The following is a 144,179-nucleotide window of genomic DNA, read 5'->3' on the forward strand; positions in this document are numbered from 1 at the left end:
TCATATGATAAGATTTTGACCTAAGTTTATATCACATTGAGTCCAATATGTTTGAGCTCTCTTCCTACAGTTATTTCTCCAGTTCCTCAATATATAATAGAAATAGTTTTAATTGGCAACTGGAAGAAACCCCACATTTGCTATTTAAGCAATAATATAGAGCTATTATAGGAGGAAAGATGAAGTTGAAGACAGACCCTAGAATTTTCTTTTCTTCCAATATAGTAGGCTAGAAGCAGTCTTCCACCATTCTTGGAGAACTGCAGATATTAGGGAAAATATCAAAATCTTGAAAGACTTATAATCATTCTTATGAGAGCACTCTTCTAACTTGCCCCCTTTAACTGTTCAGAGAATGGATGATTCTTCGAGCACATGAATTATTGTATCTGAATCAGGAGGAGATTCCACTTGCTCCCACTGTTGCAGACAGTTTATTTAATGGAGCAAACTGACACATTTCTGTGTACTTTATATGCAGCTATTGACCTGAATATTACAGCCTGGTGGGCTGCAGTCCATGGGGTCGCTAAGAGTCGGACATGACTGACGTGACTTAGCAGCAGCAGCAGCAGCAGCAAGACTAAGAGAAGAATCACAGTAAGTTCTATGATGTTTTGGGGAAATCCTCGCTCTCTTCTGCAAACAGCTATTTACCCCTTTGTGACACAGTTCCTTGCTTGCTACCGAGCCCTGCTGTTGCTGCTGCTGCTAAGTCGCGGCAGTCGTGTCCGACTCTGTGTGACCCCATAGACGGCAGCCCACCAGGCTCTGCAGTCACCAGGATTCTCCAGGCAAGAACACTGGAGTGGGGTGCCATTTCCTTCTCCAATACATGAAAGTGAAAAGTGAAAGGGAAGTCACTACCGAGCCCTAGAAGGCACTAATCACCTAACTATGGGACAAATGACTATTTATGTGTGCTTCTTATTATGAAATGATAAATTGGGGCATTTTCAGCCATCAATCCGCAAGAGGACCTATAAAGACCATATTGAGAAAGTCTGGGAAGCACTATTCTAGTGTTTGGAACTTCACCTGTAATATATATTTGGCTGTTCACCTTGTCTAGGCCAAATGATGGTCAAAAGATCAAGTCTATTAATACATTAATGTACGTATAGATGCTAATGATTTTTGGATACTTAGAAACTTGGAAAGGACAGAATTGAATAATTGGTGAGAGTGAAACCTGGGTAAGAGGTGTATGGATGGATCTGTCAGAGTGGTTACAGGGTTTGAAAGCAATTATGTCCTATTTAAATGCTCCCCACAGGTCATCCACTGCAGAAGATGATTTTAGGTTGACAGAATTACACATTCTATGGACTTTAGTTGACTTCTTTATTCAGCCACTTTTTTTTTTTTTTTTTTTTTTTTTTTTGCTCAATTCATCTATGGTAGCCATAATGGCAAGGGTGGAGACTTCGTGGAAGGGTTACCTACATGTATGTCCTTCACCAATGCTAAATTACCTAGTTACTGCTAAGTTCCTTATCTGCCAGCTGCAAACCAGCAGTGAACTCTGGTATGGCTTCATTCGCTGTGGGCACCAAACAATCACCTGATGGCAGGTTTATTACGCTGGACTGCTTCCAGCAAGGTAGGAACAGAGCTTTGTCCTCACTAGAATAGACATGTGTTCTGGATATGGGTTGGCTTTCTCTGCCTTTAATGCTTCTGGCAACATCACCATCCAAAGATTTCCATTATGGCTTATTCATCATCATGACATTTGTACAACATTGATTCTGGTAAAGAAGCTTATTGCATAGCAAAATAAGAGCAGTAAAGGGATTTTGCTCATGGAATTTATTGGTCTTAGCAGTAGCTATCCTAATCTATTGATGGAAATGCCTACTGAAGACTCAGAGTGTCAATTTGGGGGTGGGGGAATCACAAACATTTGAAAGAGTAGCCTTTTATATGTTAGGGCACAACATATTGTTTTAATCATTGATCGACATATTTGCTGTTTCTCTTGTATCCAGAGGATCAAGTCCTGGGAGTGACTCCTCTTGCTACTAAAACAGCTCAACTCACAGAGATTTTGTTTTTCACTGTCTCAGCATAAGTCTCTGCTGTTTTTGGAGGTGTCTCCAAGGAATGAAAACCTCCACCAAAGATACCTTTGTTCTATTCAACAACTTGAGAGGCTACCTGGCCCTTTCCTGCTTTCCATGCCACTGACCAAGGGGTAAGCCAGATGGTTACTTTACTCACTGGAGTGATTGATACAGATTACCAAGGGAAAGTTTATTGCTGATACAAAATAAGGGCAGAAAAGATTATATCGGGAACCTAAAGAATTCCTTGGGAAGTCTCATAATACTTTAATGTCTAATAATGTAAGTTAATAGAAAAAATAGAACTTTGAAAAAAAATAAAAACCACTAAGGTTTTAGATCCTTCAGGAATATAAGTTCAAAGAACCACAATAAGAAAAGAAACATGACAAGATTAGCTTAAGGCAAAGAAAACATAGAAGGAATTTTGAAAGTAAGAAGTCATAAATATCCATTGCAGACTAAAAGCTATGCTTAAGGGCAAAAGAAAAATGGAATAAATAACTTAAGATTGAAGATATCAATTGTGTCCTCAAGATCAGTTACAGAGTGTGGAATTCCTTGCTTTATATATTTATATTGGTATTTATATTAGTATTTATATATTTTCCTTTTTGTTGAACATATGTGTGTACATGTGCATGTATCTGTGTACAATTTTCTTCTTTCTTCCCCTCACTATTTTATCCACACTTTGTAGAAGGTTAAATTTATAACTCTATATCAGAACTCACCATTCAGGTAAGGGGATTTATAACTCAGGGAACAAAATATGCAGATGTGACTGCAATTGAGTTTGAAGGCAAATTAGCATAGATCAAAGACAGGTAACTGTTGGTATTTTATACCTTTTTATTTCAGCAGAATGCAAGGGTATCTTCACTTGAATACAAGATAGTTGCATCTTATTACATGAAAACATAAATGACCTTATTGTTTTATGGAAGTTAAAAATATGTATTTAAAAAGCATATATGAAAGCTAAGTGGCCAAAGAAACAGGATATAATGTTATTAAGTTTTTCTTTCTCAGAATCAAATGCATCCATTTAGGATCTGCTTTGTGATGCTGGTGCTGAAATTCTGAAAGCCATAGATCTGTTTTGCTCACTTTTTGTTGGCCTCTGTCAATAGGAAGTATCAGAAGAGCAGAAGGCAAGAGGAAGAAAAGATTTGTTCCTTCTTGGTTGTTTTCTCTGTTTCTGTGAGCATTACCCTAGCAATGCTTACTCCAAAAGACCAGTTCCTTTCTGTGGGAGATGAATCAAGTTTTCAGTTTTCTCCACCCCATGCCCCACTCCAAGACTTCAGTACCAGTGCCCCCTTTTTAAAGGTCTGGCCTGAGTATCATACAATTATATTCCTTCTTCAAAGTCAGGGATTTCAGCAACATTGGCCAACAATTCCTCCTCAGGAGCCAGGGTTTCAGCTCCGTGGTGTCTCTTGTCCAAACTTCTTGTCTTAATAATTTAAATTTCTTTCTGTTATTCTCGTGTTAGGGGTGGTAAGTGGTTCTTTCTAGGAATGATAAACTTAATGCTTCTTCCTGCCTTTTAAAAGTTGTTCCTGTGGGTTAAGTCACTTCAGTCATGTCTGACTCTTTGCCACCCTATGGACTGCTACCCACCAGGCTCCTCTGTACCTGGGATTCTTCAGGCAAGAATATTGGAGTGGGTTGTCATGCCTTGCTCCGGGGGATCTTCCTGATCCAGGAATCGAACCCGTATCTCTTATGTCTCCTGCACTGGCAAGCAGGTTCTTTGCTACTAGCGCCACCTAAGAATCCCTTACGTATCTACCAAGTTTCTATTTAACTTCTCTCTATTTAAATATCTGGTGTGGCTAATCTCTTCTGACTGGACCTTGACTGATACAGCTACCCACCAATAGATTATTTCTATTTGTCCTTTGAAATCCCCATAATAATACTTTTATTTTTTGTCTAGAATATCTTCTTCAGCTGGTAGCACATGTTTTGATTGATCTTGGAAGAGGGATCTATTCCTGAACACAGCTTATCTAAATGAGGGTAGTGCAGTGAAAGTCTCCTGGTGCAACTTATGACCACCTAAGACCATATTTTTAAAGAGGCTTGTATTATAGATGAAGCATCTCTTAAGAGTCTAGAAGCATACCAGAAACTGTGGCTTACAAGTTTAGAATAAGCTATTACATCCTAATCTGCAGGTGAATTTGGGATAGTAAATGAATTGTATACAAAAATGTCCTATATGATAACTGACATGTGTTTATTGTATCATTAACTATTTTATCTTCCAGTTAGATGTTTACAAATAGCAATATGTATGTATTAACATATATTTATTCCTTAAACTTAAAAACGATATATATCATGGACAGAAGATATATGAAAATCTCCCAGGTGGCGCTAGTGGCAAAGAACAGACCTGCCAATGTAGGAGACACAAGAGACTAAAGTACAGTCCCTGAGTTGCGAAGATCCCCTGAAGGAGGGCATGGTAACCCACTGCAGTATTCTTGCCTAGAGAATCCCCAAAGACAAAGGAGCCTGGTGTGCTATAGTTCCCAGGATCTCAAAGAATCGGACACAACTGAAGTGACTGAGTTAGCAGGCAAACCCTCTGTGTGTACTATTGTTTGTTATTTCTTGGAAGGTTATATTTCCTGTGCCAAGCTGATCTAGATGTTGATTATATTCTAATTAGGAGATTAGATACTGGTGCTTCCAAATTAAATTCCAAATAAACTATTTGTTTAACTGCCCTATTGATAATAACACTTGTTTAATCATGATGCATCTGAGTTTCAAATGTGTAATGTGTATGACATTTTTATAATATTGTGACTATATTATGAGACTTTCAATTTTTAATATTGAGGCCCATTAGCATCTATTTGTGGATCTATCAAAAATGCTGGCATCCACTTTTCTCAATTCAGATAAATTTAAGAGAACAACTACGTTAAAAATCTGTGCATACTCTCTCAAGGAATGAGCAGCCTTGACGATTATTAGAAGCTGCTCACTTTTGTGCCAGAGCCATTTTTCTGGATGAACTGTATGCAGTTCATTTCAGATATATTGATTTCACTCATTCTACTTCAGTGAAAAGATAAGGAAATGGGAAAAGATAAGGAAAGGTTTAATTTCTCTGTCAGTGAAATCTTTAATAATTTCTAGAGGTTCCTCTTTATTGGATTTCAAACTTGGGTTTACTTATTAGATTTATAAAGTACTTTTCCTCCTAAGAACACAGAACTCCATGCAAAGGGTTTGGAAAGAGTAACATTTAATGTAATAATAGTTAAAGGACACATATAAAATAGGAGAAGGTGCTGTGTAAGCAGGAGGGTTGGGATGAAACAGTAAGAAAAGCAAGAAACAGATAATTTGGAAGTTATCAGTAACAGTGTTTGTGCCAAGTCCCTGAAAGATAGTAGATGTAATAATCCATGAATCTCCATATAAAGAAAAAATAGGATAATGATTCTTTTAAATTGATTATGCTTTATCTACTATCTGTTTTTAAAATGTTGTACCCTATTATATAATATTTATGAATAAATACTTATGAATAACATTTGATGTGGAACAATTTAACTAGGAAGTCTATCTACAACTGTTGACTAAGGTTTCAAGCTGATAAATGGAAGAGAGAATTCAGTAATCTGACCTCTTTCTATTAATGCCCTGATCACTTTCTCTCTTTTCTCCTTTTTATTATGTTCTTTCATCCTCAGAAAATCCATTTAAATGTCAAGGACAGATGGGAAAGCAATAGGGCAGTGAGACCAGTTGATTCAATTTCTTTTTAGTAATTATGCTTAAGAAATATAAATTGAGAGCTTGTATCAAAGAATTCAAAATAATTAAATCTATGCAAGTGCTGTACAGAAGAAATATGACTTTCATTTATTACATAGTATTCTAAAAATCTTCAGTTTCCAACAAACTATGCAAGTTACTGACAGAAGATGATAAACTAATGTGTAATTTAATATATATTATAGCATCAATGAGGAAAGTTAATTTCTCATTTTATATTATTGCTCTTTTAATTAATTTTCAGAATATTTATGCAGATGTCAAAATTGGATACTAAAAATTATTAAATACTGTAAAATAATAGTTACTATTTTAGACCCTTGGTAAATGTATTTTATTTAATCTTCTATAAAAGCCTACAGTTTTGGTAGTTCCACCTTTGGAAAAGATGGTGTGTAAGTACTTTTTTCCTATTCTTCCCACTAGATAAAACTAATATATATATATAAAACAAACTCTGAAATGTGGAGAGAAGACAGACCAGCTAGGAGCCTTGGGACTCAAGGAATGACACATTGGTGAGAACAAAATTCTTAAAATTTTGTCCTATTTTCCCCAGTCTTGGTGCTAGAGAAGTTAGCAATTCAGAAATGTCAACAGCCATAGGCAAAACAAATAAACAAATAAAAGCTGGCTCCCCACAACCAAAGGACCAGGGGGAAAAGGGCAGAGTATTAAGACAGAAATGTTTGGTTGAGTCAAAACATTGTCTATTTGAAGCAAACACCACAAACGTATCTGTGGCCCCATCTCCACCCCAGCAGCAAAAGGTGAGGGGGGAGCCAAGACTTCCATGACTACAAGTCTGTAACATGACACCCAAATGACTGCTGGGGTTACACAACAGCAGAAGTCTGAGTAAGAAGCCAGCATTTCATCCTGTCTCCCAGCATTAATAGAGACCACGTGAAGAGTCTATACTCCACTCTTACCCTGTGAAAATGAGGCATCCCTGTTTCCTGGGCTGTCATCAGAAAAAGTCCTTATGAAAAGTTTTCATCACCAATCAACATTAATGAGCCCTCCCTCTTCCAGCAGGAACAGTGGAAGTCATCTGAGGAGGACTAACAAGGCATTCTTGCCTCTTCAGGCCATCTTGGTCCTCCCACAGGCATATCTGCAGTTGAAAATTCCACCCAGTCTATGTCTGACGCAGGATACAGCATGCTTGGGGCTGGTGCATGGGGATCACCCACAGAGATGTTATGGGGAGGGAGGTGGGAGGGGGTTTCATGTTTGGGAACACATGTAAGAATTAAAGATTTTAAAATTAAAAAAAAATAATAATAATAAATAAATAAATAAATAAATTTAAAAAAATAATAATAAAATGGATAAGCAACAAGGACCTACTGTAGAGCACAGGGAATGCTGTTCAACGTTATGTGGCAGCCTGGCAGGAGAGCTTGGGGGAGAATGGATACATGTATGTGTATGACTCAGTCCCTTTGCTGTCCACTGGAAGCTATCACAACATTGTTAACTGTCTATACTCCAATATAAAATAAAAAGTCTTAAAAAATTTATAAAAAAAAAAAAAAAAAGAAAATTCCACCCAGTAATAAAGAACTCTCTCCCTAGTCAGTGGAGGCCAATAAGGGAACTTGGAATTTCACAACTATCTGGAAATAAGGAGGTAGTACCCACCCTTCTTCCCCTTCTGGAATGATGTCAGAAACACTAGTTAAAGAAGCTACAAAGTTAAATAAAATACAGTCTCATAATACTCAAAATGTCCTGTTTTCAACTGATAATCACTTGTCATATAAAGAACCAAGAAAATTCCAACTTGAATGAAAAAAGTCAGTCAATAGAAGTCAACAATAGTATGCGTGACAGATATGGCATGACAACAATTGAAAAGCCATCATAAAATATTTAAACTAGCAATTATGAATGCTGAAAACTAATCAAAAATAAAATATCTCCTCAAAGAAAAAGAAAAAAAAAACAAGAAAAGAGAAATTAATAAATATAAAATCAATAAATAGACAGTGTAGTAACAGCAACAATAAAGAATCCACAATGATGTATTTAAAAATAGAATGGATGGGGCAGAGAAAAGAATCAGTGAACTTAAAGATTAGAACAATAGAAACCACTCCATCTTAACCTTAGACAAAATATTGGCTGGAATGATAAACATAGCCACAGCAACTTGTGGAACAAAAAATATAAGACAATCATGTGATAATAATTCATAAGAAGGAGAGGGTGAAGATGAAAAAGTTTTCAGAGGAATAGTGGTGGCCTATTCCAAATATGACAAGACATAAACCAACAACAATGAAATTCATGAAGGGGATTAAAAGGCACAAAAGGAAGATTGAGACAGACACATACACACCGCCATACAAAATATAGATAACTAACAACTAATTCCCTACTAGATAGCACAGGGAACTCTCTACAATACTTTGTGATGGCATATACAGAGGAAAAAGAATATAAGAATGGATTATGCACGTGGGTAACAGAGTCACTCTGGTGTACACCTGAAACCAATGCAATATTGGAAACCAATTATATCCCAATAATTTTTTTTTTAATAATAAACAAACTTTATTAAGAAAAAAAGAAGTTATGAGGATGTAATGTACACATAGGGAACACACTTAATAGCTTTCTAACAAGTTTTTCTTGTTAGAATGGTAATTGGAGATATTGTGGTGATTATTCCATAAAATGTAAAATATTAAATCACTATTTTGTGCACCGGAAACTTTTATAATATTGTATGTCAAGTATAACTTAATTTAGAACAATATTTTTTAAAACAATGCAAACCAACAGATTCAAGAAGCTGAGCAAACTCCAAACAGTATAAAACTAAATAGACATTATATATATATAATGTAGAACAGACATAAAACTTACATTCTGAAAACTACAAAATCCTAATAAAAATCAAAGGAGGTATATATAAGTGGAGAGACATATTTGTCTATTTATTGGAAGAAGATATATACTAAAGATGTCAATTACACAGGTTTAACGCAATTCTTATCAAAATCTTCAGCAAGACGTTTTGTAGATTTGGCAGGATTATTCTAAAAGTTAATTTTCAAGACAAAGGAATTAGAATAGCTAAAATAATTATAAAGAAAGGAGAATAAAGTGGGAGAAATTATACTATATTAAGAAATTTGAATAGCTAGAGCAATCAAAATACATTGTATTGATGAAGGAAAGGACAAAATATCAGTGGATCAGAAGAGAGGACCCAAAAGCAACACAATTTAATTATAGTCAACTGTTGTTGTTGTTGTTGTTGTTTTGTTTTAAGTTGCAAAAGGAATTAAATGAACAAAAGATAATATTTTCAACAAATGGAGATGGAGCACGGAGATACCCATGAAAGTAAAAGTGAAGTTGCTCAGTCATGTCTGACTCCTTGCGACCCAATGGACTATAGCCTACCATGCTCCTCCATCCATGGGATTTTCCAGGCAAGAGTATTGGAGTGGATTGCCATTTCCTTCTCCAGAGGATCTTCCTGACCCAGAGATCGAACCTGGGTCTCCCACATCGTAGGCAGATGCTTTACCATCTGAGCCACCAGGGAAATCTAAGTCTTACAGGTCATGTAAAAATTACCTTAAAAGATCACAGTTTTTAGTATAAAATGGTAAACTACACAATTTTTAGAAGTAAACATATGATAATATTCTTGGTCATAGCATTTGGTGAGGTACTCTTAGACAGCCCTCAAAGACATGATTATAAACAAATAGATAAATTGAGTTTCATCAAAATTAAACTTGTTGCCATGTTAAGAGGGTAAAATGAAAAATTCCACATTGAGAGGAAATATTTGCAAACCATATATCTGATAAGAGATTCCTATGTAGAATACATATAGAACTTGCACAACTCAATTAAAATATAAAGTCTAATTAAAAGATAAATGAGACATTTCATTAAAGATGATATGAAAATGGAAAACAAGTATATGAAAGGTGTCTAACACCACTAGTCAGTAAAGGAATGCAAATTAAGATGAAGGAGCTATTACTATTACTGTGTTGGGCTTCACAAGACCACTTCAGATTGCTGATTCACTAGGAGTACTCATAGGACTCAGCATATAGGCATACTTGGTGCTGTGATTTATGAGTGAAACAGTAAAAGTACAGTGAATAAAGGGAAACTTTGTTTGGGAAGAATCCCTGTAGAAGTCAGATGTAAACTTACAACAGTTCTCCCCCCCTGTGGTCACACAGGACGCACTTCCTCTGTCAATGAGGTGTGTCAACATAGGTGAAATGCTATCAGGGAAGGTCATTAATTACTCAGTGCTCAGGGTTTTAACTGGGAATGGGTTATATAGGCACCCTCTTCCTGGAATATATCAACATTCCAGACTCCCAGAAGGGGAGAAAGTGTTCAATGCAAACTAAATTGTACAAAGAGTTCAGGTACCCTGAGCTGTTCTTATCTGGGAATAACAGGAACTCTTTCAAATTTAAATTCCGAGATGCCACCCAGGAACCAATCTTACAAGCAGGCCTATATAATGATGGCCATCTTAGATCTGCTATGTTAATGCTTCTGAACAACTACATACCTATTTAGAACAGCTACAAAGTAATGACAGTGCTAAATTCTCTCAAGGATGTGGAGAAACTGGATCTCTCATAAGTTGCTGAAAAGAATGTAAAATGTTACATCCATTCTGGGAAAACTGCATACATTTACCATATGACCAGCAATTATATCTCTGAGTATTTATCCAGAGATGTAAAAACTTATGGCCACACAAAAATACAAATCGTGCATAGCAATTATGTAACAGCCAAAAGCTGGAAACAACTCAGATGGGCTTTAATTGGTGAATAATTACACTGTGGTATATACATATAATTAAATACAAGTCAGGAGTGAAAAACAATGAATTATTGATGCATACTACAACTTGGACAGATTTCAAAGACATTTATGCTGAGTAAAAATCCACAATCCTAAAAGGCTTCAAGCTGTGTGGTTTGATTTATAAAATATTTTCAGTGACAAAGTATGTATGTGTAGAGCAGATCAGCAATTGCCAGGAGTTACGGACAATGAGCAGGGAGGGAATGGCTGTGATCATAACAAGACAGGATGAGAAAATCTTTGAAATGATGTAAGAGTATACCCCTTGAATAGTGGTGGTTAGACCAATTTACATGCGTGAGAAAATGACATCTCACTATTAGATATATTTCCCAGTTTGATTTTGTATTATAGTATGTAAAATGTAACCTTTGAAGGGAAATTGGGTGAAGCATTATCTACAAGATTTGAAATTTAAAACACAATAAAACTTTATTGAGAAGAATACTTAAATTAGAGTATGTCAAATTAATGAGTCATCATGTATGGCAAAATGAAAAATGTATACAATGTAATGCTAAATCAAGCAAACAAAATGTGGAGTATGGTTATAATTACAACAATATATGTGCATGTATGGGTAAGAATGGAAAGGAAGTATGTATACCTAAAACTCATTATTTCTTTAAAAAAATGTGAATTATAACTCTTAAAAGTTTTAGCTAATGCTATGCTATTTTATTATTTTTTAGTAATATTAAGGAATTTTATTTAATAACATTTAATTTTTGAAAGATTAATTGGTATAATATAAGATATATTTAGTCATATAGATACAATTTTGTGTTCTGTACATTATGCCAGCACTCAAAAGGAAAATGCACAGTTGTTTAGAAATATAGGGATAAAAAGTAAACATATTAATAATGGCTAATAATATATGAAAATGAGTAGTCATTGAATAAACTATAATGACTATCACAAATACTTTCGGAACCAATAAAAAATAACAATAAGATGTTTGAGTCATAGTGGGATGGCTTTCAAAGAGGGCTCTGGGTAGTTTTTCAGTAATATTTATTTTTATTCTAATACTGATGTTATATGACTACTGTAAAATAGGCTTTATAAATTCTCATAACACTTATCTTACCTTACTACTGCTTTATTGTTTCTAACATATTTTCTAGCTCCATAATTAAGCAGATTTGGATTAAAAGTAATCACTTGGCTGGTAGGAAAGGTTTACACTTGTCCTTCACCACTTCATCAACAATTTCTTTGCATCTTTATGATATAAACTCTCAGCCTTTTAATGTGAATTCTTGGAGATGAAAACTAAAGAAACTATAGGAAATTTTTGTTGGGGGTTGGGGGAGGGGGAAGCCATTACATTTCTAGAACTTTCCTGATGGATGCTGATACTAATAAGAATGAATTCCTCAAATAGTAAAATACACTGTGCAGTTTTTCACCCGTCTTGAATAAGTTTCTCTCCCACTGTCTGAAAGACAGAGAAATCTAAGCTTTCAAACATATCATATAAAATAAAGGGCAAAAGCTATTAAAAGTTTCTAATTATGAAAGTTCCTAAAATGTGAAGGCCACTGTAGGAAAAAAATACATTTGAAATTCCTATATTTCACCAATTTCTGAGTTAATTTTGATCTTTGTTGAGATTTTTCAACAGGAACACTGTAGATTTTTGCAATTACTGTCTCCAAGGGTAAAAATATAGAACATATTTTTAAACCTTACCCTTATATTGGCATACTAAGAAGGCACAAATCACATTTGGTGGTAAAGGAGGGTGTATTTTACTTCAGCAGGCAAAACTCAATCCATAGTTAAGAAAATATATTACTGTCAATGAATTTTATCCATAAAATTTTTTCTGCTTGCTACTATACTTAACTCTAGAATAAAGAAATAAACTTGATTAGTGAAAAGGTAGCAAATATAAATTCTAAAATTCACATGTGAAAACTGAGTTTCAATATACCATTAAATTCAGCAGATTTATTCAGTTACTTAACAAGCATTTGTTACTACTTCTTTTATACTAGTGACTATGTTAGATGTTAAGGAAAAGAAAAATAGATGGAAATGAACATTCAAATTGTTTTACCTGTTAAGATAGAAGAACCAGAAGACAACAAGTTAAAATGCAAGGAAAAATATATTATATATATATAATATATAATATAATATATAATATTATATATATAGCTTTATTTTGATACATATACAGTTCTAAAGGAACACAGAAAATAGAACAACTTTTCTTGGGTATTGCAAAGAATATCATAATGAGAACATGATATCTGATTGGGTCTTTAATTTGTTCCAACCTGTAGACTATGAAAGAGCCTAATGTGTCTAAGGATGGTAAAAAGTTTCATGGACCACAACGTAAGAGATGGAGTAGGAAGACTGGAGAGATCTGTAGCAAATGAAGTTGAAATACATAGATTAGGCTTATGCTACAAAACGTATGCCTACATTTTAGACTTAGCTAGGGGTTTCAGAGTGTCAACACAATTTTAATTGGATAATTTATTTGCATTTGAAGCATGGCAGCTGGAGTGGCAGCATGACAGGTCAAATGGAACTAGATAAATTGGCTGTATAGAAACCAACTAGAAGTTTGTTTTAAAATATTTCCAGTGGCAGATATGAGGGCCTGATCTCAAGCAGCAACAATGGAAGGAAAGAGGAGAGGACAGATTTTTAAACATCCATCTGGGGAATATTTGATAAGGTTCTCTTTGAAAGATGATAAACAGTATTACCATTAAGTGAAAATAATAGAATAATTCCCTTTTCTCTTTTCACATTCTTTGAAATCAAAGAAATCATTTTTAATTTAATTCTTAGGAATTGAAATGCAATATTTAGCTGCTCTTTCATTCTAATCCATATGAGACTCTTTCTAGGATGGTAAGCATTAGTGATTGGCTACTGAATAAATGAATGAATCAATAAAAATGTAAACATATTCTGTACATTTACTCTACTTAATCTAACATATTGCTAAATATATGCTTTATTAATTATTTGACTACATATCTTGGCTTCCTGTCAGATTAGAATATAGGCTCCATCATCAGTTATGTTGTCTATACTGATATTTAATGCCAGTATTTTCTGTCTCATCGCATAGCTTTGCACTATCTGATGTTCACTGCTATCTCTGTGTCATGTCATTAAATTGTAATTTCTTTGTCATTAATAGATTTAGTAACTTTATTCCAAAATATTTATGAAATTTAAAATAATTTTTCAATCAATGTTCATCAGCAAAATATCCTATTATTAAGAATTTTTCATTCAACAACTTATTTAGGGGCAGTCTAATAGAAATCGTGTAAATGTATAATTCTTTTTTAGAACATTTTCTCATCTCATATGACTGCATATTTACCAAATCTTCAAAGTTCATGTCAAATGCACCTTTTTATAGCTTTTCCTCATTTACCTCAATATATATACTTGTTATTCTTCTGATTCTCATAATCATGGTACCTCTCCCACTGTATAATATTTTCTATTATGTTTTATTTTACTATCTCACTAGAAAGTTCTTAGAGAGTTAACACAGCATCACATTCTCCTGTGTAGATATTATAAAAAACACACATTTATGATGAAAACTCTCCAGAAAGTGGGCACTGAGGGAATATACCTCAACATAAGAAAGGGTATAAATGATAAGCCTACAATAAACATCATTCTCAATAGTGAGAAGGTGAAATCATTTCCTCTAAGATCAGGAACATCAAAAAGAATAAAATACCTAGGAATAATCCTATATAAGCAGGTAAATGACTCATACTCTAAAAGCTATATGATGCCAATGAAAGAAATCAAACATGACAAAAACAGGTGGAGAGATATACCATGGTTTTGAATGGGAAGAATCAATATTGTTAAAATTACTATGCTACACAAGGGAATCTATAGATGTAATACAATCTATTTATTTCAAATTACCAATGACATTTTTCACAGAACTAGAACAAACTATTTTTTTTATTTGTATGGAAACACCAGTGATCCCAAATGACCAAAGAAATATTGAGATAAAACACCCAGAAATAAACTCATGCATCTATAGTCAGTTAATATACAACAAAGGAGGCAAGACAATACAATAGAAAAAAGACAATCTCTTCAATAAATGATGCTAACAAAGCTGGATAGATACATATAATAAAATAAAATTAGAACATTCTTTATTATCACACACAATTTTATATTCAAAATGGATTAAAGACCTAAACATAAGACTGGATATTGTAAGAGTCTTAGAGGAAAATATAGGCAGAACACACTATGGCATAAATCACAGCAATACCTTTTCAATCTGTCTCATAGTAAAATGTAAATAAAACCAAAAATACGCAAATGGGACCTAATTAAACTCAGAAACTTTTATATAGCAAAAGAAACCATAAACAAATTGAAAAGACAACCTACGAATTGGAAAAATTTTTGCAAACAATGTGCCTGACAAGGGAGCAGTCTTCAAAATTTACAAATATCTCATGTGGCTCAATACAAAAAAATCCAAACAATTCAATTAAAAAAAAAAATGGGTAGGAGACTTAATTATGTTTCTCCAAATTAAGCACATGAATAGAAACCACTTTTCATGATTAGGCACATGAAAAGATTTTTGACATTACTAATTATTAGATAAATCAAATCAAAATTACAATGAGGTATCACTTTACACCAGTCAAAATGGCCACCATAATTCTACAAACAATAAAGGCTGGAGAGGCTACAGAAAATAGAGAATTCTCCTACACTGTTGGTGGAATGCAAATTGGTACAGCTCTATGAAGAACAATATGGAGGTCCCTTTTTAGTTCCTTAGAAACTAAAATAGACCCACCATGTGATCAAGCAATCCCACTACTGGGAGTATATTCAGGGAAAAATATAATTCAAAAGGATACATGCACCCCAATATTCATGGTACTGCTGTTTAACAGTATCCAAGAAATGGAAGCAGCCTAAATGTCCATGAACAGATGAACAAAAAAAGATGTGCTATTTATATACAATAGAATATTACTCAGCCATTAGAAAGAATAAAATGGCACTTGCATCTACATTGATGGACCTGGAGATCATCATACTAAGTGAAGTAAATCAGAAAAAGGAAGATAACTATATTTAAAATAGATAACCAATAAGGACATACTGCAGTGCACAGGGAAGTCTGCTCAATACTTTGTAATAATCTAAATGGGAAAATAATTTGAAAAAAGAATATATACATGTATGTGTATATATACATGGTCCATCTAGTCAAGGCTATGGTTTCCTGTGGTCATGTATGGATGTGAGAGTTGGACTGTGAAGAAGGCTGAGCACTGAAGAATTGATGCATTTGAACTGTGTGTTGGAGAAGACTCTTGAGAGTCCTTTGGACTGCAAGGAGATCCAACCAGTCCATTCTGAAGCAGATCAGCCTTGGGATTTCTTTGGAAGGAATGATGCTAAAGCTGAAACTCCAGTACTTTGGACACCTCATGCAAAGAGTTGACTCATTGGGAAAGACTCTGATGCTGGGAGGGATTTGGGGCAGGAGGAGAAGGGGACAACAGAGGATGAGATGGCTGGATGGCATCACTGACTAGATGGACGTGAGTCTGAGTGAAGTTCTGGAGTTGGTGATGGACAGGGAGGCCTGGCGTGCTGCGATTCATGGGGTCGCAAAGAGTCGGACACGACTGAGCCCCTGAAATGAACTGATATGTGTAACTAAATCACTTTGCTGTACACCTGAAACTAACACAACATTGTTAATCAACTACATACCAACATACTGGGGTGTGTAGCCTTTCCCTTCTGTAGGGGATCTTCTCAACCCTGGGATCTTCTCAACCCTGGGATCAAACCCACGTCTCTCACACATTGCAGGCAGATTCTTTACCAGCTGAGCCACAAGGGAAGCCCAAGAATGGACTGCTAAGAAGGCTTTAAAAGTTTATGTTAATAATCCATAGTTCAATTATCAGCATATTATTATATAAATGTATATATACCTATGGGGAATCATTTTTGAAAGACTATCATGTATAAATTATATTCAGGTGTCAAGAAACATATATCTATAATTCTTAAGGAAATGAAGAATATTAAGAGATTTAACAACTTAAAGATACTTAAGAACTGAATAAAAGCTTGGACAGATGGAAAGTTACACTGAGACAGAAATGTCTGTCTCATCCCTCAAATCCCTCATTTCCTCTTCTTGATGAACCCACTGCTTGGTTACAGTGCCTGGTATTGCTGGTGGTCATGTGACCAAATTCAAAGCAAAATAATGTTAGCAAACAGAACCGCATCATGTACATGGCCTACTCCATAAAACCTTTCCCATATAATCCATTTACATACTTTCCCCTCATGCATCAGTTGATACTCACACTCAGGTAAACCGTGGAGTTAAATTGCTAAGGATGGCATCGTGTCCAGCAGCTTCAGTCCTTGAAACATTGTATGCAACATTTATATCTCCATCAACCTCTCTCACACCTAAACTTTGTTAATCTGGCCCTATACTAAATCATTCAATTCAGTTAAGCTCAGTCACTCAGTCATGTCCGACTCTTTGTAACCCCATGGACTGCAGCAAACCAGGCTTCCCTGTCCATCACCAACTCCCGGAGGCTACTCAAACTCATGTCTATCGAGTTGGTGATGTCATCCAACCATTTCATCCTCTGTTGTCCCCTTCTTCTCCCACCTTTAATGCTAGGTTTCCAAGCATTAGGGTCTTTTATGGTGAGTCAGTTCTTTGAATCAGGTGGCCAAAACATTGGAGTTTCAGCTTCAGCATCAGTCCTTCCAATGAATATTCAGGATTGATTTCCTTTAGGATGGACTGGTTGGATCTCCTTGCAGTCCAAGGGACTCTCAAGAATCTTCTCCAACAACACAGTTCAAAAACTAAATCATTAGATGAGCACAAAATAAACTTTTACTGTGTTATCAGGCCACTGAAATTTTAGTATTCTTATTTTGGCAATTAGCCTCATTGAAAGTGATTGGGCTTCCCTGGTGGCTCAGATGTAAAGAATCTGCCTGCGATGTGGGAGACTCAGGTTCGATCCATTGGTCAGGAAGATGCCCTGGAGAAGAATCTTGCAATCCATTTCAGTATCCTTGCCTGGAGAATCCCATGGACAGAGGAGCCTGGTGGACCATGGGGTTGTAAAGAGTCAGACACGATAGAGTGACTACCTGATGTGATGTGATGTACTATCTTAAGAAGGCACTGTTATAAAATCTCTAATTTGCTTATGGATTAGCTGTCAATTGAAAGGCAGAGGACAAACAAATACAACAAGCTGGAAGACTATGGCACCTGGTTATTACTTTGTAAAACATTTGATAAAAATATCTTCAATAATAAATAGGAGGGCACATCATGTGCCTACTGAATTGTGGCTCTAAGGAAAATGATTGGAAAGAACAGTAGTGTTATCTGTGTTCCTGATCATTTTCTATCTTTTAATGTATCAACCCAACAAAATGTACTCTGGCAAAAACTGGCCATGAAGAAAAGAAATAGAAGAACCCAGAAATGAAGGAACTTAAAGGCTTTAAAAGTCAATAGATAAAGAGTAAACAATGTTCGAGTCTTTTCAATGTGCTTTTCAGAATGCTAGGTATTGCTCTGTGGTACTGCATGCCTATGTTTTCTTTATCAGTTCAGTTCAGTTCAGTCGCTCAGTCGTGTCCGACTTTTTGCGACCCCATGAATCGCAGCACGCCAGGCCTCCCTGTCCATCACCAACTCCCGGAGTTCACTCAGACTCACATCCATCGAGTACATGATGCCATCCAGCCATCTCATCCTCTGTCGTCCCCTTCTCCTCCTGCCCCCAATCTCTCCCAGCATCAGAGTCTTTTCCAATGAGTCAACTCTTTGCATGAGGTGTCCAAAGTACTGGAGTTTCAGCTTCAGCATCATTCCCTCCGAAGAAATCCCAGGGCTCATCTCCTTCAGAATGGACTGCTTGGATCTCCTTGCAGTCCAAGGGACTCTCAAGAGTCTTCAACACACAGTTCAAATGCATCAATTCTTCAGTGCTCAGCCTTCTTCACAGTCCAATTCTCACATCCATACATGACCACAGGAAAAACCATATCCTTGACTAGGCAGACCTTAGTCGGCAAAGTAATATCTCTGCTTTTGAATATACTATCTAGGTTGGTCATAACTTTTCTTCCAAGGAGTAAGCATCGTTTAATTTCATGGCTGCAGTCACCATATGTTAGACTTTGGGGCCAAATAAATACAAAAAGTAATACATTCCTCAAATTTAAAAGCAAAAGTGAGGCATGATTTCCATATGTGTTAGTTTTTGTCCACTGCAAAATAAATTACCATTGCCACAATGGCTTAAGAAGTATTCAATTATTAGTTCTTAGTCCTCTAGGTCAGAAATCCAGCATGATGTTTTGGGTTCTCTGCTCATGGTACTGCCAGAAGGTATAAAAACATTGGGCAATATGAATTCTCACCCACAGACACTGGGGAAAATTTTTCTTCCAAGTTTTTCTTGTTGCCAGAATTCAGTCCCTTCTGCTTGAAGGACTGAGATTCCTGTTTACTTGCAGGCTATCAGCCAGTGGCTACTCTCAGCTTCTAGAGACCATAAGCATTCCTTGTCATGTGCCGCATCTATCTTCAATTCAACAATAAAAATTATATTTTTCTTGTGTTTCAAATATTTGACTTTTTTTCCTTCAATAAGCTAAAGAAAATTCTGTCTTTTTAAAATCCTCACTTGATCACATCAGTCCCCTTAGGTTATTTTCCTAACTTAGAGATAATTGATTGATTATCAATTTAGGAAACTTAATTGTGACTGCAAAAGCTTTTCATGAGAAAACCTAGATTAACGTTGATTTAATAACAGAGAACATGTATGTGTACACTAGGGACCTGGAATCTTGGGGGTCATCTTAGAAATCTTCCTTCTTGATTACAACCATCAACACTCATCTTATTCACCTATTAACATCTCACTATTACTCTGCATTGGGTGGCTACATTCTGTTTTCCAGGTCAACTTTCTATTTGCTGAAGCAAGCTGTAAGCATGGTTGGGAAAAGAGAGGGGAGTTAAATTATTATTCTTGTATTATTATTTTGTGAGATAAATAATCTCTTAGAGTCAAAGGCAAAAATTTTTCTTGTCATGTAGAAAAATAACTGTTAAAAATCTTCCTATGTGACACTATCAAATATCTAGTCCCTCAGCAGCTGTAACTCATGAATAGCTCAGTGACCTTATTGTTTTAATAGATAATATGTTTTTATTTTTATATTTTATTGTTTTCTAACTTCACTGAATTTGTCATCATTTCATCAACCTCTAGCATAATTTTAATTCTAAAAATATGTAAATAGTGATGTAAAATTGAGAGTTAAAATTTTATTCTCATCTTATCACAAGCACTTCTAATGATTTAATTTTAAAATTTTAAATGCTTAGTAAATAAGATGTTGATACATACAAAATGAATATTTTTTATATTTTTGGATATATCAGTTATATCAGATAATATGGTTTCATCACCATATAGTTATAATTTTTTGTGTGTAATGAGAGATGTTTAGGTTTACTCTCTTAGCAACTATCTAATATGAAATAAAATAAAATATTATTGACTGCAGTCACCATGCAGTACATTACATCCCAATACTTATTTACTTTATAACTGGATGTCCGTACTGCTGCCCCTTTCACTCCTTTTACCCAGTTCCCAACTCTCCTCACCTCTGACAACCACCAATCTCTTCTTTGTATATATGGGTTTTGTTTTCGTTTGTTTGTTTTGCCTTCTAAATGAAAAATCAAAAAGCAATTGAATGTTTCTCTCCACATGGTGAGTAAATATTTTTTAAATAAAATAACCCTAAAAAGAGGTGATATTTTGATGATGATCTAGATGTATCTTGAATCTGTGATTTCTTCCTCTATAAAGAAAGATTTTTGTTACTGCCCAACATTCTTGCTAATCTTTTTGATCAATGAAAGGAAATGATATCACAGGATGTATTATGAATTTTCAAGGGTTGAATATTGGAATAACCATTGGTTATCAACGTATAGTTGGAATGACATTCAAATCAAGCTACTAATATTTTAGTTAGAAGCTAATAAGGATACATTTCACTTAATGTATGTAAAGAGAACAGTGAGCTACATTGAAAACTTAAAATCTTGCTTACAATATTCTCAAAATTATTCACCTGATATCAACAAACACTATAAGTCTATATATTGGTACTGTAAATAAGTACAGTTTATATGATCATTTTAAATGTATGTATGATTAGTCTTTAAAATGAAGATTAACTTCTCTTAAATTACCTATTGGCACCATAGCAAACATGCTGAAAATTCAAAGAGAGCATTCAGAATAAATTAAAAGTTGAAGTATTTTACATATCATTCCTATCTTTTATATCTTAGAACTGTTACTCATATTCAGCTGACAGAGGGAAAAATGAGGTCTAGGAAGGGTGACTTGCCAGGCTTGATTAAGGTGAAGCATGTGGAATGCATTGCTCCATTCAGGCACTCACAATTCCTTAGCTCACTCATCTGGCATGACTCCATTTTTATGTCCTAAATGCTATAGAATGAGTGAATGCATGACTGCTGTATCAGGAAGTCTGTGCAAAATACATGACTTCAGCAAATCTTTGACAAGCACCATTCATTAATCTTTGTTTCATAATTCTCACCAGTATGCACACCCTGACTTTCTGTTCCTATCTGCAAGTAAATTGGTTTTTAAGAAAATGAAGAGGTCAGCAGAAGATATTGGAGTATACATTTTTCTGTTGAAACCAATCAGTAGACCTGGGCAGCAATGTTAATGGTTAAAGTTAGTAGAACTTATGGATATTTCAACTGAATCATTAATTTATATTAGCAATAATATTGTTTGGATGCCCATTTAACAATAAAAATAAGCAAATCTACAGCAAAGATATGAAAAATGTTTAGCCTACAGACTTTTATGGTCTTAAAATATATCTATGTAAAACAGTTCAACTATAGTGAAATGTTAGGAGCAGTATCTGGTTTTCAGGTCCAAATTTAAAAAAAAAAGTTTAATTAGAATTATTTTCCCTATAACAATGAATTAGGTTAACTTGAACAAATTCTTATAATGAGAATAAATAGAAAACCTAGAAAATATATATCTAAATATGTTATAATATATACAGCTACATGGTTATAAGCAAAAGCAGAATTGAAATATGAAAGAAAAAAGAATTCTACAAATATTTGGTGACTTTTTCCTATCTTATGAGGTTTACAATTTGAGAGAAACTTTAATCACAAGGCTAAGAGGACACAAATTGAAATTTATGACCTACCAAGAAGTAAAAGCACTGATAAACCCAGAAGGCACTATGAAAGAAAAGCAATGTTCTACACCTTAGGTGTACAGGTTAACTGGAAACAAACCATCTTGACTAAGACTGAAGCACAGCATCAAATTATTTCAAACTAGATTGGATTAAGTTGATTTGAGATTGCTGTTGTCCTTAGCCCTCTGGGAGAAGAAAATAAAAATGTGAAAAACTAAAATTATTTTGGAACTCAAATCATTTCTACTATTTTTATCTATAATTTCCAACACTTAATCAAAAATAACTGCACATACAGAGCTAGACAATTTGATATTAGAGATAGATTCATAGGGAATATAGACGAGGAAAGTAATTCACATATTAAACAAGTAAAATTCTGCTTAAAATGTTGAAAAAATCCTAGAGGAGTTTTATAATCTTGGCAGGAGTCTTAATCTTTCAAAAAGAACCAAATGAAATTCCTAGAGGTGAAATATACAAGTAACAAACTAAGACTATGAAGGATGAAATTAATAGATTAGTCAAAGCTGGAAAAAATAGAAAATGAGAATATACAACAGAAGTGCTGAAAAAAAAGATTGAAGTGATTAAAAGTATGCATAAAAAATGTACAAGAGACACAGAGATTTTAGTGAAATGTCTATCGTACATTTCAATTGGAGTTTCAGAGAAGACAGAATAAAAATTTAAAAGATGTAATATTTGAAGACATAGTGGTTGGGAATTATCAAAATTTTGCTAAGTGATACCAATCAGAATGAGCTCAGTTAGATAAATGCAAAACAAATCATGCCTAGATGAAGCATGGTAATTTTGTTGAAAACCAGAGTAAAGGGATGGAAAATGTTAAAGAATTCTCACCAAAGAGTACAAAGCAAAACTATGTCTGACAGGTAAATCTTACATTGGAATCAAAGATACTAGAGGAGTCCATCTTCTATTTTATGATCCATTTCTTATATTTTAATACATAAATTGTTCCATGTGTTTGTGCTTGAGCAGTAATACCATAATGTTTTATTTAATAAAACTATTTAATATATCCTCTCCTTCCTTGAACTTCTTTTATAGGAAAATTTTGCTTAACATGGTTCTTTGTTCTAATATTAATTTCCACAAAATAGCTGGTTACTATTTCATTGACACTGAACTAAACCTCTAAGTCAATCTGTGGAATACAAATATCTTCATAATACTGACTTTTCCAATGGTTTATATAGATATTTAATTTATTATAATATAGCTTGTACAACTTTTGTTGGATTTATTTCTAAAAAGTGTTAATTGGTTTTTAAATATTACAATGTTTTATTTTTAAATTCAATTTTTTACCTTTTATTAATAAAAAGGAATGCATTCAACTTCTTCTGATTGATCTTATAACTATAACTTGGACGATAAAACTTTTGTTTCAGTTAACTTTCACTCAGGATAACTATTATATACTTATCATTTTGGTTAACTGTCTATTCTTAAAATTAAATATTAGAGATATTTTGAAGTCTTTTCTTTTTCTCTTAGAGTATTTGATCATCTTCTCTCAGGTAAGTAAGGGCAAAGGCCTGCCTAAGATAACTTTCAACTAGATCATTAGCTTATAGTTCGAGCAGTACATAATAGAGTCATTTTTATGTCAAGTATATTAGACAGTAGACTATGTTTAGGAAATCCCAGGAGACAGAGAGAGTTGGGTTTTTTAGGCAAAAAAAAAAAAAAAAAAAAAGTGTCCCATACATATTCTGAATTTTAGTATTTTTTTTTAGTTTTACCCAACTGAGAGAAAAAAAAAAAAAAAAAACGTTTTCCAAATAAGAATTTTCTGATTTAACCTACTATTCAGGCCTTGTCTCATATGTAGTACTCAGACAATTAAAAGCTTCCTGCTACTTTATAATACCTCTTGACTTGCATTTTTTGTATGTTTGGCAGTGATGGAATTCCAGTTGAGCTATTTCAAATCCTGACAGATGATGCTGTGAAAGTGCTGCACTCAATATGCCAGCAAATTTGGAAAACTCAGCAGTGGCCACAGGACTGGAAAAGGTCAGTTTTCATTCCAATCACAAAGAAAGGCAATGCCAAAGAATGCTCAAACTAGCGCACAGTTGCACTCATCTCACATGCTAGTAAAGTAATGCTCAAAATTCTCCAAGCCAGGCTTCAGCAATACGTAAACCGTGAAATTCCTGATGTTCAAGCTGGTTTTAGAAAAGGCAGAGGAACCAGAGATCAAATTGCTGGATTATGGAGAAAGCAAGAGAGTTCCAGAAAAAACATCTATTTCTGCTGTATTGACTATGCCAAAGCCTTTGACTGTGTGGATCACAACAAACTGTGGAAAATTCTGAAAGAGATGGGCATACCAGACCACCTGACCTGCATCTTGAGAAATCGGTATGCAGGTCAGGAAGCAAGAGTTAGAACTGGACATGGAACAACAGACTGGTTCCAAATAGGAAAAGGAGTACGTCAAGGCTGTATATTGTCACCCTCCTTATTTAACTTATATGCTGGAATCAAGATTGCCGGTAGAAATATCAATAACCTCAGATATGCAGATGACACCACCCTTATGGCAGAAAGTGAAGAGGAACTAAAAAGCCTCTTGATGAAAGTGAAAGTGGAGAGTGAAAACGTTGGCTTAAAGCTCAACATTCAGAAAACGAAGATCATGGCATCTGGTCCCATCACTTCATGGGAAATAGATGGGGAAACAGTAGAAACAGTGTCAGAATTTATTTTTGGGGGGTTTCAAAATCACTGCAGATGGTGATTGCAGCCATGAAATTAAAAGACGCTTACTCCTTGGAAGAAAAGTATTAACCTACCTAGATAGCATATTCAAAAGCAGAGACATTACTTTGCCAACTAAGGTCCCTCTAGTCAAGGCTACGGTTTTTCCATTAGTCATGTATGGATGTGAGAGTTGGACTGTGAAGAAGGCTGAGCGCTGAAGAATTGATGCTTTTGACCTGTGGTGTTGGAGAAGACTCCTGAGAGTCCCTTGGACTGCAAGGAGATCCAACCAGTCCATTCTGAAGGAGATCAGCCCTGGGATTTCTTTGGAAGGAATGATCCTAAAGCTGAAACTCCAATACTTTGGCCACCTCATGCGAAGAGTTGACTCATTGGAAAAGACTCTGATGCTGGGAGGGATTTGGGGCAGGAGGAGAAGGGTACGACAGAGGATGAGATGGCTGGATAGCATCACTGACTCGATGGATGTGAGTCTGAGTGAACTCCGCGAGTTGGTGATGGACAGGGAGGCCTGGTGTGCTGCGATTCATGGGGTCGCAAAGATTCAGACACGACTGAGTGACTGAACTGAATTGAACTGGTGATTGTTACAATTCCCTTACTTTTGTAGCAGCATACCTTTTTTTTAAGGAATAAATTATTGTATTTATCCAGCATAATTTTTATAACATATAAAACATGGAAAGTTTTATCTTAATGTGTGATCTGCTTAGAGAAGAAACATGATTATCTCAAGTTTATAGATTTTTTGAGCTGGATGATTGAATTAAAGCATAAATTTAGTTGAAATTTTCAATTAGAAATTTTAGACCCTTATTGAACTGAATTTCTTCTTAATGAAACAATTTTCTTCCCCTTGGGATCACAGATATACTTATAAAACCAAGCTACTTTTCCTTTCCTTGACATTGTAGATAGCCATCTATCTTGTTTTTGTTTTTGTTTTTGTTTTAAGTCTTTATTTTGTATTGGAGTATAGTGGATTAGCAAAAAAAGGTGTTGTGATAGTTTCAGGTGCCATTTACCCTCTTGCCTTCTTTTTTTTAAATTTAGATACTGCATTTCCAATTTGTGTTATATGGAAATTTTTTTCTGAGTGAAATAACTTTCAAATGTGTTTTAAGAATTAATAGAAAATGGACTCAATAAATAGAATTTTACTATTTTGGGTTGAATACTACAATTATTTGATATATCAAATAATACTTCCTTCTCAAATAGAAATAATGTACAAGTAAAGAGACTACATGTGGTGAATTTGCAATGTTTTTCATGACTCTTTTTTTGCACAGAATAAAAATAATCCAGGTTCTTGCATTGTGCTTGGACATTCCAGTGAGTAATACTATCTCTTCCATTTTGTCTTTGGACTCTAGTGTATCTTTTATGTTAATTTATCATGTTTAATAGGTGAGAGGTTTGTGTTTGCCTTAGAAAAGAACTGATAAAATTTGCATTGTACAATACCCAAGAGATGATGATAAAATATTTTCCTTTGTTCCTTTTTCTATTACCAGTGTCCTGAAATGTATTATCAATAAAACTCCACACAGAAAAACTGCCCAAGAGATCATACTGTTCTTCATAGAATAGTAATCTGTTATATACTACAAGCTTACAGTTATTGAATGCCTTTAATTAAAATGCTGCTTAATTTTTAAATATAATGAACAGCCTGCATCCCACATATGGTCTAGAGTTCACGCAATCTTTGCCATTGCTATTTTAATTCACTTTTGTACTATCTATTCTAGTCAGTTTCTTGCCATTTTGTGGATAAAATAAACATACTTAATTTTAATATATTATTTAAAAAATGAAGGTACCAAAAAGTATTACAATCACTCTGCTGTTTCAATACCTAAGTTGCACTCTCAATCATGTGATTAAAAACACTTTAAGTAAAACTTATTTTAGTTTATAATTGATGGGAATTAGCCATCATAGATTCTGATGTAATATCTAAATATTAAAGTTTTACAATTTCATTTTAGCCAACAGAAAGCCTTTGGAATTATTTAACATAAGATCTCTATAGATTTATATTAGAGACATACTTGAGATCATCTACTTACACAGTGTAATAGCCTTTAGAAAGGAAAAATCTAAATAGGGTTTTTCCAGGATATTATTAAATGAAAACAAACAATGAGCAAAACTCAATGTTATCAGAGTAGAAGAGAAAAAAAAAAAAATGTAATTTATCCAAAATACACAACTTGAATCTTTCTACCTGTACATTCTTTAAATTATACTTAGAAATAAACATTCATTAGGAATTCAAATTTGGTTTTATATATATGAATACTATATTTATTAAAAAGGAGACAATATATTTCTGAATTTGTGAATGTAACCTTATCTGGACTTACAGATAGTTAAATTAAAATCATTCATTAACCAGAAATTAATCCAATTGTTACAATAGTCTGGTGAGATTCTGTTTATTAGAAAAAAATTCGTTGGAATTTTCTGTTTTAAGAATAAGTATTTTTTTTTTAAGTTCAAGTTATGTATTGGGACTCTGTATCTATCTTTATAAAGAAAGTAAGTTTGCTTACATAAATATTAAAAAAATATGCTTGAAATTAAATTGAATTGCCAACATCGACTGGATCATCAAAAAGGCAAGAGAGTTCCAGAAAAACATCTATTTCTTCTTTATTGACTATGCCAAAATCTTTGACTGTGTGGATAACAACAACCTGTGGAAAGTTCTTAAAGAGATGGGAATACCAGATCACGTGACGTGTCTCCTGAGAAATCTGTGTGGAGGTCAGGAAGCAACAATTAGAACTGGACATGGAACAATAGACTGGTGCCAAATCGGGAAAGGAGTACTTCAAGGCTGTATACGGTCATCCTGTTTATTTACCTTATATGCAGAGTACATCTTGAGAAATAATGGGCTGGATGAAACACAAGCTGGAATCAAGATTGCTGGGAGAAATATCAATAACCTCAGATATGCAGATGACACCACTCTTATGGTAGAAAGTGAAGAAGAACTACAGAGCCTCTTGATGAAAGTACAAGAGGAGAGTGAAAAAGTTGGCTTAATGCTCAGCATTCAGAAAACTAAGATCATGGCATCTGGTCCCATCACTTCATGGCAAATAGCCAGGGAAACAGTGGAAACAGTGACAGACTTTATTTTGGAGGGCTCCAAAACAACTGCAGATGATGATTGCAGCCATGAAATTAAAAGACGCTTACTCCTTGGAAGGAAAGTTATGGCCAACCTAGACGGCATATTAAAAAGCAAAGACATTACTATGCCAATAAAGGTATATCTAGTCAGAGCTATGGTTTTTCCAGTGGTCATGTATGAACGTGAGAGCTGGACTATAAAAAAAGCCAAGCACCAAAGAATTGATGCTTTTGAACAGTGGCGTTAGAGAATACTCTTGAGAGTTTTTTGAACAGCAAGGAGATCCACCCAGTGCATCCTAAAGGAAATCAGTCTTGAATATTCATTGGAAGGATTGATGGTGAAGCTGAAACTCCAATATTTTGGTCACCTAATGCAAAGAGCTGACTCTTTTGAAAAGACCCTGATGCTGGGAAAGATTGAAGGCTGGAGGAGAAGGGGATGACAGGGGATGAGATGGTTGGATGGTATCACCGACTCAATGGACATGAGTTTGAGTAAACTCTGGGAGTTGTTAATTAACAAGGAAGCCTGGTGTGCTGCAGTCTATGGGGGTCGCAAAGAGTTAGACACAAATGAAATGAACTGACTGAACTGAAAAATCATACTGTAACACAGTAAGTATACAATTTTCTGTTTTGGTGATTATAGATGAAAAAATAGGCTGTACTGAAATCTTTAGGTAAAATTCAACCCAAGTGTAGAGCATCAATTAAACAGCCCCTTCCTGATTCTTATTTAGTAAGAGCAGAATGTAAAATCCCAAGCTGTGCATGTGTGAAATATTCAGATATATCTCCTCTCATTTACTGTCATGATATATGCACTGAGAGAAGAACAGACTAATAAACAATGACAGGATTGGAGAGGGAGTTCTTGTCTCCCCTCTGACCTGCAGTGTCTTACAGACTTGTTCCTTCAGAAAGAGATGTCTGTAGGACTCTGACATCAGTGCAAGGGCAATATGGAAAGAAGAAAAAGAGAAGTAAACTTCTTTTTCTCCTTGTTAGAGAGTTTAGCTGAAGCACCTAAACTTGACAGTTCATACCATTTTACAAAACCTTTGCCTTTCAAGCTATTAAGGAGCTGATAAAAGATAAAGGTTAATAAACTCTTCTTGCTCACTTCAAGGAGACAATTACTTCTCTCTCTCACTTGTAAAATATGTTTTCTCTTAGATATTTCTTAAATCTGTCTCATTTTCTCTATTCTGTTACCACTGCCTTAAGGTAGACTACTGTCAACTGTTGCATGGATTATTACAGCAGCCTCCCTGCCTGCAGTCCTAAACTGTTCAATTTATCTCTCCCCCAAAATGCCAGAGTAATGCATCCTAAAATTCAAGCCATCATAAAACGTATTGTCCTCACTTATAATGCAAAGTTCAAACTCTTTACGATGAAGTGCCCTGCATTGAACGTGACAGGAGCTACTTAAATATTTGCTTAGACAATAAATGGAAGACTAATGAACAAAGAAGTGAAGAAGACAAGGCACTATCTAATCAGAGCCCAATGTGCTTTTCTTCATCTCATACTTTTTTCTTTCTTTTTTTTTTTTTTGCCATTTTATTTATTGTCTTCATCTCATATTTTTGTTGTATACTTTTGCCATTCACATTTGCTCCCTACATAGAATGACCCCTTCCTCCTTTGCCTTACTAACATCCAGTCATCTTCAAAATTCAGCTCAGAGTCACTTTCTCGCTCTCCCGAAAGCATTTCAGCTATCAGAAACCTCCTCGCGTATGATTCCAGATTAGTCAAGATACACATCTATTTTTGTCTGTAGCTCCACTGCATTTTAGTCACTTATGCTCATGTCTGTCTCTTTACCTAGATGACTTTCCTTGAGGACAGGGCTGTATCACTTACAAATATCTTTGCTTCCTAATATGAAATCCAGTCTCACCCTCATACATAGTCATTAATTCATATATGCTTATGAAAGGAATGCATGATTGGATAATTTAACTAATACTGAATGGTAATTACATTTTCCCAATCTGTGTCTGTATGGGGGAGGAGGAGTTATTAATGAATATAATTGCTCTCCTTTTGAATTTGTCACAGTTATATTAGTAAACATATCTTACTGAAATATATATTAAACTGAAAATTATTTTATGGTATATTGTAAAAACGTTATCACTTATTTGCTTCTATTCAGAAAATATCAAAGAGGCTGAACAATTTACAAATATACTATAAGGGCAAATGCTGCTATTATCTTGTTACACTTATTTAAATATTTCTGTACTGATTTAAACATTTGACCGGAATGATGATTTTGTATTGAATATCACACATATATTTGGTCAACAAAGTTCCTTTAGATTGTGTCATAGAATTAATTAGTATATTTTAGCATGCTGATTAAATTGCCTTCTTGAATCATTTATGATGTATTAAGGTGCTGTTGTACACATTGGGAATAAGGAAACTAATAAGATACATAAATCCAGATCATATTGGATATATTTTGCAAAGTGAGACAGCAATAAGATATGCAAAGAAATGAAAAGTAATAATCACTCAGATAGTGATAAATTACCAGAAGGAAACAAAGTATGACAGGAGTAGTATTGGAAGCATCTTAGCTAGCATGGTCAGACAAATGCTCTTTGGACAGCAGGACCATCCACTGAGAAATAAATGACAAGATGAGATAGCTATAAGAAAGTGTTCAAGAAGAGCCTTCCAGGCAAAGAAAGAGGGCATATGGAGTCTTAGTTACAAATAGACTTTCTGAGGCATATAACAGAAATATTAGTGTGACTGAAATGTCTGAATCAAGAGGGGAGTGGTAAGGGAAGACCTGGAAAGGTAAATACAAGTTATCATGAGTATTTGGATTGCATTACTATTCTAGGACAGGCCATTGGAAAGTCTTCATAAGGGAAACAATAATAAAATAGTCTAAAGAACTTGCTATTGGTTTAGATATGAGATACAGAGAACATGAAGGCATAAATGATGATTCCCAGTTTCTTGGCTTGAGAAACTGGGTCAGTAGGACGTGTCTAGTCAGCTCAAACTGTTATAATGAAATGCTATAGACTGGATGACTTAAACAACAGAAATGTATTTTATTGGGGTTCTAGAGCCTGAAAGTTCAAGATCAGGGTACCAGCAAGGGTTGGTTCTAATGGGTGCCCTTTCCCTGGTTTCCAATAGAAACTCCCTTCTGTGCATGCACAGTCCTGATGACTGTGTTCTCACTTGGTGGAAAGAGGATATCTGGTGTCTCTTCTTCTTCTTACACAGGCAATGATTCCATCATTGAGGCAGGGTGAGGATCCACCCTCAAAACCTCATCTAAACCTAATGCCTTCCAGGCTCCCACTTCCTAATACAATCATATTAGGAATGAAATCATCAATAAATGATTTTGGGGGTCACAAACACTCAGTCCATAGCAGGTGGGGGGTGGATTGTGCCAAGAGTAGATATCAAGAACTGAGTTAGAATAATCATGAGTTTGAGAAACCTGTAATTAAAAATGCAGGTGAATGTATCTTCTAAGTGCTGTGTCAACAGATCAATTATGAGAACTTTGGGATAACATAATACATGGTAAATTATTAATACATTCTGTGACTTAGTGTGTTACCTTTCTCAAGTAATATATTTGTATTTTTATGAATTTCAGTAAGCAATTTGACCCAGATAAATTGCTCTAATACTCACCATATCAGCCACATGACAGACTGTGAGAGTTGAACGCTATGATAAGCAATCATCATGCTGAAAAACATAGGTACCTCACCCAGTATAGGCCTCACTGTTGTCTAGTGCTGTAACCTCATCTCCTTTCTAAAGACTACTGCACCTACAGTTGCATTTTCAGAAGGCAGTCTGGAGGATAAAAAGGTCCCACATGTGCCTATTGGAAGCATTCTTCAAGACATTTTTTTAAGATTCATGAACATATTCACCAGTTAATTTGGGACCATCTGCTCTCACTCAATGAATAAAGTTAATAGGTTTCCATCTAATAATTAAGTAGATAATATATTATTAGGATGTTCTAAAGTATCAATGGATAAAATGCTGAAGATACACAACTACGTTTTTGTTGCTATTATTCTAATCAAAAGAAAATTTTGATTATCCAAATAGTTTGCATGTTGTATTTATAATGTCAGCCTAGTTTTTCAAGGTCAGAAAAATGAATAAAAATCATAGTAAAGGGGGGCATAGTCATCTCCCAGATTGAAATCATTAATTGGGGACTCAGAATTTGTTGAAAGACCCTATTGATGTGGGAAGAGAGTAGGCACTAAGAGGAGGGGAAGAAAGGGGAAATGAAAAATAACATCAGTGCTTTCCCTACCCTCACCTACTCAAAATCCAGTTGACATTAGTAGGGAGATGGACAAACTCAAGGCTAAAACTTATTTGACTCATTTTTGAATAATGAAATAATGCCTATACTTTTATTACATTCCTCAAAAGGCAAATACTCTTTATTTTTACTTTTCCTATATGTATGATTATGTAGCTGTTATAACTGAAAATGTGTTACAGAGCTCCATATCATACTCTCTGGATCTTATACTAGGATATTTAAAGTAGTTTATTAAAGGCTGGATCTGAGAACATATTCTCAAATTTATAGAATATCTTGTAACTATAATGAGTTAAAATTAGAAAGATAATTACATAAGCTTTATTTAAACAGTTGTCAGATAGCTAGTGCTCTATAAAAATTCACGTAAACTTTTAACAGCTTAAAACAACAGCAAGAAAACAACTTCTTTATTACTTTTCATGAGTCTACAAGTTTCCTAGGCAACTCTATTGATGTGGAACACCCTGTGTTGCTTTAAGCTGAACCTGCTCAAGTATCTTAGTTAGCTAGCTGATAGAGTGGCTAGGTTTTGGCTATACAGAAGGCTTGCTTGGGGTTGCACATAGCTAACAGGGATAACCTCAGATATGCAGATAACACCACTCTTAAGGCAGAAAGTAAAGAAGAACTAAAAAGCCTCTCGATGAAAGTGAAAGAGGAGAGTGAAAAAATTGACTTAAAGCTCAACATTCAGAAAACGAAGATCATGGCATCCAGTCCCATCACATCATGGGAAATAGATGGGGAAACAGTGGAAACAGTGTCAGACTTCATTTTTCTGGGCTCCAAAACAACTGCACATGGTAATTGCAGCCATGAAATTAAAAGACGCTTACTCCTTGGAAGGAAAGTTATGACCAACCTAGATAGTATATTCAAAAGCAGAGATATTACTCTGCCAACTAAGTCGTCTAGTCAAGGCTATGGTTTTTCCAGTGGTCATGTATGGATGTGAAAGTTGGACTGTGAAGAAAGCTGAGCGCGAAAGAATTGATGCTTTTGAACTGTGGTGTTGCAGAAGGCTCTTGAGAGTCCCTTGGACTGCAAGGAGATCCAACCAGTCCATTCTAAAGGAGATCAGTCCTGGACGTTCATTGGAAGGACTGATGCTAAAGCTGAAACTCCAGTACTTTGGCCACCTAATGCAAATAGTTGACTCATTGGGAAAGACTCTGATGCTAGGAGGGATTGGGGGCAGGAGGAGAAGGGGACGACAGAGGATGAGATGGCTGGATGGCATCTTCGACTCAATGGACATGAGTTTGAGTATACGCTGGGAGTTGGTGATGGGCAGGGAGACCTGGCATGCAGCGATTCATGGGGCCACAAAGAGTCAGACACAACTGAGCGACTGAACTGAACAGGGATGAATCTGAAAACAGATTATATTTGAATGAAATAAATATTCATATTATTCTTTAACTTTTTGATAGGGTAGTCAGAAGTACTTATTTGATGGAATTAAAAAAAAAAAACAGAGATCTAAAATTTTAATTGAACACTCTGTTCTGTAGATGAGTCAAAAGCTTCATAAAGCTGGTATAGTCTAGTTAAATCTGAGTAAATTTCCTGTTTATTAGTTTATAGATTATAAGAGAGTATTTCCAGATTACTTAATAATAGTATAATCTTTATGGACTATCACAAAAATATATTTCCAGAAACAAATATCATTTCTTAAAAAGTGAACGTAGTTAAAGAATAAATCGTATCTAAAGAAAATAATCAGTTAATAATATGCCAACAAAGTTATAGTACTATTTTAAATCCTTTTTTAGGATTAACTACCAACTTCAGGGAAAAGAAAAAAAAAGCTGTAAGAACAACAAACACATGGAGGCTAATAATTCACTTTTTATTATTGAAGAGATCACTGAACCAAAGAGGAAAAAAAATTTTGTTGTTGTTCAGTCACTAAATTGTGTCTGACTCTTTGTGATTTCATGCGCTACATCAAGCCAGGCTCCTCTGTCCCTAGAAAAAAATAATAGTGCAAACACAACAACTGAAAACCTATGGGATGTGGTAAAAGCAGTGCTAAGAGGGAAGTTTATAGCAATACAAGCCTACTTCAAGAAACAAGGAAAAAAAATAGATAAACAACATAACTTTACACCTAATGCAACTATTAAAAAAAAGAAAACTCAAAGTTAATAGAAGAAAAGAATCCTGAAGATCAAAACAAAAATAAATGAAAAAGAAATGAAGGTGACAATAGCAAAGATCAGTAAAAGTAAAAGCTGGTTCTTTGAGAGAATGAGAAAAACAAACTATTAGCCAGACTCATCAAGAAAAAAGGGGAGAGGACAAATAAAATTAGAAATGAAAAAGGAGAAGTTACAACAGACAATTCAGAAATACAAAAGGTCATAAGCTACTACCATGATCAACTACATGCCAATAAAGTGGATAACCTCTTAGAAAAGCATACTCTTCCAAGACTAAAACAGGAAGAAATAAAAAATCTGAACAGACCAATCCCAAGCACTGGTATCAAAACTGTTATCAGAAATCTTCCGCCATATGTTGTAATTTTTAAAGTTTTTCTCCTGTAATTAACATCTAATCTTACTGCATGTGGTCAGAAAAGATGCTTGGAATTCTTTCTTTCTTTCTTTTTTTTTTTTTTTAATTTTCCAAGGCTAGATTTACAGCCCAGGTTGTGATCTATCCTGGAGAAGTTTCCATGTGCACTTGAGAAAAAGGTGAATTTCATTGTTTTGGGGTGAAATGTCCTATAGATATCAATTAGGTCTAACTGGTCCATTGTATCATTTAAAATTTGTTTCCTGTTAATTATCTGTTTAGTTGTGAGTGGGGTATTAAAGTCTCCCACTATTAATGTGTTACTGTTGATTTCCCCTTTCATACTTATTAGCACTTGCCTTACATATTGTGGTGCTCCTATGTTGGGTGCATTATATATTTATAATTGTTATATCTTCTTCCTGGACTGATCCTTTGATCATTATGTAGTGTCCTTCTTTGTCTCTTTTCACAGCTTTTATTTTAAAGTCTATTTTATCTGATATGAACATTGCTACTCCTGCTTTCTTTTGGTCTCTATTTACATGGAATATCTTTTTCTAGCCCTTCATTTTCAGTTTGTATGTGTCCCTTGTTTTGAGGTGGGTCTCTTGTAGACAACATATATAGGGGTCTTGCTTTTGTATCCATTCAGCCAGTCTTTGTCTTTTGGTTGGGGCATTCAACCCACTTACATTTAAGGTAATCATTGATAAGTATGATCCCATTGCCATTTACTTTACTGTTTTGGGTTTGAGTTTATACACCCTTTCTGTGTTTCCTGTCTAGAGAAAATCCTTTAGCATTTGTTAAACAGCTGGTTTGCTGGTACTGAATTCTCTCAGCTTTTGCTTGTCTGTAAAGCTGTTGATTTCGCCTTCATATTTGAATGAGATCCTTGCTGGGTACAGTAATCTGGGTTGTAGATTTTTCTCTTTCATCACTTTAAGTATGCCCTGCGTTTCCCTTCTGGCCTGAAGTGTTTCTATTGAAAGGTCAGCTGTTATCCTCAAGGGAATACCCTGTGTGTTATTTGTTGTTTTCCCCTTGCTGCTTTTAATATTTGTTCTTTGTGTTTGATCTTTGTTAATTTGATTAATATGTGTCTTGGGGTGTTTTGCCTTGGGTTTATCCTGTTTGGGTCTCTCTGGATTTCTTGGACTTCAGTGACTATTTCCTTCCCCACTTTAGGGACGTTTTCAACTATTATCTCCTCAAGGATTTTCTCATGGCCTTTCTTTTTGGTCTTCTTCATCTGGAACTCCTATGATTCAAATGTTGGGGCTTTTAACATTGTCCCAGAGGTTTCTGAGGTTGTCCTCATTTCAATTATTTTTTTTTTCTTTTTTCCTCTCTGCTTCATTTATTTCTACCATTCTATCTTCCACCTCACTTATCCTATCTTCTGCCTCCGTTATTCTACTGTTGGTTCCCTCCAGAGTGTTTTTTATCTCATTTATTGTATTATTCATTATTGATTAACTATTTTATTTCTTCTAGGTCCTTGTTAAACATTTCTTGGATCTTCTCAATCCTTGTCTCCAGACTATTTATCTGTAACTCCATTTTGTTTTCAAGGTTCTGGATCATTTTTACTATCATTATTCTGAATTCGTTTTCAGGTAGACTCCTTATCGCCTCCTCTTTTGTTTAGTTGGGTGGGCATTTATCATGTTCCTTTACCTGCTAAGTATTTCTCTGCCTTTTCATCTTGTTCACATTGCTGTGTTTGGGGTGGCCTTTCTGTATCCTGGCAGTTTATGGTTCCTCTTTATTGTGGAGGGTCCTTGCTGTGGGTGGGGTTGGATGGGTGGCTTGTCAAGGTTTCCTGGTTAGGGAAGCTTGCATTGGTGTTTTGGTAGGTGGAGCTGGATTTCTTCTCTTTGGAATGCAATGAAGTGTCCAGTAGTGAGTTTTGAGATGTCTATGGGTTTGTTGTGACTTTGGGCAGCCTGTATATTGAAGCCCAGGGCTATGTTCCTGCATTGCTGGAGAATTTGTGTGGTATGTCTTGCTCTGGAACTTGTTGGCTCTTGGCTGGAGCTGGGTTTCAGGGTAGGTACGGAGGCTTTTGGATGAGCTCTTATCAATTAATGTTCCTTGGAGTCAGGGGTTCTCTGGTGTTCTCAGGTTTTGGACTTAAGCCTCCTGGCTCTGGTTTTCAGTCTTATTGTTACAGTACCCTCAAGACTTCTCCATCTATAACACGCTTCTGAATAACCAACAAATCACAGAAGAAATTTTAAAAAAAAATTAAAATATGCATAGAAATGAATGAAAATGAAAACACAACAACCCCAAACCTATGGGACACTGTAAGGGCAGTGCTAAGAGGAAGGTTCATAGCTATAAAAGCTTATCTCAAGAAACAAGAAAAAGTCAAATAAATAACCTAACTATACACCTAAAGCAGCTAGAAAAGGAAGAATTGAAGATCCCCAGGGTTAGTAGAAGGAATGGAATCTTAAAAATTATGGCAGAAATAAATGAAAAAGAAACAAAAGAGACCATGGCAAAAGTCAACAAAGCTAAAAGCTGGTTATTTGAGAAGATAAATAAAATTGACAAACCATTAACCAGATTCATCGAGAAACAAAGGGAAAAAATCAAATCAACAAAATTATAAATGAAAATGGAGAAATCAGAATAGACAACATAGAAATACAAAGGATCATAAGAGACTACTGTCAGCAACTATATGACAAGAAAATGGACAACTTGAAAGAAATGGACAAATTCTTAGAAAATTATAACTTTCCAAAACTGAACCAGGAAGAAATAGAAAAAACAGCATGGAAATCACAACTGTAATAAAAAATCTTCCAGCAAACAAAAGCGCAGGACCATATGACTTCACAGCTGAATTCTACCAAAAATTTAGAGAAGAGCTAAAACCTATCCTACTCAAACTCTTCCAGAAAGCTGCAGAAGAAGGTAAACGTCCAAACTCATTCTATGAAGCCTCCATCACCCTAATACCAAAACCAGACAAAGATGCCACATAAAAAGAAAACTACAGGCCAATATCACTGATGAATATTGATGCAAAAATCCTTAACAAAATGTTAGCAAACAGCTAGATCCAACAACATATTAAAAAGATCATACATCATGACCAAGAGGGCTTTATCCCAGGGATGCAAGGATTTTTCACTATCCACAAATCAATCAATGTGATACACCACATTAACAAACTGAAAGATAAAAACCATATGATTATCTCAATGGATGCATAGAAAGCCTTTGACAAAATTCAACATCCATTTATGATTAAAAAAAAATAAAACCCTCCAGAAAGCAGGCATAGAAGGAACATACCTCAATATAATATAAGCTATATATGAAAAAATCAGAGCAAACATTATCCTCAATGGTGAAAACTGAAATCAATTCCCCTTAAGTCAGGAACAAGACAAGGGTTCCCACTCCCACCACTACTATTCAACATAGTTTTGGAAGTTTTGGACACAGCAATCAGAGCATAAAAAGAAATAAAAGGAATCCAAATTGGAAAAGAAGTAAAATTCTCACTGTTTGCAGATGCCATGATCCTCTACATAAAAAATCCTAAAGATTCCACCAGAAAATTACTAGAGCTAATCAATGAATATAGTAAAGTTGCAGGATATAAAATTAACACAGAGAAATCCCTTGCATTCCTATACACTAACAATGAGAAAACAGAAAGAGAAATTAAGGAAACAATTCCATCCACCATTGCAACATAATGAATAAAATACTTAAAATCTATTTACCTAACAAAAAAAAAAAGACCTATATATAGAAAACTATAAAACATTCATGAAATAAATCAAAGAGGATATAAATAGATGGAGAAATATACCATGTTCATGGATTAGAAGAATCAATATCGTGAAAATGAATATACTACCCAAAGCAATCCATAGGTTCAATGCAATCCCTATCAAGCTACGAACATTATTTTCACAGAACAAGAACAAATAATTTCACAATACGTATGGAAATACAAAAAAACTCAAATAGTCAAAGCAATCTTGAGAAAGAAGATTGGAAATGAAGGAATCAACCTGCCTGACTTCAGGCTATACTACAAAGCTACAGTCATCAAGACAGTATGGTACTGGCACAAAGACAGAAATATAGATCAATGGAACAAAATATAAAGCCCAGAGATAAATCCACGCACCTATGGACACTTTATCTTTGACAAAGGAGGCAAGAATATACAATGGGGAAAAGACAATCTCTTTAACAAGTGGTGCTGGGAAAACTGGTCAGCCACTTGCAAAAGAATGAAACTAGAACACTTTCTAACACCATACACAAAAGCAAACTCAAAATGGATTAAAGATCCAAATGTAAGACCAGAAACTATAAAACTCCTAGAGGAAAACATAGACAAAACACTCTCCAACATAAATCACAGCATGATCCTCTATGACCCACCTCCCAGAGTAATGAAAATAAGAGCAAAGATAAACAAATGGGACCTAATTAAACATAAAAGCTTTTGCACAATGAAGGAAACTATAAGCAAGGTGAAAAGACAGCCTTCAGAAAGGCAGCAAATAATAATAAATGAAGCAACTGACAAAGAATTAATCTCAAAAATATACAAAGCAACTCCTGCAGCTCAATTCCAGAAAAATAAATGACCCAATCAAAAAATGGGCCAAAGAACTAAACAGACATTTCTCCAAAGAAGACATACAGATGGCTAACAAACACATGAAAAGATGCTCAACTTCACTCATTATCAGAGAAATGCAAGTCAAAACCACATTTAGGTACCATCTCATGCCAGTCAGAATGGCTGCAATCCAAAAGTCTACAAACAATAAATACTGGAGAGGGAGTGGAGAAAAGGGAACCCTCTTACACTGTTGGTGGGAATGCAAACTAGTTCAGCCACTATGGAGAACAGTGTGGAGATTCCTTAAAAAACTGGAAATAGAACTGCCATATGACCCAGGAATCCCACTGCTAGGCATACATACTGAGAAAATCAGAATTGAAAGAGACACGTGCACTCCAATGTTCATCACAGCACTGTTTATAATAGTCAGGACATGGAAGCAACCTAGATGTCCATCACCAGATGAATGGATAAGAAAGCTGTGGTACATATACACAATGGAGTATTATGCAGCCATTAAAAAGAATACATTTGAATCAGTTCTAATGAGGTGGATGAAACTGGAGCCTATTATACAGAGTGAAGTAAGCCAGAAAGACAAAACACCAATACAGTATACTAACGCATATATATGAAATTTAGAAAGATAGTAACAATAACCTTGTATGTGAGACAGCAAAAGAGACACCGATGTATAGAGTCTTTTGGACTCTCTGGGAGAACACAAGGGTGGGATGATTTGAGAGAATAGCACTGAAGCACGTATATTATCATATATGAAACAAATTGCCATCCAGGTTTGATGCATGAGACAGGGTGCTCAGAGTTGGGGCACTGGGATGACCCAGAGGGATGGGGCAGGGTGGTAGGTGGGAGAGGGGTTCAGGATGGGGAACACGTGTGTACCAATGGCTGATTCATGTCAATGTATGGCAAAACCACTAGCTTATTGTAAAGTAACTAGCCTCCAATTAAAATAAATTAATTTTTAAAAATAATGAAAGAAATCTTCCAACAAACAAACACCCTGGGACAGACAGCTTCACTGGAGAATTCTCTCAAGCATTTAGAGAAGAGTTAACATCTATCCTGCTCAAACTCTTCCAAAAATTTACAGCAGAAGGAAAATTCCCAATCTCATTCTACAAGACAACCATTACCCTGATACCAAAACCAGACAAATATTTCACACAAAAAAGAAAAGTATAGGCCAATATCACTGATATTTACATCATAGATGTAAAAACCCTCAACAAAATTATTGCAAATAGAATACAACAGCACATTAAAAAGATCATGCACCGTTACCAAGCAGGGTTTATCCCAGGCCTTCGATGATTCTTCAATATACACAAATCAGTGTGACACACCAATTAACAAACTGAAAGATAAAACCATATAATTTTCTCAATAGATGCAGAGAAAACTTTTAACAATATTCAACAATCATTTTTGATAAAATCTCTCCAGAAAGTAGGCATAGAAGGAAACTACCTCAAAATAATAAAGACCATATATGTATGACAAACCCACGGCAAACATTATTCTCAGCAGTGAAGAACTGAAAGCATTTCCTTAAAGGAACAGGACAAGGGATCAGGAACAAGACAAGGGTGTCCACTCTCACCACTATTATTCACTATAAAATCCTTTGTATTGAGGAAATACATAAGTCATGAAGATTAGAAAATCTAGAAATATATAAATAATATGAAAATCATTAACCATTTTATTGTGCAGAAATTAACCAAATCAACTACAGGATTATATAATATATACAGATATCGAGAAAGTAAAAACTGCTTTTTATTTAGTTAATATTATATAATGAGCATGATTCCTAAAATAATTAGGCACAGATAATTGTTAAATGTAATGCTTCTCAAGTTATGCAAAATAATTTAAGTTTCTTGAACAATTTTGTTCTTTTTAAATACTTATTTTGCTTTTAAAGGCAAGGCTGTGATGAAACTTAACATCTGCATATGATACTAAATACTTCATTCCTGATGCTGTATATTTCCTGATAAATTTCTAAAGTGGACTATTAGCCTGTAGTCTGTATATTTGCACCACTCCAACCCAGAGTATCCCTCTCTCACTCTCTTCCATTTTCATTCTAAGCCTATAACTGTATATGAATCTTCATTAACTTGAGAAGCCAAATAACAGTCCTGAATTCTTTTTCTTTGCACTTTACTGATTACTAACTTCTTGTCATTTTATTTCTTTTTGTGGCATGTTATATGCTTGTATATGTTAGCATTTTTCTGTTATACTTTCAAGATTTGATTATAACCTATTCCATAATAGAAAATTAACGTTTTACCTAAAATTGACTTCATTCATCATTCAATCTTTTTTCTTTTAGACTTATGCTTAACCTTCTTTCCTTACCCAGGGTTCAGAGAAGTCATAATATTTTTCTGATTTTCTTTATGACAGAAATACTTTTCTAAATGTGATATTACATTAATTTTTATTAATATGTGTAGTAAAAAAGGAGGCATGGCAGAAACTGTAGAGTTGAAATATTAAATAAAAGATGAAATGATACTAAGGGAGGCTTCAAAATATAAAGTATGATTCTAGTGGGTCACTGCACATAGGAATTCATCCTGATGAGATCTGCCTACCCCAGCACCCTTATTCTTCTAGTTGATTAACTGTCACGTGTGGCACGTTGGTAGACAGCACATTATCATAAAACTTTCAAGATCACACTCAAGGCCAAAGTATATCATAGCTATTTCTCCACCCTGAAGACCATTTGAAACAAACAGCTTCTCTTTAACTCTCATTTCTTTAAATATTGCACACATTCTACAAATCATAGAGTACCTTAAATTGGTATACTATCTCATTTTACTTCATATTTCCACAGAAATGACCCAAGTACAGAGTCTCTTTATGAAAACATATACTTGAATAAATTCTGCCAAAAGGTAGAATCAGGAAGGAAACAGGGGGTTCATATTTATATCAAGGTCAAACTCATTAGAAACAAGAAAGCAAGTTGTTATTTCTATGGTAAAAAGAATCCTTTCAATAATAGCAGACTCTTTGGGGACACAGGTTAGTTTATGTTTCACATTCTTTATACGAATTTAAAGAAAGGAAGTAGTTATCTGAAGAAAATTAGGTTTCCTTATATAATAATAAAGCAAATTTTCACTTTCATATTTGATAAGTGAACATTGGTTTGCTCATATTTTGTAATAAACTGAAGAACAAAAGTGACACTATGTGGGAGACACTTTAAGCTTCAATTTTATTTTTTTTAATATATGAGCAAAAATGCAATATTTAACTAACTAGAAGAAGGAATTTATAAACACTTGAATAAATAAGGCTAAGGATAACCTTAAAGTCAAATAATAAAAGACATTTGAAGTCTCTCTCTCTCTTTTTTTTTTTTTTTAACTTATAACACGGGTGAAGAAAGCAGAGACTCTATTCACAAGAAAATCCTTCATTTTATTATGTTCACGTTTCTAAAAAAATTGACATTGATGCAGTTTATTCAAAGCAGAATGGATCAAGAATTGCTGCACTTATTTACATTTTCACAGTCAAACTCACAGATGGAAATTACAAAATGCATAGGGCTTTTCAATAAATAATGACTATTCATTCATAAATAATAATCTTAATTGTATTTTTGGAAGATTATGGGAGAATCAGCAAGATCTAAAGTCATTTTAGGCAAGAATGAATAGACCACAATTTCAATAAGAGATTGAATAATGATAAAAGAATAAATCTCACTTAGTTTATTTAGCTTGGAAGTCAATCACACAGACACAGTGACAATTTATAGTTTGGAGTGGGCACACAAGTAACATCCAAGACAAAGTTCTCTTTTTCAACTCATTATGAAATTTTGGATTAAAAAGTATTATTTCTAATGAGAAACAATTAAAGTGGGAAGAGGAACTGTAACCCAAAGCTAATACATTCAAAAAGCCAAGATATGTAAAGAATAATAAAGTCTTATAGTTCTCTAGCCTGAAAAGAACTGACAGAAATAGCAAATAACATTGAAGACAAAAAAACCTGAGCTCTTAAGAATTCAGGGGCAAGTGACAGAATTTCCTGTGACACCACATGAGGTCAGATCAACAAGACAAAAAAAAAAAAAAAAAAAAGACCAGATCTGTAATTAGACAGGAGTATTTGGAGAAGGCAATGGCACCCCACTCCAGTACTCTTGCCTGGAAAATCTTATGGACGGAGGATCCTGGAAGGCTGTAGTCCATGGGGTCGCTGAGGGTCAGACAGGACTGACTGGCTTCACTTTTACTTTTCACTTTCATGCATTGGAGAAGGAAATGGCAACCCACTCCAGTGTTCTTGCCTAGAGAATCCCAGGGACGGTGGAGCCTGGTGGGCTGCGTCTATGGGGTCTCACAGAGTCAGACACGACTGAAGTGACTTAGCTTAGCTTATTGTTATGAAAAAATTCTCAAAAGTGTAATCTAGTTTCTGAAGGGAAGTAATTTATATTTATACTTCATTAATACCAATTTAAAATCCAGGATAACAGTCAAAAATTTCCAATGACATTATGGTTGAGAAAGCAGAGTGAATCTATGGCTCAACATTTGAGATTTTTTAAGTCTATCAATTTCCTTATTATAAATATCAATCTAATATAATCTTCATTATCATTTTAATATTGTTTGGAAAATGAAAATAAATATTTGAAAACAATTTTTTAAACAGTGATATGTCATAGTATGGAGAAGGAAATGGTAACCCACTCCAGTGTTCTTGTCAGGAGAATCCCATGGACAAAGGAGCCTGGCAGGCTATATAGTCCATGGAGTTGCAAGAGTCGGACACAACTTAGCGACTAAACCATCACCACATGTCATAGCAACATCAACTAATATATTGTTTCACATTTACAGAGGGGAAATTGCACAAGGGAGATTTATTTGCAAGGGGCTAACTTTTTTTAAAGCAGTGGAAACAACAATCCATGATTAGAGTGATCATACAATTTATTGTCCAGTCAGGATATATTTGAGAATAAAAAATAGACACTAAATGTCAGGAAGATAGTGAAGGACAGGGAAGTCTGCTGTGCTGCAGTTCACAGGGTCACAGAGAATCAGATATGACTTGGAGACTGAACAACAACTGCAAAAAAGGTCACTGAATAAAAAATTGGGGGACAAATTTAAAAACGCAAAAATCCAAAATCTATGAAACTGGAAAAAAAAAAGCCATTCTAAAAAGGAACTTTATAGTAATTAAGTTCCTTAAGAAACAAACAGGCCTACTTCAGGAAATAAACAAGAACAACAACAAAAATATTCAAACATACTATTTAAGCTTGCACATAAAGGAGCCAGAAAAAGATGTCCAAACACACCACAAAGTTAGTAAAATGAAAGAAATAATAAAAATAAGAGCAGAAAAAATAAAAAGAAATAGAGACTAATAAGACAACACAAAAGATCAATGAAAGAAAGAATTGGTTCTTTCCAAGAAAAGCTTATAGCCAGATTATCAAGAAACAAAGAGATAGACCAAATAAAATCAAAAGTGAAAAGGGAGAAGTTACAACTGACACTACATAAATACAAAGCACCATAATAGTTTACTACAATTGCATGCTAATAAAATGGGAAACCCAGAAGAAATGAACTCCAAGAAATGCACAATCTCTCAATTGTACATTGAATCTAGAAGAAACAGAAAATATGAAGAGGCCACTTACCAGCAATGAAATTGAACCAATAATTACACAAACAGTAAAACAGAAAACTCCCAACAAAAGTCCAGGGCCAGATGACTTTACACTTCACAGATGAATTCTATCAAACATTTAAAGAATTAATACTTACCCTTCACAAATTTTACTAGAATGTTGCAGAGAAAGGAATGCTTCTAAACTCATTTCATGAGGTCAACATGAACTTAATTAAAAAAAAAAAAACAGAAAAAAAGAGAAACCAATAGCACTGATGAATATAGATGAAAAAGTTTTCAACAAAATACTATCAAGCCAAATTCAATACATTTAAAAAAACATATCATGAACAAATGAAATTTATCACAGAGTTCGAGGATGGTTCAATATACCCAAATCAATTATTATGACACATGACATTAAAACCCTGAAGAGTAAAACCATATAATCATTTCAACTGATACAAATTTTTTTTTACAAAATTCAGCATTTATTTATGATAAAAGTTCTAAATGAAGTACACATAGAAGGGGCATATCACAATGTAATAACTGTCATATATGACAAGCCCATGGCTAACATGATACTCAGTGGGAAAAAGCTGAAAGCATTTCCTTTAAGAATAGGAGCAAGATAAAGATGTTGACTATCACCACTTTTATTCAATGTAGTATTGAAAATATGAAAATAAAAACCAAGATGACAGAATGGAAGGGCATGCACTCATCTTCTGCTGCAAGAACACCAAAATCACAACTAGCTGCTGAAAAACCATCAACAGGAGAATGCTGGAACCCACCAAAGAAAGGTACCCCATGTCCAAGGACAAAGGAGAAGTGGCAGCAGGTGGTAGTGGATGCACAATCATGATAAAATCAAACCCCATACACACCAGAAACCCTTGGAAGGCACAAAAAGACTTGTGCCCATCAGGACCAAGAAGAAAGAAGTAATGACTCCCAGAAGAAAGTGAGCCAGACCTGCCTGTGAGTGTTTGAGGATCTTTTGGGGAGGTGTGGGTCAGCAATGGCCTGCCTTGGGGAAAGGGGCACTGGCAGCAGCAGGCCTAACAGGCACTATGTGTGGTATAAGTGCTCTTAGAAGAGGTAGCCATTAGACTTACCATAGACCCTATAGCCCTACCATAAAGCCTCTGAGTGGGTGACCCACAGACAGGGGAACAGTTGTACCAAAGAAGTTCTCACATGGTTGTGATGGTTCTATGCCTCACCAGACTTTCCAAACTAGATCCAGCAAAAAGAGTGGCAATCTCCAGGGGATCTGACTTTGAAGGCCAACAGAATTCAATTACAGAAATTCCATAAGACAAGGAGAAACAGATTCTTGGAGGGCTCAAAGAAAATCTTTTGCATACTAGGACCCTGTATGCAGGTGAAGAACTAACAGAATCAGACATGGAACAATGGACTGGTTCAAAATTGGGAAAGGAGTATATCAAGACTCTATATTGTCACAGGTTTATTTAACTAATATGATTACATCATGTGAAATGCCAGGCTGGCTGAATCACAAGCTAGAATCAAGATTGCCAGCAGAAATATTCACAACTTCAGATATTCAGATGATACTACTCTAATGGCAGAACGCTAAGAGGAACTAAAGAGCCTCTTGATGAAGGCAAAAGAAGAGAGTGAAAAACTGGCTTAAAATCAACATTTAAAAAACTAAGATCATGACATCTGGTCCCATCACTTCATTCATGGTAAATAGATTGGGAAACAATGGAAATAGTGACAGATGATTCTTGGGCTCCAAAATCACTGCAGATGGTGACTGCAGCTATGAACTTAAAAGATGCTTGCTCTTTGAAAGAAATGATATGACAAACTAAGACAGCATATTCAAAATCAGAGACATCATTTTATCACAATTTTCCATATAGTCAGTTCAGTTTCGTTCAGTTCAGTCACTCAGTCATGCCCAACTCTTTGCGACCCCATGAATCACAGCACACCAGACCTCCTTGTCCATAACCAATTCCCACAATTTACTCAAACTCATGTCCATTGAGTCAGTGATGCCATCCAACCATCTCATCCTCTGCTGTCCCCTTCTCCTCCTGCCCTCAATCTTTCCCAGCATCAAGGCCTTTTAAATGAGTCAGCTGTTTGCATTAGGTGGCCAAACTATTGAATTTCAGCTTCAACATCATTCCTTCCAGTGAACACCCAGGACTGATCTCTAGGATGAACTGGTTGGATCTCCTTGCAGTCGAAGGGTCTCTCAAGAGTCTTCCCGAACACCACAGTTCAAAAGCATCAATTCTTCGGTGCTCAGCTTTCTTTATAGTCCAACTCTCACATCCATACATGACTACTGGAAAAACCATAGCCTTGACTAGACAGACCTTTGCTGACAAAGTAATGTCTCTCCTTTTTAATATGCTGTCTATGTTGGTCATAACTTTCCTTCTAAGGAATAAGCATCTTTTAATTTCATAACTGCAATCACCATCTGCAGTGATTTTGGAGCTCATAATAAAGTCTGCCACTGTTTCCTCTATTTCCCCACCTATTTGCCATGAAGTGATGGGAACAGATGTCATGATCTTAGTTTTCTGAATGTTGAGCTTTAAGCCAAATTTTTCACTCTACTCTTTCACTTTCATCAAGAGGCTCTGTAGTTCTTCTCCACTTTCTGCAAAAAGGGTGGTGTCATCTGCATATCTGAAGTTATTGATATTTCTCCCGACAATCTTGATTCCAGCTTGTGCTTCCTCCAGCTCAGCGTTTCTCATGATGTACTCTGCAGATAAGTTAAATAAGCAGGGTGACAATATATATCATTGACATACTCCTTTTTCTTAAATGGAACCAGTCTGTTGTTGCATGTCATTCTAACTGTTGCTTCCTGACCTCATACAGGTTTCTCAAGAGGCAGGTCAGGTGGTCTGGTATTCTCATCTTTTTCAGAATTGTCCACAGTTTATTGTGATCCACACAGTCAAGGTCTTTGGCATAGTCAATAAAACAGAAATAGATGTTTTTCTGGAACTCTCTTGCTTTTGGATGATCCAGTGGATGCTGGCAATTTGATCTCTGGTTCCTCTGCCTTTTCTAAAACCAGCTTGAACATCTGGAAGTTCATGGTTCACGTATAGCTGAAGCCTGGCTTGGAGAATTTTTAGCATTACTTTACTAGCTTGTGAGATGAGTGCAATTGTGCAGCAGTTTGAGCATTGTTTATCATTGCCTTTCTTTTTGATTGGAATGAAAACTGACCTTTTCCAGTCCTGTTGCCACTGCTGAGTTTCTCAAATTTGCTCACATATTGAGTGAAGCACTTTCACAGCACCATCTTTCAGGATTTGAAATACCTCAACCGGAAAACCATCACCTCCACTAGCTTTGTTCATAATGATGCTTTTAAGGCCCACTTGACTTTGAATTCCAGGATGTCTGGCTCTAGGTGAGTGATCACAACATCATGATTATCTGGATTGTGAAGATCTTTTTTGTACAGTTCTTCTGTATATTCTTGCCACCTCTTCTTAATATCTTCTGCTTCTGTTAGGTCCATATTATTTCTGCCCTTTATTGAGCCCATCTTTGTATGAAATGTTCCCCTGGTATCTCTATATTTTTGAAGAGATCTCTAGTCTTTCCCATTTCATTGTTTTCCTCTACTTCCTTGCATTGATCCCTGAGGAAGGCTTTCTTATCTCTCTTTGCTATTCTTTGGAACTTTTCTTTCAAATGGGTATACCTTTCCTTTTCTCCTTTACTTTTCACTTCTCTTCTTTTCACAGCTATTTGTAAGGCTTCTTCAGACAGCCATTTTGCTTATTTTCATTTCTTTTTCTTGGGGATGGTCTTGATTCCTGTCTCCTGTACAATGTCATGAACCTCCATCCATAGTTCATCACTCACTTTGTCTATCAAATCTAGTCCCTTAAATCTATTTCTCACTTCCATTGTATAGTCATAAGGGATTTGATTTAGGTCATGCCTGAATGGTCTAGTGGTTTTCCCCACTTTCTTCAATTTCAGTCTGAATTTGGCAATAAGGAGTTCATGTTCTGAGCCACAGTCAGCCCCTGGTCTTGTTTTTGCTGATTATAGAGCTTCTCCATCTTTGGCTCCAAAGAATATTGTCAATCTGATTTTGGTGTCGGCCATATGGTGGTGTCCTTGTGTAGAGTCTTCTCTTGTGTTGTTGGAAGAGTGTGTTTTCTATGACCAGTGCATTCTCTTGGCAAAACTGTGTTAGCTTTTGCTCTGCTTCATTCTGTAAACTAAGATTAAATTTGCCTGTTACCCCAGGTGTTTCCTGACTTCCTACTTTTGCATTCCAGTCCCCTATAATAAAAAGGACATCTTTTTTGGGGTGTTAGTTCTAAAAGGTCTTGTAGATCGTCATAGAACTGTTCAACTTCAGTTTCTTCAGCATTATTGATCAGGGCATAGATTTGGATTACTGTGATATTGAATAGTTTGCCTTGGAAACAAACAGAGATCATTGTGTCGATTTTGAGATTGTTTCCAAGTATTGCATTTTGGACTTTTTTGTTGACTATGATGGCTACTCCATTTCTTCTAAGGGATTCTTGCCCATAGAAATAGATATAGTGGTCATCTGAGTTAAATTCAGCCACTCCAGTACATTTTAGTTATCCAATTCCCAAAATGTTGATGTTCACTCTTGCCATCTCCTGTTTGACCACTTCCAAATTGCCTTGATTCATGGATCTAACATTCCAGGTTCCTATGCAATATTGCTCTTTGCAGCATCAGCCCTTGTTTCTATCACCAGTTACATCCTCAACTGGGCATTGTTTTTGCTTTGGCTCCACCCCATCATTCTTTATGGAGTTATTTCTCCACTGATCTCTATTAGCACATTGGGCACCTACCAACCTGGGTAGTTCATCTTTCAGTGTCCTATCTTTTTGCCTTTTCATACTATTTATGGGGTTCTCAAAGCAAGAATACTGATGTGGTTTGCCATTCCCTTCTTCAGTGGACCACATTCTGCTAGACCTCGCCACCATGTCCCATTCATCTTGGGTAGCCCAACACAGCATGGCATAGTTTCACTGAGTTAGACAAGGCTGTGGTCCATGTAATCAAATTGGCTAGTTGTCTGTGATTGTGGTTTCAGTCTGTCTGCCCTCTGATGCCCTCTCTCAGTGCCTACCGTCTTACTCGGGTTTCTCTTACCTTGTACATGGGGTATCTCTTCACGGATGCACTTTGTTGGAGCAGCCGCTGCTCCTTACTTTGAATGTGGGGTAGCTCCTCTCAGCTGCCGCCCCTCACCTTGGATGTGGGGTATCTCCTCACGTTGTGACCCCTGACTTGGACGTGGGTAGCTCCTCTCAGCAGCTCCTGTGCCACTAAGCTACGGTTTTTCCAGAGTCATGTATGGATGTGAAAGTTGGACTATAAAGAAAGCTGAGTGCCAAAAAACTGATGTTTTTGAACCATGGTGTTGGAGAAGACTCTTGAGAGTCCCTTGGACAACAAGGATACCCAGCCAGTCCATCCTAAGGAAATCAACACTGAATATTCATTGGAAAGAATGATGCTGAAGCTCCAATAATTTTGCCACCTGATGCAAAGAGCCAACTCACTGAAAAAGACCCTAATGCTGGTATAGATTGAGGGCAGGAAAAGACGGTGGCACCAGAGGACAAGACAGTTGGATGGAATCACTGTTCAAGAGAAATGAGTTTGAGCAAATTTTGAGAAACAGTGAAGGATGGGGAAGACTGTCATGGTACAGTCCATGGGGTCAGAAAGATTTCGAAACAACTTAGTGGCTGAACCATAACAACAATTGGAAAGCAATATCCACAGCAATCAGATGTGGAAAATAAATAATAGTAATCCAACCTGGAAAGGAAGAAATAAATTACCACTGTTTGAATATAACATGATACTATACATAGAAAATACTAATGATACAACAAAAACCTATTTTTAATGAACTTAATTCATCCTAGGATACAAAATTAATATAAACAAATCTATTGTGTATCTATACACTAAAAATAAACCATCAGTGAATTATCAGAAACAGATATTAAGAAACCAGTCCTCTTTACCATCACATCAAAAAGAAGGAAATATTTAGCAATAAACCTAACCAAGAAGGTAAAATACTGGTGCAGAGAAAACTATAAGAACTGATGAAATGAAATGAACATAAAAGTAACAAATAGAAAGATATTCAATGCTTATAAATTACAAGAATTAATATTGTTAAAATGGTCATTCTACTCAAGACAATCTATAGATTCAGTATAATCCCTAATAAAATGCCAATGTCTTCATTCACATAACCAGAAATAATAATTTTAAATTATGCCTGGTAATACAAAAGAGCCTGATTAGCTCAAATAATCTTGAGAAAGAACAAAGATGTAGGAATCATTCTCCCTTATTTCAAAGTATAGTACAAGGCTATATTAATCAAGATTATGGTATTGGCACAAAAGCAGACACATATCATTAGAACAGTACAGACAGTCCAGAAATGAACCCATACATAGATGGCAAATTAATCTACGACAAAGGAGGCAAGAATATACAATGGGAAAAAGACAATGACTTCAATAAATGGTTGATGGGAAAAGTAGACAGCTACCTGCAAATATTCAAATTGGACTACTGTTTCACACTATATATAAAATACACTCAAAATGGATTATAGATATAAATGTATGACCTGAAACAATAAAATTCATAGAAGGAAACATGGGGAGTACACTTTTGACATAAATCTAACAATATTTTTTTGAATATGTCTCCTCAGACAAGGAAAGCAAAAGTAAAAATAAACAAATGGGACTACATCAAATGCTGCACAGTAAAGGAAGCTATCAATGTATTCAAATAGCCACCTACTGAATGGGAGAAGATATTTGCACGTAATATACTTGACTGTTTAGTTGCTAAGTTATGTCCAAGTCTTCACAACCCCATGACTGTAGCACACCATGCTTCCCTGTCCTTCACTATCTCCCAGAGTTTGCTCAAACTCATGCTGATTACATCAATGATACCATCCAACTATCTCATCCTCTGTTGCCCCCTTCTCCTCCTGCTTTCAATCTTTCCAGGATCGTATCCAACGAGTCAGCTTTTCCTATCAGCTGGCCAAAGTATTGGAGAAGTTGTAGTAATCTAAGTATCTATCTTAGATTAGAGACAAATATCTTAATTTTTTTAACTTAAATTTTATATGTGCTATTGTTGTTTAGTCAGATAAGGCAATGGCACCCCACTCCAGTACTCTTGCCTGGAAAATCCCATGGATGGAGGGGCCTGGTGGGCTGCAGTCCATGGGGTCATTAGGAGTCAGACAGGACTGAGCGACTTCACTTTCACTTTTCACTTTCATACATTGGAGAAGGAAATGGCAACCCACTCCAGTGTTCTTGCCTGGAGAATCCCAGGGACGGGGGAGCTTGGTGGGCTGCCGTCTATGGGGTCTCACAGAATCAGACACAAAGCAACTTAGCAGATTGTTGTTTAGTTCAGCTCAGTTCAGTTCAGTTCAGTCACTCAGTCATGTCCGACTCTGCGACCCCATGAATCGCAGCACCCCAGGCCTCCCTGTCCATCACCAACTCCCAAAGTTCAAGCAGACTCACGTCCATTGAGTTAATGATGCCATTCAGCCATCTCATCCTATGTCTTCCCCTTCTCCTCCTGCCCCCAATCCCTCCCAGCATCAGAGTCTTTTCCAACGAGTCAAGTCTTCACATGAGGTGGCCAAAGTACTGGAGTTTCAGTTTCAGCATCATTCCCTCCAAAGGAATCCCAGGCCTGATCTCCTTCAGAATGGACTGGTTGGATCTCCTTGCAGTCCAGGGGACTCTCAACAGTCTTCTCCAACACCACAGTTCAAAAGCATCAATTCTTTGGCACTCAGCTTTCTTCACAGTCCAACTCACACATCCGTACGTGACCACTGGAAAAACCATAGCCTAGTAGATTCCCTGTAAATGTTTAACAAAGTATCTTAGTTGTAGTATTCTAGGCACTCTGATAATAGATATTGTTCACAAAATAATTTTCTATATATGGAGATAATAACAATTTTTGAACTTCTGGATATATTAACTTTAAATGTACTTCTAATACAATTTATTTGATAATTTATATTGTTACGTTTATTTCCATGGGTGAGTTTGACCTGCTATTTTTCTGGTAATATCATTCTCAAGTTTTAGTGTCAAGAAAATTCTGTTTTAATAAAATGAACTAGGTGCTGAGTAGAGGAGAATTTGTTGTGAATTTGGTTTTATTTCATTTAAAATGTATATAAAAACGATTTTGTTGTTAATCTACAGTAATATGAAGACGAAAGTCCTTTGTTCAGGTTTTCTAGTCAGTCACAGCAGGGCTTGGCCAAATATTTATTTCTCCATTCTCAGGACCAGACACTATATAGAAGGGAAATACGTGTCAATGTTCTTAAAAACAAACAAACAACTTTGACCTAGAAAAATACAGAAATTCATTTTCAGAAAAGACTATAAAATTTTAAATACTGCAATAGAATATGACCAAATATCATGCATCCAATAAAACTTAGATTTTACACACACAGAGATACATATGGGCTTCCCAGGTGGTGCCAGTGGGAAAGAATCTGCCTGTCCATGCAGGAAATGCAAGAGACACATGTTTGATTCCTGGGTCTGAAAGATCCCCTGGAGTAGAAGGAAATGACGATTTACTCCACTATTCTTGCCTGGAAAATTCCATGGACAGAGGAGCCTGGCAGGCTACAGTCCATGGAGCTGCAAAGAGTTGGAACACAACTGAGCAACTGAGCACACATACAGATACATATATATAATAAGATATGATTTCATAACTGAACAAAGTGGCTATAAAATGATATGTATATTCAAGACAATTTTTTTTAAGATGTGGCTATGCAGAAATGCATTAAAATGCTGACATTTATATAAAAATATAAACAGTTTTTTCCTGGATTATTAGATTATGAGTGATTGTTACTTTATTTTATTAAATATACTTTATAGTATGATTTATGTCACTTATTAAATTTATTATTATGTTAGCAGAAAAATCAATAAAGCTCTTTTCATGATTTGAAGCTGTAGTTGAAAATATATCATTTTGAAGATGTTATTATTATTTTTTTTTTTACTATAGTTTTAGGAGTATAATTAGTATTAGTTTGTGAAAGTTACAGTAGAACAAAGTTTGGCCCATTATGAGAAATTACTCTCTAATAATTATAGCCTAGCAAAATGGTCTGGCTTATGAGTCTGGGAACTTTAGTCGGAGTTTCTACAGAACACAGAATCACTTTGTTGGAAAGACTAAATTTCCTATTTTAATATTGAGGACACACACACGTATACACACATTTACCTATACATACACACATATATACCTATACATTCACACACGTACCATATTCTATACCACTTGAACACTTTTTCATGAAGTGCACAGTAAGTGAAATAAAAATAGATTTTGTAAGCGATAGCAAAATAGCTAACCAAATATTTTTTTTATGGTTTTTCTTCCTTTTAGAAGAAAATCCTTTGAAGAAATCATCACAGTCCCTGAACAAATATGATCTCTAGTATATTTGTTACAAACATTTGGCGCCTCAGAAAATTAACAATAGAGATAGTTTGGCTTTGAAAGTGTGGGGATCTAAACTTTAGAGATTATAATGTGATTCACTTCAGAGCACATATGCTAAAATTGAAAATGGAGAAAATGTATGGGATAAGACTCAAACACATTGTGTCCTCTTTTCCTTCTACATTTTCTTTGAATTGTTTTATATAAGCTTTGATAAATTTTAACCAAAAAAAATCCCATGAATATTTTTAAAGCTACAAATATATTCATGAAAAAAAATGGAGGTAAATGGAGGATGAGACAACCCATTTTCATCTGTATTCGTCTGGTATTGACATAAATTTGCTAATCTCTAATATCAAATACTGTAAAATAAATGTACAAAACTTCCCACAAACTGCCTAGAGATTGGAATGCAGGGTCAGACAATGCATTTAAAGAAAATTCAAGATAAGACTTTAGAAAAAGAGATAACTTTTCAGTTGAGTTATGAAGATAAATAAACAGAGGAGATAGTATTTTGATAACCTAAAAACAATTCTGAAAGGAAAAAGGAAAAAACATTAACAGTGATTTTGAAAAATATTATATGTAGTTGGTTTGACTTTCAGTTTCCCAACTTTAGCTCACACTGAAAAGATTTCCTGCACATTTAATAGTAAATCTAAGTTTAATGCTTGTAAGTAGAACAGAAAAAAAAAAAAAATTTAAACTCCTTGCTACAAAGATAAAAAATTGTACAATTGTTTCATAGTTTATTGTGTATATCTTTGGTTTTAAGCAATTAAGGCCATTTAGCATAATATAATAGTATTATTAAGTACTAAACAAGTTATTATTAAGAACTAAACAAGTTCGTTGATTGAAAGGGGAGATCCACAGCTTTTATCCAGGTAGAAGAGTTAACACAGGACAGCCTGACACCTTCTACTTGTCAATAATTTTTATACTGTTTTAGGAAGAACTTTTATTAGCAGACATCATCAATAAGCATTAGATTTGTCATATGCTAATGGTGACTGAGAGATTTGTCCCTTTGTTATTCTGAGGAAGATATTTTTCAGTCACTAAGGAGGACATGTGCAAGTGGATTCTAAGACATGCAGCAGACTCTTGCACTCCGGACAGAGGAGACATTTTTGCTTTTGTTTCTTGCCTCCATCTCCCTTCTTAGAATTCCTTCTAGCTTTGATCATTTCCTCTGTCTTTCTCCTGAGACCCCTTGTGGTGCTTTGCAGATGCAAGTGTCCCTGTACATACTTCTTACACTTTTGGCCTGAAAAGGTGAAGTTTTCTATCTTCAGTCATTCCTGAACACCCTCAATAACCATCAGCACAAGCCTTCACTGAAAATGGAAAATAAACCTATCACTGAGATTCTCTCTTTTCAAGACTCATGGTGCTCTTATTTTCCTTTAGCCCCAGTAAAGGAAGTACAAGAGTAAAATGTTCAGTGCAACTTGCGTTGGTGCTTGGGAGTGGCTTTCAGGTCAATTGAGAAAACAAGTGAAAATGAAACCTTTATACCTACAGACAGGCAAGCTACAGTCCATGGGGTCACAAAGAGTCAGACACGACTGAGCTACTAAGCTTACACATACCTACAGATCCTTCACTGAAGGGCTGTGAAACAGATCTCCAAATGTTCATATATCATAGAATCAATTATGCGAGTCAAAATTTTTACTAAATTATAGAATTGAAAAGCTACTATCAGACTGAATGTTGGTTAGAGTTATTAATGAAAATTGCATTTTGGTTTTATGCATATAGAAACAATAACACAATTAAGGTATATGACATTATGATGCAAAATATATTTCTTACCCTAGTCACGGTCATAAAGGACTGAAAGCCATTACTTTAGGACATCCTCCATTGTTGAGGTGTTCGATGTAGTAGCTACCAGCCACATGGGACTATTTTATTTAACTTTAAATTCACTGAATTTAATAAAATGGAGAAATTAGTTTCCCAGTCTTACTAGCCATATTCCAAGCGCTCAGTACTTACATGAAGCTATGGTATTAAACAACTCATAAATCAAATCTTTTCATTATTGCAGAAAGTTCTATTGAATAGCGCTGCTCTAGAAACAATCCAATGCTAAATTTATAGTATTTCCATATGTGTAATCTACAGACAATAAAATAATGTCTAACAACTAATGACACTTGTTTTGAGTTTGTCTTTTGCTGCTATAAATTTAAAGCAATAGTGCTTAATTGGCTGAATAGGCATTGTTAACCTATACAAAAGGATACATTGTTTTAATTAAAGTATGTTCAGTAGCTCAGTCATGTCTGACTCTTTGTGACCCCATGGACGGCAACCCACCAGGCTCTTCTGTCCATGGAATTCTCCAAGCAAGAATACTAGAGTGGGTTGCAATTTCCTCATAATTAAAGTATGGTAAGATACAAATATGGCAAGAATACACAGAAGAACTGTACAAAAAAGACCTTCATGACCAAGATAATCATGATGATGTGATCATTCACACACAGCTAGAGCCAGACATCCTGGAATTCAAAGTCAAGTGGGCCTTAAAAGCATCACTAGGAACAAAGCTAGTGGAGGCGATGGAATTCCAGTTGAGCTATTTCAAATCCTGGAAGATGATGCTGTGAAAGTGCTGCACACAATGTGTCAGCAAATTTGGAAAACTCAGCAGTGGCCACAGGACTGGAAAAGGTCAGTTTTCATTCCAATCCCAAAGAAAGGCAATGCCAAAGAATGTTCAAACTAGCGCACAATTGCACTCATCTTACATGCTAGTAAAGTAATGCTCAAAATTCTCCAAGACAGGCTTCAGCAATATGTGAACCATGAACTTCTAGATATTCAAACTGGTTTTAGAAAAGGCAGAGGAACCAGATATCAAACTGCCAGCATCTACTGGATCATAAAAAAAGCAAGAGAGTTCCAGAAAAACATCTATATCTGCTTTCTTAACTATGCAAAAGCCTTTGACTGTGTGGATCCCAATAAACTGTGGAAAATTCTGAAAGAGATGGGAATACCAGACCACCTGACCTGCCTCTTGAGAAATCTGTATGCAGGTCAGGAAGCAACAGTTAGAACAGGACATGGAACAACAGACTGGTTCCAAATAGGAAAAGGAGTACATCAATGCTATATACTGTCACCCTACTTATTTAACTTATCTGCAGAGTGCATCATGGGAAATGCTGGGCTGGAAGAAGCACAGGATGGAATCAAGATTGCTGGGAGAAATATCAATAACCTCAGATATGCAGATGGCACCACCCTTATGGCAGAATGTGAAGAAGAACTAAAAAGCCTCTTGATGAAAATGAAAGAGGAGAGTGAAAAATTTGGCTTAAAGCTCAACATTCAGAAAATGAAGATCATGGCATCCGGCTCCATCACTTCATGGGAAATAGATGGGGAACCAGTGGAAACAGTGTCAGGCTTTATTTGGGGGGCTCCAAAATGACTGCAGATGGTGATTGCAGCCATGAAATTAAAAGACACTTAATCCTTGGAAGGAAAGTTATGACCAACCTAGATAGCATATTAAAAAGCAGAGACATTACTTTGCCAACAAAGGTCCATCTAGTCAAGGCTATGGTTTCTCCAGTAGTCATGTATGGATGTGAGAGTTGGACTATAAAGAAAGCCGAGCACTGAAGAATTGATGCTTTTGAACTATGGTGTTGAGAAGACACTTAAGAGTCCATTGTTCTGCAGGCAGATCCAACCAGTCCATCCTAAAGGAGATCAGTCCTGGGTGTTCATTGGAAGGACTGATTTTGAAGTGAAACTCCAATATTTTGGCCACCTGATGTGAAGAGCTGACTCGTTTGAAAAGACTCTGATGCTGGGGAAAATTGAGAGCAGGAAGAGAAGGGGATGACAGAGGATGAGATGGCTGGATGGCATCACTGGCTCAATGGATATAGGTTTGGGTGGACTCTGGGGGTTGGTAATGGACAGGGAGGCCTGGCGTGCTGCAATTCATGGGGTCGCAAAGAGTTGGACGTGACTGAGCAGCTGAACTGAACTGAAAACACAAAACTATGAGGCTGTAACAAATAATGGTTAGAATCATGGACTCTGTGTTTGGGCTGCTCAGATTTAAACCTACTATCTACCTTGGTAACTTAAAGTTTACTTATTAAAAAAAAGGAAGTGTAGTCGCTCAGTCATATCCAACGCCTTGTGACCCCATGGACTATAGTCTACCAGCTTCCTCCGTCCATGGGACTTTCATGCAAGAATACTGGAGTGGGTTGCCATTTCCTTCTCCAGGAGATCTCCCCAACCCAGGGATTGAACCTGGGTCTCCTGCATTGTAGGCAAATGCTTTACTGTCTGAGCCACCAGGGAAGCCAGAGAAGCCACCAGGGAAGTTTACTTATATTTAGGAAAAATTATTTTCCTCATGTCAACCAGGTTCAACAATAATTTTGCAAATATTTCATCATTCAATGAAATGGAAGTGGATAATTACCTTCTTATTTTCATTATTAAATCAAATAGAGAGGCATAGCAAAACACATGAAGACACAGGATTCATGTGATAAGTTTCAAAATGAAATTAAGAGTGAGAATTTGTTTTATATATATTTCTATTCCTCAGTTGGTCCACAAAGCAATTGATCTATTTTACATTGCAGATAGCAATTTTTTGGATAAACTTGTAAAATATTATTGAAATGTGTTTATACGTGCCATATATCTGAAATGATATTTCCTCACTGACTCTGACTACATTTTAATTACATATATTAAGAATAAATAAGAATGCCTTCCTTTACTCTCTTATGAAGATCCAAACCGAACTATATACACATATCCTTTTTTTTTTTCTATGTGGCCCCAATCTTACAGTATGAATTTCACAAATAAATCTCATCATTTTGAGTTTGATTTGTGTTTCCTTGTTTCTCTTCATGAAGCTACTAGCAGAAGATCTGGTGGTTGCATACCTACCAACAAAAACTGGGCTAGATCTTCACAATTGTAACAAAAGCTATAATTAAATAGTCTTAGAGGTTATTCTCCATTCTTATGGGAAGAGGAATTTTCTTCCATTGGAATTTTCTCTACAATATTTAGCTTGACCTCTTCTTTGAGAAATAGAATAATTGCAGCCCTGGACACATCCAACTAGTGGGATATTAGATGTAACCTATGGCTTCCCTGGTGGCTCAGATGGTAAAGCATTTATCTGCAGTGCAGGAGACCTACGTTTGATCCCTGGGTTGGGAAGATCCCCTGGCAAAGAGAATGGCAGCCCACTCCAGTATCCTTGCCTGGAAAATCCCATGGATGGAGGAGCCTGGTGGGCTACAGTCCATGGTGTCGCAAAGAGTCGGACACAACTGAGTGACTTCACTTCACTATATTTCACCTTATCAAGGCTTCTATAGAGGGAACATGTTAAGTATAACAAAAATTGCTGCAGTTCAGAAATATAATTGAAAGGAAGTTTTTGGAATTATATTAGCAAGATATAGAGAACAGTTCCCCCAGTTCAGAATACCACATATACCAAATAAAACATGAAGATAAGACTTGCTTTAGTTTTAAAAAATGAGCTGGTGGGGAAGGAAGGAAAACAAACGGAGGAGAGAAATAGAGTTAGTTCCAAAGGATGAAGGGATATTGACTAGTATTTACCTAGATGACATCTGCCAAATCCTAGTGGTTTGAATAAGGCATCAGCTTATAATATGCACATATGTGGAAGCTATGACAAAATCCTGAATATAAGGGAGAATGAAAGGTCAGGCCAGAGATCTCTCTTACTGGCAACACACACACACACACACAGAGGATTCTTTGACATCACAATGAGCAAACCTAGAAAAAACTAGAAAGCAATAAGGTGCTTAATTTCCTGTCTTCATCTTGGCTCTAGGTAAAACAGAAAAAAAAGTATTGATTTTCTTTTTTATCAATCATTATCTTGTTGGTTTCCAAATATTATATCAGATCACAGGTTTGTAAAAAAAAAATCTATCTGTAGATTTTGTCCTGTGGCAGAATTTTAAGTAAATTATAGATGAACACAATTATTGTATATAAAACATTAGACTAGTTTATAAAAAAGATTCAATATATAAATCATTTTGGAGGATATTTGGCTTGATTAAAATACTGGCTTTGTTTGCTAGAAATGCTAGTCATATGTTGTCCCCAATTATACAATTAATTAGAAAGCATCTTAAGGAAATTTAGAAATAGTAAATATATTAATTTAGCTTTTGTGGGTTAGAAAGTTTTAGCTGGAATGAAGGTCTACTTGATGTCATTAGTTTGGGAGATACTAATGTATTGAGGACTGTGGCCCTTGAATAATAAAGTAGTTCATCCTGTTTTTGCATTTCAAGATTATGATTTATGCATGTCCTTGTGCTAGATAGCACTAAGCATTGCTCCTTCATTAGTGGTTCCTACTGAAAGTTATGTTTATATTCAAAAATTCTGCCCTGGGATGGATCATATTGTGCGAGAAATAATTACAGTGCAAAAGTGGAGAGCCACTGCTTAAAATGAATTAGAAATTATCTGCTTGATGTGCCTCCCCGTTTCCATAGTGTGATTCTGTCTAATTATCCCTGGGGATCTACTAGACTCTCTGACTATTAAGCAGATAATTTTTTAACACCGGGAAATATTTATTTTAAGTCAGTTATATTGAAGCAGATGTTATAAAAAAAAGTATTTCTTAATAAAATTTAGCTATTTAAGGACACCTGAGTACTATCTATTAATTTGGTCAATCAATTGATGGTACCAGAACACCCATATGACCCTGAAATATAGTTGGAACTGATAAAGTTAAATTTCTGTTCTCCCCAAAGTTAAGGTTGCTATCTCTAATAGACCATACTTTGGAGACTAGTTATTATTTTAGATAAACCAATTACTACAGCAAAGCTTTACAAAATTCCTGGTTAACTTCACTGAGGACAGGTTGATGGATGCAAACAAAGTTCAACTCAATTTACATGTCTGAAATCTCTGTGTACATAATAGCTCTCTTTGGTGTACTCACTTAGCTTTTGAAAACATTTTTAAAATCTCTGTTATTTAGTTTTCTGCTAATGAGTACAAGAGCACTAGTGGATGCCTTTATTATCTAATTACTCTGTCCAGTTGTTAAGATCTTGGAAGCATTTTGAACTTAGTGTTTTTGCACCAGAGTGGGAACTTAGGAGGTTTTTTAATTAAAAGTAGAAGACAAATGTTTGTACTTAAGTTATCTTTGAAGTAAATGGACTGTTCACAATTGTTTATGAGCACAACAAATATTTGAAAATTTCTTAGTAGCTTATTTTTAGTGTGTGAAAAGTAAGTGGATTTACTGAAGTTAAGTATTGAGAAAAGAGAAGGAAAACTTCAGGAGGTGCCATATTAAGTGGACAAAACTAAGACCTTACATGGATGTGAAAATAGAGATAATGCATTTTTAAATCATTTTAACAGATATGTATCCTGCCTTATTCAAAAGAAGACCCCAAAACATGAATTTCAGGCAGCACTCAAAAGTACAAATGCTGTTCATCAGATTTTTTTGGTGGAGAAACAAAACAGGTTAAAGATAAAATCAAGTCCAAAAGCAATCCCCAAATAAACAAAAACACAACCAGAGCAAAGAAAATCAAACATTAAAACACAAAATATGGCCATAGGTCATTCATTGTACACTTGCTAGATTTTAGTTTACAAGCAACCAGTGAATATAAGGAATCCCAATGTCCCAATGTTCCAAAGATGAACACAAATTGATTTCACATGATTATTCCTCGCTGTGTTACGTGAAATACAGTTTTCCTGTGAGTAAAGAGGAGTTACAATGATGAAAAATGTGCCAATATTGTAATTGTAATAGAGCTATGATGAGTTTCAAAGTGTTGTATCCAATATCTTTCATAAGTCACCCATGACCTGTGTCATACAATACATTCAATGAAATAAGGTTATCCTAGGTGGTGGAGATTTGAACAGTATGGCTCTGGTGTACATTCTTTGATGGAATGTCTTAATGCAGAAAACCAGATTAACACAGAGTGAAGTTTTCTAAAAACTACTCTTTAGACCTAGGGAAAGCCAAGTTCTTGGTAATTAGGATGAAGGCTGTTTACTTGCACTCCAACTAAGACCATCCTACCTTCATCTCTATTACACAGTGACTGTTTACTCAAAATCTTGTTAGAACAGAGTATTCTAGAACATGATTTTTTAATCACTAATGTAAATTGATTGATAAATGAGCCTTTCAGGTTCCTCCATCCATGGGAATTTCCAGGCAAGAGTACTGGAGTGGGGTGCCATTGCCTTCTCTGGTAGAAAGGTTAAATATCACTCAGGCAGTATTCCCTAGAGGTTATCCATTTCAGCTCAGTTTTGATAAGGACTAAATAGAAGTGAATTGATTTCATGCTCTTCAACATCTATGTGAAATCAGGTCTGTGTTGTACTGGAAAAGAAGGGGGTCATATAATTCAACAATCAGCTAAGCTCAGAATAGATTTCACTTCCCCTTATGAATATTGGTAAGGCTCAAATGGAAAGACCACCCATGAATAGGACAAGATTTTCCTGAAAAGAAAAAGAAGTTTGATGTCATGCCAACTCTGAGGCTCAAACTTCTAGGCAATATGTCATATTGTGCTGTATTTAGTCACTCAGTCATGTCCAACTCTTTGAGACCCTATGGACTGTACCCCACCAGGCTCCTCTGTTCATGGGGATTTTCCAGGCAAGAATAGTGGAGTGGGCTCCCATGCCCTCCTCCAGGGGATCTTCCCGACCCAGAGTCTGAATCCAGGTCTCTGACACTGCAGGCAGATTCTTAACCATCAGAGCTACCTGGGAAGCCCAATATGTCATATTAGTTTATCCAAATAATACTGGATTTTATTCAATGTTCATCTTGCCAATTAAATAACATTGGTAAAGTGTTATATCCTTTATTATTTCAGCTGAACACTCAGTTCAGTTCAGTTCAGTTCAGTCACTCAGTAGTGTCCGACTCTTTGTGGCCCCATGAATTGCAACACAGCAAGCCTCCCTGTCCATCACCAACTTCCGGAGTTTACTCAAACTCATGTCCATCGAGTCGGTGATGCCATCCAGCCATCTCATCCTGCCCCAAATCCCTCCCAGCATCAGGGTCTTTTCCAATGAGTCAACTATTTACATGAGGTGGTCAGCTGAACATTAGAAGATCCTTTTTTCAAATGTATCTATAGGTTATTGAACCAGTCAATTTTCTGGAGAATCTGTTTGTCTACCAACCAAGCCTAAATAATTACTTTCCATGGTAACAAGTATATATTGGGGTCATTTACCTGCTAAGATTACTTCTACTTCAAGAAAATAAGTCCATTTGATTTGCATATAGAGGGCAGAGGAACTTTCTGTCCATCATGCCAATGTCTATGCACTTTATTTGTTGAAAGATATTATCAAAATATCAAAACAAACTTTTAAATTACAGGAAACCAAAACACTTTCATATTTTGTCCCACACTGTAAAACCATCAAAAGAAAATTCTCCTGATTCTATGTAGGCATATTAAGACAATATGATATTTTCATCTCAACACAAATATTTATTTTAAGTCAAATGCTGAAACACACTTTTTCTCTTAAAGAATTATGAGGAATCTAGATTTGTGGTTTAAACAAGAGGAAACTGGCAGACATTTTTACAGGAGCACCCAATTAGCTAGAAAAGTTCTACTTTGAGGGCAAAGGGACTGAGGTGGAACCATGATCCATGAGAAAGGATCATAGAGTCACACAAGTCACTAAACTGGTGAAGTTAGGAGATCATTATACAAAAAAACTCCTTGAAGAATTTAGCAACAGAAATCATTATTTGGGACATTATTGAGTAGATTTTTTAAAATTGGTCTGTTTATTAAGGGAACATTACTAGAAATTAGTCAGCAAAATAGCTTTGGAGCTTGGGCTTTTATTTCTCAAACTGGGAAAGCAGTCTCCATAGGCAGCAATCAGAATCCCACCTACAGAGTGCTCACTCACCAAATTCATGCCTCAAGTAATCAATCCCTAGCATCTCACTTCATTACCAACTCTCAAGAATAAACAGAGTATTTTCACATAGATTTCCCATACTTGAGATTCTTGAGGCATTAATAATACATAGTCAGAGTTAAATTTAAGATCCTTGGTGGCTGCTTCTGAGTTTTGATGTATATGGCAATTGTATATTTCAGGGTTCTTAGCTGTAGGCAATAGAACCTGACTCTGATTATTATTTAAGCAGAAAATAAATTTTTAAAAGTGGAATGAATAGATCACAAAATACCAGAAGCCTTGAAAACCACATACAGAAAAAGAGTGAGAAAAAAAGTGTGAGGTTGCAGTCAGGACCTTAGCCAAAATCATGCCACAGAATGGAAATAGGCCTCAAGCACTGCATACTACACAGAGAGGCTTCCCTGGTTACAGGTTTCTCCTGAAAACATGGGTTCTGTCACCCCAGGCATCAGCATGTGTCTGCTCCATAGTCACCATGGACAATCAGAATTTATTCTCTGCTCTCTCTGTCTCTTTAACATCCTCTATCTGTGTATTTCAATTTCAGAAACTATAGAGGACATTTCTGATGTAAAAAGTCAAGGTTACGTGGCTCATCCTAAATGCAAAGGGAGATTAAAATGTAATCACAGGCATTTTCAGTTTCAAGTGAAAAAGAAGCTCTGCCTCTCACCAAAAGCACCTAATATTTAATGAGTGCATCTTCTGTGTAAGGCACTCTTGTGTGAGTTAAGTTTCATATTATGGAGAAATCACTAAGCAAGGAGAGATTTAGGCAGCTACATCCAATATGCAGAGAAGGGTGACAGAGTCACTTTATTCACGTTCCAGAAAACATTCCAAATAGTGCTATAAATGAGGGATAACTTTTGGAATATTGTTCCCCTGGGGTAAAAATAAAAGTAAAATTCTTCCTAATCTGGTCCAATATGTCACAATTCAGCACCGGGAAGTTTATTCTACAAATACTCTGGTGAAGAATTTTCCATTTGGTCAATGTCTTTGAAAAAATTCCCCATGAAAAGTCAGATATTTCTTTCTTTAATAGCTTCAGAGAGAGTCCAATAGACCAGCTGTATCCTAGCACTCTAGATCCCAGAGAGTAGTGACATTTACCAAACTGCAATGTCAGCTGACTAACAGAAGCTCAGCAAGGCAAAGCACACTCCCTGTAACACACTCTCTGAATTTAGGAGCCTGCACTATAGAAGTGAAACCTAACATTTATCAGGGATTATATGATTTCAGCCTTTTTTTCTCTTAGCCAAATTGTTATTCCAGTGTCTGAAAACTGTAGCTGTAGGCAATAGAACCTGACTCTGATTATTATTTAAGCAGGAAATAAATTTTTAAAAATAGAATGAATAGATCTCAAAACACCATAAGCCTTGAAAACCACATACAGAAAAAGAGTGAGGAAAAGAATGTGAGGTTGCAGTCAGGACCTTAGCCAAAATCATGCCACAGAATGGAAATAGGCCTCAAGCACTGCGTACTACACAAAGAGGCTTCCCTGGTTACAGGTTTCTCCTGAGAGAGAAAAACCTGAAAAAGGTGAATTTTTCAGAATTCATTTTCCTGTTTCACTCGCCTGAAAAAGCAGGTGAGTAATCTCATGGCACCAAAGAAAGAATATAAGAGAGAGATTGAGGAGGGGTGGCATGGGGGAAAGAAGAAAGGAGGAGAGGCATGGAGATTAGATACAAGAGAACACAGGAGAAGATATGATTTTAGAAGAGTGAATACAAAAACAAAACAAAATGCTCTTAACACCCTTAATCATATAGCCTCTATTCATCCTGGCTGTGTTCACTTCCTTAACCATATTCACTCTTGAAAACAACAACAAAATCAATCCAGATCTCTAAAGTTACTTGTTGAGGGCTATCATTCATATCCCATTTACAGAATCTGCTTTGAAATTTTCAGTCTTATATATTAATGTCTTAATTATGTTTGACCACTCTCTCTTTTTGGACACTCTCTTCCAAGTTTCTCACCCATCATCCATTGGCTTATAAGTCTCCCAGGAAAGGTTCTCTGACCACTCTCACCTTAAATGTAAGTCCATAGAATTCTTTCTCCTGTTCTAATCTCATCTACCCTTCTTCCTGAGTGGTTTCATCCATGGCCTCATCCACCAAAAATATAACTCAAGAATTCCTGTCTACAGCTAGATATTTATAACTAAGTCTGCCAGGCCTACAGGAGCCATCCCACGTTGAAGGTCAGGAAGGGCGCCAGTGAGGAGATACCACTCATCCAAAGTAAGGAGCAGCAGCTGTGCTTTGTTGGAGCAGCCATAAAGAGATACCCCATGCTAAAGGTAAGAGAAACCCAAATAAGATGGTAGGTGTTGCAAGAGGGCATCAGAGGGCAGACACAGTGAAACCATACTCACAAAAACTAGTCAATCTAATCACACTAGGACCACTGTCTTGGCTAACTCAATGAAACTAAGCCATGCCCGCCGGGCAACCCAAGATGGGCGGGTCAGGGTGGAGAGGTCTGACAGAATGTGGTCCCCTGGAGAAGGGAATGGCAAACCACTTCAGTATTCTTGCCTTGAGAACCCCATGAACAGTATGAGAAGGCAAAATGATAGGATACTGAAGGATGAACTCTCCAGGTCAGTAGGTGCCCAATATGCTATTGGAGATCAGTGGAGAAATAATTCCAGAAAGAATGAAGGGATGGAGCCAAAGCAAAAATAATACCCAGCTATAGATGTGACTGGTGATAGAAGTAAGGTCCAATGCTGTAAAGAGCAATATTGCATAGGAACCTGGAATGTCAGGTCCATGAATCAAACAAATTGGAAGTGGTCAAACAGGAGATGGCAAGAGTGAACATCGACATTCTAGGAATCAGCAAACTAAAATGGACTGGAATGGGTGAATTTAACTCAGATAACCATTATATCTACTACTGAGGGCAGGAATCCTTCAGAAGAAATGGAGTAGCCATCATGGTCAACAAAAGAGTCCGAAATACAGTGCTTGAATGCAATCTCAAAAATGACAGAATGATCTCTGTTTATTTCCAAGGCAAACCATTCAATATCACGGTAATCCAAGTCTATGCCCCAACCAGTAACACTGAAGAAGCTGAAGTTGAACAGTTCTATGAAAACCTACAAGACCTTGTAGAACTAACACCCAAAAAAGATGTCGTTTTCATTATAGGGGACTGGAATGCAAAAGTAGGAAGTCAAGAAACACCTAGAGTAACAGGCAAATTTGGCCTTGGAATGCAGAATGAAGCAAGGCAAAGACTAATAGAGTTTTGCCAAGAAAATGCACTGGTCATAGCAAACACCCTCTTCCAACAACACAAGAGAAGACTGTACACATGGACATCACCAGATGGTCAACACCAAAATCAGATTGATTATATTCTTTGCAGCCAAAGATGGAGAAGCTCTATACAGTCAACAAAAACAAGACCAGGAGCTGACGGTCACTCAGATCATGAACTCCTTATTATCAAATTTAGACTTAAATTGAAGAAAGTAGGGAAAACCACTAGACCATTCAGGTATGACCTAAATCAAATCCCTTATGATTATACAGTGGAAGTGAGAAATAGATTTAAGGGCCTAGATCTGATAGACAGAGTACCTGATAAACTACAGAATGAGGTTTGTGACGTTGTACAGGAGACAGGGATCAAGACCATCCCCATGGAAAAGAAATGCAAAAATGCAAAATGGCTGTCTGGGGAGGCCTTACAAATAGCTGTGAAAAGAAGAGAAGTGAAAAGCAAAGGAGAAAAGGAAAGATATAAGCATCTGAATGCAGAGTTTCAGAGAAGAGCAAGAAGAGATAAGAAAGCCTTCTTCAGTGTTCAATGCAAAGAAATAGAGGAAAAGAACAGAATGGGAAAGAATAGAGATCTCTTCAAGAAAATTAGAGATACCAAGGGAACATTTCATGCAAAAATGGGCTCGATAAAGGATAGAACTGGTATGGACCTAACAGAAGCAGAAGATATTAAGAAGAGGTGACAAGAATACACATAAGAACTGTACAAAAAAGATCTTCACAACCGAGATAATCATGATGGTGTGATCACTCATCTAGAGCCAGACATCCTGGAATGTGAAGTCAAGTGGGCCTTAGAAAGAATCACTATGAACAAAGCTAGCGGAGGTGATGGAATTCCAGTAGAGCTATTTTAATCCTGAAAGATGATGCTGTGAAAGTGCTGCACTCTATATGCCAGAAAATTTGGAAACTCAGCAGTGGCCACAGGACTGGAAAAGGTCAGTTTTCATTCTAATCCCAAAGAAAGGCAATGCCAAAGAATGCTCAAACTACCGCACAATTGCACTCATCTCACATGCTAGTAAAGTAATGCTCAAAATTCTCCAGGCCAGGCTTTAACAATATGTGAACCGTGAACTCCCTGATGTTCAAGCTGATTTTAGAAAAGGCAGAGAAACCAGTGATCAAATTGCCAACATCCACTGGATCATCAAAAAAAGCAAGAGAGTTCCAGAAAAACATCTATTTCTGCTTTATTGACTGCCAAAGCTTTTGACTGTGTGAATCACAATAAACTGTGTAACATTCTGAAAGAGATGGGAATACTAGACCACCTGACCTGCCTCTTGGGAAACCTATATGCAGGTCAGGAAGCAAGAGTTAGATCTTGACATGGAACAACAGACTGGTTCCAAATAGGAAAAGGAGTATGTCAAGGCTGTATATTGTCACCCTGCTTATTTAACTCATATGCAGAGTACATCATGAGAAACACTGGGCTGGAATCAAGATTGCCAGGAGAAATATCTATAACCTCAGATATGCAGATGACACCACCCTTATGGCAGAAAGTGAAGAGGAACTAAAAAGCTTCTTGATGAAAGTAAAAGAGGAGAGTGAAAAATTTGGCTTAAAGCTCAACATTCAGAAAATGAAGATCATGGCATCCAGCCCCATCACTTCATGGCAAATAATGGGGAAACAGTGGAAACAGTGTCAGACTTTATTTTGGGGGGCTCCAAAATCACTGCAGATGGTGATTGCAGCCATGAAATTAAAAGACGCTTACTCCTTGGAAGAAAAGTTGTGACCAACCTGGATAGCATATTCAAAAGCAGAGACATTACTTTGCCGACTAAGGTCTGTCTAGTCAAGGATATGGCTTTTCCAGTGGTCATGTATGGATGTCAGAGTTGGACTGTGAAGAAGGCTGAGTGCCAAAGAATTGATGCCTTTGAACTGTTGTGTTGGAGAAGACTCTTGAGAGTCCCTTGGACTGCAAGGAGATCCAACCAGTCCATTCTGAAGGAGATCAACCCTGGGATTTCTTTGGAAGGACTGATTTTTAAGCTGAACCTCCAATACTTTGGCCACTTCATGCTAAGAGTTGATTCATTGAAAAACACTCTGATGCTGGGAGGGATTGGGGGCAGGAGAAGAAGAGGACGACAGAGGATGAGATGGCTGGATGGCATCACTGACTTGATGGATGTGAATCTGAGGGAACTCCGGGAGTTGGTGATGGACAGGGAGACCTGGCATGCTGCGATTCATGGGGTTGCAAAGAGTCGGACACGACTGAGCTACTGAACTGACCTGAACTGAACTGAACTGAACTGAACTGCCATAATAACACAGCATGTTGTGTATTAGTTACTCAGTCGTGTCCAACCATTTGCCAGCCCCTGCACGGTAGCTTGCCAGGCTCCTCTCTCCATGGAATTCTCTAGGTAAGAATACTCGAGTGTGTTGCCATTCCCTTTTCCTGGGGATCTTCCCAAATCAGGGCTCAAACGTGAGTCTCCCTCATTGCAGGCAGATTCTTCACCATCTAAGCCACCAGTAAAGCCCACCCTCCCCTTCCATTCATGATTTAAGACATTAGCAATTATTTTTCCTTGCTTCTCTGCACACCCACGCCTGGCAAGACTATCTCCAGAATTAAAAATCTCCATCAAAATCCTTGAGCTAGCTATAACTAACCTATGGTTAGTTAATTTTTAAAAAGTACTATTTTATCTGTTATTCAATGAAACTACTTAGCATTTAAGATGTGCCATAAAAATGTTGTAAACACATTTTATTTCAACATACCTTGAGCAGCATCATCATTGTTATCATTATAATTTCATCAATCCACAAATATTTATTAGGCATAAATTTTTAGGAATTAGAATATAATGGTAAGAAATACTGATCTGGTCCCACACTTACAATCTAGCAGAGTAAAACAAAGCTTTACACAGTAGATCATGATTTAAAATATGTTCAGTTATACCATGTTTATGGTATAGCTTTCTTTTGACTTTCTATCTCATAATTTTAAATTTTTTCTGGTTTTGTTAGGTCAGATGCTCAAGCAATAATATCTATTATTTAATCAGTTGTTACTGGTTTGCTGAGTGACTGAACTGAACTGAACTGACCTACCATAGAAATAACACTTTCAAAGGAGGGAATGGATAGGTAGGTTATTTCATTTTTAAGCATAGCACAGCATTGTTTGCCATTTCTCTGCAAAACTGCTGGTTAAAAACCAAACCTCAACAGGAACTCTCATTCACCACTGTGGGAATGTAGAATGGTACAGACACATTGGAAAAACATCTGGTAGTTTCATACAAAGCTAAATATAGTTTTACCATATGATCCTGGTATTGTGTTCATAGATTTGTACCAAATTATTTGAAAACTTATGCTGATATGGAAACATGCATGCAAAATTATGGAAGCTTTATTCATAATTGCCCCAAACTGACAGCAACCAAGATGTCCTTGTTAGGTGAATAGAAAAAAAAAAAAAAAACTATGAGTAACATTCTATTTAATGATAAAAATAGATGAGTTATTAAACCATGGCAAGATATAGATTAACCCTAAATGCATAATCCTGAATGAAACAAACTGAAAGTGAAAGTGAATTAGCTCAATCGTGTCCAACTCTTTGCAACCCCATGGACGGTAGCCTACCAGGCTCCATGATCTATGGGATTTTCCAGGCAAGAATACTGAAGTGGCCTGCCATTTCCTTCTCCAGGGGATCTTTCCAACCCAGGGATTGAACCCTGGTCTCCTGCATTGCAGACAGACGCTTTACCTTCTGAGCCACTAAACTAGTCTATCAATCTAAACAGCCTACATAAAGTATATACCACTCATGTGACATTTTAAAAAAGACAAAACTGTAGAAATGGTAAACAGATGAATGGTTTCCAGTAGTTTAGGGAAAGAGGGGGATGTTGAGGAGATAAAGTATATAGGATATTTTAGGGGGTAAAATTATTCTGTACAATATGGTAATGTTGGTAAGAGAAAACCAAATAAGACAATAGGCACTGAGAGAGGACATCAGAGGGCAGACCAACTGAAACCACTATCACAGACAACTAGCCAATCTGATCATGTGGACCACAGCCTTGTGTAAATCAATGAAACTAAGCCATACCATGTGGGGCCACCCAAAGAGGGAGGGGTCATGGTGGAGAGGTCTGGCAGAATGTGGTCCACTGGAGAAGGGAATGGTAAAACACTTCAGTATTGTTGCCTTGAGAACCCCATGAACAGTATGAAAAGGCAAAAAGACAGGACACTGAAAGATGAACTCCCCAGGTCAGTGGTGCCAAATATGCTACTAGAGATTAGTGGACAAATAACTCCAGAAAGAATGATGGGATGGAGCCAAAGCAAAAACAACACTCAATTATGGATGAGACTGGTGATAGAAGCAAGGTTCAATGCTGTAAAGAGCAATATCGCATAGGAACCTGGAATGTTAGATCCATGAATCAAGGCAAATTGGAAGTGGTCAAACAGCAGAGGACAAGAGTGAACATCGACATTCTAGGAATCAGCGAACTAAGATGGACTGAAATGGGTGAATTTATATATGGTTATCTACTACTGTGGTCAGGAATCCCTTAAAAGAAATGGAGTAGCCAAAAAGAGAGTCCGAAATGCAGTATTTAGATGCAGTCTCAAAAACGACACAATGATCTCTGTTTGTTTCCAAGGTAAACCATTCAATATCATGGTAATCCAAGTACATGCCCCTACCAGTAACGCTGAAAAAACTGAAGTACAATTCTATGAAGACCTACAAGATCTTCTACAACCAACACCCAAAAAAGATGTCCTTTTCATTATAGGGGACTGGAATGCAAAAGTAGAAAGTTAAGAAACACCTGGAGTAACAGGCAAATTTGGCCTTGGAAAACAGAATGAAGCAGGGCAAAGGCTAATATAGTTCTGCCAAGAGAACGAACTGGTCATAGCAAACACCCTCTTCCAACAACACAAGAGAAGAATCTACACATGGCATCACCAGATGGTCGACACCAAAATCAAAATCAGATTGATTGTATTCTTTGTAGCCAAAGATGGAGAAGCTCTATGCAATCAGCAAAAACAAGGCTGGGAGCTGACTGTGACTCAGATCATGAACACTTTATTGTCAAATTCAGACTGAAATTGAAAAAAGTGTAGAAAACCACTACACCTTTCAGGTATGACCTAAATCAAATCCTGTATGACTATACAGTGGAACTGAGAAATAGATTTAAGGGACAGGATCTGACAAACAGAGTGCCTGATGAACTATGGATGGAGGTTCGTGATACTGTACAGGGATCAAGATCATCCTCCAAAAAAAAGAAATGCAAAAAAGCAAAATGGCTGTCTGAGGAGGCCTTACAAATAGCTATGAAAAGAAGGGACGTGAAAAGCAAAGGAGAAAAGGAAAGATATACCTATTTGAATGCAGAGTTCCAAAGAATATCAAGGAGAGATAAGAAAGCCTCCCTCAGCAATCAGTGCAAAGAAATAGAGGAAAACAACAGACTGGGAAAGACTAGAGATCTCTTCAAGAAAATTAGAGATACCAAGGGAACATTTCATGCAGAGATGGGCTCAATAAAGCACAGAAATGGTATGGACCTAACAGAAGCAGAAGATATTAAGAAGAGGTGGCAAGAATACACAGAAGAACTGTAAATCATGATGATGTGATCACTCATCTAGAGCCAGACATCCTGGAATGTGAAGTCAAGTTGGCTTTAGAAAGCATCACTACAAAGAAAGCTAATGGAGGTGATGAAATTCCAGTTGAGCTATTTCATATTCTGGAAGATGATGCTGTGAAAGTGCTGCACACAATATGCCAGCATATATGGGAAACTCAGCAGTGACCACAGGACTGGAAATGGTCAGTTTTCATTCCAACCTCAATAAAAGACAATGCCAAAGAATGTTCAAACTACTGCACAGTTGCACTCATCTCACACGCTAGTTAAGTAACGCTCAAAATTCTCCAAGCCAGGCTTCAGCAATATATGAAACTTAAACTTCCAGATGTACAAACTGGTTTTAGAAAAGGCAGAGGAACCAGAGATCAAATTGCCAACATCCACTGGATCATTGAAAAAGCAAGAGAGTTCCAGAAAAACATCTATATCTGCTTTCTTAACTATGCCAAAGCCTTTGACTATGTGGATAGCAATAAACGGTGGAACATTCTGAAAGAGATGAGAATACCAGACCACCTGACCTGCCTCTTGAGAAACATGTATACAGGTCAGGAAGCAAAAGTTAGAACTGGACATGGAACAACAGACTGGTTCCAAATAGGAAAAGGAGTACATCAAGGCTGTATATTATCACCCTGCTTATTTAACTTATATGCAGGGTACATCATGAGAAATGCTGGGCTGGAGGAAGCACAAGCTGGAATCAAGATTGCTGAGAGAAATTTCAATATTTTCAAATATGCAGATGACACCACCCTATGGCAGAAAGTGAAGAAGAACTAAAGAGCCTCTTGATAAAAGTGAAATAGGAGAGAGAAAAATTTGGCTTAAAGCTCAACATTCAGAAAATGAAGATCATGGCATCCGGTCCCATCATTTCATGGCAAATAGATGGGAAACAGTGGAAACAATGTCAGACGTTATTTTGGGGGGCTCCAAAATCACTGCAGATGGTGATTGCAGCCATGAAATTAAAAGACACTTACTCTTTGGAAAGGAAGTTATGACCAACCTAGATAGCATATTAAAAATCAAAGACATTACTTTGTCAACAAAGGTCCATCTAGTCAAGGCTATGGTTTTTCCAGAGGTCATGCATGGATTGAGAGTTGGACAAAAAGAAAGCTGAGTGCAGAAGAATTGGTGCTTTTGAACTGTGGTGTTGCAGAAGACTCTTGAGAGTCCTTTGGACTGCAAGGCGATCCAACTAGTCCATCGTATCAGAGATCAGTCCTATGTGTTCATTGGTAGGACTGATTTTTAAGCTGAAACTCCAAAACATTGGCCACCTGATGCAAAGAGCTGACTCATTTGAAAAGACCCTGATGCTGGAAAAGTTTGGACAGGAGGAGATGGGGACGACAGAGGATGAAATGACTGGATGGCATCACTGGCTCGATGAACATGGGTTTGAGTGAACTCTGGGAGTTGATGATGAGGCGCCGGGCATGCTGTAGTTCATGGGGTTACAAAGAGTCGGAGATGACTGAGGAAGTGAACTGAACTGAACTGAGCTACAAGATTAAAGACAAAAAGAAATTTATAGATGCACTGTACCATATTGGTAAATCTGTTTCTTATTAAAGTACTGGTCAACTATTCTGAAACCACTATAGAACTGTATAAGAACTGAATAAATAAGCATATATATAGTCAGATTTCTCACTGATTTTTAATTCATTTAGGAATAGAATTACCATATGATCTAGCAATTCCACTCCTGGACATTAAATATACCTTAAACAATTTACAGCAGGGTATTAAACAGATATTTATATGCCACATTCACAGCATCATTATTTACAATACCCAAAATGTGGAAGCAACCCAATGGAAAATCATTCATCCTTGAAATGGAGGGAAATTCTGACACATGCTACAACATGACTAGACCTCAAGGAAATATACTACATGAAAGAAGCCAGCCACAAAGGACAAATATTTTGTGAGTCTATTTATACAAGGTATCTAGAACACTCAGATTCATAGAGACAGAAAGTAGATTGCCAGGACCTAGGAGGGAGTAGGAAGTTATTGTTTAATGAATATAGAGTTACATTTGGGGAAGATGAAAAACTTTATGGAGATAGATGGTGGTGAAGATTGCATAATAATGTGAATGTACATAATACCACTGAACTGTACACTTAAAAATAAAGTGCTAAATTTCATTTTATGTCTATTTTACCATAATAAAATAAGTAATGTCAGTCCTTATCTCATGGCATGAAATGGTTGAGTAAACTGTATGTACATTAAGTCTATTCTTAGAGCATTTAAAAAGTTTATTATAATTAAGTATATAGAGGAAAAAAACTGGACAAACACTGATATTAGGCCTTTAGTGATTGCACATTTTTGAGAAAACTGTAATTCTGTGAGTAAGGAAACAAAAAGAATATGAGGTTTAAGTGTTTACCAGCAGATAACTGCCTTCTCTTTCATCAGTAATATAGAAGACACCCCATTAAACAAACATATTGCCCTCTTTGCTACCTCCATCTGCCCCTTAACCCATATTATTACTTGCATCAATCTTGAGTCACACAGAATTACTTAAGCCTCTCAGAGCTATGTTCTCTGACTTTTAGTATTTTACACTTCCCTCCCATAGCGTATTTGCTGCTCCATAAGTAATTTAGATAGAAAATTCTTCTAGCAAAAGGCCTGTTAAGTTTCACTATTGTTTTCACTCATTAAGTTGAGACAGTAAAGAAATAAAAATTCCATAACAAAACTGAATAACTTATATTCTGTAGAAGCCATTGTTCATTGTATATTGAAAGTTTTATATTGAAGTCTTAGAAAAATTCTAGTTTGAATGCTATTGTAAGGTAATTTTCCATTATAAAATACAGACTTAGAGCTGTATATGTGTGGATACATGTGCCATTTTTTTGTCCTCAGTCTCACATAGGCGTTTACAATCTTCAATGGCCATAGTACCAGTCATACGTTCATCACACAGAGATGGGAACCAGCCCACTCTTCTGTGTGATATGTGTTAAACAGTGGTAATTTTCATTCCATGAAATAAACTATTGCAGAGGTGAGTACACCCTAAAATAACACTGATTCAGGGAAAAAGATTACGTAAAAACATTACCTTAATGAATAACTGTTCAATAAATATTTCTCATGGAATCAGATAAATCCAGGATTTCTTTTGCACTCTTATTAGGTAGTTGGAAGAGATGAATATAATTATGGAGAATGGGCCAGATGGCACATTTGAAACCCAGTGGGATAAACCAGATGGAATGCTGTTATTTTGCCCATTTATCTATGAATAGAAAATAGGTAGGGGGATGGTTCTGGAGCCTGTTGATAATAATGATTTTCTGAAGATTTCCTCTTGTTTCTGTGGTGGGTATATGTATAAGTGTTTGTGAGTTTGATGTAGCTCTAGTAATGCAAAATAGGAAAAGTGAGCGGAAGGCAGTTCGCATCATTTTACAGATTCCTTCTGAAAACCTGTGAAAAAAAGATGTACCAATTTTAAATAATTATGAGGAAAAAAAGAAAGCAAACTGTCAAACATTTTGAGCTAATTAGCATTTGTCAGTGTAATATTCTGTAGGCTACTTTATGTGAGCTGTGACTCTGTATGCGGTGTTTGTGTATGTGAGAGAAAATAAAAATAGAAATTAGGTCCCAAAGGGAGCATTTTTACATAGGGAAATGAAGTGGTTTTTTTAGAAGTAAAGACTTAGTGGGTTACTGGGATTTTACCACCTATCTGATTGTTTGTACATTCAAGCACAATAGTCGTTTACAGTTTGCACCTTGAAAAAGGGGTAGTAATTTTCAATGTTTAGTTAGTTAGTTTTTTTTTTTTTTTAAGGGGGTAAAGATTTGCTGGATTTTCTTTGACTCAAATAACCAACACATTTACAGTGTAGATTTCCAGAACACACACACATACAAAAATTACATCAAATAATACCTATGCTTGCTAAAAACATGTACTGTTATAGTTTCTATTATATTTTTTCTTTCTTCTAGTTATTATTTAATTGTCAGTTGTATCTCCTTAAAATGATTTTGTGACTTATTTATAGGATACAATTATGAAAGCATTGCCATAGAGAATGATTTTGCTAAAATGCTCACCCTTAATATTGAATATCTTACTTTTTTCACATTTCTGGTTATCAAAGCCAAAAGTTCCTAAAATAATCTTTCCTCTCAATATAAGCCCTAATGGTTATGTGTCAATTGTACTACTACATTTTGCTGTTCCTTGTTTGTTTAAAGATAAATGTTTCCTTAAAGAAGAGACACTTGCTAAAAAGCAGGCAAGTTAATTAACAAACTACAACCTAGTTTGTTCTAATATAGGAACATTGCATTGCCTCATGTAAAAACTAGTAAGAGTAATGGGAAGCAAGTTTTAGGCAGTGGTCTTCCTCTAAACTTGTCAACTGCTGTTTTCCTCAAGCTTTAACCTTAAGGCAGATCAAAAAGTGAGCCAGGCAGACCATGCATTTCAGCACTGATCTCTGCCCCCTGAAGACCCAGCGAGTCAGGCTAGTGTGGTTCACATTGGTTCAACCTCCCTCTCCCTTCACTGCCTCTTTGTGCAGCAGCATTTTTCAAGTTTAATCCCTTGCTCCTGCCCTTCTTATCATTGTGATTTTACTTTAACCTTGAGCTCAGTAGTCCCACTTGGTATAACTCTGTTACTTGAAGCAACAAGCAACTTTTCTTTCAAGTTAGGAACTTTTTGTACTAGTTTTTTGATGAAAATATTTTACTGCTGGAAACTGCTCTAATTCCCTCATAAAACTTAGTTTACAATCCTGGTTTCCAGAGGCCTTTCCCTCCTGCAAGGTTCTTTTGAATAGGGTGCTTTATTCGCTTATCTATAGGGTGCTTTCAAAATGGTTCTGTGAAGATGTGTGCCTCTGTGCCCCATGAAACCTTTCCAAGCAGAGTAAGACCGAACAAGGCTAATGGGAAACTAGAATCAGGTTTAACTAATGACCCAGGATGTAAAATATTAAAGAGATAATACAATTGACTATTTAAAAGACTAATTGTGCTCTTTTATGATCTTTGTTCACTATTTACCCAATTACCTTGCGGCAGGATATGATTGTGTATCCATTAAGCATGTGCTAAATGGACTTTGTTGTTAAGTTTTATTTGATTATCACTCTAAACTTTATTCATGTTTATATAGCTTTCAAAGTTCATTGCTCATTTAGCATCTGCTCGCAATTTAAAAATTCCTGGAAAATTGTTGCATACTTAGGAATTATGGGCAACTTGGCACCAAAGAGTACTCAGATCCCTGAGTTCTAGACTTGACTCATCCAAGAGTGAGTTGTATGACCTTTGGGCAGGCTATTTAACATCTTACATCTTTAGTTTCTCTGAATAAACAGTAACTTATATAGTAGATACAATTTTATAGTGTTATTCCTAGCAAGAAAGCAAAAGAGAGAGGGTGAGATCTGCTTTGGCCATCATGTTTTTTAAGTATAAATAAAAGAGAGGATTAGCCAGCAAACCAACAAACTATTAGAAACTGTCTGAATCAGTATGTATTAAATAATTTGGTTGAAAATTTTCCCTTAATTGATCACAGTTTACAATTGAATTTAGGTTTTACACAGTTAAAATGAATGGAGAATGGATAAGATAATTGAACACTAGCTTCTTGTTTTTAATATATCTTTGTGATTGAAGCTTTTCTTGAGGACATTCCTATGGTTTTAGTGTGAAAGTTGATGGAGTATTCAAAACATCTGGTTTTGGGGACAACATAGTAGTCTGTCATATTTATTTGAACTCTACAGTTTTTTCCATAGACTAAAGGAAATAGTCAAAGTGTATGTTATACAGCAATATAATTATATTGTTACTATATTGTATAAAACAAATGTTAAATATGTAAAATAAAGTAAGAATATGGTTTTAAACAAATAGGTAAATAAATTTTAAGGTATCCTGGATACATTAGCTTGAATCAAGGAGGAAAACAAAAAGAACACTTTAGAAATTTTTTTTTTTCTATACTGTATTTTAGATAGTGGATAATTTATCCACAAACTTGTAACATTTTTCGCAATGAGTGGAAATATTTAGACAAGTGACGTTATTTTCTAAATGTCATTAATATAAACTGCTGAATTCATTTAGGGTTGTATTTAAAATTTCAATTTCTACTTTCATACCACAGTTCCCTTAAAAAACTTTGCCATTGATGTCAGGAGAGGTTAATTGTTTCCTCATATGGTAATGTTGTTACAGTATTTAATATTCAAAGATGTGGAATCATTTAATTTTCAAAATGTTTTATTCTTGGCAACCTACACATATTCCTTTCTCATTATAAATCAGATTTTCCTATAGATTAAATTATATTTATAGTTTGTGTTCAACTTATTTTTTAACCTTATATTTAATAGTTTGTGTTCCTAATTTTTTTTTTGTCTCTTAAATTTTATTTTTTCTTATCAATAGTTTTTGTGCTCTAGTCCTAAAAATAGTTTGATTATTCCCTTTAATTAGGGTGTTGAGTTTTGGTTTCACAGAACTTGAAACATTTCTCTTGTTATATTTTACTAGTTTCCATGACAATACTAGCATCTTCCTATTTGCCTTCCTTAGCTTTAAAAAAATTGACAGATATCCCTTATTCAGTATTATTTACCTAATTAAATAATTCAACAAAAATTTATTTTTATTTTTATTTTTTTGGTATTAAAAAATAATTTTTTAATTATTGAAAGCATCCATGACACTAACAGCACAATTTAAATAAGCATATCATTTCAAGATATGGCAAGTCAACTGCCCAATCCGATATTTAAGATCTATGTATAATAAATCATGTTTGATATTAAATCTTCTTATGAAGAAAAAAAATCACATTTTCCAAATTGCAAACAGAGGAGGTATGTGAGGAAAGATAACAAAGACAGATTTCATACTCAGAATGAAAATAAAACCAGTCCTCTAAAGGCAGGGAGGAGAAGGCAATGGCAACCCACTCCAGTCCTCTTGCCTGGACAATCCCGTGGGCAGAGGAGCCTGGTAGACTGGGATCCATGGGGTCGCTAACAGTCGGACATAACTAAAGTGACATAGCAGCAGCAGCTAAAGGCAGGGAAATGACAGAGGAACGAAACAGACATTGTCAAAGTATACACACACGAATGACATTTAGAAAGTTTAAGGAGCCTTTGCAAGTTCTTTCCATTTCATAGTGAGCTCATTTGTGTTATCCTTGCCTAACCCTTGGCATTGGTCTGGTATAAGGACAGACTTAACTCTTTGCAGCAGCACTAATGTTATTAATTCTCCATCAGTAACAATAGTGATGATGTAGCTCATCCCACTTGGTAATTGTCATGGTCAGTACTGGCCTTAGTCACTGAAGTAGGGTAATACTTGGGGTGGGCTTCCATGGTGGCTCAGATGGTAAAGCATCCACATACAATGTGGGAAACCTGGGTTCGATCTCTGGGTTGTAGGAGGGCATGGCAATTCACTCCAATATTCTTGCCTGGAGAATCCCCATGGACAGAGGAGCCTGGAGGACTACCCATGAAATCATAAAGAATCAGACACAACTGATCGACTAAGCACAATACTTGTGGTACTGAATGAGAAATAGGCTAAGGATTATGCTGCGAATAGTCCAGGAATGCCAAGTCAGGATAAAAAGGATATGAATGTCACGAGTAATTATATCTCATGAGTGGCTCATGTCATTTCTGCATAGAATGTTTCATTGAGTTTCTCTTATTCCTTCTCAACAGCTATCAGTTTTGTCCTTTCTTCAATCCACACTTACCACAAAATCCTTTCTCTCCACCTAGAAATATTCTACTTTGCATTTAAAGTTTTTGAGCTTCCAGCTAAAGGACACTTCCTGGCATTTGGGTTTATAAAGTGAACACAGGCATGCTAATTATTTTTGCAATTTTATTCTCTTTAATAAGGTCCCCTAAGCATTGCCCTGATTTCAAAAGGATAAAGATGTATCCAGGCTCAGAATTTGCTAAAAATCTTTTTTAATAAATCCTTGATCCAAAAGACTCAGTTTAAATCATATTAAAGTACAGCAGCTATTGCAGATTAATATCTTGAATTTAATTTTTTAAAGTACTGATTATATGTACAAACTTCTCCATCAGTTTATATTCAATTATTTGATAATATCAAGTAGTTAATATTATTGATAACTGTGTATTTAATGATCCTAAAAATAAATATTCATTTTTAATATGCTGACAACTAAACCTTGATTATTTTCTTTCTCATTTCAAGTAGTTAGATTGGCATTTATTATTCTAAACATCATGTCCTTGGATGCCTTACACTAACTTTTCCTAATATTATGGCATTGTTCTTTTAATTTTTAAATTATTTTTAGAAAAATTCCTATTTTCTTTCTATTTTTAATTGGAGGATAATTACGATATTGCATTGGTTTCTGGCATACATCAATATGAATCAGTCATAGGTATACGTATGTCCTCTCCCTCTTGAAACTCCTTCCCACCTCCCACCCAGTCCCACTCTCTAGTTTGTCACAGAGCACTAGTTTTGAACTCCCTGCATCATATATCAAATTCCCACTGGATATCTATTTTACATATGGTAATGTATATGCTTCAATGCTATTCTAGCAAATAGTCTCACCCTTTCCTTCCCCAACTGTGTACACAAGTCTCTTCTTTATCTGTTTCTCTTTTGCTGCCTTGAAAATAGGTTCATTAGTACAATCTTTCTAGATTCCATATATATGTATTAATATACGATACTTGTTTTTCTCTTTAGGACTTAACTTCACTGTGTATAATAGGCTCTAGGTTCACCTACCTCATTAGAACTGACTCAAATGCATTCCTTTTTATAGCTGAGTACTGTTCCATTTACATATGTACTACATGTTCTTTGTCCTTTCATCTGTCAATGGACATCTAGGTTGCTTCCGTGACCTAGCTATTATAAATAGGGCTGCAATGATTTTTTTTTAAAATACATATGGGTGTTCATTGGAAGGACCTATGCTAAAGCTGAAACTCCAATACTTTGGCCACCTCATGCAAAGAGTTGACTCATTGGAAAAGACTCTGATGCTGGGAGGGATTGGAGGCAGGAGGAGAAGGGGAGGACAGAGAAAGAGATAGTTGGATGGCATCACCAACTCAATGGACATGAGTTTGAGTGAACCCCAGGAGTTGGTGATGGACAGGGAGGCCTGGCATGCTGAGATTCATGGAGTCGCAAAGAGTCGGACACGACTAAGCGACTTAACTGAATTGAACTGAACTGATGGTTATATGATTGTTAGACGAACATTTGTAATTGTCCTGTTTGTGTACGTTTTTACTATTTTCAGCATAAAAAATTGATAAGCTTACTGGGATTCCCTTGTATGTTATATGCTGCCTTTCCCTGTTGCTTTCAATATTTTTCTTTGCATTTAATTTTTGTCAGTTTGGTTAATATGTGTCTCAGCACATTCCTCCTTGGGCTTACCATGTATGGGACTCATTGTGCTTCTTCAATGTGGGTGAATGTTTCCTCTTCCATTGTAGGGAATTCTTCAGCTATAATCGCTTCAGTTATTTTCTCAGGTCTTTTTTCTTTTCTTTTTCTGGGACCACTATAATGTGAATGTTGGTGTAAATGTTTAATATTGTCCCAGAGGTCTCTGAGATTTTCCTCTTTTCTTCTCATTCTTTACTTTTTTATTCTGTTCTGTGGCAGTGCTTTTCAACACTCTGTTTTCCAGCTCAAGTGTCATAGATGAGAAAACAAACTTATAGTTACCGGGGAGAGGGGGATGGAAGGAGAATAAATTGGGAGATGGAGATTGATATACACACAATACTATATGTAAAATAGATAACTAATAAAGACCTGCTGTATAGCACAAGGAGTTCTACTCAGTACTCTATAATGACTTATATGGGAAAAGAATCTTAAAAAGAGTAGACATATTAATGTGTATAACTAATTCATTTTGTCACAAAACATAAATTAATACAACATTGTAAATCAACTATACTCCCATAATAATTATACAAAAATTAAAACTATTTCTTCAACCTGGTTACTTTTTATATTTGTTTTGAAATTTAAATTGATTAAAATTAGTAGAAATATTTATATAATATATAAATATATACTGAGATTTGATGGAAGATGTATAAAAGGTTCTTTATGCAAATAATTTTAAACCTGTTATTTTTATTCTGGAAAATATATTTTTGTATGAAACAAAAACCATCCTGATATGTTGATTGATGAATTATATGATTTTAAAAAATATATTCTTTTAAGAAATAAAGCTCCTATGCTTATACACGGAATTAATATTATTCTAATCAAGACACTAATTTCACAGACCATCCTTATGTTGAGCAGTATAACTAATTTATACATTTTTAGTACATGTTTTCTAAAGTGAATGAATTAAAAGGAGTACCCTTATGTTCCTTTCCTATAAAAGTTATTCCTGTACAACAGAATCTAATGTTTAAAAGCACTTTCCTCTCACATTTTCTGAATAAGTCCTGTTTTTTCACTTTTATGTAAAATTGTATAGTTAAATTTTAGCTAAGCAAATAAAGTGTGTATTTTAGGAAAATATATATAGGTAAGTCAGTTGAGGTTTTATCAACACTTTCATATAACTGTTTAATTAGAAGAACCATTTATGTTCCTGTATATTAATGCAAATAACTTTCTAGCACACAACTTAATATTTAGAATTACCTATAAAATGTACACTTTCTCAAGAAGTCTAAAGCAAGTTTACTGAATCTGTGTGTATTTGAAAGCAGATATTTGGATCAGAAACACTATTTTAATAGTTATGTACATGCTGCTGCTGCTGCTAAAGTCGCTTCAGTCGTGTCTGACTTGACTTTGTGCTACCCCATAGACGGAAGCCCACCAGGCTCCCCCGTCCCTGGGATTCTCCAGGCAAGAACACTGGAGTGGGTTGCCATTTCCTTCTCCAATGCATGAAAGTGAAAAATGAAAGGGAAGTCGCTCAGTTGTGTCAGACTCAGCGATCCCATGGACTGCAGCCCACCAGGCTTCTCCGTCCATGGGACTTTCCAGGCAAGAATACTGGAGTGGGGTGCCATTGCCTTCTCCAAGTTATGTACATAGGTATGAAAAATACTTCAAATGCTTTCTTGGCTAAAGTGTGTTTATGACCAGCCTACTGATATTGCTTTATTCAGTGATTCTGTCTTTGTCTTGTGAATAAGTTATGGTATTTAGGAATGGGTAAGAGTGAGATTTTTTTTTTTTTTAAAGGATATTTTTATTTTTTTAATTTAAATTTATATATTTTAATTGGAAGCTAATAACTTTACAATATTGTATTGGTTTTGCCATACATCAACATGAATCCACCATGAGTGTCCACATGTTCCCAATCCTGAACCCTCCCTCCCACCTCCCTCCCCATACCATCCCTCTGGGTCATCCCAGTGCACCAGCCCCAAGCATCCTGAATCCTGCATCGAACCTGGACTGGTGATTCGTTTCTTATATGATATTATACATGTTTCAATGCCATTCTCCCTAATCATCAACCCTCTCCATCTCCCACAGAGTCCAAAAGACTGTTCTATACATCTGTGTCTCTTTTGTTGTCTCGCATACAGGGTTTATTATTACCATCTTTCTAAATTCCATATATATGTGTTGCTGCTGCTGCTGCTGCTGCTGAGTCACTTCAGTCGTGTCCGACTCTGTGCGACCCCATAGACGGCAGCCCACCAGGCTCCCCGTCCCTGGGATTCTCCAGGCAAGAACACTGGAGTGGGTTGCCATTTCCTTCTCCAATGCATGAAAGTGAAAAGTGAAAGTGAAGTTGCTCAGTTGTGTCCGACTCTTCATGACTCCATGGACTGCAGCCTACTGTGCTCCTCTGCCCATGGGATTTTCCAGGCAAGAGTACTGGAGTAGGGTGCCATCACCTTCTCCATATATGTGTTAGTATACTGTACTGGTGTTTGTCTTTCTGGCTTACTTCAGTCTGTATAATAGGTTCCAGTTTCATCCACCTCATTAGAACTGATTCAAATGTATTCTTTTTAATGGCTGAGTAATACTCCATTGTGTATATGTACCACAGCTTTCCTATCCATTCATCTGCTGATGGACAACTAGGTTGCTTCCATGTCCTGACTATTATAAACAGTGCTGTGATGAACATTGGGGTACACGTGTCTCTTTCAATTCTGATTTTCTCAGTATGTATGCCTAGCAGTAGGATTCTTGGGTCATAAGGCAGTTCTATTTCCAGTTTTTTAAGGAATCTTCACACCGTTCTCCATAGTGGCTGTACTAGTTTGCATTCTTACCAACAGTGTAAGAGGGTTTCCTTTTCTCCACACCCTCTCCAGCATTTATTGCCTGTAAACTTTTGGATTGCAGCCATTCTGACTGGCATGAAATGGTACCTCATTGTGGTTTTGATTTGCATTTCTCTGATGATGAGTGATGTTGAGCATCTTTTCATGTGTTTGTTAGCCATTTGTATGTCTTCTTTGGAGAAATGTCTATTTAGTTTTTTGGCCCATTTTTTGATTGGGTGGTTTATTTTTCTGGAATTGAGCTGCAGGTGTTCTTATATGTTTTTGAGATTAGTTATTTGTTAGTTGCTTCATTTGAGATTATTTTCTCCCATTCTGAAGGCTGTCTTTTCACCTTGCTTATAGTTTCTTTTGTTGTGCAGAAGCTTTTAATTTTAATTAGGTCCCATTTGTTTATTTTTGCTTTTTTTTCCAGTATTCTGGGAGGTGGATCATAGAGGATTCTGCTGTGATTTATATCAGAGAGTGTTTTGCCTATGTTCTCCTCGAAGAGTTTTATAGTTTCTGGTCTTATGTTTAGATCTTTAATCCATTTTGAGTTTATTTTTGTGTATGGTGTCAGAAAGTGTTCTAGTTTCATTCTTTTACAAGTGGTTGACCAGTTTTCCCAGCACCACTTGTTAAAGAGATTGTATTTTCTCCATTGTATATTCTTGCCTCCTTTGTCAAAGATAAGGTGTCCATAGGTGTGTGGATTTATCTCTGGGCTTTCTATTTTGTTCCATTGATCTATATTTCTGTCTTTGTGCCAGTACCATACTGTCTTGATGACTGTGGCTTTGTAGTAGAGCCAGAAGTCAGGCAGGTTGATTCCTCCAGTTCTATTCTTCTTTCTCAAGATTGCTTTTTGACACCAGTTTGAGGAGTGAAATACACAGATCCCAGAAATCTGTTAATATTCAGCCTTACAAAGAACTGTTCCTAGAGGAACATCATATTTGCCAATAATGTAATAAAACCACAATGTTCTTTCTGGTTTTCTTCTCTCTCCTTTTTTTCGATGATGTTTTTAAATATCAATCTGTAGATTCCTCCTCCTCAGCCTGAGACTCTACAAGCAATCTAGGAAGCAAGTCAGTCATGTTAGCCAGTTCACTGATTGTTCAGCCTGGTTCCCAAGCCTAAATCCAGTATTGTCTCTGCTGAATAAACTTGATTTTTATTCTCTTTATAAGTGTGATTTCTTCAGGACTGATAGTCCCATTTGGTACATAATTCTATCTTTCAAGAAATTGGAAACTTTTTCCCAAACTCCAGCACTTGTTGTCAGATCTCCCTAATTCAACCTTCCTATAAGTCTAAATTTTAGACTTCTTGGGGATAAACATAATTCCAATGTTCAGACTTGATGAAATTCTTCAGATTTTCTATTACTGAGCCCTGGTCAAATTATTTGAAATGTGATATGCCACAATAATTCATATCACCAAATAAAGCTGTAATTACAAGACCAGAGTAACAATTTAACCAGTGTGGATGGTCTGGAAATGTCATATTTATTCAAAATATTTAAAATATCTTATCATCATAAAATCATTGACTCCTTTGAAAGTATTCTGGTCTTTGAATGTACAAAGCCATATTGCAACATTCTATTTAATAACTAAATTGATGTTTTTTCTAGCTACACATGATATCTTCTAGATTTGTTATACTTATGCAAATCTGACAAACATGTAAGGATCTTTCAACACACACTGTATACCTATTGAGTGCTGGTCATATTAGTCACTGAAAAAATAAAAACTTTTTAAAATACTCAAAATATATGGTCCCTTCAGGAGTTTTTAAAACTTAAGTATTCTGGCACAGCATAAATGTGTATTGGTACACTGCACAGTCTCAAGGTAAGTACATGGAAAATACAGACATATATTCTGATTAAATGCAAATATCAGTTCAAGTTAAAGGAGTTGAAAACTAATGAAGGCTGAGAATTCAAAGAACAAAAATGTGGTTTATGTGAGATTGTATTAGGCAACCTTTTTAGAAGGGTGATGCTGTCAGGGGCTAGGGGAGTTGTTATTCATCAAAATTCAGCATGGGTTAAAAAAGATTTTTAAAATAGTTTTGCAAAAGTTCTTCCCTTGGAAAGTTCACAAGAACAATTTTATGTTGAGAGTTATACTGCCTTAGTCTGAGTGGTATCAAAAATACATGAGGAACTTTATGCTGAGTGACATGACACATCAGAACCTATTATTGGCTTTGAGAATGATTTAGGATAAGAAAGGATATTGTAAAACAAGAAGCTATACAAGTAGTCATTAGTCAAACATAACTTTAGTGTGACGGAAACCAGATAGCAGGATGCACTGGATATTGTAACTACACTTATAACCGGAAACCAAAATATTTATAGAGAATAAAGCATAATAAATGATTGGGGAAGAGTGTTTCATAATGGTATAAGTAGTTTCCTCTGAAGAAATGTTACAGGAAATTGTATTTTCCACATATCTGTATTTTGTTTCATCTAATAATAGGACTCATTTTCTTATATATGTTCAACAATTTTTTTTTTTTTTTGAGATCGTCATTCTCTGAGAAGCTTAAGAATTATTTTAGGGATATTATGTTCTTAAAATGAAGCCCTCTCATATGAAGGGGGAAGTAAAATGTGCAGCTGGGCCCCACTATTATTCAGTTTAGCAAGATGAAAACTAGAGTAATTCTAAGGCTTAAGTGTATGCTAGTTTTTAGGGTCTCCTCAAGTAGTGTTCATTCAATCTGTAAATCTCTTCACAGTTGTAGATACAGTTGAAATTGTCTAAATGAGAAAAATTTATCAGAATAAATTGAATGCAATTAAGTAATACAGAGAAACACATTATTACCATTTTATTATATGCAGTGTCATTTGGTAAATCAGTTACTAAATAATTAATTAATTAATTCCCTGTTTTGTAGTGTTTGCCAGTTTCTGTGCTATAAATACTTCCTCCATGATCACTTTCAGGTTACCAACAGTATCATAACTGGTTTAAAAAATTCTGAAATATTTAACAATTGTTGCTCATGAGCCATAACACAAGTTCCAGCATACACCTTAACCTATTACATAGGAGACAAGACATCTTTGTTGTAGAGGATTTTGCAACTGTAACAAGTGCCATGAAGATCAGATATGTCAGCATTACTTTCTGAGTTTAGTAAGTGAATGTATAAGAGAGACATTTTCCACCTTAAAGTTCTCAGTAAAATGATCAGACTGCAGCTACTCAGCACCGGTGCTCTCTCACATCCACCGTAACAGTGATTTTTAAGATATATTTGTCCTAGCCCTGCCTTAGTCTTTGTAAAATGGCCATCTTCTTGGGTTATAATGGACTTTGAAATGGTGTGTCCTGAAGCAGTTGAACACAAATAAAACATTCTTACTGAACCCTCCCACAACCCTTCTAAACAGAAAATAAAATTTCAAAGTTATTAATGAGGAAACTGAAACTCAAAGAGGTCAAATAATTTCCCCATCATTATTCATGAGTGAGCCATTTCAGTGGAGTAATGGTGAACCAAATGGCTTTCTAAGAGAATGAGAAGTCAGGAATTGGAAACAATAAATGTAGAAGAATTTGCTGAGGAATTTTGCTACAGAATTAGAGCTGAGAAATGAGATGGAGATAATCATCAGAACAATTTTATTATTATTGAAAATTGGACTATAGCATGTTTGTCTGTTGATGGGACTGAGAAAATAGAAGGGACAATTGGTGATATTTGGGAAGAAAGAACTTTAGAACAGATTTCCTTGAGTGAAGAGTGAAAAAAATCCACTACGAATGAAGAAATCACCTTAGATGGAAGCACAGACCATATTATACAAAGAAGGAAGGCAGACAGTATAGGTTGGTAACTTAGTGGAGCCCAAGTGTGATTTATCTTCCATTTGTTATTTTAGCAGAGAAATAAAGAAGCAAAATTTTGCTATTGTTTCTTTTAATCAGTAATATTTTTAAAAAATCAAGCATATTGGTTAAGAATAAGGAATTGAGAGGAGATTTTGAATTTAAAATAATTCTAGTCAGCAACATTGTGTGTGTTAAATGATGTGGGATGTCTGGGAATATCAAGTATCCTGTGGTGACCAATCCAAAGAGATACCTTGATGGCATAAATCCTGAAAACACTTTGAAAGATTACTGGGATTGTGACTATATGGGGAGAGTCTTAGCATAACAACCCAAAGCTTTAAGAGAGTCCACCCCAGGAATTCAGAGAGGTAGTGTCACTGTGGCTGTTCATTTTGGAGATGGTATAGGAATAAAGTCAGACACAACTGAGTGACTGAACTGAACTGAACTGAGACGAATAGAAATATGGAAAAGTTGCCCCAAGTCAATCTCAGTCTCTCTCTCTTCCCTTCCCTGCCTCTTTACACTTGTGACATAGAAACATTATCAGACTCAAATCTAAATATGAGGAGTTCATGGGTAACCCTTATTCTAATAAAGGAAATTATGTCTTTTGAAGTATTGGTGGAAATTTCAGAAAATTGCTTTAGTATTTGCTAACATAATTAAGCTGGAATCAAGACTGCTGGGAGAAATATTAATAACCTCAAATATGCAGATGACACCACCCTTATGGCAGAAAGTGAAGAATAACTAAAGAGCCTCTTGGTGAAAGTGAAAGAGGAGAGTGAAAAACTTGGCTTAAATTTCAACTTTCAGAAAACTAAGATCATGGTATTTGGTCCCATCACTTCATGGCAGATAGATGGGGAAACAGTGGAAGCAGTGGCTGCCTTTATTTTGGGGGCTCCAAAATCACTGCAGATGGTGATTGCAGGCATGAAATTAAAAGACACTTACTCCTTGGAAAGAAAGTTATGACCAACCTATACAGCATATTAAAAAGCAGAGACACTACTTTGCCAACAAAGGTCCATCTAGTCAAGGCTATGGTTTTTCCAGTGGTCATGTATGGATGTGAGAGTTGGACTATAAAGAAAGCTGAGCACAGAAGTATTGATGCTTTTGAACTATGGTGTTGGAGAAGACTCTTGAGAGTCCCTTGAACTATAAGGAGATCCAACCAGTCCATCTTAAAGGAGATCAGTCCTGGGTGTTCATTGGTAGGACTGATGCTGAAGCTGAAACTCCAATACTTTGGCCACCTGATGCAAAGAGCTGACTCATTTGAAAAGACCCTGATGCTGGAAAAGATTGAGGGCAAGAGGAGAAGGGGACGATGAGGACGAGATGATTGGATGGCATCATCGACTCGGTGGACATGGGTTTGGATGAACTCTGGGAGCTGGTGATGGACAGGAGACCGGGCGTGCTGTGGTTTATGGGGTCGCAAAGAGTCAGACACGACTGAGCGACTGAACTAAACTGAATATATTAAAATCTTTCTAAATTTCTGTAAAAATTATTTGTTTACCCCCCTTTTGCATGTTTTCAGCACCAAAATTCAAAATTGCAAAAAAAAAAAAAAATGATACCAAGTATTTAACCATGAATAAGAATACAGTTTCCCCTGGAGAAGGGAAAGGCTACCCACTCCAGGATTCTGACCTGGAGAATTCTATGGAATGTATAGTCCATGGGGTCATAAAGAGTCAGATACGACTGAGTGAATTTCACGTCATGTCAAGAATATAGTTTAAGGTTTTACTTTAATATTAGTCAATTTCTAGTAAGACAATAGCAATCTGTGTTAGTTCTTGTTTTGAATATAAAATATAGGTAAATTATGATTTGAATAGATTTTAGATTTAGAAAAACAGGTCAGGAAATGGAACTACCACATTTCCAAAAAGTTACCTACAACTGAAATTTTAGCAATGCTCATCTATACAGAGTGTGTTCCTGACTCTCTGCATCTGTATTATTTGTTTGTAGGCTTATATGTATATTTGTGTGTTTATTTATATGTAGATATAATGGGTTGAATAATGTCTCCTCTAGCCTTCAATATGACTATTTGGAGATTGTCTTTAGGGAAGTAACTAACTTAAAGGGGGTGATAAATGTGTAGCTCTAATCTGATAGAACTGGTTGTTCTTATGAAAAGAGGAAGAGACATAAAAAATCTCTCTCTTTCCATGTATGTATCGGGTAAAGGACATTTGAGGAGATTGCAAGAGATAGCTATCCATAAGTCAAGAAGAGAACCTTGCCAGAAACTAATCCTGATAGCACTCTTAGCTTCCAGAACTGTGAGAAAATAAATTTCTGTTATGTAAGCACCCAGATTGTGCTGTGGTATTCTCTGTTTCTATGGCAACTCTAGCATAAATAAACGCACACATACACACACATATCCCTGGGTCAGGAAGATCCCCTGGTGAAGGAAATGGCTACTCACTTCAGCATCCTTTCCTGGAGAATTCCATGGGCAGAGGAGGCTGGTAGACTACAATTCATGGGGTCGCACAGAGTTGGACACAACTGAGCAAATAACACTTTCACATCTCATACACACACACACAAATACATGCACACATGCATACCCACACACATAAAATTATATGAAATGCATAATTCATATGTAAATACAGTACATATTAGCATATATATGTGTATATGTACAAATACATATGTTTCTATAGGCAAATGTAAGATAACTTCTTTTCAGCATAGAATTTAGAGGTAGAACGCCAAGAAATATGTTTAGTTTGTCTAAATTATTTAAATTGTTCCAATATAAACAAAACCAATATTCTAGTCAGAGTTGACAATACTTAACTACTAGAAGTTTAGAGGAAATTTGACCCGTAACTATTACCCTAAGATATAAAGAAGAAAACAGTTTTTTTTTTCTGGAGTTTCACTAGTGAATTGATAACTAGTAGTAAAATTATACTACCTCCCTCAGAATAATCTAGGGAAAATTTGTTTTATCAAACTGAAATCTAGAAACATGGAGGGAATTCTGTGTGTAGAGCCTCATGGATCAAAGGACATGTCATGGATACAGAGAAATTTCCTACTTTTGCTATAGAATTATACAGTGAGAAAAAGATTCACATTATTCCTTAAGGTAACACAGAAATGCATTCAATTTTATATCCTAAGAACTTTAGTACCTCTAAACGTATATTATTTCCCATGTATAAGAAGCTATTATATTGGGTTAGCCAAAAGATTCATTCTGGTTTTTTTGTAACATCTTATGGAAAAACTCAACTGAACTTTTTGACCAACTCTACATATTTGTGTAGTTTACAGATGTGTAAGTGTGTTTGTTTTTTGTGTTATATTCAAGATAAATCTGGCATTACAAGAAAACACTGCATATTAAGTTATTGATCTTATTGAATCTCTTTGATAAAAATAGGACTGTATAAGGGGAAAGTAGTTTTTTTTTTTTCAACGCTACATTTTAAAATGACATTGAGCTCCAAATTACTTTTCATCATTTTTTCAATAGAAATATATATAACATGAGACATGACTATCAAATATTAAGTTTTTAATATTTCAGGCATGTTAGTGATCTCCTTTCAAAGATGGCCATTATTAAGCTGTCCTTTCTCAAATGATATTCAGAAAACTCTTTTTGAAATTGTTCTCGGAATTTTTTTTGGAAAATGGCAAGTGATGGGAATATATCTTTGGAGATTTGGTCAAATCTCCAAATATAAGCAGAGACTAGATAATAAAATAAATCACATATTTAAAAAAAAAAAAAAACATAAAGAAAAAAATTTACAACAAAGGTAGAAGACAAGGTATTCCCCCGAGCTGCAAACAGTAATAGATAGAATTTAAAAAGCAATACACAGCTCCTTGTTGTCTACTTGCTAAGTAATGTCTGACTCTTTTGAGACCCCATGGACTGTAGCCCACCACACTCTTTTGTTTATGGGATTTCCCAGGCAAGAATATTGGAGTGGTTTGCCATTTTCTTCTCCAGGAGATCTTCCAGGTCTAAGGATTGAGCCCGAATCTCCTGCATTGGTAGGTGAGGCGATTCTTTATAAATGAGACTCCAGGAAAGCCCCAGTAAAAGCAACTGTGTGTTATATTCCTCTGGTGAGAGGATCTATTTGAAACTGGGCTTGGGAACATAACAGGAAATCATATAAAATAAGGCATTTTTTTTTTAACCCTACTCAAAACGTAATGAAAGTAAGAAAAACTTTCTAAAGTTAGAAAAACTATCTAATCCAAGCTCACTTCATAGAGTTTCAGTTCAGTTTAGTTGCTCAGTCGTGTCTGACTCTTTGCGACCTGATGAACTGCAGCACGCCAGAACTCCCTGTCCATCGCCAGCTCCTGGAGTCCACCCAGACTCCTGTCCATTGAGTCGATGATGCCATCCATCCGTCTCATACTCTGCCATCCCCTTCTCCTCCAGCCCTCAAACTTTCCCAGAATCAGGGTCTTTTCAAATGAATCGGCTCTTCACATCAGGTGGCCGAAGTATTGGAGCTTCAGCTTGAACATCAATCCTTACAATGACTATTCAGGGCTGATTTCCTTTAGGATGTTCTTTTCCTCTCTTTCTTTGCCGCACAGAAGCGCGGCAGCTGCGACAGACCACGGAGGAGCCACCCCACACTGAAGGTCAGGGGCAGCAGCCTGAGGTAAGCAACCCCACTTCCGGGTAGCAGCGGCTGCGTAGGCACAGGAGGGCCGAGAGGAACTCCTCTATGTTCAAGGTCAGGGGCAGCCATGAGGAGATACCCCTCATCCAAGGTAAGGAGCAGCGGCTGCACTTTGCTGGAGCAGCCGTGAAGAGATACCCCAATCCAAGGTAAGAGAAACCCAAGTAAGATGGTAGGTGTTGAGAGAGGCATCAGAGGGCAGACACACTGAAAGCATAATCACAGAAAACTAGCCAATCTGATCACATGGACCACAGCCTTGTCTAACTCAATGAAATTAAGCCATGCCGTGTGGGGCCAACCAAGACAGGAGGGTCATGGTGGAGGGTCTGACAGAATGTGGTCCACTGGAGAAGGGAATGGCAAACCACTTCAGTATTCTTGCTTTGAGAACCCCATGAACAGTATGAAAAGGCAAAAAGATAGGACACTGAAAGAGGAACTCCCCAGGTCAGCAGGTTCCCAATATGCTACTCAAGATCAGTGGAGAAATAACTCCGCACAGAATGAAGGGATGGAGCCTAAGCAAAAACAATGCCCAGCTGTGGATGTGACTGATAATAGAAGAAAGGTCCAGTGCTGTAAAGAGCAATAATGCATAGGAACCTGGAATGTCAGGTCCATGAATCAAGGCAAATTGGAAGTGGTCAAAAAGGAGATGGCAAGAGTGAATGTTGACATTCTAGGAATCAGCAAACTGAAATGAATTGGAATGGGTGAATTGAATTCAGATGACAATTATATATACTACTGTGGGCAGAAAGTCCTTAGAAGAAATGGAGTAGCTATCATAGGCACCAAAAGAATCTGAAATGCAGTACTTAGATACAGTCTCAAAAATGACAGAATGATCTTTGTTTGTTTCCAAGGCAAATCATTCAATATCATGGTGATCCAAGTCTATGCCTCAACCAGTAATGCTGAAGAAGCTGAAATTGAACAGTTCTATGAAGACCTACAAGACCTTTTAGAACTAACACCAAAAAAAGATGTCCTTTTCATTATAGGGGACTGGAATGCAAAAGTAGGTAGTCAGGAAACACGTGGAGCAACAGGAATATTTGGCCTTGGCGTACAGAACGAAGCAGCGCAAAGGCTAATAAGAGTTTTGCCAAGAGCACTCACTGGTCATAGCAAACGCCCTCTTCCAACAACACAAGAGAAGACTCTACACATGGACATCACCAGATTGTCAACATTGAAATCAGATTGAGTATATCCTTTACAGCCAAAGATGGAGAAGCTCTATACAGTCAACAAAAACAAGACTGGGAGCTGACTGTGGCTCAGATCATGAAATCTTTATTGCCAAATTCAGATTTAAATTTAAGAAAGTAAGGAAAGCCACTAGACCATTCAGGTATTACCTAAATCAAATCCCTTATGATTATACAGTGGAAGTGAGAAATAGATTTAAGGGACTAGTCTGATAGATAGAGTGCCTGATGAACTATTGACGGAGGTTCGTGACATTGCACAGGAGACAAGGAATAAGACCATCCCCATGGAAAATAAATGCAAAAAGCGAAATGACTCTCTGAGGAGGCCTTACAAATAGCTGTGAAAAGAAAAGAAGCAAAAAGCAAAGGAGAAACAGAAAGGCATTCCCATTTGAATGCAGAGTTCCAAAGAATATCAAGGAGAGATAAAAAAAAGCCTTCCTCAGTGATTAATGGAAAGAAACAGAGGAAAACAACAGAATGGGCTTTCCAACAGCAGTATTATATTTCAGAAGAAAATAAAATAAATATGTAAGATTCTTATAAAAAGGAAATGTGATAAGCTATTTATATCTAATAAAACTGACCTTTAATTATGAACGTCATAAGCTGTTACCAACACACAAAACTCAAGAAGACAGTTCCTATACTTTATCCTAAGAAAACCTTATAGAAAAGAATTAGCTTCAGAGAACAAAAATGACTATGTAAACATTGTGTGGTGATTTCTGGTATGTATTAAATATATAGATAGTTTAAAATTAAGATTAAGTGAAGGTCCATATTCTAACTTCAATCAATCATCCCTTGCTTTTCTCTCAACATGGAGTGAGTATATTTAATGAGTAAGAAATATGGTGATATAGATATAACAAAACATTAAAATCTTCAAGGAAAATTTGGGGAATGCACATTGAAAACATACACTAATTTTTAGTGATCATAATTGACACTGAGTATCATTATTGTTTTTCTGAGACTGTTGTGTGTATACTGTGAAACAAAGCAAATGAGTGATTATCATCCTCTATGTTCTTCAGGAACAGACTTCTTAATGTGGAAGAAGATCTAGGTGAGAAGCCTACAGTCTAATATGAATTGGAAATATCAATATGAACTCAGGAGATGTTTTATCTTTAAACATAATACATCAGGTATCTATCTCATTATAAAATATCACCTGAAAATCGAATGGCTTAAAACAGCATTTCAATTTCCCAAGAATTATTTGGGTTTAGCAATTTGGGTTCAGCTGGAATGTTTCTTGCTATTGGTCTTTTGGGAACATTAATACAGTGGAAGTCAGCTGATAGCTGGGTAGGGAGGGGTGTGGGTGCCTTATGATACAAGATGGCTCATCTATGATAACTGACTCAGATTTCTTCTGGCCCCTCTCTCCATGTGGTTTCTCATCATCTAAGAGTTTAGTCCACCTCTTTTTCTTGAGGTGTTGGGTAGCAAGAGGCTGTTAGAAGCATTCACAAATCTCTGGTAAATGAGAGTAAAGAATCAAATATTTATTCTGCATTTTCTACTCCTGTACAACTCAATAATAGATAAGGGAAAGTGTTTCTTTATATGATTCTGTCAGTTTTAGTAAGTGAGTTAAAATGGTAAACTATCACCATTTTGGAATTTCCAATCAAATAAAAAATCTGGGTGTTAGCAACTGAAGCTAACATCCAAAAGAATAGCAGAATCCACTCAGATGTGTCTCCTGAACACACACACATAAGCACACCATCACTTGTGGGCTTGCCAAAGGGATCAAACTTAAGTCTCATCAACTCTCTGGATCCAATGGCCAGTTTACCAGAATACAGAAGTCACAGTAGCACTTAGCATTACACAGTAAACATGAAATCTGTCATCTTCAGACTACCAGAAACTCTACCATTCAAATGGCTTAATAATTAACATTTTAAAATTTAAAGAAATAGAAAATGACCCTGAAGATTAAAAGAGATTTAAATTACATATCCAACTTAAAAAAAAATTGTACTATACAATAATGTCTATAAATGAACACTTGAATGATAAATATCATAGAGAAAATCAAGGATGTTTCTGATAATAGAAATCAAGATAGTGTTATTTTGGAAGGAGAGAGAAGATTGTTATCTGGATGGAGAACATCAGGACCCTCTCGGGTGCCAGGCTAAGTTCTATTTCTGATGTAGAAGAATGTTTGATGAGGTTGTGCAGCAAAGATGACATGAATAAATTCTTTATGGGCAAAAAATTCTAGAAATTCAACAAATCTATCACAGACATTCAATTTAATTCTCTAAGAAAAACACTAAATACTTCTTTGCAGAGTGGTAGTTACTTCTGAATAAACACATAACCTACCTTTGAAAGTATTAACATTATTTATATGTGTATATTTTAATGTTCAAAAATTCACATAGCCATGCACAATATGCCTGTTTTCATAATGACTTATACGGTGGAGGAAATATAATCATGTTGGTATGAGGATTAGAAAATTTTATATGGAAATGCATAATAAAATATTTAATTTACAAAAAAAAATGTTGCTAGAGTTCATTTCATTTTCTATCAAAAATGAGGTCTATATTTTTAAGAGTTTCCAAGAATAAAATAAGAAAATGTATGAGGTCTAGACATTTTGAGCAACGGTGGTTAAGAAAGTGGAACCGTCTAACAGAGAGGACATTTGATTGACAGGCTTGGGGATGACTCAACTTGTGAAGAGAAGGATAACAATAGTGCTTCAAGCAAAATTTCTATTTCTGCTTGGATTATTTGAGGAATTCAAGCAGTTGCTTCCACTGTTCACATCACTTCTGCAGAAGCATAAGGCTACACTGAGAAAATGAAGCACACTGATTTAATAACTGACAAGGATGCTGGATATGTAGAAAGTACTGGTGACTGGCGTCACTGTGCAAATGCTCTGACTTTGATTTTCTGTAAAGTAAGTGAAAGTGCAAATGTAATCTAATCAATTTTGATGTGCTATAAATACATTTTCAATTCTTAATACTTCAATTAATTGTGGATATAAACAACTAATCAAAATGCTTTAAGTGTTAATATTTCATTGCAACTGGCAGCGTGTATTTCAGAAATTTTGCAGTCATTTATTGGGTAAGATCATAGTAGAAACACTACCTATTTCAAAGCAGTGGAGTATAAAGCAAAACTGATGTTGTCACTTGAAATATGTTCAGATAAGGTAGAAGAAAAAAATCTTTTAAAAAATGAATGAGAGAGACAAAGAGGCATAATAGCAAGAATCCCTTTAATAGAATTGAAATTGGTTTTCCCTGGACTAAAATACTAAGGAAGGTAATGAACTAGAAAGTCTCTAGGTCAAAATCAGCCAGGAGGTTATTGCCATGTAGCTGAGTTGTCCATTCCATCCAGGGAAAATTCAAGGATATGAGAGTCGATCACACTCATTTGACTCTAATCTTAATGTGTTTGGACCTAAATTGCCACCAAATTGTTGCTTTTGAGTAGCAGTCCCTTATTGCTTCTGCATCTGGGCTTGAAAATTGTATAGCGTGTACTTCTCATCTGTATTACTATCCCTGCTAACCCGGGTTACAAAAATTCCTTTTGGGTTAAATCTGCATTATCTTCATGCATGTCTCTTTCCACAGGAATAGATGCAGATTTACACAAAATAAGCTCCTCATTGCAGAAGGAAAAAATATTTGGTAGTATTTTTAGCGAGCCTTACTATCCATGACTTTTACATCAGAGTGACACTTTTATTAGCCATCTCTCCATTTTCTGATAATTTATAAAAATTTTATTGTAGGTTTTATGATTTGCTTATTTGGTGTTTTAAATTTTACTACATTTTTCCAAGCCATATATAATTAAATCATCTGAAATAGTAATAAATTAATTAATACATATTTCTGTATTTGGACTCATATAAATTATATTGAACAATAAATCAGTCCGATAGTCTATTTCATACTATACATCCATGTGTTTGTATGCATGTATGCACACGGTTGGTCTAGATGCTAAATAATACAAATGAATAAAATAAATATCTGATAAATGTGTTAATTTTCTCTATCCTGTTTGTATGATGATGAACAAATTAGTCTTTAGTTTCATCTTATGCAAAATGGGCATGAATATTAAAAAGTCTATTTCATTGGGTTTCATTTGCCCAAAAATATATATATGTGAAGAAATAAAACTTCAAATAAGTATCTCTATGTTAAATCTGTTCTAGAGACAACAATTTTCTCAGGGAAATGATAAATTTAAAGGTTATCTTAGTAGAAATAAGAATGATTTTTTTGTATTTTTGTAGGCACAAAAAATTATTTATAAATATATATATATACATATATTTGAAAATAGCTATTGCCATATTTTGCCCAGTCTGCTTTTTTTTAACCATTAATATAATTTTAAATACATGTGGCAATTCTTTAAGTAGCAGAAAACATTTCAAGTGAGTAAGATGGAAACTGACCAGCTAAATTCACTAAGCCAGAACTCAATCCTTAATGTAATGTTATTAATTTCTAGAAGAGTTTAAGCTAAAGGGTATAACCTTGTTCAGGAAATGATTGTTGGAAGCAGTTTTTATTTGCTCTCCATTAATGGATATACTTTCAAACAGGAATATACAAATTGTTTCACCACTGGTCAAGGATAATTCCAAACAGGTGCCTACTTCTGCTTCTCACTTCAAACTGTCCTTTTAGACCAGACTGCCTTGAGAACACACTTTTAACCCTGTGGTAAGACACCAGCATATCTGCCCCAACACCAAAGCATATATAACTCTAAACACTTGTAAAACTTTACCACTCAGTAGAAGAAGGGTTGTCAGGGGCTATGGGGTGGGGAAAATGGGAGATGTTGGTCAAAGGATACAACCTTTCAGTGGATGAATAAGTTACCTGAATCTAATATAAAGCATGCTGACCACAGTCAACAATAGCATATTCTATAACTTTACTGTTGCTATCAGAATAGAACTTTAACTGCTCTCACTGAAGCCCCACCACCAATCCAATTGTAATTATGTTAAAGAATGTGTTAACAAATCTCACTGTGGTATTTTACAATATATACATTGTGTTAAATTATCATTGTTCACCTTAAACTCACACAATGTTATATGTCAACCATGTATCAATGAAGTAGGAAAAAAACTTTGCCACTCAAGATATTGTGTAAGACTGACTTAAAAAGGAAAAAAAGAATACATCTCAATAGTCTTGGCACCAGCAGATTAAAATGACTGCCTTATATAGAATTTCCCAGCTTGTCTCTCTGAGTTGATTTTCATCTCCCTAATTATATGAGTATAGGAGGCAATAGAGTCACATAAATCAATGTAATAACTAAACAGATGAAAGATGATAAAGCAAAAACATATATTCACATGTTATGACTATATCCAATAAAAACCCACAGTGTTCTTTGATAAAATTATCTTACTTGGAAAACCTCATTTTAATGATTGTTCTGCTACAAGAAAAGATCTTTTATCCTGCTACGATATCTGTTCATTGAAGTGCTTTAGAAAACAGGGAATGGGTGTCTTCTTTAGTTGCATATTTTTATGTCTTCAGTTCAGTTCAGTTCAGTTCAGTCGCTCAGTCATGTCAGACTCTTTGCGACTCCATGAATCACAGCACGCCAGGCCTCCCTGTCCATCACCAACTCCCAGAGTTCACTCAGACTCACGTCCATTGAGTCAGTGATGCCATCCAGCCATCTCATCCTCTGTCGTCCCCTTCTCTTCCTGCCCCCAATCCCTCCCAGAATCCGTCTTTTCCAATGAGTCAATTCTTGGTGATGGACAGGGAGGCCTGGCGTGCTGCAATTCATGGGGTCGCAAAGAGTCGGACACGACTGAGCAACTGAACTGAACTGAATTGAAGACATAAAAATATGCAACTAATGAAGACACCCACTCCTTGGTTTCTAAAGCACTTTAATGAACAGATATCGTAGCAGGAAAATAAAATCATTTCTGGTTATAAAGTTCTCATGTGGTTTCTAGGTCACAGCAGCACTTTTTTAGAAAGAATCTGGCAAGTAGACTACTTGGGAAATAAACAATTTATTTTGTAAAGTAATGGAAAAGTGTCTATGATTTAGTTATATATTGAAATACTTCTTCAGTTTTTCATTTGTTAATGCTTAAAGTAGCCAAGATGGAGGAGAAAAAAAAAAAAAAAAAAACACCTAGGCTGATGGGAATTCTAACTAAATGTTTTCTTCATGTTTTTTATCCTTGAATTTTTATTAAAGGGTAAAATATCTGGTGTTCCTTCATGGATCTGCTAAATCAAAGATTTTGATTAAATTTATTTTTTAAAAACTTTATGCAAAGATAATTTTAGAAGGGATACAGTGGCACCTATTAAATGTGTCATTCTGTATTCAAAACTTAATGATTTCTGGGCTTTCATTTTAGAAGTTAAGATATGAATTGTATGTGTGCGTGTGTGTTGTGCATGATGTTGTTAAGGAGGGGTAAGAAAATGAACAAATGTTATTTAAGCAAAATATTTCTTATAAGCACTATTCTAAATTTCCCCTAACTGGTTTTGAATTTCTTTTTTTTTTTTTAATTTTTATTTTTATTTTATTTTACTTTACAATACTGTATTGGTTTTGCCATACATTGACATGAATCCACCATGGGTGTACATGCGTTCCCAAACATGAACCCCCCTCCCACCCTCCCTCCCCATAACATCTCTCTGGGTCATCCCCGTGCACCAGCCCCAAGCATGCTGTATCCTGCATTAGACATAGACTGGCGATTCGTTTCTTACGTGATAGTATACATGTTTCAATGCCATTCTCCCAAATCACCCCACCCTCTCCCTGTCCCTATGAGTCCAAAAGTCCGCTCTACCCACCTGTGTCTCTTTTGCTGTCTCGCATACAGGGTCATCATTGCCATCTTTCTAAATTCCATATATATGTGTTAGTATACTATATTGGTGTTTTTCTTTCTGGCTTACTTCACTCTGTATAATCGGCTCCAGTTTCATCCATCTCATTAGAACTGATTCAAATGTATTCTTTTTTTTTTTTTTTTTTTTTTTTTTTTTTTTTATTAAATTTTAAAATCTTTAATTCTTACATGTGTTCCCAAACATGAAACCCCCTTTTTAATGGCTGAGTAATACTCCATTGTGTATATGTACCACAGCTTTCTTATCCATTCCTCTGCTGAAGGACATCCAGGTTGTTTCGATGTCCTGGCTATTATAAACAGTGCTGTGATGAACATTGGGGGTACATCTCATTGCTTTTAAATATGAAGTAACTTCCAATTCCTTTCATATCTTTTGTGAGGCTGACTAAATTTAGCACTCCTCATACACAGGCTTTTAAAACAGAAGAGTATATTCAACATGAAGAAACTAGACAAGGACACATAATGCAGATTTCTTCTCTCCCACCTCTTCCCATACTAAGTTTCTAGAGATGGCTTCCTATATTGAAGGGACTCCATAGACTTTATTCTTTTACTATAGAAGCAATGAAAGTGATGGCATTGACCTCTCCTCAGAGTGAACTTGGGTGACTGGCTGTTTCTTCCTCCTGGGAAAATATCCAGATTGGGACCCAGAGTCCTGAGACAACTTGGATTTCCACTGAAATTGAGTAGAGAAAAGAAAGACTATAGAAGTCTGAGCTACACTAGCTGATATTTATAGAATATTACATCTCCAAACAACAGGAAACACATTCTCAGTTGCACATAGAACATGCACTAAGAATGGGCAATAAATCGCATCTCAATAAGTTTCAAAGAATCAAAATCATACAGAATATGTTCTCTGACCATGCTTATATTAAAATAGAAATCACTGATGGAAAGATAGATCTGGAAAAATCTTTAAATATCAGAAATTAAGCAACCACTTGCAAATAAATCATGTTTATAGAAAAAAATCACAACAAATGTTTAAATATCATTAAATAATAATACTTAAATAATCAGCAGTTAAAATGGTTTATTTGATGACATTAATAAAATTGTTAACTATTTAAGAACAGTGATGATGCAAAAAGAAAAGCAACAAGGGGGAAAAAAAGCACAAAATATCAGTATGCTGGTAAGAGGTGGAACATCATTACAGGTGATACTCACATTTTAAAAAATTATAACAATGTTATGTCAATAAAATTGACAACTTGGGTGAAATGAACATATTCCTTGGAAGTTATAGCTTGCCAAATCTGAATTAAGAAATGGAAAATCTTATTATCCCTATACTTGCTATTAAATTTTTTTAATAAAAATAACTTCACAAAGAAAATTTCAGACCAAGATAAATTCACTGCTGAATTCTGTGAAGCACTGAAGGAAGATTAATACCATGTCATGCAAAGCTCTTGACAAACTAGAGGAGGAGGAAACACTTCTCAGATTGCTCTTTTCAAGACCATATAACCCTGATACAAAAATAAAAGATATTATTGGCAAAGATAATTACAGATTGAAATCCCTCATGGGTTGCCATTTCCTTCTTGAGGGGATCTTCCTGACCCAGAAATCAAACCTGGGTCTCCTGCATTGCAGGCAGATTCTTTACCAACTATGCTACAAGGGAACCTCATAAGCATAAGAAAATATTAGTAAATCCCATCCAACAATACAGAAAATGGACAATGCACTATGATCAAATAGGCTTTATCCCAAGATTATAAAATGTTTCACACAAAAATTCAATCAGTGTAAACTGTTACCTTAAAAGAATCATGTAATGATATTAATAGATACAGAAAGTATCATATGATGAAAGTCAGCACTGATTCATAGTAAAAGTTATCAACAAACTAAATGGAGAATATGCCAATCTAAAAGCAAGCAGCTGTAACAGCCTACAGCTTACATCATTCCTAATGAAGAAATACTGATCATTTCCTCCATCTTAAGATTGAGAATAAGAAAAGAACATCTTCTTTCATTATTTCTATTCCACTTTATACTATAGCAGTGGAAACGGGATCGTGTCTGTCGAAACACTTCTGAAGGGAGTAGTGTGCAACACAGTCACTGTTATAATTACTCATAGGCATAATTTTCTATAGAGAATAGAATAACTTTTTTTCAAAGTGTTTCTAAGAAAGTTTAACCTGGGTTTATGTCATACAGGTGAATCATGGTATCTCATGATGAAAAAGTGTAGGTTCTCTGGCTTTCTTGAATCCATTTAATGGTAAATGAACCACAAGTTTAATATTGCCTATTATTAGATGGCTGGATCAATAAGCCTTTGCAAAAAACATTGAGACTACTTATTAACTATAATAGCACACAAAGTGTGTAGGATAAAACTTTATAATCTCAATCAATTTGACTTGAATTTTATACCTGGTAGGTGAAAGAGTCGTGACCAACTCTTTTCGACCCCATGTACTATACAGTATATGGAATTCTCCAGGCCAGAATACTGGAGTGAGTACCCTTTCCCTTCTCCAGGAGATCTTCCCAACCCAGGGATAAAACCCAGGTCTCCTGCATTGCAGGCGGATTCTTTACCAGCTGAGCCACAAGGGATACTGGAGTGGGTAGCCTATCCCTTCTCCAGGGAATCTTCCTGACCCAGAAATTGAACCAGGGTCTCCTGCATTGAAGATGCATTCTTTACCAGCTGAGCTATCAGGGAAGCAATGCAAGATGATAATTCAAAACATGTGCTTAGTGTCTAAAAATTTGGAGAGATATAACAGGAAGTTTTATGATATCAGTGGAGTTTTATTCATTGTAATTTTACAAGATATTTGTAGAAAGTTATATAGAAATCTAAGGACTAATGTGGAAATTATTTTGCTATAGCAGAAAATTTCTCACTGATACTCTAGTGAGGGTCTAAATGGATAGAAAGCATTTTCATATTGCCGTTTCTCAGTCAAAAGGAGGGATGAATCCTATACACCAGAAACAGCCAATAAATAATTATTGTAGTACATATGAATACAAATTGAAGAATAATTTGAGCTGCAAAATATTATGCTCATGAGTTGAAAAAGAGTGAACTCTTTAATTTTGTCAATGGACTTGCCCAATCTAATTAGGGTAATTCATTTATTTTCCCTTGAACAATTAGTTATTGAGAAACAACTCTTTGTCTGGTACTATGCTTGGTTATGAACACTAGAAATAGATAAGTAGAAAAAACACAGACTCTCTCTTATTCAGTTCAGTCGCCCAGTCATGTCCAACTCCCTGCAACCTGATGAACTGCAGCACACCAGGCCTCCGTGTCCATCACCAACTCCTGGAGTTCATCCAAACCGATGTCCATCGAGTCGGTGATGCCATCCAACCATCCCATCCTGTATCGTCCCCTTCTCCTCCTGCCCTCAATCTTTTCCAGCATCAGGGTCTTTTCAAATGAGTCAGCTCTTCATATCATGTGGTCAAGTATTGGAGTTTCAGCTTCAACATCAGTCCTTCCAATGAACACCCAGGACTGATCTCCTTTACGATGGACTGGTTGGATCTCCTTGCAGTCCAAGGGACTCTCAAGAGTCTTCTCCAACACCACAGTTCAAAAGCATCTCTCTTATTAATTGTAAAAAAAAAAAAAAATAGATGAGAAATTTGGGAAACTTGTATAATACCATCTTGTACTGATTGTTGAAGATATATGTTCAGATTCTGCAAGGTACACAACATTAAGCCATGGTTTGAAGAGGCAGGAGCAGTGTTACTAAGGGATTCATTTTCATTAGCTTGCTTTAAAGTCAGAATTGCACAGAAAACCAGGAGTTTGCCTTGTGAAAAAGGGAGACAGCATCCCAAGCCGAGGAGGAAAAGAACACCTGGGGGTATTAAATGATGCTTTGCTTGTCTGGGAAATATTGGAAGACTTTCAGCAATCCAGATTATGCCTTGTAGAAACCAGGTGGAGTGTTGGAGTAATGGCAAACATAACACAAAGTTTGAAACGGAGCTACAGAAAGGTTGCAAATGACATTAATGCCTGGGTCTGTGTGGGAGTTCATCCCATAGACAAGCAACAGGAAACAGCTATTTTAAAACTAGGAAATTGTGTGAATTAGATTTTCAGGAAGACCCTTTTTTGGCAATTGGTCAGATGGATTCGACTAGGGACAGACATGTAAAGATATAATCAGTCAAGAAGTTGAAACAGTATTTCAAGTGAGAGTGAGGACCTGGACTTACAAAGAATTAATGGCAGCATCTAAAACAAAATTCTTACTTATCACTATGTATGTGTGCACTACTGATTTTTCATATATATGTATGTATATATGTTTATGTGTTTATTATATATATATAAAATATATATAATATATAATTATATATATATATAATATATATATATATATATATAATTTCTTTTTAGGTGTATTATATAAGAATGTTTCAACATCCACAGTTCTATCCTTCTACAGTTTCTGTGCCTTCATTTTTTTATTTATCCCCCTATTTCCCTTCCCCTCCAAGGTAAGCACTCATCTTTTATGTGATGAGAGTGTTAAAATGATCTGCACTTGATTCTTCATGTGTGAATCTTAATGGTTTAAAACAAAATTTTAATGGGGAGATGCTGAAATTTCTTCAGCATGTGCTAAAGCACTTTTTAGTGATAACAATCCCTAATAATGCCAATCTTCCTGCCATCCTCTTTCTATTTGATTTTGGGGAAGGAGGAAAATGATATAATAAGAGGTTTATGATTTTTCTCAGTCAGAAATATAATTTTATTCTCTTGCAAAAACAGTAGGATGCATGTGTATATTTGAGTAGGGAGCTGATGCTTGCCACTGATCATTTTACCAACAGGGGAAAGGAATGAGATCAAAGGGTGAAACATTAGAATTTTAAAATTTGCAGTTTTTAAAAATAACATGCCCATCTTAAATTGCTGAGGCCACTACTTTTTTTAATTTTTCAAACACCTATAATTGGCAAAAAATTACAAGTATAAGATGATGTTGGTGTTTCATAAAATAGCCTAGTTTATGATGAAATTTCAACAACACAACACTATGCTCAGAATTTCAATATTTCCCTAGTCTGCGCCTTTCAAATTCAAGAAGATTCTGAAGCTGATAAGAGACATGGTCTGCTATTTTCCAGGGAACCGCATTTAAGTCAGGTAGACCTGTTTATGTGCTCAGAGAATGTGTGATTCTAGGGGTGTGTGCAGTCCTCTAGGTATAGGTGTGAAGGATCAGAGAGAGAGAGAGGTACTTTCTCCCACTGAGGCTTATGACAGGCTACTGTAACTTCCTACTGGAGAGAATTGTTCAGTTTGTGCAGCCTGGGGACAACCCTCAGCCTTAGCATATATATCAGCTCAGTGAGATAAGATGCGACATCTTGCTCGTTGATGTGTCTTACCACTTAACACAGTCCTGAGTATGGTAGGCACTTGACGGCAATTCCTTCAATCAAATTAGTCTAAAGACCCAGGGTGCCTCATGTTTGAGCATTTTCTCTCTCTTCCCAATCTCAAAGTTAGGTTAAAAGGGATGCCTGGAAGGAAGAATAAAATCCATACATTTTTAAAAAGCAGTCTTTGAGGTGAGTGTGGAAAAATATTGCTGGGCCTTGATGAAACATAGCTTTGACTGTTTCATAGTTCTTGCCGAACCCTACTTTCTCTATCTGTAATCTGAGGCTGATTCTTTCTCCGGTTCAAGGACATGACATTGATCCCCCGAGACCCTTGTGAATTGTGACAATGGACAAAAGACAGAGAGACAGGGAATATTAGTTTTGTGTGTACACATATATACACACACACGCACACGCAACACGGAGGTTAGGACACTGTAGGCAATGGAATCACTACCTTTCTCCTGGTTCTCCTCCTCTTCTTTCCCACGTGAGGCACAGTTCTCTAGGAGAGATGTGCATGGGTTGAGGTCATCACCCACATTGCAAGGGACACAAAACTAGCTCTAGCCAGAAGACAAACTTCCATTCTCTTTGGTGGTTCTACATTATGGGTTTTGCTGTTTGTTCATTTTATATCATGATAAAGGCAAGACTGCTTAGGACATTGAAGATTTAACTTGGCCGAGTATAAACTAAACTCTGGGAATTGCTGAATGTGGGGATGATCACCCTGTTAGCTGAAGTGGGAGTGCAGGTCTGGGGACAACAGGTAATCATAGTATTCTAGCACCTCAATCTCCACCTCTGTTCCCAAGGAGCAGCTGCTGCTGAGGTTAAGTCGCTTCAGGCGTGTCTGACTCTGTGCAACCCCATAGAAGGCAGCCCACCAGGCTCCCCCGTCTCTGGGATTCTCCAGGCAAGAACACTGGAGTGGGTTGCCATTTCCTTCTCCAATGCATGAAAGTGAAAAGTCAAAGTGAAGTCGCTCAGTCGTGTCTGACTCTTAGCGACCCCATGGACTGTAGCCCACCAGGCTCCTCCATCCATGAGATTTACCAGGCAAGAGTAGTGGAGTGGGGCACCATTGCCTTCTCCACAAGCATCAGCTAGTGATGTTTAATTCCTTGCCAGCTTTGTTATGCCAAAGCTTACATACAGGATTATTTTTTCAACACTATTATGAAATATCTCAATGCTACCAATATACTGTCACTTCATATTCTATCACGACTATGAAAACTGCTTATCTGAGAGTGACTATTTAAATAGAAAAGTTTTACAGAGAAGAACAAAACACACAAGCTATGTAGATAATAGCCTTAGATGTATTTCCAATTAATGTTTTTTTTTTCTACTGAAAATTATAGGATAAATAAAAAATAACTTTTCAGTGATTTCAGAATTAAACCCTGCAGGTGTAAAACAGCATTAAGTACTCTGTGTCACACTTTCAAAGCCACGATTTCAAGTAGAATTCCTAGGCACTGACAGGACATCTAAGAACTAGAAAACTTTTGTAGGTTTCCAAAACTATTCAGGTTCAAAGTCACATATATTTATTAATACTAGAGATACTAGAATTCTAGGGGTCCCCTGTGTCCAGGGAAACCTCTGTAAAGAGTTGGTGTATTCCTGTGTTTCTTAAAATGTAATGTGCATTCGCAGTACCTGGGGATCTTATTGAAATGCAGATTCAGGTTCAGAATCTCTGGGATGGACCTGAGAGGAGAGTTGTAATAAGCTCCCAGAAGAGACCGAGGTTATTGGATACTAGAACACACTTTGAGTGGCAAAGGTGTAGACTCCTCTCTTGAACATTAACTTGGCTGATTTCTTACTATACAAACCACATTAAAAATGAAGTAGTGAAACCTTCTTTTGACTCACATTATAACAACCAATAATCTTATTTGCATCTGCTACCTTATATTAGCTGAATTTAGACCCTATGATTTGGTATAAAGAAGGGCTGTGTCTGTGTAGCTATTACAACCATGATAAAGTAAGAATTGTATTAAATAATGATAGTAAGTGGAGAAGGCAGTGGCACCCCACTCCAGTACTCTTGCCTGGAAAATCCCAAGGACAGAGGAGGCTGGAAGGCTGCAGTCCATGGGGTTGCTAAGAGTCGGACATGACTGAGCGACTTCCCTTTCACTTTTCACTTTCCTGCATTGGAGAAGGAAATGGCAACCCACTCCAGTGTTCTTTCTTCCCTGGAGAATCCCAGGGACGGGGGAGCCTGGTGGGCTGCCATCTATGGGGTCGCACAGAGTCAGACACGACTGAAGCGACTTAGCAGCAGCAGTAGAAATGAAAGTAAGAACTTTGAAAAAGTGTGGGATCCTTTATAATCTCTAATAAAATACTACTTAAAAGTAAATAGTCACAAGATGTTTTTATTTGATTAATAGAGGTGTTAATTCAAATGTCATTATGAGAAGCAAACAGTTTTTGGAGTATGAATGTGGAAACTTTGAATTATACACTTATTTTAAATTTGTGTTAATCTGTGCCATACAAAATTATGTGAGCCATTTTAGGTATATTCACACATCATTATTTTAAAATATATTTTAAATAAATATATAAGCTTTAAATATCACACTGTTACAAATGTATCAACATATGAGCAAACAGATTCCTAATTTTATTTAAGAGGCAAGCATTAGTTTACTAAATACATTATACTCATCAAAAAATTTTCCAGTATATTCTCATAGTTACTAAAAAGAAAAGTCATAATTCTTTATAAGTTAGAAAATATTTTTATATGACTTGATAATATGAGAATGGAGACTATGTTGTTTGAAATTTTTTGGTAAAAATGAGGCTAAATATACACATCAATAACATGAAAATAAGAAAATACTCAGATAATAGCTATTTATACATTTCCTTCAGTATACTGACATTTAAATAATTGAGGAAAGATTTTTTTTAAGTATGCAAATTATTTAAAATGTTCATTTATTTCATCAAAAAGAATTAAAGTAAGTTTAATTTAAAATTTGCTTTAAAATTAAACATTTTAAACCCATTTGGATTTTTTTTAATTTGCAAAGGGCTTGATAAATTTACTAATATTCTGTGACTGCTTCTTTCATAAGCAGAGAACGTTTTATTTTCAGATTTTAGACTATGTAGATAAGGGCTCCCTCTACCGGTGAAACTCTGCAGATGATGTGTAAGTAAAAGTTATTTGAATGACTCAAATTCCATAACACAGAAAAACGTGGCTTTCATCAGAATAGTTGTTGATTAAACTAGCGCTACATTGAATTGCTTGAAAATAAAGACTTGGACATGTAGGGACACTTTAATTCCCTGATTCATGTGAAAGTCAAACACTTGAATATCTTACAAACTAACTAGAAAAGTAGATATTTCTAAAAATAATAAAGACATAGTGATTACTTTAAACATTCATTTAATTGCAAAAAGATATTTTGTTATTAAAATAATTATACCCCTTTCTTAAGGTAAATGATATCATAGATTATCAGCTTTGTTGTTGTTGTTGTTGTTTTTGAAATTACAAATATTATCTAGATTCCTTCCAAAATATTATTTCAACCAAAATATTATTTATTTTGGATGCAACACAGTTTATCTTTCCAGCAAGATTATATATATTTCCTGAATGGGATGGATGTTGCATATTCCTAATTCAATGCTAAAAATTTCAATCAATTCAGTGACTTCTCTAACTTTTATAAAATGCATTAATACTTTTTTTTTTAATTTCCAAATAACCCACAAATTAACTTCAATAGGAAAGAGATTCTGGTTTTTATCTTAGTGCTAGTATGTAACTACATGTTAGATCATATATGAAACATACTAACAGAATTTTTAAAATTTTACTCTCATAGCATATCATCTTTTTCTTCTATATTTAATACAGTTCTATTTTAGTGTTCTCTCTCTTTTAAAACCTTGTTTGTCACAAAATCAGGATTTTTTAAATGATTTTCAAAATTTAATAACTAGGAAAATCTCAAGCTTTTGTTCCACAGCAGTAGCAATAATCAAATTCCATGTTGGAGGGGGAAAAAAAAGCACAAACATGTGAAGCCATTGTCCCAGGAAAATTCATAAAGTCATTACTTGGTAGATTGCCTACTCAAAGTCGAATCAGAGCTCATTCAACTAGAACCATTTCAGTGATGCCTTTATAGGACCAAATTTTTGCTACACCTGGCATCTTTTAGCATCCCTCCACAAAAGATATTTCTATACTCAAATTCAGATTTGAATTCTGCCTATCTTTGTGGAACTAATTAATTTTCTTTTTGAATTATATTATTTTTTATTCTTTTTTACTCTACTTCTTAATCCATCAACAATTGAACTCTCAGAGTATTAATATACATAATTTAAAACTGAACTACCTTCTCAATATAATCTTACTGGAACCATGTAAATTCAAGGTTCTTCTTTCTGCCTCAAATCTCTTAAAAATATTATTATAGAAATGTTCATAATCTTCTCTTGCAAATAAAACGTTGGCAGCCATTTAGGTGATCATATTGCATTACATTAACTGCAGAAGATACATTATTGGTGTGAATACAAGTCAAACATATAAAATTATAAAAATTGAAAAATCCTTCATTCATAATAAAGATTTGCTTTCTGGAATATCACCTTAAAAAGAGGATGTGCAAACACCATATTTCTGTGTATAGATTATAAATCTATTTAAAATTGTAATGGGCTTTGAAAGTGAAGTCGCTCAGTCATGTCCAACTCTTTGCAACCCTGTGGACTGCAGCCCACAAGGCTCCTCTGTCCATGGCATTCTCCAGGCAAGAATACTGGAGTGGGTTGCCATTTCCCTTCTCCAGGGGATCTTCCCAACCCAGGGATCAAACCCAGGTCTCCCGCATTGCAGGCAGACGCTTTAACCTCTGAGCCGCCAGGGAAGTTTATCTAAATATAAAAGTATTACCATAAAGTATTCTCAAAGCAAAGAAAGTATTATGCAAATGAAATAGGCCACTAGAACTAGAATTTTGGGAGCATGTAGTTAGTAGTATGAAAACATTTAACTACTGCTGAATATTTAACATAAAAAGTGAATAATCTTACTTTTCTCTAAGATTTTTCTGGTGGAAGAGCAGGTTTGATAGTCAAAAATAGCCTTTAAATTTTAATTAAATGTAAGCCTAAAAGACATATGACTTAAAGACACCAGAGGGTATGATTTAATAGCCTATTAATATTTGTTTGAATCTTGAGTTTCAGTTTACCACACATTAGCGGAACTCAAAATATATTTTTAGACTAGAAGCCGAAGATATTAAGAAGTGGCAAGAATACACAGAAGAACTGTACAAAAAAGATCTTCACGACCCGGATAATCACGATGGTGTGATCACTCACCTAGAGCCAGACATCCTGGAATATGAAGTCAAGTGGGCCTTGGAAAGCATCGCTACGAACAAAGCTAGTGGAGGTGACGGAATTCCAGTAGAGCTGTTTCAAATCCTGAAAGATGATGCTGTGAAAGTGCTGCACTCAATATGCCAGCAAATTTGGAAAACTCAGCAGTGGCCACAGGACTGGAAAAGGTCAGTTTTCATTCCAATCCCAAAGAAAGACAATGCCAAAGAATGCTCAAACTACCACACAAATGCATTCATCTCACATGCTAGTAAAGTAATGCTCAAAATTCTCCAAGCCAGGCTTCAGCAATACATGAACTGTGACTTCCAGATGTTCAAGCTGGTTTTAGAAAAGGCAGAGGAACCAGAGATCAAATTGTCAACATCTGCTGGATCATGAAAAAAGCAAGAGAGTTCCAGAAAAACATCTATTTCTGCTTTATTGACTACGCCGACACCTTTGACTGTGTGGATCACAATAAACTGTGGAAAATTCTGAAAGAGATGGGAATACCAGACCACCTGACCTGCCTCTTGAGAAATCTGTATGCAGGTCAGGAAGCAACAGTTAGCTGGACATGGAACAACAGACTGGTTCCAAATAGGAAAAGGAATAGATCAAGGCTGTATATTGTCACCCTGCTTATTTAACTTATATGCAGAGTACATCACGAGAAACACTGGGTTGGAAGAAGCTCAAGCTGGACTCAAGATTGCCGGGAGAAATATCAATAACCTCAGATATGCAGATGACACCACCCTTATGGCAGAAAGTGAAGAAGAACTAAAAAGCCTTTTGATGAAAGTGAAAGAGGAGAGTGCAAAAGTTGGCCTAAAGCTCAACATTCAGAAAACAAAGATCATGGCATCCGGTCCCATCACTTCATGGGAAATAGATAGGGAAACAGTAGAAACAGTGTCAGACTTTATTTTGGGGGGCTCCAAAATCGATGCAGATGGTGCTTGCAGCCATGAAATTAAAAGACACTTACTCCTTGGAAGAAAAGTTATGACCCACCTAGATAGCATATTGAAAAGCAGAGTACTTTGCCAACTACGGTCTGTTTAGTCAAGGCTATGTTTTTCTCTGTGGTCATGTATGGATGTGAGAGTTGGACTGTGAGGAAGGCTGAGTGCTGAAGAATTGACGCTTTTGAACTGTGGTGTTGGAGAAGATTCTTGAGAGTCCCTTGGACTGCAAGGAGATCCAACCAGTCCATTCTGAAGGAGATCAGCCCTGGGATTTCTTTGGAAGGAATGATGCTAAAGCTGAAACTCCAGTACTTTGGCCACCTCATGCGAAGAGTTGACTCATTGGAAAAGACTCTGATGCTGGGAGGGATTGGGGGCAGGAGGAGAAGGGTACGACAGAGGATGAGATGGCTGGATTGCATCACTGACTCGATGGATGTGAGTCTGAGTGAACTCCGCGAGTTGGTGATGGACAGGGAGGCCTGGCGTGCTGCGATTCATGGGGTCGCAAAGAGTCGGACACGACTGAGCGACTGAACTAAACTGAACTGTATGTATAATTGAATTGATCTAATCTTAGAATTTTTGAAGTCCTTTAGAGGTCATCTAGGGCAAAATTTAGTTAGTGAATCAATCCTATTCTATTCATAAGAAATGATTATCTAGCTTGTGCTTGAACATTTTTAGTGGTAATTAGTTTACAACTTTTTAAGATATTACTAAAGAAATAAAATTATTTAAGTTAAAGAGCAGAGACATCACTTTGCCAATAAAAGTTAATATAGTCAAAGCTATAGTTTTTTTCCAGTAGTCATGTTTGTTGTAACAGTTGGGCCATAAAGAAGGCTGAGCACTGAAGAACTGTTCCTTTTAAACTGTGATGCTGGAGAAGACTTAAGAGTCTCTTGGTCAGCAAGGAGATCAAGCCACTAAATCCTAAAGGAAATAAACCCTGGATATTCATTGGAAGGGCTGATGCTGAATCTGAAGCTCCAATACTTTGGTCACCTGATACAAAGATTGGCTCATTGGAAATGACTCTCATGCTGGGAAAGATTGAGGGCAAGAGAAGAATGGGATGAGATAGTTGGATGGCATCACCAACTCAATGAACATGAGTTTGAGCAAACTCAGGGAGATAGTGAAGGACAGGGAAGCCTGGCATGCCACAGTTCATGGGATCACAAAGAGTCTGACATGATTTAGCAACTGAACAAAAACATATGTTACATGTGAAAAAGAATGGCTCCTATAATGTCTACCCACTGGTCTGCTTTCTGTTTCTTGGGAAGTGTTTGGTATTTTTCTTCCATATTCATTCAACAATTTCTCATGTGATATATTCTCACAATATTTTATTGTTCTGATTGCCTTTCTCTTAATGTTTCTTAATTGTTAATGTTTTCCTGAAAATTCATAGTCAGGAATTGGGCAGTTCTTCACTGCATTTTCTACAAAGAGAGAATACAGGAAAAATGAATTCATCATTACAAATACACTCAAATTTGATGTGTCTACTTTGTATCATGTCTATATGTTCACATATATTAATAACATTTTTTACTTTGCTTTTTTATTGAAGTATATTTGCTACACAAACTATGCTGCAGGTGTACAATATAGTGATTCACAATTTTTAAAGGTTATATCCATTTATAGTTATTATAAAATATTGGCTATATTCCCTTTGTTATACAATATATCATTGTAACTTATTTTATAGGAAATAGTTTACACTCCCTACTTCCCTACCACTCTATTTCCCCTCCTCTCCCCATTGGTACATATTAGTTTGTTCTCTGTATATGTGAGTCTATAAACAATACCAGTAATTAGGACAGTCAAGCTCATAACATTTCACACAAAATCATGAGAAATGTAGGCTATAGAAACAAAGCTGGAGAAGCTGATCATTAATTATAAAACATATTATTATGGACATATTAAAGAGATTCATAGTTTCTTTTAATTAAAAATGAGGCTAGAGACACACAGTATCTCTCCAAGAAGAGTCATTTTTACTAGGCTATGTGTTTCCACAGGTAATTATTATAGAAACTATTGCTATGTGAAAATGTTTTCTCTTATGAAAATAACTTTTATATAATTCTGTATGTAAGTAATGCACAGCTTATGATGATGAAGAAATGGAATTATCTTTGAGATGTGAATTACTTCTGCTTTGACATTTAATAATTTCATGTACATAAGAAATAAGACATTTACCCTTTAGCCTTTTTAGCTTCAAAGATGGCAAGGATAAATCTGTTTCCTGCTGGGAAAATTTTCAAAGAAGTTATATAGTTTTCAAAATAGCTCTAGCCAACAATTCTAAAGATTTCTTTCTCAAATAGTATGAGTCGGTTTGCAAACTAATCATTTGATAGAGATTGTGGTTTTCTTTAAAAAATATGAGTTTTTAGATCTAAATTGTCAGGGTTTCACTATGTCTTATTACTCTGATTGTTTACAGATATCATGACTGCCCTTGGATGTGAAATTTCAGGAAAACTGATAATAGCTTCACAATAAGTGGATAGACTTATAACTAGATCTTCCAAAAGATTACATGTACTGTGGAATACACTTTGCTAAAATGATTCTACCTTTAAAGAATTATTGAACACAACTTCCTGAGTAAACAAGTGCCATAATCTATTCATACATGTTTGTTCTATATTTATTCCATGTCTAAAAACAAGACAAAGTTAATTGCTACCACATGAAATATCAAATTACAATTTTGCATGTGCCACTAAATGTGTAAAGTGAAAAAGTTTTCAGATACTTGGATGTTAGTAGCAAAAAATATATTTAAAACTAATTTTCACACCTCGATTAATCTATTATACATTAAAGGGTGGTGTCATCTGTATATCTGAGGTTATTGGCATTTCTCCTGGAAATCTTGATTCCAGCTTCTGCTTCAAACAGCCCGGCATTTTGCATGATGTACTCATTGCATATAAGTTAAATAAGCAGAGTGACAATATACAGCTTTGACATACTCCTTTCCCGATTTGGAACCAATCTGTTGTTCTATGTCCGGTTCTAAAAGTTGCTTCTTGATCTGCATACAGATTTCTCAGGAGGCAGGTCAGATGGTCTGGTATTCCCATCTCTTACAGAATTTTCCACAATCTGCTGTGATTCACACAGTCAAAGATTTTGGCGTAGTCACTAAAACATAAGTAGATATTTCTCTGGAATTCTCGCGTTTTTGATGATCCAACAGATGTTGACAATTTGATTTCTGGTTCCTCTGCCTTTTCTAAATCCAGCTTGAACATTTAGGAGTTCATGGTTCATGTACTGTTGAAGCTTTGCTTGGAGAATTTTGAGCATTACTTTGCTAACATGTGAGATGAGTGCAATTGCGCGGTAGTTTGAACATTCTTTTGAATTTTCTATGTATAGTATAATAGCACCTGCAAACTTCTTCATTTACTTTCTTGCAGTTAATTCTTCTCCAAATTGGATTCCTTTTGTTTATTTTTCTTCTCTGATACAATTGTATTTACTGTCTCATCATAAAGAATATAATCAGTTCAATCAGTTCAGTCACTCAGTCGTGTCCGACTCTGCGACTCCAGGAATTGCAGCACGCCAATACCTACACATAAACCTACCTAAGATCTTCTCTATTCTTGCCTTGAGAACCGCATGAACACTATGAAAAGGCAAAATGATAGAACACTGAAAGAGGAACGCCCAGGTTGGTAGGTACCCAATATGCTACTGGAGATCAGTGGAGAAATAACTCCAGAAAGAATGAAGGCACAGAGCCAAAGCACAAACAATACCCAGCTGTGGATGTGACTGGTGATAGAAGTAAGGTCCAATGCTGTAAAGGGCAATGTTGCATAGGAACCTGGAATGTTAGGTCCGTGAATCAAGACAAATTGGAAGTGGTCAAACAGAAGATGGCAAAAGTGAACGTCAACATTCTAGGAATCAGCGAACTCAAATGGACTGGAATGGGTGAATTTAACCAAAATGACCATTATATATACTACTGTGGGCAGGAATCCCTTAGAAGAAATGGAGTAGCTATCATGGGCAACAAAAGACTCCAAAATGCAACACTTGGATGCAATCTCAAAAATGACAGAATGATCTCTGTTCATTTCCAAGGCAAACCATTCAATATCACAGTAATCCAAGTCTATGCCCCAATCAGTAATGCTGAAGAATGGTTGAATGGTTGAAAGTTCTATGAAGACTTATAAGACCTTTTAGAACTAACACCCCCAAAATTGTACTTTTCATTATAGGGGACTGGAATGCAAAAGTAGGAAGTCAAGAAACACCTGGGGTAACAGGCAACTTTGGCCTTGGAATATGGAATGAAGTATTGCAAAGGCTAATAGAGTTTTGCCAAAAGAATGCACTGGTCATAGCAAACACCCTCTTCCAACAACACAAGAGAAGACTCTACAAATGGACATCACCAGATGATCAACATCAAAATCAGATTGATTATATTCTTTGCTGCCAAAGATGGAGAAGCTTTATACAGTCAGCAAAAACAAGACTGGGAGCTGACAGTGGCTCATATCATGAACTCCTTATTGGGAAATTCAGACTTAAATTGAAAATGGAAGGGGAAACCACTAGACCATTCAGGTATGACCTAAATCAAATCCTTTATAATTATACAGTAAAAGTGAGAAATAGATTTAAGGGACTAGATCTGATAGATAGAGTGCCTGATGAACTATGGACTGAGGTTTGTGACATTGTACAGGAGACAGGGATCAAGACCATCCCCATGGAAAAGAAATGCAAAAAAAGCAAAATGGTTGTCTGGGGAGGCTTTACAAATAGCTGTGAGTAGCAAAGGAGAAAAGGAAAGATATAAGCATCTCAATGCAAAGTTCCAAAGAATAGCAAGGAGAGATAAGAAAGCCTTCCTCAGTGATTAATGCAAAGAAATAGAGGAAAACAACAGAATGGAAAAAACTAGATATCTCTACAAGAAAATTAAAGATACCAAGGGAACATTTCATGCAAAAATGGGCTCGATAAAGGACAGAAATGGTATGGACCTAACAGAAGCAGAGATATTAAGAAGAGGTGGCAAGAATACACAGAAGAACTGTACAAAAAAGATCTTCATGACCCAGATAATCACGATGGTGTGATCACTCACCTAGAGCCAAACATTCTGGAATATGAAGTCAGGTGGGCCTTAGAAAGCATCACTATGAACAAAGTAGTGGAGGTGATGGAATTCCAGTAGAGCTATTTCAAATCCTGAAAGATGATGCTATGATGATGCCAGCAAATTTGGAAAACTTAGCAGTGGCCAAAGGACTGGAAAAGGTCAGTTTTCATTCCAGTCCCAAAGAAAAGCAATGTCAAAGAATGCTCAAACTACTGCACAATTGCACTCATCTCACACACTAGTAAAATAATGCTCAAAATTCTCCAAGCCAGCTTCAGCAATACATGAATCATGACTTTCAGATGTTCAAGCTGGATTTAGAAAAGGCAGAGGAACCAGAGATCAAATTCCCAACATCTGCTGGATCATGGAAAAAGCAAGAGAGTTCCAAAAAAACATCAATTTCTGCTTTATTGACTATGCCAACACCTTTGACTGTGTGGATCACAATAAACTGTGGAAAATTCTGAAAGAGATGGGAATACCAGACCACCTGACCTGCCTCTTGAGAAACCTGTATGCAGATCAGGAAGCAACAATTAGAACTGGACATGGAGCAACAGACTGGTTCCAAATAGGAAAAGGAGTATGTCAAGGCTGGATATTGTCACCCTGCCTACTTAATTTATATGCAGAGTACATCATGAGAAATGCTGGACTGGAAGAAGCACAAGCTGGAATCAAGATTGCTGAGAGAAATATCAATAACCTCAGATATGCAGATGACGCTACCTTTATGGCAGAAAGTTAAGAAGAACTAAAGAGGCTCTTGATGAAAGTGAAAGAGGATAGTGAGAAAGTTGGCTTAAAACTCAACATTCAGAAAACGAAGGTCATGGCATCTGGTCCCATCACTTCATGGGAAATCGATGGGGAAACAGTGGAAACAGTGTCAGACTTTATTTTGGGGGGCTCCAAAATTACTGCAGACGGTGACTACAGCCATGATTTTTTTTATGTTTTTTAATATAAATTTATTCATTTTAATTGGAGGCTAATTACTTTACAATATTGTATTGGTTTTGCCATACATAAACATGAATCTGCCATGGGTATACACTTAGTCCTAATTGATATCTATAGAACATTTCAGCCATGAAATTAAAAGATGCTTACTCCTTGGAAGGAAAGTTATGACCAACCTAGATAGCATATTAAAAACCAGAGACATTACTTTGCCAACAAAGGTCTGTCTACTCAAGGCTATGGTTTTTCCAGTGGTCATGTATGGATGTGAGAGTTGGACTGTGAAGAAAGCTGAGTGCCAAAGAATTGATGCTTTTGAACTGTGGTTTTGGAGAAGACTCTTGAGAGTCCCCTGGACTGCAAAGATATCCAACCAGTCCATTCTAAAGGAAATCAGTCCTGGGTGTTCTTTGGAAAGACTGATGCTAAAGCTGAAACTGCAATACTTTGGCCACCTCATGCGAAGTGTTGACTCATTGGAAAAGACTGATGCTGGGAGGGATCTGGGGGCAGGAGGAGAAGGGGATGACAGAGGATGAGATGACTGGATGGCAACACTGGCTCGATGGACATGAGTTTGAGTGAACTCCAGGAGTTGGTGATGGACAGGGAGGCCTGGCGTGCTGCAACACATGGGGTTGCAAAGAGTTGGACACGACTGAGCAACTGAACTGAACTGAACTGACCTGAAGGGCTTCTCTGGTAGCTCAGTGGTCAAGAACTTACCTGCCAATTGAGGAGATACAGTTTTGATCCCTAGATTGGGAAGAACGTCTGGAGTAGGAAATGGCAACTCACTTCAGTAATCTTGCCTGGGAAATCTCATGGACAGAGGAGCTGGCAGACTACAGTCCATGGGGGTCACAAAAGAGTCAGACTCAACTTAGCAACTAAACAACAACAAGCCTACCTAAGGAGGCAAAACACCTGTATTCTGAAAATTAGGAGATGCTAATGAAAGAAACAGTATATAACACAAACAACAAGATATATCATGTTCTTGGATTGGAAGAATCAGTATTATCAAAATTGCTATAATACCCAAGGCAATCTATGGATTCAATGCAATCCCTATCAAATTTCAATGGTATTTTTCATTGAAATAGAACCAAAAAAAAAAAAAATTAACTTTGTATGGAGACACAAAGACCCCAAATAAACAAAACAATCTTCAGAAAGAAAATTAGAAGTGGAAGAATCAGGCTCCCTATTTTCAGACTGTACCTCAAAGATACAATCATCATAATAATATGGTACTGACACAAAAATGGAAATATAAATCAATGGAACAGGATAGAAAACCCAGAAATAAAGCTATAATCAATTAATCTATAACAAAGGAAATAAGACTATACAAAGGAAAAAAAGATAGACTCTTCAACAAATAGTGCTGAGCAAATGGGACTCTTAAATGTAAAAGAATGAAATTAGAACATTCTCTAATACTATATGAAAAATAAATTCAAAATGGAATAAAAGTACAAAGTTAAGATTAGCTACTGTAAAACTCTTCGAGCAAAACATAAGCAGAACACTTTTTGACATAAATCACAGCAAGATCTGTTTTGACCCACTTCTTAATGAAAATAAAAATAAAAATGAACAGATGGGACCCAATTCAACTTAAAAATTATTGCACAGCAAAGGAAACCATACACAAAATGAAAAGACAAGCCACAGAATGGGAGAAATTATTTGCACATGATGTGAAGGACAAGGAGTCAATCTTCAAAATGTACAAATATTAACTCATGCAGTTCAATAATAATTAAAAAAAAAGAGCAATCAAAAATGGGCAGAAGACCTAAATAGACTTTTTTTTTCCCAAAGAATATATATAGATAGCCAAGTATGCTTAGTCCCTCAGTCATGTCTGACTCTTTGTGATCCCATAGACTGTAGCTTGCCAGAACCCTTTGTCCATGGGGATACTCGAGGCAAGAATGCTGAAGTAGGTTGCCATGTCCTTCTCTAGGGGATCTTCCCAATCCAACTGTTGAACCCAGGTTTCTCATATTACAGGCAGATTCTTTACCATCTGAGCCACCAGGGAAGCTAAGAGGCACATGAAAAGATGCTCAACATCACTAATTATCAGAGAAATACAAATCAAACTAAAATGAGATATCACCTATCAGTCCAGAACGGCCATCATCAAAAAGTCTCCCCACAATAGATGCTAGAGACAATGAGGAGAAAAGGAATCCTCCTACACTGTTGGTGGAAATGCAAATTGTACAGCCACTATGGACAACAGTATGTAGACTGCTTAAAAACTAAAAAGTAGAGCTACCATATGATTCAGCAAAACCAAAGAAAACCATGGTTTGAATGGATATACCTGATCCAATATTCATTGCAGTGCCGTTTTCAATAGCTAAGACAGGAAAGCAACCTAAATGGCACTGACAGATAAATGGATAAAGAAGATGCGGTACATATATGCAAGGGAATATTCAGTTCAGTTCAGTTCAGTCGCTCAGTCGTGTCCGAATCTTTGCGACCCCATGAATCACAGCACACCAGGCCTCCCTGGCCATCACCAACTCCCGGAGTTCACTCAGACTCACGTCCATTGAGTCAGTGATGCCATCCAGCCATCTCATCCTCTGTCGTCCCTTCTCCTCCTGCCCTCAATCCCTCCCAGCATCAGAGTCTTTTCCAATGAGTCAAGTCTTCTCATGAGTTGGCCAAAGTACTGGAGTTTCAACTTTAGCATCATTCCTTCCAAAGAACACCTAGGGCTGATCTCCTTCAGAATGGACTGGTTGGATCTCCTTGCAGTCCAAGGGACTCTCAAGAGTCTTCTCCAACACCACAGTTCAAAAGCATCAGTTCTTCGGCGCCCAGCCTTCTTCACAGTCAAACTCTCACATTTCTACTGTTTCCCCATCTATTTCCCATGAAGTGTTGGGACCAGATGCCATGATCTTCGTTTTCTGAATGTTGAGCTTTAAGCCAACTTTTTCACTCTCCACTTTCACTTTCATCAAGAGGCTTCTTAGTTCCTCTTCACTTTCTGCCATAAGGGTGGTGTCATCTGCATATCTGAGGTTATTGATATTTCTCCTGGCAATCTTGATTCCAGCTTGTGCTTCTTCCAGCCCAACATTTCTCATGATGTACTCTGCATAGACGTTAAATAAGCAGGGTGACAATATACAGCCTTGACGTACTCATTTTCCTATTTGGAACCAGTTTTGAGCTCTGCTGCACGCTAAGCGCAGGCAGCTGCGACATGCACACTAAGGGAATATTACTCAGTCATAAAAGGAATGCAATTGAGTCAGTTCTAATGAGGTGAATGAACCTAAAGCCTATTATATAGAGTGAAGTAAGGCAGAAAGAGAAAAACAAATATCATATACTAATACATATATATGCAATCAAGAAAGATGTTATTGACAAAATTATGTGCAGGGCAGCAATGGAGACACAGACAGAGAGAACAAACTTATGGACATGGAGAGATGGGAGGAAGGAAAGAGAGGGATGTATGGAGAAAGTAACATGGGAACATACATTACTATATGTAAAATAGATAGCCAATGGGAATTTGCTGTAAGCCTCAGGGAACTCAAGTCAGGGCTCTATAACAACCTAGAGGGGTGGGATGGGGAGGAAGGGTTGAGGAAGATTCAAGAGGGAGGGGACATATGTATATCTATGGCTGATTCATGTTGATGTTTGACAGAAACCCAACACAATACTGTAAAGCAATTATCTTTCAAGTAAAATAAACAAATTATAAAAATAAAAAACAGAAAGGTAAAATAGTGAAAATCTTAAAAAAAAGGATATGATACATATATAATGGAATATTACACAACCACTGAAAATAATGAGATAATGCCATTTGCAGCAACATGGATGGACCTGGAGATTAGCCGAAGTAAGTCAGACAGAGAAAGAAAAATATATGATATCACTTATATGTGGAATCCCAAAAAACATAATAATAGTATGAAAGTGAAAAGTGAAAGTGAAGTAGCTCAGTAGTGTCTGACTCTTTGAGACCCCATGGACTGTAGCCTACCAGACTCCTCTCTCCATGGGATTCTCCAGGCAAGAGTACCGGAGTGCATTGCCAATTCCTTCTCCAGGAGATCTTCCCGACCCAGGGATCAAACCAGGGTCTCCCGCATTCCAGGCAGACACTTTAACCTCTGAGCCACCAGGAAGTTAATTACAAATAGAAACTGAGTCACAGACTTAGAAAACAAACATTGTCTGTTATTGTTAGAAAACAAACCAAATAGGAAACATGAAGAGGAAGGATAAATTGGCAGTTTGGGATTGACATATATACATTACTATCCTTAAAATAGATAATCGACAAGGACCTATTATACAGCACAAGGAACTCTGTTCAGTCTTTATAATAACCTAAATGAGAAAAGAATTTGAAAAAGAATAGATATATGTATGCATATAACTGAATAACTTTGCAATATACCTGAAATTAATACAAAAATCAACTGCAGTATATAATTTTAAGCACAATTTAAATCACATTTTGATAATCGTTGATGCCTCATATTTTCAAATCAGACCAAAAAGCAAGTCTTGGATTAGACTGGGTCTGAATTGGTGTAAAACTGTATTGGTCTTTCACAAAGAGCAAGAGAGAAGAAAGAAAGACAAAGCTGGGGAATTTATGAAACTGGATGAACAAGCTGATGAAGTTTGTCTTCATGGATATTGTGATAGGGTTTGCAAACAGTTTTTAATTACAACTAATTTTTTATGCTCAATTGAATATATTCAGGTAGTAAACCTGAATAATCACTAGAAAAACATTTAAAAAGCAGATTTTTTAAAAAGTTACAGTTTAATCATGGCAAATCTATTGTGTTGACAAATCACAGGAAATGGATATTTTGATATAATAGACAGAACAAAATAGCCATTTTAGATACAGTGTTCCTACAACAGCTCTAAGGCAGGAGTTTTTAGAACGATCATATCCTTTATTTTCCAAATTCTATTGCACAATTGTTTCATGGTTGACTATATTGATGGTAGAAGGTTTTTTAGGTTTTGTTTTTTTAAGTGAAAATTATTTATTTGCTTCAGGGAAAGTTCCAAAGTATTTCCAGAGTATTATAAGCCCTTTATACCTCCTGAAGGAATATTTATTTTGAGGATAAACTATAATATTGATGTTCTTAGGTTACTTAAACAATTAAAAAATTAAATATGTAAAATTCCAATACAGCAAACACATGCAATTTTTGCAATGTCAGAGGGTGAAATTAACTATGGGCTCAATATGACCCAAGATAATTGCACTCCAGCTTTAACTCTGGAAAATGTTCGGTTTACATGTAGTCTGGTAGATAGAACCCACATAGATGTCTGGAGACTGGAAGAAAAGGACTAGGCTTAACATGGGTCAGAATTGGAGAGATTTCCAAATCAGTGGCCAGAGGAGAGCCAGAGCAGCTGTCTGAAGGTAGCTACATAGGTAATCAATGCACAAACTCTGGTCAGGGAATGAGATGGCACTGCATAAAGAGATGGAAGCCCACAGATTTTTAATATTGGCTAATGTAGAGCTCAAAAGAAAATTCTTTTTGGTTATCTTTTTGCTAATCCAGGAAACAATCATCTTGAAGTAGACATTATGTGCAAACTTCCATAACCAAGATCTTGTCAGTTAAGTCAGTAAATCTTGTTTACTCTGTACTTCAGTATTTCAGTGCTAGACTGGCAAGTGTCTTGATTGCCGCACTGGACATTATTCAGCATGCGGAGCTTATTCACACCCAGGGAACTCACACAAGCAAAGAAATTTACATGTATTAAATCATTCAGTTCTCTAACCCAGACCTTGGAGCCAGTTGATCAATTTAATATGTTTAAAAAGATAGACTTGCAGTTAAGGAATTAGAGTAAGATCCCATTATTGTTTAGTTACAAAGGTTTAGTACATTTAAACTTCAAAATAAGAAAATTATATAAGAATGATCTTAAATATAAGTTAAATATAAGTATCTATATTATTTTTTTAAATTATTGTTTTCCAGTTTAAAAAATCACCCCGATTCAAAAGTTTTGTTTTGTTTTGTTTTTTTGTTGTTTGTTTGTTTGTTTTTTGTTTTTTTTTTTGTTTTGTTTTGTTTTTTTTTTCAGAAAAGTGTAAGCAAAGTCGCTCAGTCATCTCCGACTCTTTGTGACCCCATGGACTATAGTGGACCAGGTTCCTCGGTCCATGGGATTTTCCAGACAAATACTGGAGTGGGTTGCCATTTCCTTCCCTTCCTTAGGACTTCCCTGGTGGTTCAGATGGTAAAGCGTCTGCCTACAGTGCGGGAGACCCAGGTTCAATCCCTGGGTCGGGAAGGTCTCCTGGCGAAGGAAATGGCAACCCACTTCAGTATTCTTGCCCGGAAAATCCCACAGATGGAAGAGCCTGGTAGGCTACAGTCCATGGGGTCGCAAAGAGTTAGACACAACTGATCAACTTTCTTTCTTACTGCTCCAGATCTTCCCCGCCCAGAGATTGAACCCGGGTCTCTGGCATTGTAGGCAGATGCTTTACCATCTGAGCCACCAGGGTGTCTTAGCAACTTGTTACTTGTTATCACATAGTTACTTATAAAATTCAGAAATACTTCATTTACTTTCTAAAATTATGAAATCTTATAACTCTAATTCCTACAGTATCTGCTTCTATATTGCTCTGGGGTTGCATATGAACATCATTATCTGTCTCTAAAACCTACTGGTATTTTTAAGGAAGATAATGAATATCCATTTATTAGGAAATTTTTTAATGTGATTTTTCAAATCTTATAATTATCAGTAAGGTATTAATGAAATGATCATTGTTATTATCCACAATGAGAGACCCAAGCTTAGAACAAGAAGGTGCAGTAGCCTTATACATTGCTTATCTTCAAATGATTTATTTCACTCACAGTACTAATAACTTGGTTTCTGGATATTACTTTTCTTGCATGAGCAGAGCTCTAAGTGATCATCAAAGGCTATTGCAGTGCTAAATTGAGGAAAAGTTTTCATGCACCGGTCTTTCATTTTTTAGCTGATTTCCTCATCAAACCTAATGTTACTCTACAGCCTCTCCCAGAAATTAATTCCACATGATTGGAAACTCATCAGCATTTTGCATTAGCTGGGGCATGTCTGAGAATTTTAACTATGGAAATACGTATTACTTTTTTAAATCACTAGCCCTCTCCATTGGTGAAGTGAATACTGAGTTAGCAGAATCCTCTTCTATAGGGCATAATAGACATACAGGGAATCCAGAAGAGTGTAGCTGAATACAAGCATCTGTGACCTCTAGCAGTGTATATAAGGGGATCACTGAATGAGACTTTTTTCCACAGGAATAACTGATCTCATGTGGTATTATATTTACATGGATCACAAGTCTTTCATTTCAAAAAAAGGTGTGTAAGTATCTGCTTCATTTTTGTTCTGTTTTTAAACCATTCCTTTTGGAAACATAAAAAATATGACTTCAGAAAAATTTGAGTGAGTCCTTTATATAATATAGACTATATTGGTTTGAAGTTGAGAAGTTTCTTAAATATTTGAAGATAAAATGGGCATGGTGTGCTGCAGTCCACAGGGTTGCAAAGAGTTTGACACAACTTGATTGAACAATAACAACAAAATATTATTATTTATATCATTTAAAAGCATAGAGAAAAACAAAGTAAGATGCATGAGTTCTGCAAAATGGAGAAGGAAATCTTCAAAAGACTACAGTACAGCAATGTTAGATTCAAAGTGATACATACTAATTATATTTGATTATAAAATAGGAAGGAAACATCTCTAGCTCAGTCTTTTCCTTAAGGTGAGAAACCATCAGGTATTTATCAGAAATAATTTATGAAGACAGTCTTTCTTTGATAATGATGAACAATACTAATATCTCCCTTAAGATGGTGCTTTAGCTTACTGTGCCACAACCAATTCTTTATTAATCTATTTTTTCTGGAATACATGATTTGCTTTTTATAATATATGATTATATAAAGGAATAAGCCATATTTTAAGAGACATTTATTATACTGCAAAAATAAACTTCAAATATCATGTCAAGATAGAGACTCTGATTTAGGGGCTGGCTGAATAACAATACAGCACAGACAACTGATGTATCTTGGCTCTGAGACTTTACAAGTTTTGAAATAAAATTTGAAGTTAGTTAATACACATGCTTTAAAGATTTCAAAAATTGTTTTTTCAGATAAGACCAGTGTTTTTACATTTATTCTTTCACATACAATTTAGATATTCATTAAGATGTTTGGATACCAAGTACTTGTTTACATGGAAGCATTCATTAAGAATTTTTAAAGCAATTTAATAATTGAAACTCTTTATGTTAATTTTAGCAATGTGTAAAAACTAATGGTGTGAGACAAGTCATAGTTTTTCAATTTATACAGAGCTGAGCATATTATAGAACACTGTAAAGATATTATCTGTACAGAAAAACTGCATTTCTTCAACATTTAAAGCACATTTTTGAGTCTTTTCTTTAACCAACTTTATGGCATAAGGAATTATACCTACTATACTGAAATGTAAAACTAAAACAGAGCAAAGATTCTCCATTAAATTCTGTTATGATTAACCCTTACCCTATAGAATGGAACAAATTCCTTTCTCTCTCTTTCTCTATTACTCTATCTCTTTCTATTCCCCACACCTCCTCTATCTCTTATTTTTTAATAGGAGCTGAGGATATTGATTTTCTTCAGTAAAGCCCACACACATAAAGGCAATATTTTATCTGCTATATATAGAGATTATGATAATCAATCAGGTCATTCTAAACATTATTTATTTGCCAATTTTTTTCCCTTATTTGAAAACTGTAAGTTCACTTCAAAATGATTTTAACTAAGTGTATTTACAGTCTCTTAAATAGGATACTTCTCTATAATGATTTGAGTTTAGAATATTTCAATTGTTTATTAAGAAAGAAAGACACATAGAACCATTATGCTAATCGACTACCTTTTCAAAAAGTTTAAATAAATATTTAAATGTGAACATGCATTTAACTAAATTAAATACAAATACAAATTTACGTTTTAAAAAGTAGGCATGGCTTTTAAAGCAGTTTGAGCAGTTCAGCTTTACAGCACATTTCTTTGAAAATAGCATAGGAAAATATTATTTAATTTGTATTATTAACCAAGTACACAGTTGTCAACAAAGTTATTTGCTCCAGAGACTATTGTAGAGATTATACCTTTTTTGAGAGAAATCCCATACCATTCAAGAATGTCAGTTTTAGTGATAGTTACCCACGCAGAGCTTTACTTAGCTTTGTCCATACAAGCATGGTAGAAAAGAAATCCTCTTACAAATAGTTTCCATTGGAACAGAAAATGATAAAGAAAAAAAAGTGGTATTCACTTGGATATTGTAGATAATTATAGGATACTCCAGGTATACTCAAAATAACAGAACGGATAAGAAACAGACTCTGAAACCAAAATACAGAATTACAATTATATTATAATATATTTAAAGTTATATGTCAACTTTTGATCTGTCTTGTTTCCAATCTCAGTTACTTCTTAGCTCTGTTAACTTGGGCAACCATTTAAACTATTTGGATCTCATTTTACTCATTGGTAAATGGAAGTAATAATAATATCCATATTATATACTTGTTATGAGACCCAGAAGAATATAAGGACTTATGTCTAAAATAAACTATGTACTGTAATAGCTTTATCACTATTTTCTCCAACTCTGTTCTTTTTCCTGTTTTTACCTCTCAACCCTGAAGAATTTACTGAGAGAACATGTCAATAGACTGCAATCCAAACAACCTAAACTGTAAGTGATTTTATCTTATAATGCACTTTAGGAGATATTGCCATATCTTTCTGTACTAAGAAAAATATTTACTTATTATTAAGTTATTATATATTTATATACACACACACACACATGCACACACAAACACACACACATAATGTTTCTGCATGGGATAGACCTAATTTCATGACATTTCTATAGCTTGATATTAATGTTATTCAATAACATGTTTTGAACTCCATTATTGATTTTAATATTAAAGAGTTCCCAGGACTCATATGCTCTGCTTGAAGGACTAAATAATTTTCCTTACATTAAGTCTGTTCCAACCTTTGGAGGCTTTCTGCAGAAACACAGTGATGTTTTAATTTTCCAGAACCTATCATTATGTTTCCAGCTTTACAAAACACAGATTACTACCAAAATATCTAAATACCATAATATCTAAAACAGCAATTGTTTTGCTTCAGATATACTGTTATCCAAAAGGATTGTACTGTACATAGTACTTTCATGGAACATGAAGATACAAGAAATTGGGAATTTTGTTATGCATCAAGACTGCAGAATAACTGATGAGATTCTTGGCTAAAATTTAATTATAAAAAAATATGTTTCTATAAGTTCTATCCTATTGAAGAAATAACTTATTATACAACAAAATGGAATCAACTAAAACACATCAAGCCAAAAAGAAAATTATCAAAAATATTTTTGCTAGCAAAGGAGATTTTATCTATTCTAACAGCCATTCATTTTATTTTTCCTCAGTATACAATGAGCATGTGAATTAAATTTGCTATTTTTAAGTGAGAGGAAAACAAAGAAACTTTAATAGCACTTAGTAAGAATGTAAAATAATAAGCTGCATTTGCTTTTGTTCGTGTGATCACTGATGTGATATTTCCCCTAAGTGACTGCCATTATTTCATTGCTATCCATGTATGCCATCCTTTGCTAATTGCTATTATGTCACAGGTAATTTTAACACCATGGTATCTATTTACTATTAAAATCTTTACTCACTGCTGTAGAAACAATATATTTCCCTCATAAGAGAAAAGGCCTGTGAAGCTAGAATTATAGTAAATTTTAGAGTTATTTATCAATTCTGAGTCATTTTCTATTCAATTAATATATGTTCATTTTAATTAAGAAATTAAAGGCTAAATGTGACTTTTTAATAACCACTCTTTACCTGTTTCACTTGTGGTAAATGAGAGATCTGAGACATGGTTATCTAAAGGCTGAGATGGGATGTGGATTGTGTGGCCAAGTTAGAGTAGAGGCAGACTCTGAAGTTGAAATATTAGAAGGGGACTTTTGGCACTAAAAATTAAATTGCTTGCAAGCAATTAACTTTGGAAGGATAAAATATTTTCAAATCAAATCCTAAACAATGATGCTGCTAAAGTGCTTCACTCAATATGCCAGAATTTGGAAAACTCAGCATTGGCCACAGGACTAGAAAAGGTCAGTTTTCATTCCAATTCCAAAGAAGGGCAATGACAAAGAACAGTCAAAGTATTACACAATTGCACTCATTTCACACTCTAGAAAGTTAATGCTCAAAATTCTCTAAGACAGGCTTCAACAGTACGTGAACCAAGAACTTCCAAATATTTAAATTGGATTTAGAGAAGGCAGAAGAACCAGAGATCAAATTGCCAACATCTGTTGGGTCATAGAAAAAGCAATATAATACCAGAAAAACATCTACTTCTGCTTCACTGACTACTCTAAAGCCTTTGACTGTGTGGATCACAACAAATTGTGGAATATCCTGAAAGAGAAGGGAATACCAGACCACCTCACCTGCCACCTGAGAAGTCTGTATGCAGGTAAAGAAGCAGCAGTTAGAAACAGAAGCCATGAAACAAAGATCTGTTTCAAAATTGGGAAAAGAGTACGACAAGGCTGTATATTGTCACCCTGCTTATTTAACTTATATGCAGTGTACATCATGCAAAATGCCATGCTGGACAAATCACAGCTGGAATCAAGATTGCCAGGAGAAATATTAATAATGTCAGATATGCAGGTGACACCAACTTTATAGCAGAAAGTGAAGAAGAATTGAAGAGCCTCTTGATGAAGGTGAAAGAGGAGAGTGAAAAGCTGGCTTAAAACTCAACATTCAAAAAATTAAGGTCATGGCATCTGGTCTCAATACTTCATGGAAAATAGATGGGGAAACATGAAAACAATGACAGACTTTATTTTCTTGTGTTCCAAAATCACTGTAGATGATGACTGCAGCAATGAAATTAAGTCACTTGCTCCTTGGAAGAAAACCTAGACAGCATACTAAAAAGAAGAAACATTACTTTGCTGACAAATGCCTGTATGGTCAAAGCTATGCTTTTTCCAGTAGTCATGTATAGATAAGCAAATTGGATCATAAAGAAGGCTGAACATCAAAAAACTGATGCTTTTTCACTGCCGTGTTGGAAAAGACTCTTGACAGCCCCTTGAGCTGCAAGTTCTAACCAGTCAATCCTAAAGGAAACCAACCCTGAATATTCACTGGAAGAACTGATGCTGAAGCTCTAATACTTTATCCACCTCATGCAAAGAGCTGACTCATTGGAAAAGAACCTGATGCTGTGAAAGACTGAAGGCAGGAGGAGAAGGGGATGAAGAGGATGAGATGATTGGATGGCATCACTGACTCAATGGACATGAGTTTGAGCAGACCCCAGAAGATGGTGATGGACAGGGAAGCCTGTTGTGCTGCAGTCCATGGGGTCACAGAGTTGGACACAACTGATCTTTCCTCCTTCTTCAATTCATCCTCTTAGGAGATAATGTCCATATTCAGGAAAAAAAAAAAAAAAAACTTCATTTAAACTTTGCTTGACATATTTTACATGGCTTCCCTGATAGTTCAATTGGTAAAGAATCTGCCTGCAATGCAGGAGACTCCAGTTCAATTCGTGGGTCAGGAAGACCCCCTGCAGAAGGAACAGGCTATCCACTCCACAATTCTTGGGCTTCCCTTGTGACTCAGCTGGTAAAGACTCTGCCTGCAATGGAGGAGAAACTGAGTTTGACCCATGGGTTGGGAGATACCCTGGAGAAGGGAAAGGCTACTCACTCCAGTATTCTGGCCTAGAGAATTCCATGGACTATATAGTCCATAGAATTGCAGAGAGTTGGACACAACTGAGCAACTTTCACTTTCACTTTGACACATTTTAAGGAGGGAGGGAGGAAAATAGGGAGGAACTTCTTATCTTTTCTCTTTGGTCAGGCCATGAATGGAAGCTCTGATTATGAGTACCTATGTGCACAGAATTTCTGAGTTGTGACTGGTATCTTCACCCTTAAATATGCAGAATCAGAACATGTCTGCAATTGGGACCATTTGATATCTTGAAACATTCTTAAATAGCAATGACCTGCCCTCACTTCTTATCCATAATCCCCTCAGAATAAGAGAAACAAGAAGCAAAACAAAACCTCAAGAATATTCATTGTAGTAGAGGACACATTATGTAGTAAAGGACAAATTTATATAAATAAATATATATTTATACATGTAAATATTATATATATATATACAATTCACTATGGCTCAGACTGTAAAGATTCCACTGGAAATGTGGGACACCTGGGTTTCACCCTTTCTTTGGGAAGATCCCTGGAGAAGGGCATGGCAACTCAATCGAGTATTCTTGTCTGGAGAAGCCCCCTGGACAGAGGAGTCTGATGGGCTATAGTACATGGGGTCACAAAGATCGGAAAAGACTCAGCAACTCAGCACATTCCAGCACAGAGGACAAAGGGCAATAGATAATACAGGTAGTGGGTACTGTGGATGATTTACCTAACACCCAGTCCTTCTTGCTCTCATTAAAAGAACTTTTATTTTCATCTTCTCCGCTGCTAAGTCAGAGGTCTTAATAGTCTTCTTAGTCTAACCCAGTGTTTCTCAACTGATAGAGACTTGTCCCCAGGAAACACTTGATAATACTTGGAGACACTGTTGGTTGCCATGATTCATGGGGTGGCACCTCATAAGCATAGGAAAATGGTTTGCTAAACATACTAAAAGGCATAGGAAATTTTGCTACAACAGAAAATTATTTGATCCAAAATGTTAGCAGAGGTGAGTTTGAGAAACCCTGGTGTAATGGCAGACAGTGATCTGTCTAGGCTAGAGCACAGCTCTACACATCCTGGATGAGTGAGCTGAACAAATTTCTTTTTCAACAGCTTAAAGAAGATATCATTCATATAAAAACAACTGAACATATTTAATTTATTCAATTTTAACATAGCCACTGTGGGCAGGAATCCCTTAGAAGAAATGGAGTAGCCATCATAGTCAATAAAAGAGTCAGAAATGCATAACTTGGATGCAATCTCACAAACGACAGAATGATCTCTGTTCATTTCCAAGGCAAACCATTCAATATCACAGTAATCCAAGTCTATGGCCTGACCAGTAATGCTGAAGACTGAAGTTGAACGGTTCTATGAAGACCTACAAGACCTTCTACAACTAACACCCCCCAAAAGATGTCCTTTTCATTATAGGTGACTGGAATGTAAAAGTAGGAAGTAAAGAAACACATGGAGTGGCAGGCAACTTTGGCCTTGGAGTACAGAATGAAGCAGGGCAAAGGTTAACAGAGTTCTGCCAAGAGAACGCACAGATCATAGCAACCACCCTCTTCCAACAACACAAGAGAAGACTCTACACATTGACATCACCAGATGGTCAACAATGAAATCATATTGATTGTATCCTTTGCAGCTAAAATGGAGAAGCTCTATACAGTCAGCAAAAACAAGACCGGGAGCAGACTGTGACTCAGATCATGAACTCCTTATTGCCAAATTCAGACTTAAATTGAAGAAAGTGGGGAAAACTACTAGACCATTCAGGTACGGCCTAAATCAAATCCCTTATGACTATGCAGTGGAAGTGAGAAATAGACTTAAGAAACTAGATCTGATAGACAGAGTGCCTGATGAACTATGGATGGAGGTTCATGACATTGCACAGGAGACAGGGACCAAGACCATCCCCAAGAAAAAGAAATGCAAGAAAGCAAAATGGCTGCCTGAGGAGGTCTTACAAATAGCTGTGAAAAGAAGAGAAGTGAAAAGCAAAGGAGAAAAGGAAAGATATAACCATCTGAATGCAGAGTTCCAAAGAATAGCAAGAAGACATAAGAAAGATTTCAGTGATCAACAAATTCAACGCAATCCCTATCAAGCTACCGGCCATATTTTTCACAGAACTAGAACAAATAATTTCAAGATTTGTATGGAAATACAAAAAACCTCGAATAGCCAAAGCAATCTTGAGAAAGAAGAATGGAACTGGAGGAATCAACTTGCCTGACTTCAGGCTCTACTACAAAGCCACAGTCATCAAAACAGTATGGTACTGGCACAAAGACAGACATATAGATCAATGGAACAAAATAGAAAGCCCAGAGATAAATCCACACACATATGGACACCTTATCTTTGATAAAGGAGGCAAGAATATACAATGGAGTAAAGACAATCTCTTTAACAAGTGGTGCTGGGAAAACTGGTCAACCACTTGTAAAAGAATGAAACTAGATCACTTTCTAACACCGCACACAAAAATAAACTCAAAATGGATTAAAGATCTAAATGTAAGACCAGAAACTATAAAACTCCTAGAGGAGAATATAGGCAAAACACTCTCAGACATAAATCACAGCAGGATCCTCTATGATCCACCTCCCAGAATTCTGGAAATAAAAGCAAAAATAAACAAATTGGATCTAATTAAAATTAAAAGCTTCTGCACAACAAAGGAAAATATACACAAGGTGAAAAGACAGCCTTCTGAATGGGAGAAAATAATAGCAAATGAAGCAACTGACAAACAACTAATCTCAAAAATATACAAGCAACTTATGCAGCTCAATTCCAGAAAAATAAACGACCCAATCAAAAAATGGGCCAAAGAACTAAATAGACATTTCTCCAAAGAAGACATACGGATGGCTAACAAACACATGAAAAGATGCTCAACATCACTCATTATCAGAGAAATGCAAATCAAAACCACAATGAGGTATCACTTCACACCAGTCAGAATGGCTGCGATCCAAAAATCTGCAAGCAATAAATGCTGGACAGGGTGTGGAGAAAAGGGAACCCTCCTACACTGTTGGTGGGAATGCAAACTAGTACAGCCACTATGGAGAACAGTGTGGAGATTCCTTAAAAAATTGCAAATAGAACTACCTTATGACCCAGCAATCCCACTGCTGGGTATACACACTGAGGAAACCAGAATTGAAAGAGACACATGTACCCCAATGTTCATCGCAGCACTGTTTATAATAGCCAGGACATGGAAACAACCTAGATGTCCATCAGCAGATGAATGGATAAGAAAGCTTTGGTACATGTACACAATGGAGTATTACTCAGCCGTTAAAAAGAATTCATTTGAATCAGTTCTGATGAGATGGATGAAACTGGAGCCGATTATACAGAGTGAAGTAAGCCAGAAAGAAAAACACCAATACAGTATACTAACACATATATATGGAATTTAGAAAGATGGCAATGACGACCCTGTATGCAAGACAGGAAAAAAGACACAGCTGTGTATAACGGACTTTTGGACTCAGAGAGAGAGGGAGAGGGCGGGATGATTTGGGAGAATGGCATTCTATCATGTATACTATCATGTAAGAATTGAATCGCCAGTCTATGTCTGACGCAGGATACAGCATGCTTGGGGCTGGTGCATGGGGATGACCCACAGAGATGTTATGGGGAGGGAGGTGGGAGGGGGTTTCATGTTTGGGAACACATGTAAGAATTAAAGATTTTAAAATTAAAAAAAAAATTTAAAAAAATAAATAAATAAATAAATAAATAAATAAATAAAAAGAAATGGAGGAAAACAATAGAATGGGAAAGCCTAGAGAACTCCAGTACTTTGGTCACCTCATGCGAAGAGTTGACTCATTGGAAAAGACTTTGATGCTGGGAGGGATTGGGGGCAGGAGGAGAAGGGGACGACAGAGGATGAGATGGCTGGATAGCATCACTGACTCGATGGATGTGAGTCTGAGTGAACTCCGGGAGTTGGTGATGGACAGGGAGGCCTGGCGTACTGCGATTCATGGGTTCGCAAAGAGTCGGACACAACTGAATGACTGAACTGAACTGAGAGAACTCTTCAAGAAAATTAGAGATTCCAAGGGAATATTTCATGCAAAGATGGGCTCAATAAAAGACAGATGTGGTATGAACCTAAAAGAAGCAGAAAATATTAAGAAAAGGTGAAAGAATATACAGAAGAACTGCAAAAAAAGATCTTCACGACCCAGATAATCACAAATGTGTGATCACTCATACTCACCTAGAGCTGGACATCCTGGAATGTGAAGTCAGATGGACCTTAAGAAGCATCACTGTGAACAAAGCTAGTGGAGGTGACAGAATACCAGTTAAACTATTTCAAATCCTAAAAGATGATTCTGTGAAAGTGCTGCATTCAATATGTCAGCAAATTTGGAAGACTCAGCAGTGGCCACAGGAATGGAAATGGTCAGTTTTCATTTCAATCCCAAATAAAGGCAATGCCAAAGAATGCTCAAACTACCGCACAATTGCACTCATCTCACATGCTAGTAAAGTAATGCTCAAAATTCTCCAAGCTGGGCTTCAGCAATACGTGAACCGTGAACTTCCAGATGTTCAAGCTGGTTTTATAAAAGGCAGAGGAACCAGAGATCAAATTGCCAACATCTGCTGGATTATTGAAAAAGCAAGAGAGTTCCAGAAAAACATCTATTTCTGCTTTATTGATGAGATAGTTGAATCGCATCACTGACATAATGGACATGGGTTTGGGTGGACTCTGGGAGTTGGTGACGGACAGGGAGGTTTGGCATGCTGTGGTTCATGAGGTCGCAAAGAGGCAGACATGACTGAGAGACTGAACTGAACTGAACTGATATCTGTGATGCCATCACCTCAATTAATATTATAGTTATTACCAATACCTCCCAGAGTTTCCTCATGTCCCTCTGTTTTTCTTTTTATTTTGTTTTCTCTTTTTGTGGTAAGAGCACTTGACATACAATCTACTCTTTGAATAAAGTTTGAAACATATGATACTGCATTGTTAACTATAGACATAATGTTTTATAGCAGAGTTCTAGAAATTACTCACCTAGCATAACTGAAATTTTATACCCATTAAATTTCTTAACAATGTACTTAATCTTTTAGTGTCTTAGTTTCATCATTCATAAAATGATTAATAGTTCGTATTTCACAAAGATTTTTATGGGTTAAATACATTCAGACATATAAATCACCTACAGTAGTGACTGGCATATGAAGCACTCAATAAATGTCATCTATTATTAAGTTTTTCAAACATCAGTGAATAAGAAAATCCAAAAAAAAAAAAAAAAGCCTTGAAATTTGATTTAAAATATAAGCAGCATTGATATTATTCAGCTTTCTCATTTATTCTTTTTAGGGATCTGCTGAGTTCAGTTCAGTTCAGTTGCTCAGTTGTGTCCGACTCTTTGTGACCCCATGAATCGCAGCACGCCAGGCCTCCCTGTCCATCACCAACTCCCGGAGGTCACTCAGACTCACATCCATCGAGTCAGTGATGCAATCCAGCCATCTCAACCTCTGTCAGCCCCTTCTCCTCCTGCCACCAATCCCTCCCAGCATCAGAGTCTTTTCCAATGAGTCAACTCTTCGCATGAGGTGGCCAAAGTACTGGAGTTTCAGCTTTAGCATCATTTCTTCCAAAGAAATCCCAGGGCTGATCTCCTTCAGAATGGACTGGTTGGAACTCTTTGCAGTCCAAGACTCTCAAGAATCTTCTCCAACACCACAGTTCAAAAGCATCAGTTCTTCAGCACTCAGCCTTCCTCACAGTTCAACTCTCACATCCATACATGACGACGGGAAAAACCATAGCCTTGACTAGATGGACCTTAGTCGGCAAAGTAATGTCTCTGCTTTTGAATATACTATCTAGGTTGGTCATAACTTTTCTTCCAAGGAGTAAGCGTCTTTTAATTTTATGGCTGCAGTCACCATCTGCAGTGGTTTTAGAGCCCAGAAAAATAAAGTCTGACACTGTTTCCACTGTTTCCCTATCTATTTGCCATGAAGTGATGGGACCGGATGCTATGATCTTCATTTTCTGAATGTTGAGCTTTAGGCCAACTTTTTCACTCTCCTCTTTCATTTTTATCAAAAGGCTTTTTAGTTCCTCTTCACTTTCTGCCATAACGGTGGTGTCATCTGCATATCTGAGGTTATTGATATTTCTCCCGGCAATCTTGATTCCAGTTTATGTTTCTTACAGTCCAGTGTTTCTCATGATGTACTCTGCATATAAGTTAAATAAGCAGGGTGACAATATACAGCCCTGACGTACTCCTTTTCCTATTTGGAACCAGTCTGTTGTTCCATGTTCAGTTCTAACTGTTGCTTCCTGACCTGCATGCAGATTTCTCAAGAGACAGGTCACGTGGTCTGGTATTCCCATCTCTTTTACATGCTTACATTTGAAGCTTACATTTTGTTTTTATTGCAAGTAGTTATTTTTTTTTCCTAGATTTTATTGGATTTAGAGGAAGCCACAGCTTTTACTCTTATAGTAGTTTAAGTATGTAAATACACTGGAACCTGTAATTAATTAAGACATTGAAAATTTTGAATCTTCTAGGGCTTGGGCAAAATGTGTGTTTCACAGACTGAAAAAAAAAAGTTTGCTAATCATTCAAAGTTTATCACAGTAGGATAGTTATATTTTCAAGCATTAAAAAATTACTCAAGCTCTTAATAATTTTTTATATAAAATAATATGCCATTACCAATGGTTCATATACTTTATTAAAGCAAAATATCAAAGGGCTTTCAGAAAAAATAAAACTGCTTTCCTATTGTTAAGTAATTCATTATATTAAAAAGGTATTATCCTGCATTGTATATGAAATAATGAATCTGTACTTCACTTAGATAAAACTTTAACCAGAAAATAAAATACAGGGGAATAGATAGAGTAATTCTTTACTACTACATTGCAAAAAAAAAATTATTTTAAAAGTTACTAAATGCAGACAGAGGTTAATATTGATATATCTTGATATATATTTCATATTGAAACATTGAAGCTGTTATACTTTAATTTTAAACTATGCTTCAAAAAGTATTACAGTTAGACTTAGAAAATGTTATGAGAGTTTATGTATAAATATTAGTTTATCTAAATATAATACTGTTTTCTTTGGAGTATTATAATATTGTCCAGAAAATTTATTTTTGGAAATAATCTCAAATTACATTTAAAATTTCAATTTAACTATCAATACTATAGGGTAAATGAAACGTATTGAATGGATATTGTTTGGTAATGTGGGTCAAAAATTCAAGAATCAAAACAGCATCTGTGTGGAGTACCACTTAATAATTCTATCACTCAAGAATCATAATCTTTTCTTAACATTTAGTTAAATTCTTCATGAACATAGATAAATAATGATGCATCAACCTATAATCAATGTTACAAATACTTTTTAGGGAGCCATTTTTCTATTTTTTGTCTTTTTGTTTGTTTGGCTTTGCTTTTTATTCCTCTTTTCTTTTATCTTCACAAAAATGAAAAATAGCATATTCAGATGGACCTTGAGGGAATTATGCCTAGGGAAACAGCCCAGGCAAAGATAAACAAATACTACATGATATCACTTATATGTGAAATCTAAAGCAAAAATAAAACCCAAGCTTGAGATACAGAAACCAGACTGATGGTTGCCAGAGATGGAGAGGAACAGGGGCATGGAAGGTAGAAATGAGTGAGAGGGTCAAAAGGTAAAAACTTCCAGTTATAATATTATAAACATATCATGGGGTTATAATATACAGCATGGCAATAAATGTTGGAGAGGGTGTGGAGAAAAGGGAACCCTCTTACACTGTTGGTGGGAATGCAAACTAGTACAGCCACTGTGGAGAACAGTGTGGAGATTCCTTAAAAAATTGCAAATAGAACTGCCTTATGACCCAGCAATCCCACTGCTGGGCATACACACCAAGGAAACCAGACTTGAAAGAGACACGTGCACCCCAATGTTCATCACAGCACTGTTTATAATAGCCAGGACGTGAAAACAACCTAGATGTCCATCAGCAGATGAATGGATAAGAAAGCTGTGGTACATATACACAATGGAGTATTACTCAGCCATTAAAAAGAATACATTTGAATCAGTTCTAAAGAGGTGGATGAAACTGGAGCCGATTATACAGAGTGAAGTAAGCCAGAAAGAAAAACACCAATACAGTATACTAACACATATATATGGAATTTAGAAAGATGGTAATGATAACCCTCTATGTGAGACAGAAAAAGAGACGACACAGATGTATAGAACGGACTTTTGAACTCTGTGGGAGAAGGAGAGGGTGGGATGATTTGGGAGAATGGCATTGAAACATGTATACTATCTTGTAAGAAATGAATCACCAGTCTATGTTCGATGCAGGATACAGGATGCTTGGGGCTGGTGCACGGGGATGATCCAGAGAGATGATATGGGGTGGGAGGTGGGAGGGGGGTTCAGGATTGGGAACTCACGTACACCCATGGCAGATTCATGTCAATGTATGGCAAAACCAATACAGTATTGTAAAGTAAAATAAAGTAAAAATAAAAATTATTTAAAAATATATACAATGTGGCAACTACAGTTAGTGAAACAGTATTGTCTATTTGAAAGTTGATGAGAAAGTAGATCTGAAAAGCGCCTATCATAAAAAAAAACAAAACTAAAGTTCTTTGACTATGAAAGCTGCAGGATATTAACTAGACTTACTAGTTACTTACTAGACTTACTTAGATCATTTCACAATGTACATGTGTGTGCTGTGCTTAATCATCCAGTCATGTCTGACTCTGTGACCCCATGGACTGCAGCCCACCAGGCTCTTCAGTTCATGGAATTCTCCAGGTGAGAATACTGAAGTTTGTTGCCATGCCCTCCTCCAGGGGATCTTCCTAACCCAGGAACTGAACCTACAACTCCTGTGTCTCCTGCACTGCAGTTTATTCTTTACCCAGTGAGCCATCAGGGAAGCCCTTCACAATGCATACAAATATCAAATTATTATATTGTATACCTGTAACTAATACAATGCTATACGTATATAACATCAGTCAGTTCAGTTAAGTCGTTCAGTCATATCTGACTCTTTGAGACCCCATGGACTACTGAACGTCAGAGTACCCTGTCCATCACCAACTCCCGTAGATTACTCAAACCTATGTCCATTGACTTGGAGATGCCAACCAACCATCTCATTCTCTGCCATCCCCTTCTCCTCCCACCTTCAATCATTGCCAGCATCAGGGTCTTTCCAATGAGTCAGTTCTTCACATCAGGTGGCCAAAGTATTGGAGTTTCAGCTTCAGCATCAGTCTTTCCAATGAATATTCAGGACTGATTTCCTTTAGAAAGGACTGGTTGGATCTCCTTGCAGTCAAAGGGACTCCCAAGAGTCTTCTCCAACACCACAGTTCAAAAGCGTCAATTCTTTGGTGCTCAGCTTTCTTTATAGTCCAGCTCTTACATCCATACATGACTACTGGAAAAACCAAAGTTTTGACTAGACAGACCTTTGTTAGCAAAGTAATATCTCTGCTTTTTAATATGCTGTCTAGGTTGGTCATAACTTTTATTCCTAAGAGCAAGTGTCTTAATTTCATGGCTGTAGTTATTTTGGAGCCCAAGAAAATAAACTCTGTCACTGTTTTCATTGTTTCCCCATCTATTTGCCATGAAGTGATGGGACCAGATGCCATGATCTTAGTTTTCTGAATGTTGAGTTTTAAGCCAACTTTTTCACTCTCCTCTTTCATCAAAAGGCTCTTTAGTTCTTCTTTGCTTTCTGCCCTAAGTGTGGTGTCATCTGTATATCTGAGGTTATTGATATCTCTTCCAGCAGCCTTGATTCCAGTTTTTGCTTCATGCAGTCTAGCGTTTCTCATGATGTACTCTGCATATAAGTTAAATAAGAAGGGTTACAACTTACAGCCTTGACATACTCCTTTCCCAATTTGGAACCTGTCGTTCCACGTCCAGTTCTAACTGTTGCTTCTTGATCTGCATACAGGTTTCTCAGGAGGCAGGTCAGGTGGTCTGGTATTCCCATCTCTTTCAGAATTTTCCACAGTTTATTGTGATCCACACAATCAAAGGCTTTGGCATAGTCAATAAAGCAGAAGTAGATGTTTTTCTGGCACTCTCTTGCGTTTTTGATGATCCAGCAGGTGTTGGCAGTTTGGTCTCTTGTTCCTCTGCCTTTTCTAAATCCAGCTTGAACATCTGGAAGTTCTAATTTCATGTACTGTTGAAGCCTGTCTTGGAGAATTTTGAGCATTAGTTTGCTAGTGTGTGAGATGAGTGCAATTGTGTGGTAATTTGAGCATTCTTTGGCATTGCCTTTCTTTGG

This window comes from Capricornis sumatraensis, chromosome 1, assembly GCF_032405125.1.
Source record: "Capricornis sumatraensis isolate serow.1 chromosome 1, serow.2, whole genome shotgun sequence".
Classification (NCBI taxonomy): domain Eukaryota; kingdom Metazoa; phylum Chordata; class Mammalia; order Artiodactyla; family Bovidae; genus Capricornis; species Capricornis sumatraensis.